Source organism: Aotus nancymaae, unplaced genomic scaffold (assembly GCF_030222135.1).
Source record: "Aotus nancymaae isolate 86718 unplaced genomic scaffold, 86718_ANA_hifiasm-v0.15.2.pri h1tg000006l, whole genome shotgun sequence".
Classification (NCBI taxonomy): Eukaryota; Metazoa; Chordata; class Mammalia; order Primates; family Aotidae; genus Aotus; species Aotus nancymaae.
Window position 1 is genome coordinate 35,261,721 of NW_026988417.1, and position 144,179 is coordinate 35,405,899.

Genomic DNA, 144,179 nt, shown 5'->3' on the forward strand with positions numbered 1-144,179 from the left:
CAAATTTTATACCTCTACCCCAACCCTATGCTCCCAGATTATTTAGAAGCAAATCAGACATCACATTATTTCATCCATAAATATTTTTAAGTATACAGGACTCCTATGAGTAATATTGTTCAAACAGTTTACCTTTGATTAATAAACTTCTTATCCTACCTAGAATCCATATTTTGTTGCCTTAAAACTTGAAAGGTATTTGGGACTTACACAGTATATTGAATTTGTAAAACTTACATAGAGAATTGGATCGTGTGAGTTAGCTCTACCCCAGTGATTAATCTATTCTGTACACAATAGCATCCATGGTACAGGAACGGCCTTTCTTGGTCACCTAGTAACTTTTCACTAGTCAACACTAAACTGAATAAACTATTATGTTGTGAGAAAGTACTTGGCTGGCTGACTTGGATCATCTCCTAGAGTTTAGGAGAAATAACCATCGCCAAGTTTGAATTTGCAAAACCTTTAGGCTTTGCTGGCAGAAGAGAACGTACCACTTTTGGATCATAAAATGGATACGGAATGCATGGGCTCAGGTAAACTGGGCCAAATATTGAAGCAGATTTGGAGACAAAACCAGATGCTAAAGCAGGCACTCCTGGGTGATGACCTTTGTGAGGGGGCTGGTGGGGCCACTTGGATGGCCACTGTGGTCTTTCTGGGTCAAGAGCTCAGCGGGGCCCTCCACCATCTGCTGGAGCACACAGCAGGCACCCTGCGTTCCACCTGCCAGCAGCTGTGTGTGCTGCTTGACAAGGAGAATCAATGTGTCTGGAGACAAGGCAAGTATTTTTTTTCTAGTTTATTCTTTCTTTAAGAAATATTGATTAGGGCAAGACCTGAGAGGGGCTATGAACATACCAACAGGCTCCAATAGAGTTTCTGTCCACAAAAGACTAACAATGTCACAGGGGAAATAAGTCAAGACAAATGCACAATAATACCAGGGACATTGGGGCCTGTCTCATTAGAAACACATGAATGAAGTGCTTTGGGACTTCAGAAGCAGTCTAAATCCCATCTGTAGGGTGGGGAATTGAGAAGTTTGCTAGAACAAATGTGGCATTTAAGCTGAAGCTTAAAGAATGAATTGTATTTGTGCAGTAGGAAATAGGGAGCCTAGGTATTTTTAGTAGGACCCAAGATTAAGAGACAGGAAAATACAGGCCTAGTTTGAGGCAGAGCTAGTAGTTGTGTGTGTGTGTGTGTGTGTGTGTGTGTGTGTATCAATATAATATTCTATCTCTAGGGTCATTTCAGCTTAGACTTATTAATTGCAAAATTACTGGGAAGACTGGAGGGGGCTGGGATAGGGAATTGGATCCCCACACACTGGGGCTGGAGAGGGATTCTTGGGAATAGGTCCAGTTATGGATGCAGAAAAGTACAGTAAGGCAGGAAGAATGAGGAATCTGATGAATATAATCCGAGATAACAATCATTACTCCATATAGGCATATAGGTGGCACCATGAAATCCAACTCTAAATAATACAGTATCAAGATAAGTGGGCAGGTTCCACCTATAAGGAAATCCCAGGGTAGATGATATTAAGAAATTCAGTCCTAAAGGGCAAACAGTGGACATCAGGGAAACCTGTCCAAAGGCAGCATGACTGAGAAGCCATCAGCTGGAGTCCATAATCAGATCTTTAGTCTCTGGAGGGAGTGGAACGTGGTCCTTGGCAACATAACAGGACAAAGATATATTCAGGAAAAACAAGGACTTGGCTACCAGAACAGGAGTGAAAAATAAAGACAAGTTCTCAGGTATAAGACAAAACAAAACAAAACAAGACAAAAAACAAGTTGTCAGAACTAGATCCCAAAGAAGAGCCCAGACTAGTGAAGGGATGATTTGTTTTAAAAACACTAAGCTGGGCCGGGCGCGGTGGCTGACGCCTGTAATCCCAGCACTTTGGGAGGCCAAGGCGGGTGGATCACGAGGTCAAGAGATTGAGACCATCCTGGTCAACATGATGAAACCCCGTCTCTACTAAAAATACAAAAAATTAGCTGGGCATGGTGGCGCGTGCCTGTAATCCCAGCTACTCAGGAGGCTGAGGCAGGAGAATTGCCTGAACCCAGGAGGCGGAGGTTGCGGTGAGCCGAGATCGCGCCATTGCACTCCAGCCTAGGTAACAAGAGCGAAACTCCGTCTCAAAAAAAAAAAAAAAACACTAAGCTATGGGTCCTTAAATTACATATTCTTTAGTTCAGAACTGAACTCTAAAGACTAGAGAGGTACTAAGCCTTCAAGAAGTCACCAGGTGACCTCAGTAGTGAGGAGAAGCAGGATGAACACATAGGAGGATGAGAAGAATGATGATGGAGTGAGAGATTATATCAGATTAGACTCTGCTGAGAGTTTACTCCACAGGTTGACTTGATTTAGTAGGCTTTGAGTGCCCACTGTAGGTTCCAATCAGAGAATTGGTATGGTCAGAACTATTCTTTGAAGGACAAATTTGAAAATTATCATGATCACAAATTCATCAGGAGGAATAGTGTAAACATAATCCAATTCTCATAGCAGCAAACTAGGTTCCAAAACATAGCATCTACATTGGCCGAAATAACGGAGGTATGGTGTTTCTGCTACCCAAGCCTCATCTGGAGTGTTCACCTAATTTTTGGCCCAGCATTTTAAATGGATCATTGATAAACTGTTGTACATCCAGTGGCAAAAGAACAGTTCTCAAAATTATACCAAATGAAAAACAATTGAGGGAGATGTTGACTTCAGTTCTTATTGGGGGTGTGAGAGGTTATGACATCTGTCTTTAAATAGTCAAAGTATCTTCATAAGAGGGATTAGATTTACTCTTTGCTACCATGTTCAAAGTGTTTTGTTGTCAATCCAACAATGTTAAGAGAGTGACAGTTGTACAATTACTTCTCCTTCAGGAGGTTGGCTTAAATGTCTAGTAAAGGTCTTTGTTGGTTTCTAAAATTATCTTGCCATGTCTCATTAGATGGCAGTGCAGAAACATAATTTGATTTAGTTTTGTATTTATTCTTTGTGTGTCTATGTATGTGTGTGCAGAAATCATTACTTTCATAGACTGCCTCATAAAAATAACTGAACATTTGGGGAGCACGGCTGCACTTCTAAAGAAAGAAGAAAAGGAGATGTGTAATTTATGCGGCATGCATGATGAATGTACTCCACAGCAGACAATGTCCTCCATTCAAGATACGAAAGCAGCCTACATTGCTGCAAGAGGGCAACTAAATGCCATAGAAACAGCTACTGTTTCTCCCACAAATGGAGAGGAAAGTCATTACACAAACCAGGTCCAGTTAAAAGAAAATAAAACACACATGAGTTCAGCATTAGGGGAAAAAGAAAACAATACGTCATTGAATGGACGTGTAATGGGGCAAGAAGAGTCACAGAACAAAATGTTCCCAGATAATGCAGAAAATGAAGATGAAAAACAAATAGAACACATAACTGTTGAGGACACAAATGGCAACAGGGAAGAGATTCATGGCATAATCCAGACAACAGAGAGAGAAATTCAAGAGACCTCAGAAAGCCAAAGAGAAGAGATGACCACATCCTCAATAATATGTGATATCTCCAAGAAATATATAAATAGTACTCTTCCCAATGATTCAGAGAATATAAAGCACAAGCATAACATAATGGAAAAGGAGTAAGTAAATGCAATGTGAGAAGTGCTTAAGTATGCCTACTTATATGTGTGTTTCTATAGTTAGTACATGTCTTAGTTCATTCAGGCTCTTATAACAAAACATCATAAAGTGGATAGCTTTTAAGCAGCAGATATTTATCTCTCACAGTTCTGGAGGCTTGGAAATCCAAGATCAAGGTGCTGACAGATTTGGTGTCTGAAGAGGGCTTTCTGGTTCATAGAAGATGCCTTCTTGCTGTGTTCTCACTTTGTGGAGAACGCGAATGAGGGCCTTTGGGCCTATTTTATAAAGGCATTAATCTCATTCATGAGGGCTCCATCCTCATGACCTAATCACGTCCCAAAAGGTCTCACCTCCTAAGACCATCACCTTGGGGGCCAGGGTTTCAACGTTGAATTTTGGGAGACACAAACATTTAGACTATAGCAATATGCATAGTATTTATACATGAATAAAATTTCCATTTCATACCTCCTAAAGATATTGTAAATCAGTAATTCAGCTTAAATCACTCCTGTAAAAATTGATGTGGCCACTATTATTAATATTGTTTATTTCTTACAGCTTTAAGAAACAAACACATTTCATTTTTTTTTTTTTAAAGAGGAAGAAATTGAGTAGCTAGGAAAGTAGTTAAAATGAACAATTGTCCAGATCACGAACAATTTGCAAATTGCTACCATTTCAATTATAATAAGAAAGACTAGAAGACTACAGAGTGTTAAAAATTTGGAGAAAATTTTTTAGCCTCAGATTTACTTTATTAATATTCTTAAGAAAATCATTATGAGTTTTAAACTTGTGTCTGTAGAACTCTAGGGAGTTCCTGGATGAGCTTTGGGAGGTTCTTAAAATTGAACATGTGTGTTCAGACCGATTCAGTTTCCTCGGATATGGTCATCAGATTCTCTAAGAGAGACTGTGACTTCAAAAAAGTGAGAAAGACCAATCTATTTTATAAATCTTCTCTCCTGTGCAAAGAGATAATAAGGCCCTATTTGTCCATATAAAATAAGATATTCATAGACCATATTTTCCCAGACAAACATAACACCCAAATTGTTTTGGGAATCAGACAAACTTAAATTTCATCTTCTGTTTTATTATACACTACTAATTCCTTGACCCTAGGCAACTTGCTTCATTTCTTAGCATCATTTTCTTGTGTGTAGAAATAATATATACATCCTGGGATCATTTGGTAAGGTCAAATGAGAAAATCATTTAAAGGATCTAGCACTAGGCCACGTTTTTAGATATTCACACCCAGGTAAATGCTAGTCTATTAATTTATTTTAGCCCCAACACCCCCCACTTTCTTCACCTGCCACTCACTACTATCCTTCAGTTCCCCCACCTCTGCAGTGATGTGCTGACGCTCTTTCCGGTTTATGATACCATTTTGAGGACTATGATCTTAGGCAAGTCATTTTGCTCATCTTGACCTTAGTTATCTCACCTATAAAATGAAGAGGTGGTTCTAATTTAGCTGTAAGGTTTCTACAGGTCAGAGTCTGATGAATTCTATGGATGAGGATATTCAGTGCATGATAGACCTACAGGATTTGTAAGAATTACCGCTCCAAAAAAACAACTGCTAAAGTAGTCAGTATGCGGTTACCTAGTCTCACTTCAGAAAAGCATTGAGGCTTCACATTCGCACATTCAGAAATGACTCAAAGCATCTGTTAATGAGTCATTGCCTGAACCACTCCCTCTAACACCTCCTTTAGGTGTTTCCTGGTTAGTGATTTCCTCTTTGCAGCACCCAAACCAATTGTGCTTGGTTTGTGTATTTGAGAAGTTGAGTACTCATTGCAATCCCTCAGCCTAGGAAGCCATCAGGCCACATAAAGGATGTGTGTGATAAATAAAACCTCACTCAGAATCTGTTGTCAATTCCCCCAGATAGGTTTCTGAAAGAAATCTATCTCTTCTTAGCTGTCCTGGTGCATACACAAAGGGAAAACAAGGCTAGAATAAACCAGTGTGATTACAGTCATCTGTTACTTAATGATGGGGATATGTTCACAGCAATGTGTGGTTGAGTGATCTTGCCATTGTGCAAATAATGCAGAGTGTGCATACACAAATCTTGATGGTATAGCCTACTGCACACCTAGTCTATATGGTGGAGCATACTGCTCCTAGATCACAGACCTGTACAGTATGTTACTATACTGAATACTACAGGCAACTATAACACAATGGTAAGTATTTGTGTATTTCACCATATCTAAACATAGAAAAAGTACAGCAAAAATACAGTATTATAATTTTGTTGGACCACTATTACATGTGCAGTCCATTGTTTACTGATATGTTTTTATGTTCTACATGTCTGTATTTTATTTTTTAAATTTTTAATTTAAAAAATTCTTAGTTTTTAAAATTTCAATAGGTTTTTGGGGAACAGGTGGTATTTGGTTACACTAATAAGTTCTTTAGTGGTGATTTCTGAGATTTTGGTGTCTCCATCACCTGAGCAGTGTACATTGTACCCAGTGTGTAGTCTTTTATCCCTTACCTCCCTCCCACCCTTTCTCCAGAGTCCCCAAAGTCTACTGTATCATTTTTATGCCTTTGCATCCTCATAGCTCAGCTCCCACTTATAAGTGAAAACATATGATGTTTGTTTTCCCAATCCTGAGTAACTTCATTTACAGTAATGATCTCCAATTCCATCCAGCTTGCTGTGAATGCCATCATTTCATTCCTCTTTATGGCTGAATATATACATATATATGCACCATGGAATGCTATTGTTTTTTATATATATATGTTATATATATATCTACACACACACAACAATTTATTAACTTGATTGATGGGCATTTGGGCTTGTTCCATTGTGAATTGTGCTGCTATATACATGAGTATCCATGTATCTTTTTCATATAATGACTTATTTCCCTCTGAGTAGATACCCAGTAGAGGAATTGCTGGATCAAATGGTACTTCTCCTTTTAGTTCTTTAAGGAATCTCCACACTTTTTTCCATAATGGTTGTACTAGTTTACATTCCAAACAGCAGTGTAAAAGTGTTCCCTTTTCACCACATCCACATTGACATGCATTTTTTAAAAAATTTTTTGATTATGGCCATTCTTGCAGGAGTAAGGTGGAATTGCATGGTGGTTTTGATTTGCATTTCCCTGATAATTAGTGATGTTGAGTATTTTTTCATATGTGTGTTAGCAATTTGTATATCTCCTTTTGAAAATTGTTTATACTGTTCTTAGTTCACTTTTTGATGGGATTGTTTGTTTTTTTCTTGTGGATTTGTTTGAGTTCCTTGTAGATTCTGGTTGTTAGTCTTTTGTCAGATATGTAGATTGAGAAGATTTTCTCCAACTCTGGGGGTTATCTGTTTACTCTACTGGTTGTGTCTTTTGCTGTATAGAAGGTTTCTAGCTTAGTTAAGTCCAATCTAATTTTGTTTTTGTTGCATATGCTTTTGGGTTCTTTGTCATGAAGTCTTTGCTTAAGCCAAGGTCTAGAAAGGGTTTTCTGATGTTATCCTCTAGAATTTTTTTTATGGTTTCAGGTCTGATTTAAGTCCTTGATACATCTTGAGTTGATTTTTGTATAAGGTGAGAGATGAGGATTCAGTTTTATTCTTCTACATGTGGCTTGTCAATTACTTCAGCATCATTTGTTGAATAGGGTGTCCTTTCCCCACTTTAGGGTTTGTTTACTTTGTTGAAGATCAGTTGACTGTAAGAATTTGGCTTTATTTCTGGATTCTCTATTCTTTTCCATTGGTCTATATAGTATTTGTATATCAGTGCCATGCTGTTTTGGTAACTACCGCATAACTGTATTTTAGTGTCTAGCCTAGACCTATTTGACTACGGCTAGAGAAAATGGAAGCATTTAAAAGTCTCCTTGCCTTCCTTCATCTGTCAGTTGGGAAACATACCTCCTGGAAGAAAAGTGTATTAAGGTGATTTCCAAGGCACAGAGGAGAGTCATTCCTAAAGTTATGCAATGCTAGGTCACTGTATCCTCTATTAAACAATGTTTCTCATTTTCTGAATTACTTTTAACACCATCACCAAATAATACTCAAGCAGAACAATGTGCTGGGTCATTTTCTATTCCTTCTAACTATGATTGAAAAACGTCTAAAATCTCATTATTCTAGAGTTGAACATTAATGCTATGTTGTATATAGATCCTCTTATTTCTCTTTAACATTGCCTGTATTTCAATCATTTCACTAGTATACATGAGAAGTAATAAAAAAAGGAGGAACTCAGGGAGGGGAGCATCACACACTGGGGTCTATTGGTGGGGGGCTAGGGGAGGGACAGTGAGGGGTGGGGAGGGTAGGGAGGGATAACATGGGGAGAAATGCCAGATATAGGTGATGAGGGGATGGAGGTGGCAAACCACCTTGCCCTGTAAGTACCTATGCAACAACCATGCATGATCTGCACATCTGCACATGTACCCCAGAACCTAAAGTACAAAAAAAAAGGGAGGAACTCAAGTTGGTAATTTTAATGTAGAAATCCAGCATTTATTGAGCACACATCCTAGTTCAACACATTATAAGTCTAAATGTGTTTTATCTCATTCAGTCTTCACACTATTGGGAATTAGATATTAGTTTCAATTTGCAATGAATAAAGTAATCAGCACTTTTGAATGATTTGAGGAATTAAGATACTATATTTAAGAATCTGGACTTTCATATTAAAGATAGATGGAGCCAATTATCTGTTCACTTACCATCTGTGGGATCTTTAAAAAAGTTAAATTTTCTAAGCCTCCATTTTTTTATCTGTAAAATAGTTATGTTAGTAGCACATGACTGATACAATAGTTGCAAGAATAATGCATAGCCTAAAAACTACTTAACAGAAAGGTTCAAAATATTAGCTATTTTAATAATAATTATTAATGTGTAAGGTCAAGTAAATAGTGATTGATCTCAAATTTGAATTCAAATCTATGACTCTAAAATCCTTGGCAAAATTGATGGTTAGAAAAAGAGTAGAATGAATGATCAAAATAAGATTTTGGATTGATTTTTTGGAGATTGTAAATAATCTTTTCCTAATTACTGTGATTAATGATAAATTCACAGTTCTTTTGTACCTTCCTCAGCTTTTCTAAAAGTATATAATCATCATCAGCATTTGATCTAGTTTGTTTAGACAATTCCAATACTTCATATATGTTTACTCCTTCTCCTCACAATTGAGGAAACTATTCAGGTGTTAGCAGTTGTTTTGCCAAAAAACTTTAGCTATCTTCAGCTTCTTATTGTGGAATGAATCAATTGCTTAAATAACAATAGTAACAAAAGTAATTATAGCTAACATATATAACACCTATAGTGTACCAGACATAGCTCTAATTACTTAACATGTAATGATTCATTTAATTCCTACTCCCATGAGATAGGTATTATGTTATCACCATTTTACCATTGAGGAAACTGAGACACAGAGAGGCTGAGTATCTTGCCCAGGGTCACAGAGTTGATCAGTAGGAGAACAGGAATTCACACTAAGACAGTGTAGATTTAGTCTGTGCATTTCTGCATTTAGCTGTAGAGTACATAAATCAAATTGGAAAAATGACATTCTTTTTCCCCCTCCAGGTATCTTGATGTGCTGAGTGATGACGCTGACCCCCAAGTGTCTTGTTATATTACAGCACCATCATACGTTCTACAACAACTAGAATGCCGGATAATAAATAACATGAGTTCTTTAATAGTGGGTGATAATGAAGAGTTAGTTAGCAATGTCATAACTGTTGAATACTCAGATGAGGAAAAGAGAATTCCATTTCCAATAGGCATTGCAATTCCATTCACTGCACGGTACAGAGGAAATTACAGAGATATCATGGTGAAGGTATGTGACTTAAACCTTCAATCAAGTTACTTAAACCCAAATTCACTGGAAGGAATAAAGGGAGGTTATAAGGTTAGTGAATTCTTGGCTGTATCTACATTTGCTGTTTGGCTCGTCTTCTAAATATTACTCAGACTAATAGATTGTAGTGTAGATATAATTGCTCCACTAGTAATAAATGGAAGGATGTATTGATCTGTGCCAGGGCATTCACAATTTATTGCCATCCATAAAGATCAAAGGACAGAAATGATTAGCCAAAGTTAGGAATGGAGAGCTTGGGTCTAGCAGCTATCAAATGTTATTTTTTTCACCTGGGAAACAAAACCAACACCATGGCTTAATTACTTTTGTGCTTTAGACTAACTTCAGACCAACGTTTCTAATATGATGGACCCTTGTCTAAATTTAAGAATGTTGGAATCCCCAGATGATAATAGTTTTATTTTTTATCATCCACAGGTTGAGAAAACATAAAAAATTTAAAAATTTGTGTATTTGTGTGAATGTCTTGAGATTGTTAGTAAGTCTGTAAATGAAATTTGGTCTATACATGGAAGAAAATATATGTGGTAGTTAAGAAGTGTGCTGTAGGAGAATGTTGGTCAGGTTTGAAATATGGTTCTACACTTTCATGCTGTGTGAACTTGGGAAAATTATGCAACCTTGCTGTGACTCAATTACTTCATCTCAAAAATGAACATGATAATAGTATCTACCTGGTATGGTTGTAAGTATTAAATAGATAATACACTTATGAAGATAGAAGGAAGCCTATAAACACAGGTTTGTTGTTAATAAATTATCATTTTCATGTCAGATTTTAATTGTAACAACTCGGAGGCTCTGTATGATCACAAATTCATATGCTGTGAAGAGATAATATAACAACCATTAAATTTAGTATGGAGTTCATGGAGACTAATATTTAAAGTTTTTCTTTGGGCCACTGAACTTCTTTTTAAGCAATTAAAATATTTATCTTTTTCAGCTTTATGAAAGTTGTCATTTGATAGGGAGGGCAGATAATAAATGTAAGAAAAATCCATATATACATAGAATTATTTATTACATATTTATTTTCTGATTTTGATTTTTTCTGGGTTTCAAGCAAGGTTATATATAGTTGAATATGAAAGCTAAGCCTATTCCATTGACTTATTCCAATTCTTGCAACTAATACATTTTATATTTAGTCTCAGAAGTTTATAGGTATGATAGTCTAGTCAGCATTGCCCTTGATTGGGGCTCTTACATTTTGGCCAGTTTGTGTAACTATCATAATAAAAGCAAAAACTATGTATAGCCCACTTGTCACAAAATGAGTTTGGGGGATGTTTAGTAAGTGGATAATTGAAGCAAAAAGAGAGAGAGAGAGGAATAGAGAGAGAGGGAATCATTGTCCATCATAACAAATATAGGCATAAACTTTTCTCTTTATGGTAAGAAAAAAATTTTACATTCTGGATTACTTTCAAAGTTTTATGTGGATTGTATGACATTTTAAAATTCTAATTATTTAAAAATGCTTTTGGGTTTTCAGTATCTATCAAATGTGATCTAAGTGCACAGCAACCACTGTTGGTTTCTAGAAGATCTTTCTTTTTCACCTCTCACAATTTTCCCTCTGGCCAGTTAACAATATTCATCATGCCCTGAATTTTCCCAGAGACAGATTCATTCAGCGATATTGTGAAATCTCTGCCTTAGTCAGCTTTCAAATGGTAGACTATTTTCCACTGTGATTGTCCCAAAATGTTTTTTTGTGTGTGAGCATGATTATCCATTCATGCTGGGGCAGAGCCTGGCTGTTGTTTGGGGAAGTATGAATAGACCAAATCACTTCTAAGTCTGCCTCCTCATTTTAAGCTTTGGTGATTATAGGAGAAGATCATTTTGTTTTCATTTATGTATGCAGTTCCCTTTTGTGCAATATAAAAGCTTGAGTATGTGTCTGTATATATGCATTACAAATTTGAATGTCACTATATAAAGAAGAAACACAAATGTCTTCGTCATTTGCTCCCACTGCACAGAAGACAGACATAAAGAAAATGACTTTAATTGGGGAACCTAAGATATTGTGAGCTATTAGAAGAAAGAATTTGCTGACAGTACAGGTGTTATAGCATTTGAGCAAATTACCCAAATAATGAAATTCCAGTCTTTAGAATTCCCTAAAACAGTATGGAATGTTTTGGATAAAGGTCAGTATTTAAAATCCATTCTCACTATATGGCTAGAATTCTAGAAATAATAATATTTGTGAAAACACTGAAAATAATTGCCCATTATACACACAATTTTGAAGAAAGATTTAAAGAAATATGTTGATTTCTGTTTTTTATTGTGTAGTCTAAATTCAAGAAACTCTTATCTATTTCTATGTAATCTCATAAAATGACCTTCCATTTTAAGTTAATGGAATCATTTCAAATTGTAGGTGATTATATCAAGAGTGTATAGATTTTTTTGACAATCCACAGAGTCTAAACAGCAAGTATTTTTCAAATCAGTGCTACAGTTTGTTTTAATGTTCCTTATTCTACACAGGGGACCTGTGCTGCAGTTAAAGTTTACAAATTGGGTATCTTTTCCGTTGTGTCTTGTTTAAAGAAAGAGTCGTTCACAGTAACAAAGAAAGGTCTCACACTTAAGTCAAGCATGGATTCTCGAATATCCTTAAATTACCCTCCAGGAGTTTTTACCTCTCCAGTACTCGTGCAGTTAAAGGTAAACATATTAAACATTGGTGAGTTCTCGCTCATAGATTTTGTGGGTCACCAAGCATGGTTCTAAAGAACAAAGAAGGTACCAATATTTAATATAATAATACATGGATTATTTTCTTGTAGTTGTAATGGCCTAATATATAGTGATATCAGTGATAATGTAATGATGTTGAGCATGTTAAATCTCATTTTAAAAAATCTTCTTTTTATTAGGAAGTTTTCTCCAGTTAGTCTTTTGTGTTGTTTTGTTTACTATTGGGAAAATTTATGTTGCACAGCTATGAAAGAATTGATTACAGACTTTGGAAAATTCATATATAACTCAAAGATTTTGATCAGAGAAGATGGCAAAAAAGTGGATAATCAATTAAAGTTTTATTATTATAAATATTTGGTTATATTTAATTATGAACAGTCCATTTTTGGGAATAAGGATTTAATATATGCAAACACTATTTGCAAATGGCATGTCAATGTATATTTTATAAGACTTATTTCCTCAAATAATATTCCCTGTCCATCTAGCCTCTTTCCCCTCCCACAGTCTCCTCTCTGATTCCCCCAGTTGTTAATATAAGTGGTAACTAAAGAAGAATGATTAGGAAGAGAACATATAATAAATACCTTATTTATAGATATTTTCCATGAACTTTGAAATTTTGGAATCATCTTAGCTATTTTTTATTTTTAACCATTCTTATGTGAAAGGAAACAAGTAAATATAGTCATGTTTTTCTAGTTTCTAAAGATCACTTGATCTAACAAAAGTTCTAATTAGAAATTATTATAAAACATCTATTTTGTTTTCTAGGTCATTTTGTTGCCTGCAATTAAGTGTGTTTCTTAGCTATTTATAACATTAGACAGGGAACACAGATTTCAGAAAGACTTTGTAAAAAGGGCCCAAATACTGTGTTCTTTTATACATTATAAATATTTTATAAAACGCAGTGTTGATTACAGCTAACAATGTATAGAGAAATGTATAAAACTGTGCTCTGTAGAATTTTTTAAAAACTGGTTTAGAAATGTACCAATAGTTTGCCTCTTTTCTATTACAATATAAGAAAAATATATATTTTTTGTTTAGATCCAACCAGTTGACCCAGCTCTGGTGGCACATTTAAAAGCACAGCAAGACACTTTCTACTCAGTACTATCCACAAGCCCTCTGGTTCACATTCAGCACCCATCAACTTATGCTTTTCAGAAGCCAGTCACTGTATTTTTACCTTGTTCTCCATATCTTGGTAAAAACAATCTTGGGTCTGAGACAGATCATAAAAGAACAGCGAGTACCACAACAAGTAGGATTACACCTTCACATTTCAACTGGTGAGTAAGTTTCTAATATTGTGAACTGGCTTCGTGTCAAACAAAGAAGCTTAGATAATTAAAACTTTCAGTCAAATGTTTTGTATTTAAACTATGTATTAAAATATTATGAAATATCTTTAAACTAGAAATAAAATATTGTGGGTCCACAAAAGGTAATAATTATAGCTGTTATGGACCCAAAAATTCCGACAAGCATAAATATAAAGATGGAGACTATAAGAACACTAGCAGAAATGCATGCTGGGCATGGCACATTTTCAAACCTTCAATCTATTCTAAGCACTGGCAATTCTGTCAGCACAGGTAGGAGAAAGGCATACCTTAGTCCAGAGGAATTATTCTCAGTAAAAATGGCTAGATGCTGACAATTGAATCAGTTATTATGCAAAGGGATATTGCCTCTAGATTCAAGAAAGAAATTTGAATAGCTATCAAACTAAAAATGGTAGATGAGCGTTCATTCAGGGGTAAGAAAAAAAGCAAAGTGCTACACAGCGTTTTAGGAAAAACATATCAATATCAAGATTTCTAAAGAATATCAAAAACAACAATAAAAAGCAAACGTGTAGAAATACAAAGGAAGAGAGCTTCATTTTGATATTTCACAGTCATTTGAATAATGAGAATTAAAGTTACCAGGTGAATATTAAAGCAACCTATTTTATAAGTTTAGTTGTGGCCAATAAGCATAATTGCCAAGAAACACTAGCAGAAAGTCATCAGAATAGACGAAGAAAGGATGAAAAGACAAAAGGATGTGATATAAATATAATAAGCTGAGATGAAAAGGGACCAAAATATGAAAAGGAGTCATTTCAAAGTGCTGCAACCTAATACTGACAGGTACCATTGGAAAAAAGGCCAAGAAAAGCAACAATGAAAGGTGTCAGTGAATTTGATGTTTTGATGTTGATTAAAGCCTCGAGTTAAACATGCTGATTGGTTATTAGGAAATATTTGTGAAAAACACCCACGACATAGCATGACAAATTGAAATGTATGTTTAAATAAAACATAATTCCATAAGCATCCATTCACCAGAAACAAATTATGTAAAAAAGGAATGAAATCAGTCTGCTGTCAGTCATATTCTTTGCAGCACTAATATCAGGAAAAAAAAATGAACCAAAAACTTCAAAGTTCTCAAGTTCTCAAAGAGCAAGATTGAGAAATTAGGATTTTCATCCTACAAACACGTCATTTTGTTTTTGTTTTGTTTTTAAATAGAAGGGCTCACAGAATGGACTGCTCACATGTTTTTAACAAAATAAGTAGATAAAATTAATAGGCTGACTTAATAAGATTCAAGATATTGAGAACAAGCAAGTATTATTCTTATTTTAAAAAATTGATATTAAGCGTAAATAATATAAAAGCAAAAAAAAATTCAGAAGTAAAACTTATATGACAGAGAGAGAAAAGAAAGAAAATAAACAAAACCCTAGCAGGGTAATATGTGTCTACTTTTAAGAGCAAGTTTAAGCAAGATAATATAAATAAAATAAACAGGACAATAAATAGAAATGAGTTAAACATAATTTATACTATTGTTCATATTTCTTAATCTTCCTTTGATATTTTTAAATATTTTATATGATGTGCTTGGGAGATTTCCTTAGATTTATTATACACATTATTAATTCTTTATCATTTGTTTAAATTGCTCATTTTATTCACTGTAATTAAGATTTGTAAAAGGTTAGTGCTTTTTCCAATCTGCTTCGTTGTTTATACTATGCTTTATATAGCTGATCCTTGAACAATGAAGGGGGATTAGGAATGCCAATCGCCAAGCAGCTGAAAATGTGTGTATAACTTTTGACTCTTCAGAAACTGAACTACTTAAAGCCTACTGTTGACCAGGAGAAAAGTCTTATCAATAATACAGTCTATTAACACATATTTTGTAAGGTATATGTACTATATACTGCTTCTTATAATAAAATACACTAGAGAAAAGCAAGTGTTATTAAGAAAATCATAAGAAAGAGAAAATATGCTTACGATTCATTAAGTGGAAGTGGATCATCATAAAGGTTTTCATCCTTGTCATCTTCATGTTGAGTAGGCTGAGGAGAAGAAAGAGAGGTTGGTCTTGCTGTCTCAGGAGTGGCAGAAGAGCAAGAAAATCTGCATACAAGTAGACCCACAGAATTCAAACCTGTGTTGTTCAGGGGTCAACTGTATTTTTTCCTTTATTCCTTTAATTTTTAAGTATATTTATTTTACGGTCATTTTTAGATTGCTCTATCATCTATCTATGAACATGATAACACTATATCATCTATCTAGGAGCATAGAGTAATCTTGCAGACTTTCATACTAATTCTGTTCAATGGCTCTTACCCTTAGACATTCATTTCCAAGTATTGATTTTAATTTTGATCAGATGTAAATATCAGCTCTTCTCCCCCAAGCAGAAGCAGTTAATTTTTTGTGTGTGCTTCTTGACTACTTTCATGAGTCAACAAGCCAAAGGGTTTTGGTTATTGCTACCAATAACCAAATAGCCAGAGAGGATTATGCCCTTCTGAGATCCCAGCTTCGTGATAAAGCTGAGATCCTGGCTTGCTGTTCAGGCTCCCTTACTGCACAGCTGGAAGCTGTATCTGATGCCCAGGAATACATTTTAAACAGTACCTCCAACCCCTGGCACATGCGCATGATTGGGGTTGCGAAGAAGAGGCTGATGGGGAAAGAAGCACCCACAGAATTAATTCCTCGAGTTTCCTAGGGAAGAAAGAGAATTCTTGCTTTTTAGATTCTTGAGTCCAAATCTAGGGAGGATTTCTTTTTCAGCTTTTGAGTTCACATAATTGTGGCTATGCTTGTGTGTGTGTGTGTGTGTGTGTGTGTGTGTGTGTGTGTGTGTTTATGTGATATTTTGTGCAGAATTCCTGTGGAGGTGGAAAATGGCTATTTGTCATCAAATTGGCCAAGTTGCTAGAAATTGCCACTCTTTTTGCCTTTGTATATAATCTCTTTCCTAGGAAATCTTTCTTCTGCCATATTTAGCTGATAAACTCTTGTCCATTCTGTAAGTTTCAGTTCAATTCTTTCTTTTTCTGTCAGATATCCTAAACTATCTAGGAGGAATCAAGTGCTCATTTTGTGCCAACCCCATCCTTTGTATACATCCTACATTCTACTGTAGTAATAATATATATTCTCTTTTACATACCATCACTTGACACAATTGAAACATAGTAGGTACTAAAAACATTAGGTAAATTAAATTAATGAGTACACTCATGAAAAGGTAGATTGTATTGCAAATTCATCTGCACTTTTTGACAATGTTAAATTGATAAATTACAATGTGCTATGTTGTTATTAATCTCAGACATAGTAGGTACATTTTTTTCCATCTAGTGGAGCATAAAACAAGAAAATGTGAGTTTATCTCAACTGTTTATTTCACATTCTTTCATCAAAGAATGAAAGGCAGTTAGACATTTTCTATGAAAACAGAAACACCAAAAGCAATCCATACCCCATGTAATGAAAACGATAAAAGCTATTTGAGACCAAAACATAGTCTGAATATTAAGAATAAAAGGTCTGTATTGTGTTATATGCCTTTATGTCTGAGTGATTTTTAGGGAAAATATAGAGTCATTTAATGATGAGCCAGAAAAGATTTCTCATAGCAATAAAGGGGGAAAATACTTGATTAAATAGGAGCTTATTCCATACTATACAATCAATATTTTAGAGAATTAGACAGGAAAATGGTTTTTCCCTATGAAAAATGAGTTTTCCTGCATAATGCAATTGTTTTTAAGATTCACTTGTTCAAATGCAATATGCGATTTACACCCAAGAATATTTATAAAATATACGTAAGTCATACCACATAATGAAATGAACAACTGGTAAAGCTACTATCAAACAATAAATTGATCATTATGGGTAAAATTATCAATCTTCTTGTTTGCCCCACCTCATTCTATCCCCTTTGTCCTCACTACAGTAACTCATCCCCACCGAATTTAACCACTGTTCTGAAATCTTCAATCATTCCTTTGCTTTTATTTATTTCTTTGTTTGATCACTTATACTTATTTATCCTAACACATTTTCTTCTCTTGCAGCACTCTGTAGGTTAAAGTTGAGTCACTATAGTTTGTTGTGGGAGACAGCATAGTTCACCGGGGGTCATCTTTGGAGACCATCTACCACATTTGCTACTAGTTGCTAGGGTGAAAATGATTTTTTCCCATTTCTTTGGAGATACTATGTCACTCTTTATTGCTGTTCTGAATACTGCAGTGGATGTAATTTTCATAACTTTATGGATGATCTGCTTTATTTTGTCTGCTGCTTTCAAGATCTTTTCTTTGCACTCGGTGTTTTGCAGTTATCTATGATGTATCTAGATATAAATTTTAAACTTTTTCTGAATACAATATATTATGCTTCCTGAGTAGGTGGATGTATGCCTTTTCACATTTCTGAAAAGTTCTTATGTGTTTTCTAATCAAATACTGGTATTTCTCCATTGTATGTACTCTGTCCTTCTGAGTTTCCAAATAGATGTATATATGATCACCTCTTTTTAAATTCTGTATGGCTTTACTTTCCTTATGTTTTCCATCTCTCTATCTCTATGTGCCATATTCTGTGCAATTTATTCACATTTCCGTTTGAAATGACAAAAATAATGCATACCTTAAAATATACTTTTAATCTGTTATTTGTGTTAATTGTTTTAGATAATTATATTTTTTATTTCTTAAAGCTCTATTTTCCAAGCTACTCAGGAGGCTGAGGTGGGAGCCCAGGGGCTCAAGGCTGTAGTGAGCCAAGATCATGCCACTGCACTCCAGCCTGGGTGACAGAGTAAGACCTTGTCTCAAAAAAAAAAAAAAAGAAAGAAAGAAAGAAAGAAAAAGTTCTACTTGGCTCCTATTTAAATCTCTCGAATTATCTTTATAGTTTATTTCTGCCTGCTTATTTTTTGGATACTATCCTTTATTAAACTTTTCATCTATAGTTGTTTTCATATTAAATCTGCTAATTCTAACATCTGAAGTCTTCGGTAGTGTTTATATCTGTCATCCATGGTATTTACTTCCCAATTTGCTTGAGAACTTTTGTTTGCAAGCATACAAACATGGGGTTTCTTCAGGCATAATGGGGTTGCTTTCCTCAAGGTGGCATTTGTTCCCATCTCTGCTGAGAACCCTCTGCTACTTACCTGGGGCTACATTAGCCTTGTTGAGAGCCTTAGTGAAGGTCTCAAGTTCACCTTTCCGATATGGCTGTGACCCTAAGTATTGACAGCTTCACGTTCTTCTCACTTGATTATTGCTTACGGTTTCATGCTCTTGAATCTACACTACCAGAAAGGTGTTTGCCATCCGAGTAATCCCCTCATTCCAGTCTAGTTGCTCCCTTAGCTGCAATCCTGACTTCACACATTTTATTTGGAGAGGAGTTTGGAAAATTTCAAAGGAACTTGTATCAAAAAATTATTTTAAAAGAATACAAGCCAAAAAATTATGTATCAAAAATCACATTTATCAAGATCTAGTTGTTTTATACTAGAGATTATTCTAAATTTGCTATTTATTCAAAATTTGTTATTTATAATTCTGGATTTTCTGTATTAAATTTTAAAATTTTAGAGAGTCTACCTAAGAAGGAAATGATAATTTTATAGGTAATGAAATAACACATACTACATTTTCCTTTGTAATAATCAATTAGTGTTATATTCTCAATACAGGCAAATCTTATTTAATAGAGTAAAATTGTTTCAGTGAAACATTGAAGTAAAGAGAAAATAAGATTTGTTTCATGTATTAAACTTGGAGATAGTGTACTTAGAAATATTTTCAATTCATATATACTATTTTCCTTAAGAAAATAAAGTTCCCTGTTAATTGGAATGTCAAGCGAGAAATAATTTGGTTTTTAAATAAAAAAGAAACTATCCTTGAAAAATTCCCAATAGTGCCTATTTCTCATTACAGAAACAAAATATTAAGGTGCATTGGAGCAGATTTTTTATCTTTCAAAAAAATCTTTTGAATGTCCTTTGCTTGGCATTTAGGTATTTCACTGGGAAAATGTGATTGTATACTGTTAGGCTTGAGAAAATGCAGCCAGAGGGTATATATATCAGTTTGCCTGCTAGATACCTTATATTTTGAGAATTGTACTACAATTTCTGCAAATTGTCTTTTCTATCCATGCAGATGCAATGAGAGTTTCTATATTCATCACTATCCCTATGTATAATTAAATACTTAACCCGAAAGGGGCTGATCATAATTCCCTGATACTTAATAAAAAGGATAATTTTGGGGGTAGCTCATATTTTAGGATATAAAAGTCAGGAGTTGTCAACAGCCATGATTTCTGCTGCTGGAAAAAGATGGTCATTAATAGTAATAGAAACAAAAAGAAAAGAACAGAGAAGAAAAGTAATTAAAGATTATGCTCGAATTCCAGATAGAGTTTTTATCTGAGAAAAGAACAGAGAAGAAAAGTAATTAAAGATTATGCTCAAATTCCAGATAGAGTTTTTATCTGTGAGTTTTTATCACATTTGTCTGTTTGCCCCATTAACAAACAAGGATTAATATAATTGATTCACTTATAAGTAAGTAAAATGGATTTGGGCTTCAGTTACCTGTATCCCAAAAAGTCTTAGGCAATACATCTACTTATCTGTATGCTCCTTGGTATATGAATCTTATTCTCCCTAGGGATATACAGGCAAATCTACAGAGTAAACAGAGCTTTCTGAGATTAAACAGATTGAAGTCATCACTTTTTTTTTTTTTTTCCTGAGGTGCAACATTATCGAAACATTTCTGTTGGGTTGAAGTAGATACTCTGATGTCAGTTAGCAAGAAAAGATAGCATAATAGAGAAGGAAATTTGAATGGATGACCAAATTTCAGCCTAGGATGACCTAGGCTCATTTTTTTTTTTTTTGTCTAGGAACTGGATAAAATATAAGACAGTTCTAGCACTGTGAAAATTTCTTTGAAAAAATTACTGTGAGGGCATGTTGTTGCCAGGGTGAGTGGGTCCACCATGGTACAGTGTCATTGGGAGCTCAAGCTCAGGGTGGAATAACTGAATCACATATAGCATAACAGTGGAGAGAGATTTCTTGTTGTTCCTTACCTTAGAAACTATTATCAGAATAGTGGCACATGCTGGTAAATACAACAAATGAGGGCCTAGCATCAGATTGTGGAGGAGCTTATGTTTTCAACAGCAGTGAGGCAGCAGCATCAGCAAAGCAAAAGAGAATGGGAAGCACACATGAAGACTGAGGACTACTTAGCTTATGTAGGGTTTTCTTCTCTGTACAATGACTGTAACTGTGACACTCTGAACTGGGCAAAGCTCCAAGGGTAGATGGACCTACAGTCAGAATGTGCAGTTATATTAGGAGACAACACTTCTCTCAGTCGTGTGGTAGGCACTCAGGTCATTTGAATTGATATCCAACAGTGATTACACTGATTACAAATGGTGAAATTCAGGTGCACAATTTGTCATAAAATACGTCAAATATTGACATAACTATGACAATATTTATGATATAATATTAACAGAGATATGACATTTTAAAATATGTCAAATATGTCACCACTTTATGTATCAAATAATAATCCACATAGAAATAAAGACTACCATAAATTCACCAATGTATTATAGTATTGACTTCAAACAATGTGGCTATGTAGACTTTCTTCTTCCATTTACTTTTCCACTTTAAAATAATTTTATAATCAACATGAATAACTTAAAATGGGAAAACATTTAAAGCTTTTTAAATATAGCATAGCATTTAAAATTAATACTTTAATAAATAGGGTTTTCTCAGAAAAAGTTAACCTCAAAACTTTAGTGACACTCACGTTTAAATATCTATGCATGATGAATATCACAAAGAAAATATCCTCAAAGTAAAATATACTATAAAATGAGAATTTTGATGATTTCAATGCTTGTCAAATTCTGTGTCGTATTATTTTTTGCCACAGATAAAGTAACATGACATTTTAATCAGTAGCCTCAGAGAGATTAGTACTGTCTGGGTGAGTCCCAAGCAAAATGTGATCATTTTAAAACAAACACATTTAAAAAATAAACGTTTACTATTTTTGGAACTATCACTATGTCAGCATGCTGTCTTTTATGGAATCTGATCAAGTACTATTCACTGTCAGAAAATACTAGTTGTCAAACTTTGCTAAGAGCATTTATTATGGAAATAGTTTAGTTGCAGAGCTGTTAACAGCTGTCAGACACAAGTATATCATCAGATTATTTAACTTGAATGTGGACTATGCCTATTAAAGTTTAAGTTTAATCTTTATATCATTAAGGACTCTTTTGATATAAGTGACAGAAAAGCAAATCCAAAGTGTTTAAGCAAAAAATAATTTTGATATATGTAAATTAAAAATCTGAGGATGTATCTATCTATATATTTTTTCTTAAACCAGGAAGAACCTTGTCTCTCTTCTTCATATCTATCTGCTTTCCTCTGTGCCAATTTCATTCTCTGACATCCTTGCTCCTCATTCTGGCAACATAGCTACATCTTTCTAACTCCAAGTTCAGTGGGAAAGAGGAAGCTTTTTCCCTATGAATATGCATAAAAGCCCAGGGCCTGATTCTCACTCCAAATCTGTCACAAACCCATCACTGAGTGGATCACTGAAATCAGAAGACAGATATAGTGCAGATTCGCCTAGGTTTTGGCATGATAGCAAAACTCTCAAATCCCAAGGGCTTAAACAACAATCTTTTCATCTGTCCTGACCCTCAAAGGTAGGCTGCTTCTTGGTCGTTCTTACGCCAGGACTGATAGAGCAGCCACTACTTGGTTGCTATCACAGGGCCAGAAGAAAGACCTTTGGATAGACCCATATTAGCAATTAAATGCTTGGCCTCAAAGTGACACATATTTTTTTTTCATTCACATTCATTTACTGGAACTAGTCACTTGGCCCCACTCAACCACAGGGGCCAGAAAGTGTAATCCTATCATGTATTCATATCAGGGCGAAATTGGATATTCTGGTGAACAGCATTAATGAATGACAAATGCATTATCTGGCTTAGGTTATATGACCACTGGTCCTGGGAGTAGGGACAGTTCCACCACCCTTGGGAACCTGTCAGTCTCCACAGAAAATTTAGGTTTCTGACAGAAAAAAAGTGAATGTTTGCTATCAGAAAAAAAATGCATTTAAGTCATTTCTAGTAAATGATCAACATTCTGGATTCAGTAAAAGTGTAACTTCCTGTGTGAATAAATTATTAACTTCCCAGTGTTACAGAATTTACCGTATCTGTAGTTACAACCCAACAGCCTAAAACTGAATGTTGTTTTGTCCCCTAAGCTCCTAAGCTTAATCTAGCTGATCCCCTGAAGTAACCAATACAGAGTAAGACGTTTTCAGGTAGCATAATTAGACTAGGTATGTTTTCCCCCAAGATGTTCAGTTATTAGGGACTGTTCTTGCTTTAGTTGTAAGGAACAAACGTTCACTTAAACAAATTCAAGAAAAGAGTTTATTGTGAGGCTACAATAGTTAACCTCGGCTTTCTCCATCTCTAGGACTCTGTGGACTCTCTCCTCTTGACTTTTCTCCTTTTCTCTGTTAACATCTATCTTTCCATCCTGAATAATCTTTCTTCTTAATTTTCATTGACCAAGGTACTACAGAAATGGGATTATGACAAGTTCCAGTCTCTGGGCCATTTAGTCAAATTCCAAAGAAAGATAATCAAATTAACTGGCTGTTGGAAATTGGTATACTGTTAGTCACATGAGCTATGATTGGGAAAAAATATCACATGACACATAAAGCCAATTTTTTCAGGACCTTTGGGTAGGGCAGGCTACACAAGAAGGAAATTTGTTCAAGTAAGCAAATTGGCTTTGCCTGCAATTGGAAGTAGGGTTAGAATATGAATACTACTTGTGCTCACCACAAGTGCTTTACAAATATTAACTCATTTAATCCTATGATGTTGGTACTTGTATTAGTCCATTTTCACACTACTGATAAAGGCATACCCAAGACTGGATAATTTGTAAAGAAAAAGAGGTTTAATGGACTCACAGTTCCACTTGGCTGGGGAGGCCTCAAAATCATGGTGGAAGGTGAAAGGCACATCTTACATGGCAACAGGCAAGAGAGAATGAGAGCCAAGAGAAATGGGAGACGCTTTATAAAACCATCAGATCTCACGAGACGTATCTAATACCATACCATGAGAACAGTATGAGGGGAAACTGCCTCCTTGATTCAATTACCTCCTACCAGGTCCCTCCCACATGGGAATTATGGAAGCTACAATTCAAAATGAGATTTGGATGGGGATACAGCCAAACCATATCTGTACTATTATTATTTTCATATGATAGGTAAGAAAACGGATACAGAGAAATCAGATAATTTGCCCATGATCATACAGTTCACAAGAGGCAGAGCCAACCAGGGCTTGAAACTGAGCAGTTTCGCTCCTGGATTTGCGCTCTTATCTTTTTTGCTATACAACCACTCTTTGTTATCCTTGAGCATCCGGGTTTACATCAGCGAGTTTATTAATGTTTTTGGATACTCTCTTAAACCTATTTTGCTGGTTGCAAAAAGCTTGTCATTCTCCAAAGCTCATCTCAAATATTAGCATTTTCACTTGGCAAGCTTCCTGAGCCTCTTCCTTCTGCTTCTAAACCACCCTATACATTTCTTTAATTATCACACAGATTTCCTTGTGCTGTAATCAGATAATACTGTGTTACTATGTGCTTCTGTAGGACAAGGGTTATATGGTTTGATCTCTGTATTCCTGCTGCAAAGCATAATTACTGGCACATAGTAGATACCTAATGAATTGTTATTATATTATTCACAATGAAAGAATGAATGCATAAGATTCATACATGTAAATTATATGTAAATTGTACCAATATAGCTTTTGTTACCATTTTGTAGGACAAAAAGTGCCTCCATAAGAAAATCTGGAAAAAATACCAATGAATATTTGAAATTACTGGGATTCAGAAGCCAAGACAGTGGTTGGTTTGGGCTTGATAATGTCGTTGTGAAAACCATACAGAGCGGCTTGATATCAGTTGAATTGTATGAACATTTAGAGAGGTAATAGAATTGAAAACAATCAAAAATTGATGATACAGTTATGACCTTACGGTCATAACTGGTGTTCATAGAAGTGGAATAGTAAGATTACATTTTTATTCTTCAAATAGAAATATTAATTGTTCTTTAGAGGTACATAAAATGTAAAACAGAGTTGACATGGATATGCTATCTGTAATTTCATTTGTGATAGTTAAGGGCTTTTGGAAACCACTCATAACTAAAATTCACTTTTACAGGTTTCTGCTAACTCCAAAATAGTTTTAAAATGTTCATTTTGAAATTCCATGGAGATAGTAATTAACTGTTCATATTATGCATATCTCATAACTATGTATAGATAAATGGAATTTGTTACTTCAGTGCCCTCATTTTGCTTTCTCATTTCCACGTTCTCTAGACAGCCCATTATGAGAAGAGTTTTGGACAGATTTAAGGTTCAAGAAGGGTAGCCACTCATAAAGAGAGGTGATCATATATCTAAAAATAGCTTTTATTTCATAATGGGAGGTTTTACATTTACGATTGTCTTGAATCCAGTTTCCTAGGAGTAGAGCCTGATATGAAAGGCAAGTGGTTTATTGAGAGAGAGCTCTTGAGTAAATCCCGTAGGGCAAAGGTGGAAGATGGAAAAAAACGATGGTTTCAGGTGAAGTATTTCTGTAGCCTGACACCTCCGGGGAGCTCTGCAGTGCGAGTACCAAGGCAGCTGGCTTTACATCCCCACATCCTTCAGTGCTTGTCTACGGGTGTGGGGCTGCTCTGGGTGAAGGTCTCTTCTAGGCCAAATCACTGGAGAAGAATTTGAGAATGGGCAGCTGAGTCCAGGGAAAGTGTTCTGTATTAGTTTGTTTAGGCTGCCGTAACAAAGTACCACACACTGGGTGGCTCAAACAACAGAAACTTATTGTTTCACAGTTCTGGAGTCCAGAAGGACAAAATCAAGGTACTAGCAGGGTTTGTTCTTTCTGAGAGCTGTGAGGTAAGGATCTGCCCAGGCCTTTCTTCTTGGCTTGTAGATCACCGTTTTCCTGGTCTCAGGGTGTTTTCTCTCTATGCATTCCTATGCATTGAAATTTCCCTCTTTTATGACAGCAGTCATATTGGATTAGCAATGACCCTAATGACTTCACCTTAACCTGATTACCTGTATAAAGTCCCTGTCTCCAAATTGCAGTCATACTGGATTAGGGATGACCCTAATGACCTCACCTTAACCTGATTACCTCTGTAAAGTCCCTATCTCCAAATAAGGTCAAATTCTGAGGTACTAGGGGATAGTACTTCAACATATGAATGTGTCTGTGAGTGGGGAGGGTGACACATAATGCAATCCCTACCAAGGTCCATCCTAACAATCCTGATCCTTACCACCTACAGACACAGATGCATATTTCAATCCCCATTTAATTATGGTATATATTCTGCATCCTATGGAGAGTCAGTAAATTATTGTGCTCATCTTTTTCTTCTATATTTTAAATATGCTCTTTTGTAATTCTAATTAAAATATAACTTAAAATATGCTGCCATGTTTAGAGCTGAGCTGAGACTGTATGATTTCTTTAAGAATATGTTTTAGAATTTAGTTTTATTTGAGCTGGTTTCTTTTTTTTTTATTTCTTGTTTTAATAGAGATTGAGTTTTGCCATGTTGCCCAGGCTGGTGTTGAACTTCTAGGCTCCAGCAATCCACCTTCCACGACCTCCCAAAGTGCTAGGATAGGCTTGAGCCATTGTGCCAAGCCTGAGCCAGTTTCTTGATGGCTAAGAGTTTCTTTACAATCAATCATTAATGAATCTAACTGGTCGGCCTTGAGAATACTTGATTTTAAGAGACATCTGTTTGATAATGACTCTTTTCTTGGGTGTTATTATATATCAGTGATGTTCTTGACATTGCATTTTTCCCTTGGGTCTTACCTCTCTCTTCCATGCAGGTTTATTGTACTTCACCTCTCTTCCACCATGGACAATAGTCATTTGGTTACTTTTGTGAAATCTTTAGAGGAAGCCATGCTCAGCACCACTGCCTGCATAGTACTGTCTCACCAGAAGGACAATCCACACAGAATAGCTGTTTTAGTGGTGCCTTCTAAAGATTTAAGCCAGGTGCTTAAGAACCTGCACTTGGAAGGGTCTGGGGGACCTCCAGAGCCATCTCGCCATTTCCAAGTTCGAGAAGGAGAACAACTTCTTTTAAGATTTACTGGAAACATATTTGCTTCAAGTAAGTATAAAGACATTTTTAAAATATATTTTACAGGCTATAAACCACAAGCTCTTCAGAAGAGTTTGCTAAACTTGTGTTACTAAGGAAACCTTCAGAGGATTGACAAGGGATTTCAGGAAGTAGGAAGAAAAATAGACTTATTTATTATACTTCTTCCGTTCCCATTTCTTTGTTCTCTACTTAGGGAATGCATGTTCCTTTATGGGAAGATTCTAAGTGACACTTTTTAGAAATAGCCTTCTCCATAGTTACTATATGAGTCCAAGCTAGGAACATATCTTTCCTACAACAATAAAATTGCCTTCTAAGTGCTTCCATTATTGGCTATGTGAAATCAATTACCATGTGTTAATAAGAGTGATCATTTAAAAACATAGATCATACTATATAATACCAGTGATTACAATCTTATTTTTACCTCCTATTCTTTCTAAAATAATACATCCAAACTCTTTAAGGTGTTCTACAAAGAATCTAACCTGGGGTCAGTGGACTCCCAAAGGATGGGTGAGTAGATCTACATTTCAGTGTAATTGCCATATTTGTAATCCCGTGTATTTTATTTTATATTTTTCAAAGACTACTCTGAGAATCAGTGGACAGTTTTCACCAAATTCTAAAGGAGTCTATGGTAAATAAAATAAAATAAAATAAATTAAGAATAATTGACCAAGGCCAGGTGTAGTACTCACACCTGTAATCCCAGCACTTTGGGAGGCAAGGTCAGGGGTTCGAGACCAGCCACTAACATGGTGAAACCCTGTCTCTACTAAAAATTTAAAAAGAAAAATTAGCTGGGTGTGGTGGCAGGTGCCTGTAATCACAGCTACTGGGTTGCAGTGAGCTGAGATCGCATCACTGCATTCCAGCCTGGGTGACAAAGCAAGACTCCATCTCAAAAAAAAGAAAAAAAAAGAAAGAATTGATCTAAGTATCTAAATGACATACCTTACTTACTTCTTTTCCCATATTTATCTACTGCAATTTTTGTTTTCATTCTAAATCTTATCACAATTAGAAAGTATTTAATTACTTTATTTGCTTTTTGTTCATATAGTTATGCTGTGTCCTTTACCCTTCACTGGAATGAAAACTCCATGAGGGCAAGGACCATGTCTTTCTTGTTAATGTATCCTCCGAGCCTAACATAGAACCTGGTATATCCAAAGCTTTTTTTTTTTTCTTTACAAAATGCTTTATTTTTGATATCAACCCACATAAACATTGATACAAGTAATGTATTGGCAGTTAATGTACACTTTAATCAAATACACTGAAGAAATATCATTGACTGATAAATAAACTATCATTTTCATTTTCTTTTGTTCAATGTTTGACAGACTTATGTCTAGAGAATGAATTCAACAATGAGTTTTTCAGCCCTTGTAGTCTCTAGTGTCTATTGTTGCCATCTTTATGTCTACGTGCATCTAAGGTTTAGCTCCCACTTATAAGAATGTGAAGTATTAGGTTTTCTGTTTCTCCATTAATTTGCTTAGAATAATGGCTTCTAGTTGCACAATTTTGTTGCAAAGGACATGATTCTGTTCTTTTTTTGGGCTGCATGGTATTCCGTGGTGTATATGTACCACATTTTCTTTATCTGGTCTACCATTGATGGGCACCTAGGTTGATTCCATGACTTTACTATTGTAAATAGTGCTGCAATGAACATGCAAATACATTTGATGAATGTGTAGTGAATGAATGCATATATGGCAGTGATGAAGAAAGCAAGCAGGATGATGAATACGAGAGGTGGCAGGAGACATTAGAGAAGTGAAGGAATTGATGAGACTAAAGAGATCAAAGGAACGAGGTGAAGAGAAGAGGAAGAAAAAGAACATGAAGGGAAAACCACTGTGTGGGAATAGAGAGCAAAAGTTCTTTGAAAGAGTTGTCATCACAACAATTTTTTTTTCACTAAGTCAACCCCTTCCTTTTCCTAACTTCTTGCCCTGTGGTGGAATAGAATCTAACAGGTGTGTTTGTGAAAGTGAAGTGAGAGGGAAAATTAAGGACAGTTTTTTTGAAGATTTCTGGCCCAGGAGGTTTCCTTCATACTTGATTTGAGGGGATGTGCTCCATTTATTTATAAATTAATATGGATCCCATTTAATTCTATTATGTCGATTTTCTCTCTGAATCAGGAAATAGCTCCAAGCCTCATTGGTTCTTTTTTTGCTTCAAAAAAGGGACAAGACGTGAAGCTGATGCTGCCCTCCCCGCTTTTTTGATATCTCAGGAATAAGTGAGACCTAAAGTGTCCCGATTTTAAGTGTCTATTCTACTCTCACATACAGGATCTCGGTATCAGAGCCAGCTGACAGGGCTTAGTGAGCAAATGACAAGGATGGCACAGAAGCGGGCAGGGAAGAGAGAGGAGGGAAAGGAAGTAAGGATGGAAGAGGCCCCTTCCTACTTGGCTTCCAGAGCAGAAACCACACTGTCCACCCTGGAGAAATCTCTCTAATGAGACATAGTCAACAACCAGAAGTGTCCCACCCAAACCAATGATGCAATTGATATTCCTGTAGTACTGTGGACAGCAGCTGTATTTACCAACCACCCTACACAGAAGTGCATTACTGTTCTACCCACAAGCAATGGTACTGAGTATCCCATTGCCTGCAGTGGAGACTGGGGAGCATGTGCTAAACCAAGAGCAGCCAAGGCAGCCGGCACCTTATAGGGATGGGGAAGTATTCATCTTCATTTAAGGAAAACGAGTCAGGCAGGATGCCCAGATCTTTCTGCTTTGCTTTTCCTAAGGAGACGGGCTGAGATCTGGAGCCTGACTGGATTTTTCTCTGCCTAAGAGGAACAAAATCCTCCGTAAAGAATTGGTACCTCATCCTGATAAAAGAATTGATCCATCCTTTTATCAGGGCCTAGGGTTGTCTCTGTGAATATCAAAAAGATAAAGCTAGAGACTCTCCGACTGGAGGGTTCTCCTCGCCCTCCCCACCCCCACCCTCATACCCAGTTCTCTCCTGCCGTATCTTCAGATCTCACCTCAGTGATCATGTTCCAAGAAGCTCTCCTCCCTGATTATGAGATCTCATTTTATTTTTTAATAGCTCTATTATACTTTTGCAGATCTTCCTTTTTCTATGTGGAGCCTTTGTCACATGCAATTTTCTATTCGTTCATCTAATTGTTTGATCAATGCCAGTTTCTCCTACCACAGTCCCATCCGTGGATGCACGGTCCTGTTGGCAGGCAGCATTCAGTCCCCAGCACCTAGGACAGAGCCTGACAGTTAGAAGAAACTCAGACCTTTGAAAAATGCCAAAATCTCTCTATTCACTTACATAGAATATATATAGTTTTATATATATATGTATATATATATATAAAATATAAATAAAACTATATATTCACCTTTTCAGTGAAGGTCACGGGACATGGACTGTATTTCTATTTCTAATAGGAAGAAAGATGGATAGGTGTATCCTTTAGTTTTTATAATGGTTTTGGCATTCTTCTGGAAACAAGGTACAGCAAGCTTTCATTCTCTAGGTTAGAGTTGTGTTGTCAGTTTAGCACTTAGATTTTTGCATGATATCCAAGCCCCCACTGCACACAACTTCCAGAAAGTGTTTTAATATGATTTTATATAATGACACCTTAGCATCATCCATAACATCTAGTAATGCCCTGTAAGGTCTGTCTTTTAAAGTTGCCCTGAATACCTTTGGGCCTAGGGAAGTGATTTTTCTAGATATTCTATAGGCTGTATCTCTACACTTATCTCTACACATATGTAATAACCATTCTTTAATTCGCTCAACCAAAATTTGTTGATCTTATGTATATTAAAGTCTAATGAAGAAAGACAGAGAATAAGCAAATAAGTAAATAAAATGCATAGCTTCATTTGGGCCGAAAAGTGAACTCTAGAAAATTAAAGCAGGGAAAAGATAGGGGGATCTTAGGGGTATAGCAGGCTTGTGGTTTTATTTCAGGTAAGATCTTTCTGGAAAGCTGACACTTAAAAAGAAGTCTCTAAGCAGGTGAGGAAGCCAGCCATAATCCTATCTCAGGGGAGTTTGTCCCAGGCAGAGGGATTGCCAGTGCCAATGAACTCAGGTGAAATCTTACCTTGTGTGTGTGAGGAACAGTGGGAGCCTGAGACGGCTGGATCAGAGGGAGGGAGGAAAGGTTGTGGGGGAGGAGGTGAGAACTGGTTGTGACTTGCAGACATTGGAAAGACTGCCTTTTATGCTGAGTGACTTGGGGAAACATGAAGGGTTCTCAACAGAGGAGTGATCTGAGTTAGATTATAACTGTGTTGAGAGTAGACTTTAGAGCAAGAGGAGAAGCAGGGAGACCCGTTATTGTTTAATTGCAGTAAAGCAGGCAAAAGACAGCATGGCTTAGAGGTAGAGCTGGTGGGGAGTGGGTTAGAATATAGAAATACACTGAGCAAATGGTTCTCATAGGGTTTTTCTGGTTTCCCGGACTGCTAGCTCTTTCAATTTTTTTTATCTGACTTTTACTTTTCTTTTTTCTTTTTTTCTTTCTTTTTTTTTTTGAGACAGAGTCTCACTCTGTCATCCAGGCTGGAGTGCAGTGGCACAATCTCAGCTTACTGCAAACTCCACCTCCCAGGTTCAAGCGATTCTTCTTCCTCAGGTTCCTGAGTAGCTGAGATTACAGGTGCCCACCACCATGCCTGGCTAATTTTTGTATTTTTTTTTTTAGTAGAGCTGAGGTTTCACCATGTTGGCCAGCTGGTCTTGAACTACTGACCTCAAGTGATCCACCTGCCTTGGCCTCCCAAAGTGCTGGGATTACAGGTGTAAGCCACTACGCCTGGCCTATCTGATTTTTCTAAGCAAAAATATTTATTCTCACATTTGTATTTTCTATGTAATCAATGTAAAATATTAAATGCCCATTATTCAGAAGAAATATGTTGCTATAAGGGACATCTAGTAATCCATATAATATAAGTAAATTCTGAAATTTTTTATGTGACAAGTATTTCCTAGATAGCTACTATCTCAAGACAATTCAGGGGCCTATATATGTAATATGTTTTCAAAAAATCAACTAATGGTTGCTTTTATACTTTGGCTATGCAATGAATGAGTTTTGCTTTTATTTCTCCTTTAAATATGCCAGTGAGGGAGAAAAAAAAATAGAGTAGTGCAATTTCTTCAGGCTACTTCTTTTTTTTGGATTTATTTTTTGTTCAGGGACTAGGAGTGTTTAAAATATATTATTATGCCTTAACAACAATGAAACACCAACTTTAAAAAATTACATAAAGTTTTTTGTTTATAACATGAAGATTATGCTATTTATTACTAGTAAATTGTCAATAATTTCATCCCTACTTCATATGTGAACTTTGGAGAATTGCCCTGGAGATCTTTATTTTTAAAAATTGCTACACGTTTTAGGTCTGAATTGAACCAATGTGGCCATATGTCACCCTCAATCCTTATATCCTATGCATAAATCATTTTTTTATGAATAATTATGCACTTAGCAGGAAGCATAAGATCCTTCAAGGGATAGAAGGAGAAATTTACTAATTGGTATTCTACAGGAACCAAAGTAGTAAAATTTTTCTTGATAGCTCTCTAGTAGTATGCAAACAAAAGTTAGCTAGGTGTTACTCCAGTGAGCTGGAAACTCCAATTTACCTAATGTACTATTTAGAGAACATTTAAATGACCCCAAATAATCTACTTTTTTTTTTTTTTTTTTTTTTTAGCCAAAGTGAGCTTCTCTTAAGAAGGGAAACGCTGGCTAATTCCTCCCCTAGGGATCTGTTCTTTTTGTTGTTGTTATTATTGTTTTTCAAGTAGCCAGGTTGCCTCTCAAATAAAAACTTTTGCAAAGGGATCTACTGCTACACCTTCTGTAATCTGGAGCTATTCTATTTCTAGATTTAACTGAGCTTTAGAAAAATCACCAAAGTTACCTCAAGCAGTCAAGATAGGCAGAAGGGTGGTGGTGTCATCTATATCTCTCAATGAGGCCTTTGTTCACTGGGCAAAATGAAAAGTTTTCCATGAGGGAGAATTCTGGGTAGTCGACTGTATGCTGTCCTACAGTAGGAAAAGGAAGTTTTCATGTCGACATAAAAGCTTCATCTTGGCCAGGTGCATTGGCTCATGCCTGTAATCCTCTGGAGTTTGAGACCAGCCTGGGCAACATGGTGAAACCCCATCTCTATTAAAAAAAACAACAACAAAACAAAATTAGCTAGACATGGTGGCACACATGTGTAGTCCCAGTTGCTTGGAAGGTTGAGGTGGGAGGATGGCACGAGCTTGGGAGGTGGAGGTTTTAGTGATTTGAGTTCATGCCACTTGCACTCACTCCAGCCCAGGTGACAGAGTGAGACTCAGTCTCAAAAATAAGAAAAATAAAAAAAAATCAAAACATAAAAAGCTTTATCATGACATTTCTTTAAACAGTCTGAGGGTTTTTTTTTTTTGACATGCAAATTCAAAACAGTAGAAGAATCCTGCCTCTTATCATTTGCTATCATTGCTATCATTTATTGAGCACTTACTGTGTGCCAGGTCCTATGACAACCATTTTATCCATATTTTCCCATTTCATTTCCATAACAATCCTAGGAGGTAAGTTTTATTTCTGCTTTTTTAAGGATAAAGAAGCTAAGGCTCTAAGAAGCTCAGAGATATGAAAATATGGACAAATATTAAGAGACAAATATTACAGACTACACAAATCATAGAGACTGGACTTGAACCTAGATCTGTACCTCCAAGACATATTAAGTGCTACATGATAGGTTTCTACAGATTTTACAAATGGTTATGCAGACATTTATTTCCTTAGGAAACATGGTAGTGTTTATTCTACTGTTGAAATAACAAGGTAAAATATCCTGACTGTCATGGTAAAACCCCAAATGAGTGAAAGGTTATGTTCACAAAAGCTCTAGAATTTTTAGTAAGTAGTTGATAAAACTTTTATATATTATCATTTTAGGAGAAACTGTCAGGTTTTCACAGAAATTTTAATAACTGTTTAATAACAATTCAATAACTATTCATGAACAAAATTAGTAACTATTACACCTGAAAGTTCTAGAACAACACTATCCATTTCCACAATTGTGGAATTGTTTTATATCTGTGTTGTTCATTATGGTACCCATTATACCTACTCAGTCACTGAGACTTTTAAATGTGTTTAGACTGACTGAGGAGTTAAATTTAATTTTATTTACTGTTTATTAATTTTCATTTAAACTTAAATAGCCACATGTTATGGGAGAGTGCAACTCTAGAATGTCTATTGTGAGGTCACGATATGAATAGTTAAGGGAAAGGAGAAAGATAATTTTCAAAGGGTGAAATGTTGCAAAAGCTGAATATTTCTAGTAGTTTCTGGTTATACAAAAAATGGAATAGAGAAAGAAAAACTAAAGATATTTGATTTAGAAGTAGCCAGAGAGTACCTGGCCCAACAACCGTTGAGAAATCTTTTGAGTAATCTACACGGTCTCTGCCATTGCTCCTTTGTCAGGTTATATTATGACAAAAGATAATGATACAAAAAAGCTTTAACTGTATTTTTAAAATAAAATAATTATTTTGATTTTTAAAATTTAAGTAAAACAAAGTGACACATCTTAATGATAACAAATGCATTTTACTCCTATCTAGGCAATGGGAAGGATTATGGAAAAGACTACACATTTATTTTTCACTTGCAAAGAAAACCTAGGTTGGAACTGCAAATCAAAGAAGTAGATGAATTTGGAAACTACAGCTTCCCTCATTATAAAGGCACCATTGTCGTTTATAAAATACCTAAAGGAAAGATAGTCCCCAACTTGAATCAATCTCTCGTAATTAATGAAAACCATTCTCAGTTGCCAATTTGCAAATTACCATTGAGACTGCCAAAGGTGAGTTATTTTACTTTTCTAATTACTATATTTTGTTAATTATTTATAATTCTGTAACACAACCAGTTTTGCAGGCATAGAGACACATACAGTTGAAAGAAAAGGTAAGAGTAGGGTTAATAAAGAAGGAGTAGGCAGGTACGATTTTAGATTTTTAGGTCCAATTTTAGAGTATTAGAATGCATGTGAGGATTTCTTCTTTTTTCATATCAGCCTGTCTAACAAGAATACTTCAGATTGGTCTGGTCCTCACAGCGTATTTTTGCTAACTATGAAAATAGTGTCATTCATTTTCTGTAACAGCATCTGAGTCACTGGGAAATTATTTATGAAAAGAATACATTTCAGAGCACATCGTTTTAAGGCAAAGTCATGGTGAGGAAAAAAATGACCTCAAAATATTTACATTGAAACTTATGAGATTCTGCATGTTTGTCTCATGAGTTATGCATGCCTGAAATTCTTACTCATGTCGGAAGGTAGTATTATTTCTTTGAACATGTCAAACACAAATAAAATTTTGTTGCTGTGTATTCTTCTATGACATAGTGCTTCTCTAAATGAATTTATAATCCAGTGGAAAAATACACAAAACATATACACAAAATTACGTTGCAAGATAGTAACTGATTGGAGTTACATTTAGATTATATGAACAGTGGTACTAATAGTTGGTACTAGATGATACTAATAGTTGTTCAGAGAAGGGAAATGGCTTTTCTACAAAATGTTTGTGGCATTTTATCTGAGCTTTGTAAGTTGCTGGAAATTCAGTCAGTGGAAAAGTAGAAAAAAGGCAAGTTAGAGGGAGAAAATAGAATGCATTTGACTGGGGTGGTAGGCATAGCTTAGCAGGAATTCACAGTTTGTGTAATAACCATTGCAATGACTAATGTGCCAAAGGCCTTTCAAATACTTTACATGCATTGTATCATTAAATCCTCAAAAAATCCTATGATACATAATTGTTCTTATTTTTATGGGAAACTGAGGCACAGAAATTTTAGGCGACTTGCCCAGGTTCTCATAGCTAAGTAAATGGCAGAGCTAAAATTCAGACCCAGGAAACCTGCTTCCTGTGTATTGAACAGCTATTATGCTGTCACTTTGTTAGCACATACTGCTAGGATTGTTAGTCAAAGATACAAGGTGGATTTTAGGGCATCTAGGTTCACCTTTGACGGTGTGTGACATCTATACTATGCTTTTGTATAAAGATAATATTAGAAATATTTAACAAATGATATGACCTGACACCAACCTGTCAAATTGAAAACAGCTCACAGTGGAGAGGAACAGGTTCTTGATGATACTAACTTTATTTGCTGGTTTTTGGGGAGATCCCAGAGTTCCTGGGCGGCATGCCTAAGTAGAGGAATTTATTAAGCCACTGATACTAAAAATGACACTTTTATGATAGTATAGCCAAACTGGTGTACATCCACTATCAGTTTTGCTTCTGGGCATTTTCATTTCCACCATAAGACTCTGCACCATACTGCTGTTATCTATGCATGGGGCACTTTTCCCTGAGATAGTCTCATAGCTGCTGCTTCCTCATTCAAGCCTCAGCTCAGATGTCACTTGTTATTCTTATTCCCTTATCTCCTAATCTAAAGTAACTTTTTAACTTGTTACCCTTTTTCTATGTACTTCCTAACACTCATCACTGATATCTTCAGATTCATTTATTTGTTCACGTATTTTCTATTTTCCTTTGCTTCTTTAAAAAGCAAACTCCATGAATGAAGGATTCTGTCTATTCTGTCCAGGTTCCTTCTTCTGTGATAGAATAGTGCCTGGCACATAGTAGGCACCCTCATTATCTGTGACTTGGTGAATAAGGGGAGGTCTATAGTTTCTTTAAAAGTTTAAGAACTATTGACTTGAAGGAATACTCAAATTTTCTCTGTTTTGTAGTTTAGAGCCTGATCCTACAAACTCTTAACTGGCAGGCTAAGGCATCGATGTGGGTGGAGTGGAGAGGTGTAAGGGCCGCTCTCCAGGAAGCTCAGTTGGCACGTTACTTCCAGAAAGCCCCATGTTGCTCTGCTGCTATGAGAGGCTGAAAGGGAGACAAGCCAGGGACGGTGGAATTCTCTGGCAAGAGATAGTAAGAGCCTTACTGGGATGATGGCAGACCATGGAAAGAAAGATCCTTATGTAAGAGAGGACAGCCATGAAGTCCAAAACTGTGATAGGAATTCAGCTTTCATTTATTAGTGTTTTCTCTGTTGGCCTGACTTTATAAAATTAGTCAAATTAGTCAAGCCAAATTAGCCAATTAGCTAAGATAGATAATTTAGGGGTTTCCATAGATTTTCCTCAGTAAAAGCCTGTGTTTACAATTGTCCAGTACATTTGCATCAGCTTCTTCTCTGCTTTGATTCTGGCACACCACTCCCTACCTACCAGCCTGAGCAATTCTTCCTGAACCTCTTTCACATCGGTGCTTAAGTGCAGGCTCTCCAAGGAAGCCTTCCCTCACTCCTCCTTTGTACCGGGTTAAGTGTTCCTGCTATATGCAGCTAAAGCACTTTGTACTTTCCTTTTCACTGTAGTTACCATATTTCATGACAATCACTTGCTTGTTTCCTTCCCTTGCTGCTGTAATGGCTTTTTGGGAAGTCGATTTTTTAAAATATTTTTTCTAATCACCCCTCCCTGTGAAATTTTATTACCACAGATATATTGTGTGTCTGTTTATGTACTATATATCTGTGTGTTATACATCTAAAAGAGTAAGTCATTTTGTGTCTCACCCAAGGACAAATTTTCTCTCCCAGGAGTGACATTATCAAAACTGAGAATGCAGGCAATGAACTGCACAGGCACGGACACTGTCCTGCTCAGCTCTGTATGGCCAGGGCAGACAGATAGCATGTGCTTGAAAAATATTTGTGACTAATGAGATGAACAAGATAATTTCTGCACACCCTACGCTTACTCAACCTTGAAATCAATAATCCTGAAACGATATTGGCATATTTAAAAATAGTACATTTAAACGTCTGCTGCCTTTCATAGATGAATCTACTGCCGATATGCCATCTGTGCTTTCTTCTTATCCCAGACGGGTTTGTACAGGGCTTTCCAGATTCACTCTCTGAGCCCTTTCTTTTGCCCAAAGTCTTCAGAAATAAGTTTGTCAGGTTGAAACAGAATCTGTGGCTGTGGGAACTTTTTGCTTTTCAAACTAGTATAACAAAATGGGAATTGAAACCATGACCTTTATTTTGCAAGATGAGACTTATTTCATAACGTTCAGAAATTTAAAAATTCACCTCAACTAAGCAGTATTAGAATGTGCTATTTTTCAGAAATGGAAGTAGCCCAATATAGCAGTACCTTGGCATTAATGAACATGACACTATATGGATATTTACACATATAGCATAAATAGGTGAAGGTATTTGTGAATATTAAAAGTGCTTTACACACAGAGAACAAGCAGCAAATATTTACATATGTGTGTATAGGCATAGAACCACACATATAATTAAAAAGCATCATGTTAATATACTGTGTCTGATTCATAAAGATGAGAAGACATTACTTTTTAGTTCATACTTGGGAGGATCTCTCTTCTCTTATTGTTCAGAGTCTGTAGTTCATTCATTCATATATTAATTTATTCAACAAACAATGTATCCCAAAGGCTCAGCATATTGTGGTATTCTGGTATGTAGGGTCTTATTATTCCCTTTCTTTTTTATAGCATGTTTTCAACCCAGAGGCAGAGTTGTCCCTTAAAGCAGGAGTCCCCAGTCCCTGGGCCATGAAATGGTAGCAGTTCATGGCCTGTTAGGAACCAGGCTGCACAGCAGGAGGTGAATGGTGGGCAAGTGAGCAATGCTTCATCTGTATTTACAGCCACTCAGCATTGCTTGCATAACTGCCTGAGCTCTGCTCCCTATCAGATCAGTGGTGGCATTTGATTCTTGTAGGAGAGCAAACCCTATTGTGAACTCTACCTGCAAATGATCTAGGTTGCATGCTTCTTATGAGAATCGAATGCCTGATCTATCACTGTCTCCCATCACCCCTATATGGGACCATCTAGTTGCAAGAAAACAATCTCAGGGCTCCCATTAATTCTACATTACAGCATATAATTACTTGATTATATATTACAATATAATAATGATAGAAATAAACTGCACAATAAATGTGACTTGCTCGAATCATCCCAAAACCATTACTCCAACACAGAAAAATGTTCTTCTATGAAACTGGTTCCAGGTGCCAAAATAGTTGGGGACTACTGCCTTAAAGTATCAGTCAAATTGTCTCATGCTTCTGCTCCAAATCCTTCAATGGCTCCCAGCTTCTGTGTCAACTTGGCCTTCACCGACTCCAGGGCCTTCTCTGCTCTACTCTCCTCCTCACTTATTCAACCACGATGGCCTTCTGGAGCTTTTGGAATATGCCACATCTGCTTCCACTTTTGGTCTTTGTTAGTGATTCCCCTTGCCTGGAATGTTCTTTCATCAGATACCTGCATGTCTATTACCCTTATCCCCTTCACTTCTTTGCTGAAACTTCACCTTCTCTCTGTGGTTTGCCTGATTCTATTTAATGTTGCAACCTACTCTTACCCCTACAACCTGACACTCCTAATCCTCTTTAATCCACCTGAATTTTTTTTCCTCTAAATCATTTCTCCATTTTTACATGTACATCTTCATTTGTAGATTTCTTGTAGAAAAACCCTCTATTCCATAACTAGAATGTAAACTCCGTGAAGACAGGGAACATTTTTTTGTTCACTGCCAAATCACAAGCACCTAGAATGGTGTCAGGCATGTTAGATGCTCAATAAACATGAGTGAATGGGTATTTATAAATAGAACTTGCATTTTATGGACCAAAAATGTGAGGAGGAAAGTGAAAATACCAAGGAAGAAAATAAATTAGCATTAGAGGATGGACAGAATTGGTGGTGTGAGCTGGTAGATGGGATGGCTAGGGAAGACCTCACTGCAGAGGGAACTACTGGGCAGAGGAGCAACCAGTGACCAGAACCTTCCTGTATGGCCAGGAGAGGATCCAAGTGGGAGATGCAGCAAGTTCCAAGACTTTGAGATGGAAATATGCTTCAAGTCAAGGACTCGAAGGAAGGCTGTGATGGTCAGCGCACATGTGAGGGCTACAAAAAGATGATGAGGTTTGTAAGATTGGAAGGATCCTGGTGATACTTCATATTCCATACAATCTTCAGAAAATGATCCCACAATATATTTGAAAATATGTGCCTGACAAGAATATTGATTCACCACTAAATCTCTCTCAAGTTGTGCCTCAGCCTTTCTCCTTTCACAGAATGTTTAAGTAAATTCAGTTCACACTGTACATAACTGTACTTTGGTAGAAACAAGGCCAATTTCAAAAAAATTCTCAAAGGATTTTTAGGTGGAAGGAAGTGGAGAGAATATTGTGTGTGTGTGCGTCTGAAGTCACACCAGATAGGTGACTAGAGGCCATTTGCTTATTTGTGCTAGCTTGGGTTGTGACTGCCTTTGACTCCTTCTGCCGACTTGGAGATTTTGCTTTGAAGCAAAGAAGGACTCCAGATCGAGGCTGGAGTTTCCCAGTGAAACCTAACCCACATATTTACGTAAGCCATCTGTTGACCCAAGTTTTGCTTAGCCTGAACTTCCTGATTCTTTTTTTTTTTTAACTGAACTCCTGACATGTGATTTTTAGTAAATAATGATATGACTTCAACACTTTCTTTCTCACTGCATTAAATGACTTGCTGTATCAAAGGGTGGAAGCAGGCAGATGGTAGTGCAGGAATCAGGTTCTTGGAATCGCCACTTTCACCACTTTGGATTTCGTCACCATCTCACTGCTCTGCTAGGGATAATTTTTTTACTATATCATTTTTTTTCTAACAATATGAAATACCAAAGCAATTTTGACTAGATAAATGAGAGGATCCTGAAGCATTCAAAATAGTTACTTCCACAGCATGTTAATTCTACTCAGACTTCCTAGTTGCAGTAATTTTACAAAATTATATTAGGGTTCAAGGATAAAATGGAACTTATTATGTTATTGCTAGGTATTTTAAAAAGCAGATTGAAAGAGCACATTAGAAAAAAGCCCTATAAGAAAAATCAGGATTTTGTTTTGTTGCGTTGTGTTATTGCTTTTTGAGGGAAGAGTGGACACATTGTGATTAAGTTTTCTGTAACTTAGTGTCATGCTTTCTGTACTAGAGTTGATTCCAGGAACATGTTTGGTGCTTCATGTCCCTTCCCCTATCAATTATAGAAAAAAGCCACTAGGGTTTTAGTAAGTAAAAATATTATGTTAGGTCAGGGGCAGTGGCTCACCCCTGTAATCGCAGCACTTCGGGAGGCGGAGGCAGGCAGATCACAAGGTCAAGAGATTGAGACCATCCTGGCCAACATGGTGAAACCCTGTCTCTACTAAAAATACAAAAATTAGCTGGGAGTGGTGGTACATGCCTGTAGTCCCAGCTACCCCGGAGGCTGAGGCAGGAGGTGGAGGTTGCAGTGAGTCGAGATGGCGCCACTGCACTCCAGCCTGGTGACCAAACGAGACTCACTATTAAAAAAAAAAAAAAAAAAAAGAAAGAAAAAAGAAATATTATGTTAATGTTTGTAACCTCTGAAAGTTTCCAACATCTTCTCTCTCTTTCCAGTGAGAAGGATGGCTGGAGAAGAGAGAACTCTGGGTCTCCATGAGTCTCCCTTACACATTATCCTTGTGTCTGCAGTCCTACCTTCCTCTAGGCAATCGGAATGACCTTCAAAGCCACAGTTTTGACAATGTCACTAAGAGGAACATGAGGGGAAAATGAGCAAAGCTGGTTTAGTCAGAAACAAGATCCTGTGTTCTTGTTTTGGAAAGTACTTTGACCACCAGTTTAATGAGAAGAGATTCTTTCCCTTCTCCTCCCCCATCCCTTTCTCCTGCTTCCCTTCCCTTTTCTTTTTCCTCTCCCCTCCCCTCTTCTCCCCTTATCTATTCCTCTGCACCTTTTTCCTCCCTTCTCCCCTTTCTCCTTCTCTAGCCCCTCCCTCCTTCTTCCTCCTTTAACCCTTGGCTTTAAAAGATAAGGTTTTCTCTGCTTAGAGGGCAGTATAACTAAACAGGAATTGGGTACTATATTGTCACAGAGCTTTCAATATTTATTTTACAAAGGAAGCACACATATTCTTGCCTATCTAAACATATTTACTAATTAAAAAGTCAATGATGTGTATGCATTTATTCTCCTAAAAGTATAACATTTACGAAGTGAAAAAGTATGCTCATTAGCTCAAACAGATTTTGGTTTATGAACTTCAACTGTTTTGTTTTCATTTTTCTTTCTGTAGATGTATTATATCCATCAACATGTTAATTAGCAAAGACAAAATGCCTAATACATACAAGATATTGTGTAAGGCTTAAAAAAAAAAAGAATAATAATAGAAACCAAAGTTCTAGCTTTCAGGGAAATTACAGTCCAGATTAGGAAATAATGTATAAACACTTTCAAAGTTAAAAAACAAAGCAAGAGATAAATAATAATTGGATACAACAATACAGCAATAGCAAAAGACAGGAACTGATTGCAAATGAATAGTAAGATATTAAGTGCTAGGGTATTTCAGAGAAAGGGGTAATCCCTGTGGACTGAGGTGACCTGTGGGTTCTTCAGAGAGCAAAATGATTGCAGAGAATGTTTAGGATCTGGAGAGGAAGAGAGAAGGAGGCAATGAGTTTTACACAAGAGAGATGGCATGAGTAGAAACTTGGAAGTGGCCAAGCACAAGATGTGTTCCCAGAAAGGATGATGAATACACCTGCGTTTCTTCAGGGGAAGATTTGGAAAAGTCGTGTTGGAAATAAGTTGGGGAAAGATTATGGAGGGCTTTCAATTCCTTATTTAGGTTAACCAAATGTCTCTGTAATTGTCGTAAGCAAGCTGTCTGTCAAAATCCATTAAAAAAATGTGATTGATTTCATGACATAGCACTGCAAACCAGAGACCCGTAGTGTTTAAGTAAACAAATTAATCTGTCATCTACCGGCATTCTTGAAACTGGTATGGCCATAATTGAGGATGGAGAAATAAGTATCTGGTTTGTTTATAATTAAGTTTATCTTTTATTTTTTGAGTGATGGCCCAAGCCATTGGAAAGCCATTGGAAAATTTAACCAGGAGAGTGATATGAACAAGTTTTGTTGGCAACATTACTGTGACAGCCTATAAGGATAAATTAGAAAGGGATGAGCTTAGCAATAGTAATAAAAGAGCTAATAAAATAGTCCACAGAAGAGAGGGTGGTAGCCTATGTAAGATCGTGACAGGAAGGATAGCAAGAAGGTAACAGAGTTGGAGAGAGATTCAGGATTTGAGATCAACAGGTCTTAGTGATAGAGTGAATGTGTGTGGGACCAGGAGGTAGAAGAATATTGGCAGATAGAGGAAGTTGTGAAGGGGCTTTCCAAGGTGGCTCTCAGGACACTGGTTTGAGCTACTGTCCTGTGATGTAATACAGTGTTTGTTGACTTTACTTTGGAAGTGTTGTTTAAACTTGCATTTTATCTTCAGTCCTCCAATACTGCCCTAACAGATGATAGCAACTTTCTCCTCAGAGGCCTATCACCAGTTCCCTTATCTGCTTTAGGCTGCCTTACTCCCAATTGACAGGTTGACTTTTCTCAAAAACAAATATGATTTTATCACTCTTCCAAAACTTCTCACTGGATGTCTATTGATCAAAAGTCCAAGGCGGTTACCGTGGCGTATAGGGCCCATTACAAACTCCCACAACTCACTGTCACAACATTTTTATGTTACATTTCCCCTACTAACATATTTTGCTCCCGTTCTACTGAAAGCCTCACTTCTCTCCAAGACTCTTCCCACAGGCTGCTATTGTGACAGCAATGACTCCACACTTAACCCTATTTAGAAAAAGTCTTTAAATTTTCCAGGCAGGGTTAGACACTACGCTGTATCTGTAACTAAAGTGCTTTGAATATATGTATGTATATTTAAATATATATATAAACATGTTCTATTATCATTTTTATTTATATAAAAATCATGGTAATGATAATAATAGCTAATACCTACTAAATTATTTCCTGCTAGTAACTTGATAAAGCATTTACACACATTAACTTATTCATTGGAAAAAAATCCTTAAACAAAGGTTTCTTCATTTAAGAAACTGAAGCATAGAGAGGTTTTCCCCAAGGGGAAATGGCAAAGCTACTGTTTGAAACCAAGTTTGTCTGATTTCAATGGCAACACTCCTAACATTATACTCTACTATCTTCTTTTGAGACTGAGTTCCTCAGGGCTGAGAGCACTGCTTATTCAATTTTGTAATCCCTTCCCGAGGAGGCATTCAGTAATGTTTTGCTGAACTCTTTAATGAATTCAATGAAAGCATGCTGGGGAAATTGATAAAGCAATTGAAGGTGGAGTTTTAATAGCTGACAGAAGCTTTACCTGTTTTCTTCCCAGCTAGCAGTTGCATTTAGCAGAAGCCTTTCATGACTTTAAAGGAATGACTAATAGGATTTCACACACTGTGGCAAGACCTGGGAGAGAGACATTTGGTGTGTGGCTGTCCAGGCCTTTCCCAGAAACATTAGATCACTCTTTCTGTTGGAAAAACTACTTCTAGCTATGATCCAAAAAGCCAAACCAAAACAAAATATCAGGAATTTTTTTAACCTGCTAGAATAACCTAGAAAGAATTATGCTAAGAGTTAAATAGGCATTTAACAGGATTAAAGTGGATTGACAAAACCTGTTGGGATTATAATCTAAAAATGGAGGAATAAAGAGAGGAGGCTAATATTAATGCAAGTTCGGGCAATGCTGTATATCTTTCTTTGATTTGTTGAGCTGTTTTATGAAGTAATAACGTCCTCCACATAGTTGCATTTGTGGGTCAAGGACATCGCTTTTGCCAAAATTACTTGGAATACAGAGCAAAATCTGAAGCATTTTAGCAATCATTGAGATTTACGGAACGCATGAATGTTTGAAGTGCTTTATGTACATTACATCATTTAATCCTCTCAGCAACCTCATGTGGTGCACCTACTTTGCCCATTTAGTAGGTAAAAAATAAGAATAGAGACATGCATTTAAAAGTCAGATCTATTCCAGACTGCCTTTGATAATTTTTCTTCACTGCTTCCATATATATTCCATTTATATTTTCTGAATTGTCCAGATCTTTGTATCTGTATATCTCACTTTACATTTGTAGCCATTTCTGGATGCCCCTTCCTCTGTCTGTCCCCGCTCCTCAGATTCTTGGAGTTTTTTGAATTGATCCATCTGGTTACCAGGGGCCTAAAGCTGTCTTCTTTTGTCCAGTCAAGGACCGAAAAATTTATTGATTCCCCTCCCCTTGAAAAAACCATGATTAGATTGACGTGATAAGAGAGTGATTTTCTAAGAAGCAAGTAATTGAAAAAACAATGAAGAAGCAAAAAAAATGCACATGAGTTTGAAGCAAAGATCTGAGCACTGCTTCTATGAATGATCAGTAGGAAACTGATTTTGTTTCCAAATCTAATTTCTTTATTTACCTTCAAGTGAGACTACTATTGGTCAGCACTTCTTGCTCTAAACTCTGTTCTTATTTTGTTCCACTGCAATTTTACTTCTCTGTGGATTTGTGCTGATTTCCTGACTTCTCCATGTGGAGATGAAACTTCCTTTTCTTTTGAGGGCCAAACATTTTGCCTAGGTTTTCAGGAAGTTCTACACTGACTGTGCAGTTATAAGAAAGTTCACGAAGACAACAACAGATTATTGGTAGATGCTGGTTCTGGGATCTTTTAATTTACTTAACTCAAAAAACCTTGTGTGTATGTGTGTGTGTGTATGTGTGCATGCATACTCATGCATGGGTGCACAGGTGTGCATATAGGCATGCACAATTACTTAAATACACACAAAAATAGAGAAAGTATACAACGAACTTACATGGACTCACCTCCCATCACTTTCTGCCATACTTATTTTATCTAGCACCCTGGTTTGTTTGTTTTGTTAGAGTATTTTAAAGCAAATCAGTTACAATATCATTTTATGTGTAAATACCTCAGAATGCTTCTCTAAGAGGTAAAAACTTTAAAAAATGATACATGACTGGGCTGAGCACCCAGGTGCCTCAAGCCTGTAATCCCAGCACTTTGGGAGGCTAAGGCAGGTGGATCACCTGAGATCAGGAGTTCAAGACCAGCCTGGCCAACATGGTGAAACCCCATCTCTACTAAAAGTACAAAAAATTAATTGGGTATGGTGGTGGGTACCTGTAATCCTAGCTACTCAGGAGGCTGAGGCAGGAGAATCACTTGAATCCAGGAGGCAGAGGTTGTGGTGAGCCAAGATCATGCCACTGCACACCAGCCCGGTCAACAATAGCAAAAGTCGGTCTAAAAAAAAAAAAAAAGACACATGACCACAATACTACTGCTACACCCCAAAAAATTAGTAATTACTACTCAATATCAGCTACCACCCAGCCCCTGTTATTATTCACCTACTGACTCAATACTTTTTCTTTTGCAGTTGATTTGTTCAAAAACAGGATCCTAACACGGCCTACACATTGCATGTGGGTTCATTTACTGAGTTACTAATGTAGGCCCTGTCATTTGTAGACCTTATCTCAGTCAGTTAAGACTTCAGTAAGAGAGTTTAGTTTATTGGCTCAGTTTGCAGGACTTCACAGGAGCAGAGACCATATGAGGACCCAGACTACAAGGTCATTCCTCTTTTATGCTCACCACCTTCCTTCTGTTACTTGAGCAAGCTAGACCCTTGCTTTCCTTATGGGTACCCTTTTCCCACTATGTCATATCACTTGTCATTTCCTTTGTACCTTTAGAGTGTTTGGCAAATCTAGAGCTTTCAAAGAGCCAGTTAGGAGGGAAGGTTGAAACTTTTGCCGAAACTAAGCTTTGGAATAGAATTTCTATAGCTTTGGATAGTGGTTTTTCTCTTTACCTAAAATTTTTCAGCTCCTGAGTCAGAAGCAGGCTTCCTCAGCCATCTTGATTTTGAATGCTTTGCCACTTCTGAGCAGTTCAGTGTTGTTCTGTTCTATTCACATGGTGATATCAGCTCTTAGCTCATTTTCAGAGCAGAGATGACAGCCATTCCTTGAGCAGGACAGCTCCAGTTTTTTCTGGCTTAAGTTGTGATTTCATGCTCCTGGCATTTGGTTTATGACTTGTCACTCATATCCCTTAAAATGTTATCTGTAGACATTTTGAAAGGCAAAATACTTCTCAGTTTACACTAAATGATATGACTCACAGCAAATAAAAGGGGCGCTTGGTTATCCCACTCATTCCCAAATTTTGGAATTGCAGGTGCTTTTTTAGGACAATATACACACCAGGTTTAAATAAAAAGGAATCAAAACAGTGAAACAATGCTCTTTTTATAAACTTTTTTCTAATCTGAGTATATTTCAGGTTGTTGTTAACATGTTTTCACATCTCCTTAACAATTGCAAAGCTTTCTTTCTAACAGAATAGTTCTCGGTTCAGAGATCTTGGCTGGCAAGAGAATTTAATAATATTGTTATATTTTAATTGTATTTTTTCAGGTTTTCTTGTGTTTATACAAAAGAAATTATTTTCCCATTTATGGTATAAATAGAAGTGTTTCTTTTAAAACGTATTTATATAGGCAACCAATAGTTTTAAAAAATATATTAGGTAATAACCGGGACTGTTTTGAGCTCTTATTGCATATGATACCCTGCTTTCAGATACATGATATAACTCAACGCCTCCTTCCAATGGCATTGTATATCCTCACTTTTTAAAGTAAGAGACTGAGGCACAAAGGGACTACTTTGCTAAGGTTACAAATTTAATGAATAATATGTTAGGAGTTGAGCTCTTTACCTCCATCTAATACTACTGCCAAGACAGTAAAATTATTATAAATAAATAGTAAGCATAACACCGGAGGTATAGAAGTGACTGAGTGGAAAGTTTCACACTACAGTCTTCATGTTACATACAAATTTTAACTTACAGTTACAAATACAGGATCTGGGCTCTTACAGATGCCAGTTTAAATGTTGTATTTGTCATACAGCATGTATGTTTTGGTCAAATAATTTTATCTCTCCAAACTTGTTCTCTCATTTGTAAAATAAGCATAATAAAATCACAAGATGTGTGTGTGTGTGTGTGTGTGCGCGCGCGCGCGCACTGCTTATGCTGGACTACATACCATATTATACTGTCAAGGGTATATAATACACTTTAAATTTTTAGAGTAATTCCTAGTACATGGCAATTAATTACAAATAGCAGCTGGTACTATTAACTAGAGGCAGTATTATTTATTGTTAGGGCTTCATACAGACCTGAGTTTCATGACTAGTTTTGCAATATTCTAGTCTTATTACCTTGGAGAAGTTACATCTACGAAATGGGGATAATAACACTTCAAACGATTGTTCTGGGTTTGCAATGATATAGTTACAAATACACCCTCCCTCAATACTTATATGAGCTTTTATTTGATTTGTGATTATGTTGAACACATAACCACAGCACAGAGTTTTTATGCTAACATTAATTTTTGTACCAGATTACTTTCTTGATCAATATAATATCTAGCTTGTTTATAATGTAAAATCATTAAGAATTGTATGAGTCATATATCATAAAATTCAGCATACCCTTTACTATTATGCAATAAATGAGCTCAAGTTAAGCAAATGGCAATGCTTACTTAGTCGAAGAGGCCTATATGCAAAATAAGTACAAAGTACAGTAAGCAGGAAAAGTCAGGACTTATACTACCCTACATGCTTCTGGTAAAAATCCATGCTAAAGATACACAGAAAAAGTGGGCATGGTGGCTCACGCATGTAATCCCAGCACTTTGGGAGGCTGAGGCAGGAGGATCGCCTGAGGTCGGGAATTTGAGACCAGCTGGACCAACATGGAGAAACCCTGTTTCTACTGAAAATACAAAATTAGCCAGGCGTGGTGGCACATGCCTGTAATCCCAGCTACTTGGGAGGCTGAGGCAGGAGAATTGCTTGAACCTGGAGGGTAGAGGTTGCGGTGAGCTGAGATTGCGCCATTGCACTCCAGCCTGAGCACAAGAGCAAAACTCCATCTCAATTTAAAAAAAAAAGATACACAGAAAAATGCTAACTACATATACTTAGTCTATTGTTAATCTTATTATTTTACCTATATGTTGTCTTTTAATAACAAAATAAAAGACTTATTTACCAGAAACATCCTACAGTAAGTATGTGGGAATGGGAGGAGTGTGGGGTTAGGCAGCTGGATGAAGTTGTTGCCACAGATGTCACAATAATCGCCTCTTAGAATGTCTTCATGCATAAGTGATCTAGGGTAAATAATAAAAATTAACAATAACAGCGTGTCATTTTCTTTGATTGATTATATAAAATTGATGCTAAGCTGTAAGGCTATGTGGCATCCATGCTAAATAGTGCTAAAAGTATCAGAAAATTCTTAGTGTGTTACTTTACACAAAAATTTGCTCTGCAGTAGAGTCCCCAAGAACTGGGAAGCAGTAGAAATTAGAGAGGACAAACTCAACGACTTCTTATTTCTGCATCTGCCGAATGACAATAGTATTGTTTTGGTTGCCCTTGAAATTAGTGACTATACAAGGTACAATTAAAAATAGGACATTCTGGCTGGGTGTGGTGGCTCATGCCTGTAATCTCAGCACTTTGGGAGGCTGAGACAGGCAGATCACCTAACGTCAGGAGTTCAAGGCTGAGGCAGGAGAATCACTTGAACCCAGGAGGCGGAAGTTGCAGTGAGCGGAGATCACGTCATTGCACTCCAGCCTGGGTGACAAGAGCAATTCTCCCTCTAAATAGTAATAATAATAATAGTAATATTGCTCTTGTATTCAAAGGTAGCATTTTGTTTTTCTGCTTAGCTCTTCAAAATATGTGTAAAATGGTGGGAAGGATTTATGATTTTCCTGACGTTCCCCTTTTCTAACTGTCACTTTAGGTTTTACTGGGTATCATGAGGATCCTCATTATCTTTGCTGTGCTCCCTATGATAACCCGTGTTCATTCTTTGTGGCTGGGAAGGCACAATGATGATGTGGTATCACCAAACAAATCAGCCCTAAAGCCAGCCCACAATGGCAATTGTCTCCGCTGCATTGTCTTTAGCTCTTGTTTTCATGCACATGTTTCTACAGTGACGTCAGCATAGTTAGTGCCAGTACCACTCCCTGAAAGCACATTACAATGAGGGAGAGTCTCGGCCAGGGCTGAAGTACTGAGCTTCTTTCCAGGACCAAGCACTGTCAGACACTAGCGTGCTTAGCTCTCAACCAGGAGGCCTGATTACTACTGATTCTTGATCCTGCATCTATCACAGAGGAAAACAGTAAGAGCTGTCCATCTTCCACTGAATTTTTTTTTTTGAGACAGTTTCCCTCTTGTTGCCCAGGCTGGAGTGCAATGGCGCAGTCTCGGCTTACCGCAAACTCTGCCTCCTGGGTTCAAGCAATGCTCCTGTTTCAGCCTCCTGAGTAGCTGGAATTACAGGGATGTGCCATCATGCCTGGTTAATTAGTGTTTGTAGTAGAGATGGGGTTTCTCGATGTTGGTCAGGCTGGTCTCAAACTCCTGACCTCAGATGATCTGCCCACCTCAACCTCCCAAAATGCTGGGATTACAGGCGTGAGCCACCGCACCCGGCCCCCAATTTTTTTTTAATTTTCATTTTTTTAATGAAAGGCAGATGAGATAACCAAGGAGAAATAATCTTTATATAACTCAGATTTGAGTTCAGGCTCAATTCTAAGAGTTCCAGACATGCCTCATAAGTGTGCAGAGAAATAACCAGCCTAGAAAGTTATTTGCATGAAAGCTGAGGTATTCCTCTGGTAAGAAATTAACTTGAGTTTCAGAAATAACTGGGTATATGAGATATGACTTGACAGAATTCATTATGCAGGGGAGTCGGGATGGTTTTACCTAAAAATGCGTGCACATATTTTATAAACTTAGCATATAAATGTATAAAATGTGAAAGCTCTAGCAGCAGAGGCCAGCAGGTGTTTAGAGTTGGGCACTGCAGCTACTGGTAAAACCTACCTCCCCGTTCCACTCCTTGGATGCATGATTATGTCCAAAGGAAAAAAAGTTTTAATTAAAAAAACACAAGGCTTATTTTACTGAGTTCTGTGGCATATCAGGGCACAGTCAATATTACTTTAATGTCATGTGACAGGGGCACAGTCAGTATTACTTTAATGTCATGTGACATGTGGGGTAGGAAGCCACTTCATTCATCCTATCATGTTTTACCACACAGCTCATACAGGGAGAGCTTAGGGTGGCCATTAACAGAGAATTGCTTTGCTTGGAAGAGAAGCAGGAGAAACCAAAAGCTCCATATAGAGCAGGTGCAGTTGTATCATGCTGGTGGGACCCAGCAGAGCAGCAGTGGGGCAGCAGCCGTGAAAATCTGTGGAAGCCACATATGTCAGCTGATGGTTTCTACCTGTCTTTCAGTTTTGCTATGTGACATCATGACAGCAAAACTGAAGGACAGGTAGAAACCATCATGGCACACTACATGGTGATGGATGTATGGGGAGAAACTGCTGTGCCCACAGAAGGAGTGTGGAGGGCTGCGTGGTCCGATTGAGCATTGTGGGGCACCTAGTGGAATGATGTGGATACCAAGAGAGTAAAGCTCATGGAACTGCCAGAAATACTTGAGAAGACTTTGCCAGAAACTGGAATTTCTGCATAAGAAGTGGGCCCCAGAGTTAAGTCATCCATGTGATCCCTGTGAGGTAATTTATGAAGTTGCTTAAGAGCAATTAATATTTTTATTACCATATCCCTGTAGATTTAGGTAAGTTGAAGCAATCCAAAATTTACTTTTGTCCTGATGTGATATTAGAAATCTTCATCACTTTTTGGATAAATATATTTCTTTCATTCTTCCATACATTTATTGGGATACATTTGTAGGGGTGTTAGTTGATAAACCATGTAGGGTTTGACACTTGATTGAATTTTTCTATGTGCAGTCACCCAGCCTCAGCATCAGAATCACTCAATTGCTTATTCCAAATGTGGCCTTATCTGAGACCAGTTGAATCAAAGTGTGAGCTTCCCTTTTTTGCCTTTTTCTCAAGATTTATTGTCAGGAAGACTTTGAAAACCACTGCATTCTCTTCCTTCCTTCCTTCCTTCTTTCCTTCCTTCCTTCCTTCCTTCCTTCCTTCCTTCCCTCCCTCCCTCCCTCCCTCCCTCCTTTCTTTCTTGACAGAGTCTCACTTTGTCAAGTGCAGTGGCACGATCTCGGCTCATGCAACCTTGGCCTCCTGGGATCAACCAATTCTCTGGCCTCAGCCACCTGAATAGCTGGGACTACCGGCATGTACCACCACACCTGGCTAATTTTTGCATTTTTAGTAGAGACGGGGTTTCACCCACATGGGCCAGGCTGATCTCGAACTCCTGACCTCAAGTAATCCACCTTCCTCAGTCTCTCAAAGTGCTGGGATTACAGGCGTGAGCCACCATGCCTGGCCCACTGCTTAATTTTATCAGCAAATAGAAGACTAAATCCCTTGTGTGAGAATGGTAGGCAGGGTGTAAGGCGTGTGTTTTTTAAAAAGCAGCAAAGATCTGAAATGTTTTCTGTAGGAAATGGTGGAAGAAATCTTTGTGTATACATAAAAACCTTGCTGTGCAGATTTTGTGCACAGCTGAAACTGCTGACCTTAAATGTATGATGATAACAATCCTTGTGACTTTCTATGGAAGGCCCCTCTGGCTACTAAGTATTAATTAAAGGTATGATGTGCTTAACATGTGGCAAAGGTAAGTACTGATATAAAAGAAGATGCAGAAGAGGACACAATAAATCACTGAAGGTCTAATTGGGGAGGGAAACAACACATATGAATGGCATTAACAACAACATAATGTTAAGTTATTAGATCAATTGTGTGATAGTATAGTGCATAAATTCCCAAATGAGAAACTAATTAGTAAAAGAGGTAGAATTTGACCAGTTCCTTGAAAATATGGTGTTGGGGTCCAACAGGCAGACCCATATCCAATGATGGATGAATAAATTCACTCAGACACAACTTCTCAGTGAAAAAGCAGCTTGGGGTGTCTGCGCCATTCACCAGAAGGAGTTAATGGCTACCGGCCATCTGGTACTCTAGGCATTTATTTAGTATAGGTTTAATAACAGAGGCTCTGAGCCAACACACTTATGGATAATGATTAAAGGCCAGTTTCTGAGGCTTAAAGCAAACACCATTTGTGGTGATAAATCTGGTTGCCCTTTCACTGAGAGAACTATCTGGTCTACAAAAGATTAAAGGTTAGTTTTAGGACACATGAATAAGCAAGTTATTCGGATAAACTCCCCCACATTCCCTAGTTATTTGCTTTTCTTTATCAACTAAAGGTAAAGTGGATTAGGCTGCCTTCAGCTGAAACTTCCACTGAAACTATGCAAACTTCTTGGCCTTTCAAGGTTTGTGACTATATTATATAATTTTACAATCTCTCCTACTATCCTGAGTGAACCCTCACATCATGGCAGGATTTGAAGGGGTGTATCATTTAAATCAAGAGAAGATATCATAATGTGAATACAATTTTTTAAATCTTTTTTTGAAAGGGGGTGTCTCACTCTGTCATGAAGGCTGGAATGCAGTGATGCAATTTCACTTCTGCCTCCTAGGCTCAGGTGATCCTCCTACCTCAGCCTCCTGAGTAGCTAAGACCACACGAGTAAGCCACTATGCTTGGCTTTTTTCTTTTTTTTTTTTTTTTTTGGATTTTTTGTAGAGATGAGTTCTTGCTATGTTGCCCAGGCTGGTCTCAAACTCCTGAGCTAAAGCTATCCTCCTGCCTCTGCCTCCCAAAGTGCTGGGATTATAAGCATGAGCCACTGCACCAAGCCAATAAAATATTTTTTACTGCTTTGTGTATACAACACCTTATTTACTATAGTGACAAACATACATGAATGAGATATACTTTCTTGGCCCTCAAAAATGTTAAGACTATTGAGTAAAGGCAAGACTGGTAATGGCTGGATCTTGGAGCTCTGAAAAGCCCCAAGGAGGGTAAACTTTTGGAGGTTCCTTGGGAAATAACCCTGGGTAATTGAGTAGATGTAACCAAGTCCAGTTTGTTGGGTTGCATACAAAAAAATCAAACTTTTACACATATGAGTTCAAGTAAAAAAATGGCTTAATTAGCTTTAAGAATTCAATAACAGGGCTATAATTAGGGAGCAGTAACCAAAGGAATCCTAACAATCATAGTTACAAAACTCAAGGCACTTATACCTCTTTCTGGTGTAGGTGCCTGTCTTTGGTTTCAATTTTTTAAATGACTTCTAAAGAGTTAAGGCTTGCATTGTGCTTAGCAGTATAAATATGACACATCTGTACATATCTGAATTGTTTAAATTTTTATACTGATGTCCTCAGGAGGCTTATAGTTTGGGGAAAACTACCACATAAGCCCCACTATACCCATTTAAATGTGGATTGTGTAGCAAGGAATCAGTGTATAGAGAGCCGGAGAACCACATTTAAATTTGTCCAACATTTATCCTGAGCTGACATGTTGCAAGTGGCATTTAAGATATTGTAGGTGGCAAATTAAAATATGCAGTATTAACATAAAAACAGATTACTTGAGAGGAATAAGAAACATTACTTTAACAAATAGAACCTGAGAAAATGTAATCAAATGGCACCTTTTGTTGTTGTTGTTTTGAAGGGAAAGCAGTTTTGCTCACTAAATGCTAGCACTTGGGGTAATGGCCAAGCTAATGCCTTCAATAGACCACTGCAGCATTTTGGGCTGAGTGAAGGAGTTTAAGAAGGAAAAGTGTGGAATACATGTGGGAATTGTGCAGGAGGGTGCAGGCCTGTGTGTCTTGTTCTAATGGCTATCTTGAGTAATCACCCATGGGAGGTCCAGTTTGTGTCATCCTGACTTCAGCCTGGTAGTGATAGGCTGTTTGTAACTCCCCCTAAGTGGGAGGATTTCAGAGTGTGGTCTCTCTGCCTGGTTTGTTTCAAAATTGGCCCCTGGACTTTCTAAGCAAGCACATAATTAGATAAGCAAGCATGGTTCACAGAAGTGCCTGGTGGCAATGGGAGAAACAAACAGTTTCAAAGTATATTTCAAGGCTAAAAGCAATAAAGGAAAAAAAGTTTTAAAATTCATTTTGAGGCTAGGATACTCAGTTACAGAGTTAGACTTGGAAAACTGTGGAACAGAACCTCCAAATAAAAACCAACTAAGAGCCAGAGAAGTGCCTTTAAAAGCATCTTTTGATTGGAAAGAGGCAAGAGAGGAAAGCGGGGGGGAAATTAGAGCTGTTTCTGCTAAGGAAGGCATCCAGTGAGCCACACAGGGACGCTGGGAACCTGAGAGGGAAGACTGCACGAGGCCAAATGTTGGCTGACTGTTCTGCTTGTAGCTGACCCTGAGCACCAAGGAGGTTCAAAAAACTGTGTGCAAAGCGAAAAGAGTGCACAGACCAAAATCAAACAAAAAAGGCTGGGGGGCAGGGAGAGGAGAAAAATGGAAAGGAAAAGAAGGCAACATTGAAAATCCTTTATGAAGGGGCCACATAGGAGACCAACACAGTGCCTGGAAGTCTAAAAAGAGTCTGAACTACACCAATTCACTGCTTCTATGGTTGTTTATCAGATGAAATACTTGAATTACATTCTCATGTACGTGAAAAGAATTTTAAACACCGAAACCACTCTCCGTGCATCAAAATGCTATGAGACATCTGTGAACAAAGAGTTATGGAGGGGTAAGAACTACTGATATAAAGAACAGTCTCAGTATGTATCTCTTGTCCAAGGCCATGTGCCCTTTGATGGAAAGGATACAATCTGCTGCACTATTTAAACTGGTATTTCTCTCTCAATATTTGAGGGGTTCAAACACATATGCCTTGAAAATTATATGCACTTATTTTGCAGTGCTATAATATAATAATATACTTCAACTTATGCTGTTTTTAAATTTTTTCCCATTTAAACTTCTTAACGAAAATTTTATATGCTTCCATGTTTATGTAATATTTGTGATAAGAATGCCTATAAAATATGATATTCGGATTCAACTGACTTGCATTAGAGTGCTCAGTGGGAACCAGTGTGCTACTCATTAACATGTAACACTTACATCATCCTTGTATCGTTGCTGTGAAATAAGCTTTAAAAAACGTTTTGACATACAGTAATTATAGATTCACAAGAAGCTGCAAAATATAGTACAGAGAAGTTCAATGTATTCTTTATCCAGATTTCCTCAGTGGTTGCATTTTAGATAACTATGGTAAGATATCAAAACCAGGAAGTTGACACTGATACAATGTGCATGTCTAGTTCAATGGCATTTTCTCAGGTGTAGATTTATGTAACCACCACATTCAAGATACAGAACAATTCTATTACCGCAAAGATCTCTTCTGTGCTACCTCACCCCTTCCCCCTCCATCGGTAACTCTTGGCAATCACTAATCTGTCCTACATCTTTATAATCTTGTAATTTCAAGAATATGATATAATATAATCAGAATACATAATGTTTTGAGACTAGAATATTTTTCTCGGCATCATGCCCTGAGGCCCTTGCAAATTGTCCCATGTTTCAATGTTTTGTTTTGTTTTATTACTGAGTAGTATCCTGTCATGTGGATATTCTATAGTTGTTCAACTGTTTATCTACTGAAGAACATTTTAGTTGTTTCCAGGTTTTGGCTAATTCAAATAACGAGGCTATGAACATTTGTGTACAATGCTTTGTGATGTAGGCATTCATAAAGACATTTCGGGGCTGAGGCTGAACATTTAAATAAATTCTCCGAAGTGCAATGTTACTCAGCCGCTGGCTAGGCATCAGAACCCAGATAATTTTATTTTATCTCATGTGATATCTCCACAATGTCATATTACCTGAGAAAAAACAGTTATGCAGACACAGTAGAAGGGTAGTGAAATATATATATTTATTTCTTGATAAAATGTTGATTTTCGAATAAGATCTGCTCACTGGTTTGATTGTTTCTAACCTATTAGGTGCCACGTTCTGTGCTTAGTGTTGAAGCAAAGCGTCTGCCCCACAAAAGATTATAGGAAATACAAAATACCATCTTTATAGCATGTTGGTAGCTTGCTCTATGCTAGTTGGTTTAACAGTTTTAAATTTTAGTCGGAAAAATGTTCATTTACAGTTAATCTGAATGCCACAATAATATTTAAATGTGTAGTCTGAAATTTAAATGTGCTGAAATATTTGGGTTAATAGACTTCGCTTTATCTTAGGAAAACAATTGCTGAGCATGTATGCACAAATACAGTATTTAATTTTGCAAGGTATGCAATTCAGTACTTCTTCCAAATAGAGATGAGGTTCAGATGAATTTCTATTGTAGCTTATTCACAAATTAATTACTTCTTCTGTTTATTTTGTGTTCCTTTCCCCCAATAGCATAAGAAATTAATCAACCGTCCACAGAGTACCAAAAGAATTTCTAAGGATCCTCTAGGTGAGGAATATTTGCTTTGTCATTATTATAGTGCTTCCCCTCCTCATTTATATGGTATATATGTGTGAATTATTTTATAAAAAGGAATGGAGAAAGTGACTTTCCAATTAAATAATCATTGACTTTATTGGCCTAATAAATAGTCATTTCCTGGGAAGTTCTACACAAATTAACTAAACTAGCATTTTTTAATCTACATGTAATTAAAGTTGAGTTGAAATCTAAAGGACATGCGAATGCTACTGAGTTTTATTTTATTCATATGACTAGCAATTGCTTAGTTTATTAAATAGATGACTATACTTTGAGCTGAAATGTTGACTCTTAAGTTGTAAATCTTAAAGTGTGGTCAACTCAAATCAACATGTGAAGTCAATCAATTTGAAATTGATTTATATATTGGCATGAAACCACAAGACACATTTAATATTTGGCTGTAATTACACATAATTGAATAACATAATGCTACAGGTTTCAGGGTATAATTGGAAAGTTTTCTTCTATTTTAGCCTTTGAAAAATTTTATGTTGTGATGTTAGCAGCTACTAATGTGATAATTTATCGGTCTTCAAAAGACATCAACAAGGATGTTCTTACAAGTGCATCAGGCCCACTATGGATGATACAGAATTCCAATCAGGGGTTGCCCTTATGGATTAATACAGAAAATATTCAGGTCTTACTAAACTCCATTAGGCATAGCATAGAATAAACTCCACATTATAAACTCTCAGGGATAAATAAACTGTGTTTAAAAAAAGAGCAGATGATATAGAATACAACAACATCAATAGATGAAAGCTTTGCGAGTATAATAATGCTGTTAACCTTTGAAGAATTTGATGTCCAAATAGAAGCATAATCACTGCCATCATCAACAGTCACTGGAGAAAACAAAGGGTAGAAGGATCCTTCTTATGGGTACTAGGAAGTTCTAGTTTATTACACAGGTTGGGAGATATTTGCTCTCACACGAATCCTCCCACGTGACCAATCAGAACTGCTCTAGAAGGGATGCTGGTAGATGAGGTTAGACATTTTGAGTGGGAGAAAACTCTGAAAAGTTTGAAATGCCAAGTAAAGAAGTTTAGACAATAGGAAGACCCTACAATAAATTTGTTAACAGGTGATTGACAAGATCAGATTAGACTTTTAAGTGATCCAAAACCGACAGCAGGGATACAAGTTAGAATCCTGGTTCCTGCAATAGTCAAGGAAGAAGCTAGGTAGGACATGGTTAAGACTGACTCAGTGGTCAGGTGGGGTGGCTCACACCTGTAATCCCAGCACTTTGGGAGGCTGAGGCGGGCGGATCATGAGGTCAAGAGACCATCCTGGCCAACATGGTGAATCCCCATCTCTACTAAAAATACAAAAAATTATCTGGGCTTGGTGGCACGTGCCTATAGTCCCAGCTACTCAGGAGCCTGAGGCAGGAGAATCACCTGAACCCGGGAGGCAGAGGTTGCAGTGAGACGAGATGGCACCACTGCATTCCAACCCTGGCAATAGAGCGAGACTCCTGTCAAAAAAAAAAAAAAAAAAAAAAAGAAGAAGAAGATTGAGTCAGCAAGGTAAGAAAGTAGAGCAAATATTTGAGATGCTTAAAGTTAGGAACATCAGGACTTGAGTGCAGGGGATAAGAAATAGGCTTTGAAAATGTGAATAACATCACATGTCTCAGCTTGCTCAGCTGAGTGGTCTCATTAACTAAGAAAGTGAATGGAGTGAAGGAAGATTGAGTAGTAAGATTGATATCACTGGTTATCTTGATTTTAAAAATATGACATTTGTATTGGCTGTAGTGTACATTGATAGATATAATTAGAAGATGAATATTGTGAGTGCTATTCCAGGATTTAAGAGAACAATGCCAAAAGATAAAGATTGGGTAGATCTAGGATATTTCACATAGTTAATGGTGATGGTAATGTCAGTAAGAGTTGATGCATTCATTGAGGGGAGAGGACAGAAACGGAAGAGGCCTGAGATAGGATGTAGTAATGTGGCAGTATTAGGAGGAAGAGAGTCAGCAGAGGGAAAAGAATATGGGAAGGAAGACAGCTGGCAAAGGGCAAGAGAGGAAGGAGAAGAACCAGGGCAGGCCAGGAGAGGAGCAAAATGCTCCATGGAAGTCAGAGAAGACGCAGGCCAGGACCTAGTGCAGTGAGTAATAATTAGGAAGCCTCTCAAAAGATTGGAAAGAAAGGCTTCAGTAGAATTTTGAAGAAGAGCACAGAACCCTAAAGCAAAGGTTTAAGTAGTGAGCCCATAGTGAGGAACTTAAGACCTCAAGTTTACATTAGACATTAAAAGAATATGTGGTAAAAAGAAGGAAAGAAATAGCATAATAGCTTGACGGCAGTAGCAAGAGAAGAGGAGGCCTGAGAGTGTTTGTAAGAAGCAAGAAAGGAGCCTTGCTGAGGAGGAGATTAAGGGACAGGTGTGAAGGGAAAATACTTGATGAAAAACGGTAGGAGGGATGGAAGCCAGCAAACATAGAGGAGTGAGATTTTGTAAGAAAGTCATTTTGAAATGAAAACAAAGAAGAATGCAGGTCAAATGGCTTTGGGTAAAGTAGGAGAAGCAGACATTGGCTGAGTGAAACAGAATGAGAGTGAGATTGGGGCTAAAGAATGGGAGAAAAGATTTATGTCATTGTTACGAAAAAATTTATATTGAGTTTAGAAAATTTATTTTTAACAGATTTTCAAGCGACTAAGGGCTCAAATGGTATAAAATAGCTTACAGTTTGTTGATCACATTCAACATAGTTCATAACCTCAAGCAGCCCAGGTAATTGAATGCAATCTGAATAATGCAAGATTCAGACTGACAAACTGAGAACAATGAAAACTGAAAAAGACAATAGGATTTTAAGGTGGATGCAAGACCATCGTTGATGTGCATAGTTGACCACTAGGAGCAGTGCAGGTACACAGATATGGGAGACCCTGCAGAGGTGATTGAATGACTGGGGGGCACCAAGGAATCATTATCATAGTGATGGTGGCAAAGAGCATATTGAGCAGAAGCAAAGGAATAGAGACCATGGAATAAGTTTAGAAGGTGGAGGTCAGCAGTAATATTAAGGGGCTGAAGCCCTGGAGGTAGAATAACTCTGGCTGAGTATGAAACATGAAGATTGACCATGAAAGTCAGTTTCCAGTTTAGAGTCATGAGACATGTCATTGGAGTTGACAAGATTAAAGAACCATATGATCTGGGTTAGAGGTGTGAATGATTATCAGCAGGGCTGTGGATGAAGATGCCTACAGAGGGTTGCTGATGATGTGGATGGGAAGAGAAAAGCCTGCCCAGATGGCATGGGCTTCAAAATGAATGCATTGCATGGGGGTAGCAGAACACTGGCTTGAAAGTGACGATGGAGAACAAGGAAGAGCTGGCCCCTTTTCCTCGTTTGCACAGAAAGGTGACTTTATATTGTAAAATCAGGGTGCAATTTACAGGAGTGGGTAGGAGGAAGAAATAGTTGAGTAACAGAAGGCAGATAGAATGCTTGGTTAACATCAGACCAGGGAAAGTGGTGCAGAGGGGAGCATGAGAATGGGAGAAAGTGGCTATGATGCAGGAGAGGGCTGGAAGGTGAAAGGAGAGATAGTAGGGCACAGAGGTTTTATTCAGAGTTATGGATCTAAATTACGTATCAGTAACAACCATAACAACAGGTCAACAGGAGTCAACAGAGAACGGCCCAGTCGAAAGTGTTGGTGTAAAAGATCTTCCACAGAATTGTTTTTGGGTGGTGGATCATGGCATGTGTGTGTTTATGTGTGTTTGTATGAGTGTGTGTATAGTTAGGGATGTATGTGAGGATTGACTAGCTACTGGTATTATTTATGCATCAGATTAGTACTAATAAGGAGAAATAGGTTTTGAACCTAAAAAGACCCTTTAAAATCAGTGCTACTCAGCCGGGCATGGTGACTCATGCCTATAATCCCAGCACTTTGGGAGGCCAAGGCGGGTGGATCATGGGGTCAAGAAATCAAGACCATCCTGGTTAACATGGTGACATCCCATCTGTACTAAAAGTACAAAAATAATTAGCTGTGCATGGTGGTGCACACCTGTAATCCTAGCTACTCAGGAGGCTGAGGCACGAGAATCGCTGGAACTCAGGAGGCAGAGGTTGCAGTGAGCTGAGATTGCGCCATTGCACTCCAACCTGGGCAACAGACAAGACTCAGTCTCAAAACACACACACATGCACACACAGACACACACACACACACACACACACACACCAGTGCTGACTGGGGACTTCAGCACCAGTATCTTCTGGGAACTTGTTAAAAATGCCAAGTTTGCTCTGCCCACCCCACCCTTCCCAGTTTTGCTCAATTAGATTATGTAGAGCAGAACGTGAAAACCATTTTAATATGCCCTCTTGGTTTTCAGGTATATTAAAATTTCAGAAGCATTTTAAACTCTCTGCAATAGCTAGGACCCTCAGGAGATGATCCTAGAATGCCAGGGATTCAGAGGCTTTTGCTCTAGGTAGTCCCATATCTCTGCACTGCTCCAAGGCCAAACCAAAGAGCAGGGAGACTTCCTATAAACAGGTGTGGAGGGTTAGATTCATGCATCTCCCAAGAAAGAGTCTTAACCCTGCGTCTTCCTCATGTGCCTAACAGAAGCCCTCTGGGATAACTTGCTCCATTGGCTGGCTGAGGAGCTCTCAGAAGAAAATGCTGAATTGCTTTCCTCAACTCTCCCTCTGCGCCGTAGCACCATTCAGCTCATCAAACTCAAGAACCCTGATGATCTCACAGAACAAATCCACGAGTTTCTTTGCTTCTGGAAAAAATCGCTTCCAACTTTCACTGACAAACTTCGTCTCCTGGCTCGACATCTCCACAAGATTGGCAGGAGTGATCTTGCAGAAGAGCTCAAATTCAAGTGGGAAAATAAAGTGTCCACTGCACCACAGGAGTGCTTTGATGTAGCAGCTGAGTAAAAGCCTGATTACCCTTCCTTTACGCCTAGGAAAAGGCACACTGTAAGTTTGTAAGATTGTTTCTGTTAACATTTTCCTAGCAGTTTCCAAATAATATTATTTGAAGTCAGCCTATTTAATAATGTGCTATCGAGAAATCAGATGAGACAAATGGAAAAGCACTGATTGGACAATAGAAGGCATTCCTGGGTGTGAGCGCTCCTCTGTGGTTGAGTGATTATGTTTTGCAACCATGACTGTCTTGAGTTTGGCTTCACTCACTTCACTTAACAGCATTTGCAATTGAGTTTGGTTTGTTTATATTTTAAAAGCTGAGTATGAAGAAAAGATCTGATATATGTAATTACTTATTAATTGCTATCTACATAAAATTAAATGAGTTTTCTATGACTTCAAGTGTGACTTCAAGAAAAATATCAGAGATAGTTCTCCATCAATTTAGAAAGATTATTTTGCTAAGGATAAGGACAGGCCCACAACATAGCCTCAGAAGATCCTGATGACACGTGCCCAAAGTGGTTGAGGTACAGTTTGCTTTTATGCATTTTTAGGGAGGCATAATACATCAATCAGTACATTTGAGATGTACATTAGTTCAATCTGGAAATGTAGAACAACTCAAAGATGGGGCTTCCAGGTCATAGGTAGATTAAAAGATTCCTAATTGGCTATTGATTTAAATAGTTATTATCTAAAGACCTAGAATCCATAGAAGGGAAATGTCAGGGTTATGATAAGGAGTTATGGAAACCAAAGTTTTATCATGCAGATGAAGCCTCCAGGTAGCAGGCTTCAGAGAGAATAGATTGTAAATATTTCTTATTAGACTTAAGGTCTGTTGATGTTTATGCTGGTCAGCTTCTCCTGAATTCCAAAAAAGAGGAGTTTTTCAGGATAACTTTGGATTGCCCTTAGCTGACAGGAGGGGCTTGTTCAGATAGTGGGGGGCTTAGAGTTTTGGTTTTGGTCTACTCAGACAGCCAATTCAAGTTACACAGATACGATGGAGCCTACAGTAAAGAATACAAAATAAACTGGGCTGAGAAACTTGATGTCAGTGATAATAAGTCACATAAAAAAACTTTTCTAAGCTTGAAATAAATTAAAAATAGAATAACACTTCAGCCATTTACTGGCACAAACTTTTCCTTTATAAAAATGTAACTTGGAAGAGGGAAAATTCCATATTTTGTTATTAGTGAAATGAGGCAATACATAGAAAATAAGTTATCAGTTAAAGAATTCAAGGTCTATTTCTCTCACTTAGGAAGAAAATCTGTTTTAAAATTAATTAACAGAAGCCGTATTACATAAGCTTTACATATACACCATTAAAAACAAACAAAACATCTGCAAATAGAACACTAAACTGAAAGAAAAAATAAAACTTATCTAAACCCCTCTTTCTATTGATAATCCCTATTAATGCTTAGCATAAGCTTTGAGTTTTTGGAAAATCTAAAGCACTTTAGCTCTCTGAAGCAGTTTGATATAAATGGGACATTGAACTAGTTTTACTGACTCATTAATGCAAAACCATTAGGTCCTTAGCTTGAAAACATCAGTAGCAATTAGTTTCAGTTATTGAATACCTAGGAATTAATTAAGTTATATTAAAAAATTAAATGTTTCAATGGTTCTCAAATTTAAACGCAAGATTTTCTTCTACAAATTAACCAGGGATTTAGGTATCTATTTGGTTATATATTGAAAAGGGTGATCCCAATTTTCAAACATATTCCCATAAAGGAACATTTTACTAGTCAAGATTTTTTTTTACATGCTGCTAAAAAGGTACAATATATATTTTCATGTATTCTTGTAGCAAAGAAAACAGACTAAAATGTTCATTGTTGTCCTGATTACAATCAAACAAAAAAGTAAAGAAAATGAAATTTGCCTCTTATCCTGTCACTAGAGATTACTATTATTAACATTTTGACATAATTTCTTCCAGTTTTTCTGTCTTCTGGAAGAAAATATTTTTATTATTTCTATGTGTATAGATGTATCTAAGCACACTCACATACGTGTTCACCTGCATGCACACACGTGAATATGTATGCCCTCTCACACACATTCCTGCCACACACCTCTCACAAATGCACCCTCAAACACACAGGCCTACCCTTTATCTGCAGTTTCATGTCCACCTGTGTACTTCACATATGCTGTCACAAACACACCCCTCCTGCACAATCCACTCCAACTCCCCACAGAAACACACCTATTCACATATGTAAATACATGTGCGCACACACATACCCCACACACATATACAGTTTCAGATCCACTCATACACTCTCACGTACACTCTCACAAATGTCTTCGTTCGCATATACCCCACCTTCACATTTCATGCACACACACGCTCATTAATGTGCCTCCCCCACAGACACATGCACACACAGGCCCAACATCTCACTTTACCTATACAACCTCACCTACACACATACAGTCTCATTAAAGCACTCCCTCTCACACCCCTCTCACCTCTCTTTCTCTCTCACACACATACACACATATATTCACTCACAGGCACATATACATATCTCTTCACACACGCAGATACATTTTTCCCCAGAATTAAAAAAAAATGCTGCATATATTATTGTTATAGTTAAGCAATATAAAGGTATATAAAGAAAACAATTGATCATCCCTTCGGCATCTCCTCTCTTAAGATAATCCAGGAAATCAATCCCATCTGTAATCTGTGCCACTTGGATTAAGACCTGCTTCTGAACACCTTATCAATATGGGTATTGTAGCCATACCCACACCCTTGTGTAACCATTTCTCTGTCTGGCGGTCTGACCTGTATGGACCACATCAGAGATGCCTTGCTGGCTTTTGATAATGGGAAGCCCCTGCAGAAGATGATAGGGAGGAGGAAGGAGAGTGAATTATACCATTTTCCTCTTGTGCTTATCTTTCCCTATCCCAAAACCACTGCTCCTCTCTAGAAGGCCACCTCTAAGCAACTCTCTCTTGTGCTTTGGGAACTGGTCTTCTTGTCTCTTCAAGTCTAGGGGTAGTAACAGCTCTCTTGTTGTTTGGAGTGACTGTGCTATCCCTTGTAGTTCCCTTATATCTTGCTCTCCCTTTTTAAAATAAAGCCTCCTTTCATTACTCTAATGTGAGTGTAGCACTATATTTCTCACTGAGACCCTGATCAATACCTCTCTGCACACCTTTCTTAAGCTCCTAGTAACTTATACATATATTTTTTTCTCAGAATGGGAGTCATATATATACCGTTTTAAAATTACTGTCTTACTAAATTATGAGTTTTTAATGTCTTTGAATGTTGTCATAACTGTATAATTTCCTATTTCATAACCATAGCAGAATTAATTTTAGTATGATAAAATTTTTGAAAATGTTTAAAATGAAATTATGCAGCATATATTATTTTATGTTTGACTTTGTATTCAACTTTATGTTGCTGAAATTCATCCATGTTACTGTGTGTGGCAACAGTTCATTCTCATTAATGTATAATGTTCTATTATGTGCATATATTAAAAATTTCACATCTATTAGACTGTAGTTCCATTATATTCCTTAGAGCAAAATGATAGTTTACTATAGTTCATTTAATCTTGCTCTATATTCAGGACCATTTAGCAATTAAGCTTTGAACATTATTCATGTGTTTATTTTACATAATGGAGGCACTAGAATGCTCTACCATTTAGAATCTATACATTTTTAACAACACCAATTTTACTATTGAAAAAGCCATTACAGTCATCATTTTCCTAATTATTAAACATCCAGTTTTATAAATAAAATCTTCTATCATTTAACATTTGAATTACCAAAACCTATGTCCATAGTAATCTTGATTAGATACTTGCTGTATCTGGAGTATAAATTACAGCAATTGGCTATCCCTAAAATGTAGCTTAAATGAACACATACATATTGCCTTGTATATTCTGAAGTATTTTATTTATTTATTTATTTATTTATTTATTTATTTATTTATTTTCAAATAGGGTTTCACTCTGTTGCCCAGGCTGGAGCTCAATGGCGTGATGTCATGGCTCACTGCAGCCTCAATCTCCCAGGCTCAAGTGATCCTCCAACCTCAGCCCTTCTGCGTAGCTGGGACTACAGGTGCCGACCATTACACCTAGCTAATTTTTGTATTTTTTGTAGAAATGGAGTTTCACCATGTTACCCAGGCTAATCTCGAACTCGTTGGCTCAAGCAATCCACCTGCCTTGGCCTCCCAGAATGCTGAGATTACAGGCATTACCACACCTCACCCGTCTGAAGTATTTTAGACTAAAATAGAAATACCTTAATAAATAAGGTAGATAGGTTTTGAGCATATTATAATCTAACTTTCAAAATAGCTAAATCTTTGGGGCAAAGTTTTATTTTTCTAACCAAGTGTTTCTTAATGAGTTGTTATTGACACTCTGATGAAATCCATTTTCAAAAAAATTAATGCGCACTGGATCACAAATTGCAGACCATTCAGGATCCCTGACCTTGTCCACCAAATGAACAAAACATCTCTTCACTCTAGTAAATGTGACCAGCCAAATTTCTTACACATGGTTCTGGTTATGAGGGTGGAGGTGAAAGGGTGGGTGTTGAGAACCATGTGTTTAATCAGCTTTTGGTTGAAGTAGGGCATTAGGGGAAGAACATCTAGGGAAATTTAGAACATTATAAGTAAACCAGGGCTCTGCCTTAAACTCTTCAACTGCTACCAGTGTTTGAAAGCAATGTCAACTGCTGTCTGATGGCTTTTTCAGAAATGTTCTCAATAAGAAGTCCACAGCTGTGCTGTAGAATCAGAAGTTTATCTAAGGTACAAAGTCAGGCTCTCTGAGGTCAGAAGAAGAAGGAAATATTGAGTGAGGTCAAAACTGTGGTTGACACAGGCCAGGGGAATCCCCCTTAGCTCAGCTAAGCATGACTTCTGTGATCGAACCTCACCAGAATGCCCCATGCTGCCTACACATTTTGACAGACGTCACAACAAATCTTCAGTTCCCCCCACCTCTCCCAGGACTCCTCCATTGGCAACTCTCTTCCTACCACCTCTCGGCATTGGTTACCTAACGTAGCAAATAATTTACTTATTAGTTACAGTTTTTATTTACTGTCTGCAAATAAACACCTGCTTTAGTTTATGTTACACAAGGGCCAGGTGCTTGTCTCTTCTTTTCATTGATGTATTCTTATTACTTAGAACTCTGTCTAGTACTCAATGAATGCATTTTTCTTTTGTTTTCCTTACTTTACAAGTGAGAAAACTCTGAGTTACAGCCCTAGAGCCTGGGTTAGAAGCCAGATGATTCTATTTTCAAAGTCCTTTTTCTTTTACTTCCACCTTCCTGCCCTTTCCCCACACCCAACCCCCTACCACTCCTCACTCTTCCATAACACCTCATAAGATTTCTTTCAGTTTCTGAATACCCCAGACTGGATTAATTGTCCAGGGAACCTTATTGTAAATCTAGCTATAACACTTCTATACACTGTTGTAATTGCCTATTTATTTGTGCTTTTCTCCAACCAGTTTGTAAGTTTCTTGAGAGCTGAGGCTTGAGTAGGGTTCATCAGTGAATTTTCTGTTCCCTGCACAGAGCCCAGCACATAGTAGGTACTCAATAAGTCTTTGCTGAATTAATTCATGAATAACATCCACACACCAACATGTTTACCGGGATCCTCTTTTTATGCCCTATATTTCTTTTGGAAGCAACTTTGTGGGGGCAGATGCTGTGTCTAAGAAAGTAAAAAGCTTAGACTGTAAAAATCTACCCCGTCATTTATCAAGCTGGAATGAAAGACACCGATGAAGCTACCTACAAAGTTAAGAGGAGTCAATATTTCCTCCAAGACACATTGCTGCTGTAATATGTCCCCTTCTTTGAGTGACTGGTGCTTTCTTATACACTGAGAAATTTTTGTTCTCCCAAATCATGGATTATCAGAAACCTTGCTGCCTGAAATCATATCAGTGAGAAAGACACATTCCTTTCTTGCCTGGAAGATCTAAGTCATTTTGACACAGAAAAGCATTCTTGATTTCTACCCAGGTGCCGAGCTTCAGATAAAGCGTTTCTGGATACAGCACTGCATATCTATCTCAACATTCCTGCTGCCAAGGAAGAAAAACTCCGGGTCCACTTTGCAGTGCAGGCCTAGGTTGACCCCTTTATACACAGCTCTGCTTTGCTTTCAGCTTATCAAAACACTAGCTTCTACCCTCCTGCTGAGAACTGAAATAACTCCATCTTTGATTTTGTATATGAGACACCCATAGTTCCTCTGTGTGCAAGTCCCTCATTGCAGTGAATCAAGAAATCCAACTTTGTGAAATTTTACATGCGTCCCTGGTGGTCTTAGCCTGACGGGGACACTTCTGTGACCTTTGTATTTTCCAGTCCAGTGTTTCTCAAATCAACAGCATATTAGAATTAGTAGGAAATTCTTGGACACTTTTTGAGAAATTCTGATTGAATTAGTCTGAGGCGTGTTCTGGGAATCAGAATTATAAAGTTCCCTAGTTGATTCTAATTTGTAGCCAGGGTTAAATACACACACACACACACACACACACACACACACACACACGCATGCCATTAGGATACCCTGGAGTGGATGTTCAAATTCAGTTTCAAGGTTAATGAAGAGCTCAAGTCACACTTACACCACGGAAACTTAAAGACATTGCCTATCATATTCCACTTCCTGTTCAAAACACTTTCTCAATTTTTATTTTTACTTTTCATGATTAGCACTGAAGCAAGGGTAATGCAGGAGAGAAAAAAGGAAATGGAGCAAGCTCTGTGCTATGCTGAATACCCATTTTTTCCTCATAGTTTAGAGTCATCATTTGAGATGATTTGTCTGTTCACAGGAATAAGCAGGGTGAGGTGTGGAGCAGAGGAGCTGAGGCAGGAAATTGGACTGGTTGGGAAGGAGGAACACTTGGCTTAATCCTCCCATCAGCAGAGGAACTCAAATTTAAAGTTGTAGTTAATGAGAAGAGCCTATCACTCTCAGGAAGATTAACTGACTTCCCTGGAAGCTGCTCACTGGGCACTTTTAAACCTCGTTCTATGAAGACATGTCCCACCCATCTATAAGCTTTGAATTAATATTTTTTATCTTTTCTCTCTGTTAAAAAGATAAAATTATATTTCATTCCTTTTGTGTATGCTAAACAATTTAAAATATACCACAATATATTCTATCTTTATTAGACTAATTTTTGGTAATTTTTACATATGCCAAGAGCCTCAAAAATTTCAATTGATCTAAGCCTCACTCCACCTGAAGGAGCCTGTTTATGCCAGACAACCTGAAACTCTACTTTAGAAATAGTCACTGCAAATGCCTAGATGCCACCACGAGGGGGCCTCTGTGTCATAGATAAAATTAAGGAAATGTTCAAGACCTTACAAATTCCTTCATGTAGTGAAAGATCTGTTTGGCAGAATACTTTTTTAAAATGTTAATTATGAAGTTATTGTAGAATTAGAAGAATATTTTGACCTAAGGTCAATATGCTTTTAATGTAACAGTACATTATTTTGTGACTAATGTAGTGTTCTCATGTTCTGAAATGTCTAATTTCCATTCACTATGAACAAACAAAGTATTATCTGTAAGAACTGCTGCATTATAGAGGTCTTTATATTACAGCGTATCTTCTGTTTCCTTAATCAAAGCAACTGTAATAATACCATATATTATTGATCATTGGAACTGACGTATGTAATTTCTCTGAATTACCTGGAAATGGAAACTGAAAGCGTAAACTATGGACAGTACTTTGAAAAAAATGTACCTTTGATTCAATTTACTCTCTAATAAATGCTATTGACTGACATGATTTCTAAAGAATTGCCTTCTTGATTTTGAAATGTTCTGAACAACGGTGTTTCTATGGTTTGTTAGTTTACAAAAAGTGGCAAACATACATTACAAATGAATATCTAAATTAGGATGATTTTTAAACAAATAATTAGGTGATATTTTCCAGAATATTTTTAGTTATAATTTTAAAATAATGTATTTTGTGAGATAAATTCTCAACAAAGCTGAATATTATGACTCATTTCAAAATACATCTCAAAGCACATAAACCAACAACGTGGTAGCAATAAAACAGCCCCTGAACATAAAGCAGAAATGAGAAGCATAATTGAAAACAATTAAATATATAATGATGACCACTAAAATGAGACTGATTGTATTAAAATATTTGCTGCTCCTCTGTGGGGGAATTATACATTCTGCCCCATGGTGTTATGCTTGGTCATATGATCTCGTGTACCCAATGAAATATGAGTGCCATATTAAATCAGAAGCATTAAGAGCCATTGAGTGGCTCCATCATGTTCTTTTCCTGTCTGCTTTGAGACTAGCCATGGATAGGGAGGGGTCTGGGTCCTGTAGTTTAGGACAGAGCCATAGCCTACTTGTGATAAGTAGTATGAAAATACGTAAAAACATTTCTTGTTGTTGTAAACCCCTACTATCCTGACTGATACAACTAATTTACCAAGAATAAGGAAGAAAACACTATATGGCTATTAAAGGTATCTGATTTTATTGTTGATCCAAGAAGCAGGAGAACCAGGGTCTCTATAAGCAAGGGAAAAAGAAGAAAAATGCAAAGACTGGAGTTATTACTGGTGTTAGCAGCAGGCTGCTGCAGCAAACTAGAGACATAAGAAGTCCTTATAAAAGTGGCAAGCCCAGATATTATGTAGAAAGATTAATACGAGGTACCAATTTATTGAATATTAACAATGTGCCAAGATCTTTTTGTGTATAATTTCACTTCATTCTCATAAGCATCCTTCAATTCAATGCTATTATTTTTCTTTCTCAATGATGAAACAGTTTTTGTAATGTTAAGTTCATTCATTTACATATTCTCTTGTTCATTTGTTCACTTTTTCACTCATAATTCAATCAACAAATAATTATTAAGCACCTATTAAAAATAAATGAGGTGGCAAAGTTATGTTTTTAACACCTCCCTGTCTGATTTCAAAGTCCGTATCTTCTCCGTTCCATGAGATTCTATAGTAGACAGAATTGTAAGATGACCCCACCCCAGATTTCCCATCCTCTTGCCTTGTACACCCAATAATTCCCCAAATTATGAATATAAATGGATTTAGCTCATGGGATTAGGTAATGTTAAATGGAATTAGGAAAGTATTCAAGTAGGCTTCACCTAGTCACCAGAGCCCTTTCTTTGGCTCATCTCAGCAGAGGAAGTCAGAAGGAACATGAATAAAATTCCAGTTGAAGAAGTTTCTCCAATCCTGAAGTAGAAGGGGCCACCTGGTAAAGCTCCAAATGTAGCCCCTATTTTTTTCTTAATTAAAAAAATATATTTTTGTAGTAAAGAACTCATGTTATGTTGCTCAGTCTGGTCTTGAACTCCTGGCCTCAAGTAACTCTCCCACCTCGGCCTCCCAAAGTGCTGGGATTACAGATGTCAGCCATTGCACCCAACCCAAATATAGCCTCTAGAAGAAGAGAGAAATTCTCACTGACAGCTAGCAATATAATAGGGACATCAGTTCTATAATTACAGGGAAATGAATTTTGACAACAATCACATGGCGCTTGGATGTGTATCTTTCCCTAGCCTCAGCTCCAGATGGGGACAGAGCCAGTTGTACCTTGAGTTCAGCCTTCTGAGTTGGACCCTGATCAAAGGACTAGCTAGAATGTGCTAGACTCCAACCATAGAAACAATGAGCATATAAATAGGTGTTTCAAGTCACCAAGTGTGTGATAAGTAGTTATAAAACAATAGAAAACGAATGCCCTCTTAGACTGATAACTTTAAGTCATTAATATCAGTATTAATTATATTTAGAACTATCTGCTTAGAAGGTAGGAAAGTAGAGTTCAGAAATATACTTGATCAATAAAGAGTAAGGCAAAAAAGTGATGAGAAATAATTATACTATAAGACTGCTAAGTTTCCTTCTAAATTGTAGAGGTTGTGATTCTATTTTCTGTGATTTTATGACTTCTCAAGTCCCTTTTTAAAGGAATCCTATGAATTTTATTAATTTTACCACACACACTAGTTGAGATTTTCACTGAATCTGGGTGAAGGTTTCTGAATTGTTGTGGTCCACCCATAATATACAATTTTGAACAAGAAATACTTTCTAGAGCCATGAGTCATTTAATTTAAGTATTTCCCTATTTGAAACTTTGGCATGACTACACAATTCTATGTAGCAGTTAGACTAGCCTTCTTAATTCTTTATTTTATGTGGACTCAGAAGCCTATTCAACAGTTTCCCCCATGAGGACAGCATGAACAAGTATAAGGGCACTTTCATTACTATAGTCTTTTATTTATATGCACATAATTCCTACAATAACCTTGAACTCTCCCCAGTTATTTTTTCTCTGTTGTTATTTATGTAACATAGGTTAAATATTCATTGGCCATTGAATTTTGGGGATCAAGTTCCAGCATTTTTGTGTAAGATTCTTTTTTATTTAACCTTGGTATTCTTCTGTAGCAAAAGCTTCACGAACAGTTTTAATTTTTCCTATACTTAAAATGTATCTATAATAAAATGTCACTTAGCTAAAATACATGGAAAACAAATGACTTTAGTTTTTAGGGAATTCCTTTCCAATTTCAAGGTCTGTAGTAAATATTACTGGGTATTAATAGAGAGATTTGGACAACATTCTATAAGACAGCTTAAACAACATGGTCTTGAAAGTTTACTGAGTCTACAAATAGAAAAATAAGGCACAACAGCAGCAAATTGTTCAGCATGACTATGAGAAGAAGAGATCACAGAAAAAACCCATGACCAAGAACCTCCACCTCACAGTATTTATCATTCTGAATATATCCTGATGACCAGGAGATTGCCAGGTGCTGATCGGCTTAGGTCTGGGTTATTTGGTACACTCATAGTGACAAGAAACAAAGCAATTAACACATCCATCCATGCTAATGCTGAGCAGTCTCTTCTTCTTTAAAGCTCTGGTAATATCATGGTTCATCTCCTTTCTGTATCTATGCATTAGTTAAACTATATCCCTCCATAAAATTATGGTTATCTTACAAGAAAAAAAAACAGGTTAAAGAAACTGTTCTTCACTGTGTTAAACTCAAAAGAGGTGGCTGCCAAACCTGGATGGTTATCAGAATCATTGTTGAGTTTTCTAAATATTCAAATCCTAGGCCCAAAGCTGGGGATTCTAATTCAGTAGGTTCCTCAAATAATCATGACAATCAGATTTCGCAATCATTGTTATAAAGCACTGCACAAATGTATGGTACCAGGTTTGAAACTATAGAGCTTGTTGTTTAATTATCAGGTTTGATACTCATCAACACAATGTTGGATATTTGCTTATCTATGTTTTTTCTAAAACTGTAAGCATATTAAAAACAAAACTTGCCTCACTTATATTTGTATATGCCTTACTACATCACACGTGACATGTGTACACAACGTGCAGTTGACAAATTTAATCATAATAAGTAAATTCAAGGACAAAAGGATGAATTACTTGAGAAATTTCTTGAGTTTGACCCAGCACTGCAGAGGAGAGGAGTAGAGATTTGGGCACAACGTATCTGAAAGGTCACCTGGAGTCCAACACTGGTTTTGGGAAACAAAGGCTCTGAACACCGCATTTCACCTAGAATGACCCTGTCGATCAATCAGAAGCCCCGCTCTTTCACAATAATCAGGGAATGGCCAATATGATAGGGCAAATATGGTCAGTTTAAATATTTTACCAACACAAATGCAATATTTCTAACATAATATTTCACATTTGCACAAATTCTATGTCAAATATTTCAAGTAAAATTAGAGAACAAGGATAAACAAATATGTTTAAAAAATCAATATCTCACCCCAGTGTGGTAGCTCATGCCTGTAATCCAAGCACTTTGAAAGGCCAAGGCGTGTGGATCACCTGAGGTCAGAATATTTTATATTATATACAATATGTTTATTTTAAAATCTCCCAAAGTCTGATATGTATAATATGGTAGTAAACTAGATAATTCCAGGTAGATGAAGACAAACATTAAAAAGTTATTATATGTTTATTTTAAAATGTACCAGGGACTTCTGGCTTTTACATAGGATATAAAAAAACTGAGAAAAGCATTGCTTACACTCTAACAGCCAGAAATAGCAAGGTATTCTACAAGATGATACAGTTTCCTGAATCCATTAGAGAGTTGAGGTCACAGGTCTACCAACTAGCCCAAAGTTGAAGGACAATAGGTACTTTTAAGGAGGGAAATATAAGCCACATATTCTGAGTCACCTGAAAGATCACAGATGAAAGATGGGGCGTCCAACCAAGTTGTAGGAAGAGTTCAGCTAAAATGTAAAGAAAAGTGCTAAACGTGGCATGTGGAAAAGTGTGAGAATATAGAAGCCCTGGGAACTGATAACAGAAGAGGAATTTCTATCTGCATGCAGGCTGTTCACAGCTCTCCACTGGGTGTTCACAAGAAAGACTGGGGGCAGATGGGAGAAGAGAGAAAGTTTCCTTTGTGGTTCAGGCCTGGAAAAGGGAGACATCACAACCTGGGAGAAAATCAGAACGTTCCACGTAAATGCTTCTACCTCTGGGAGAAAATGTCTGTCACTGTGGGGAAGGACAGCAAGCCCTACCATACCCAGGTCACAGGTCAGGACCCACTGCAGCTCATGAAAGGAAAATGTTCTACATCTTGGTAGGAGCACAAAACCTACTGGGCCAGAACACAAGAGATTTTCTACCACTGAGGGAGAAGGATCATTGCAAGAGCCCTGAGATGCAGTGATACCAGGCTGAATCAGGACAGCAGAAGACCGTGCTGTCTACCATCAGCAGGCTAGCAAGCACCGCCTAACAAGCAATGGCTGTCTTTGACTGGGGAGGAGCAAAACCTTGCAGAGAAAGCCTTTCTGAAGGGCAAGAGCACAGGGAAAACCTAGAGCTGAGAGTAGAGCAGGAACATGGTGAGAAGCCTTCCAGAAAACTAGCCCCTAAGCACAAGGTGACAGTAGAGGAAATGGAAGCCAGTGAGGCACTGGAGGAATCACAGCAACAGCTAAACTTACTTCCAGCTCAACTTTTAACTATACGATTCCACTCTTTCCCTGCATTCCCATACCTAAAAGCCTGGCTGAAGAGCTATACCCATTTCCAGGTAGAAATGCTATTTAGTTCAATCTCTGCTGTCTTACACACAATGTTAAACTTCCAGTACAATTATTAAACACACACAGAAGTAAGCAAAATATGTTACACTGTCAGTGGACAAAGCAATACATAAAGGTATATTCAGATATGACCCAGCTATTGGAGTTATCTGACCACAATTTCACACGACCACGATTGATACATTAAAACTCTAGTGGAAAAGTCAAACAATAGCGATGAACAGATGGATAATTCAGTGGGGAGATGGAAACTATAGGAAGATATCAAGTGAAAATACTGGAAATAAAAGTAGAGAACAGAGATGATGCCTTCTCTGAGCTCATCAGTGGACTTGACACAGCTGAGAAAAGAATTGGTGAACTTGATGATAGGTTGACAGAATTGCGCAAACTGAAACACAAAGATAAAAGACAGCGAAAAATGTATGAGAAAATACAAATAGCACATCAAAACTGTGATCTGAACTTGACTACTGAAGTGAGGCTGAAATGAAAAATAAATAAGCTAACATCAACAGAGATAACTCATCTGGACAGTGTGCAATTCTGATAGGATGTGATGAGAAGAGAACTTTAGCTTGGGGTCTTCCTCACAAAACCTATAAGCCAGTCTAAGCATGAGAAAAACATTAGACAAATTCCAGTAAAGAAACACTCTACAGTATACCTGACTCATACTCTCCCAAACTGTCAAGGTCATCAAAAACAAAGAAAGTCTTAGTCACTAAGAGGAGCCTAGGGAGGCATGGTGACTAAATGTAACGTGTATTCTGGATGGGATCCTAGAGGATGAAAAGGATATAAAATACTAGGCTGGTGCAAAAGTAATTGTGGTTTTTGCCATTAAAAGTAATGGCAAAAGTAATATTTTTTATTAGTTTAATAAAAACTAAGGAATTATAAATAAACTATGCCCTTTAGTTAATAATAATGTATCAGTCTTGAGTCATTAATCATGATAAAGGCACTCTCCTGACACCAGATGTTAAGAATAGGGAAAATCGAGTGTGGGGTATGTGAGACCTCTCGGTACTATCCTCACAATTTTTCTTTAAGACTAAAACTACTCTAAATTAAAAAGATTATTTAAAAGTCAACAGGTTGACCTTTAAACCTCATTTAACTAATTATACCAGTAATATGTGGAAGTGGCTAAAAAATTATAAAGGTGGTTTGAGAATAAGTGAGATTTGGGAAACACTGAATTAAAACAGTTAAGTGGCTATACTATATGCTGCTATTTGCCAGCTTATCTGACAGACAAAATTGTGATCTCTCTGTTCTGGGTCTATTCTCTCACTCAATTCCTTAATGATCCTCTATGCTTCCTTAGCTCAACAATGTAACTCTCCCTCAGATTGAACACTTCCTGAGGGCAGACCAAATGCCTTTCTTTATTTCTCTTGAGGCCCTAAATGACAATATTAAGAAAGGATATGGAGTAATTATACACAAATTCTATTAGGATTGAATGGAAATGGAATCTTCCTTGTACATTAAAGAAAAAAAACAAACTTACGTCACTCAATTTCCTTCAAGTGTTGAGCCATTCAGATTATTATCTTTTCCTTTAGAGTTATTCTAACATTTTGATTACTGATAATTACAAAATTGTCACAGGGATTTTTTCCATGATCACTTACATCAACTTATATTGAGATCAAGATAGATGAATTCTTGATATCTGCCAACTGTCAGTAAGTCTCCTTAGAGCCGGGAGAGCAAACAGGTGTCCTTTTGCAGGCCAGTTTCAATCCCTTGGTGACGACTGCCTGGAAATCTGTCCTGAGGAATCCGAGGCTCTGAGTGCCATGTCCAACCTGTAGGAGAAGGAGGGAGAATAATGATGGCATGACAGACCATGTGTCACATATCTGGCAAACTCAATTTGAAGACTGTTTGACACTAGTATTATCATTCCCACGAAGAACCTCCAAAAGCTTGAAAAATGTAATATGGAAATGTATATACACTGCCATGTGCAAATTTAAACATTTTCACATGTGGTAGGTGGGGAGGTGGGCAAGGGACCTTCCTGGCCTCTCTAAGTTCCAGCCATAAAGAAGGTTGGTCAATTTTCCTATTTGTGAGGTTGCTCTGTTGGGTAGCTTTTCATATATTTTCAGAAAAAGCCTTTTTGAGACTATGTAAAACTCAGTTTTTAGGTAAAAATGATGATAAAAAATCATTATTATCATTTAACAGGGAAAAAGAAAATAAATTCAAATGAACATGGGGAAGTAAAAAGTTTCATTTTATAGATTAGAATTTTATTTACGGGAAGCAGAGAGGCCAAAAGGTAATCCCTCAAATTTTAAAAAAGGCTTCCTAGTTATCCCGATTTCTGGGAAATCTCTGAATCACTTTTGACTTATCATATCTGCAAATATAAGTCTCCCCAACTGAGTTTATTCCAACTCAGACTGAGTGGGAAGAAAATCAATCAATTACCTCCCATCTCACCTTATCTACCATCCTGATTATTCCTGGTTGAGAAAGATGGTACTGTGATTATCAACCAGTTACAACTACTCAAAAGGTTTTCAGAAATTCTACTCACAAGGAGTGTTTCTAGAAGACTAGTAGGCAATCCCTTCACTGCATCACTAATCAGCTACATTGATAATTAGATAAATGTTTCATTAATCTTTGTATCTTGGGGCTTGGGGCAAATAAATCGTATTTCTCCTCCTCCATCTTCATGCTGAGAGCAATTTGACTCTGATATATGCAGTTTTCTTCCTTCTTCCCTTTTGTCTCTTTATCCATTCATCACACTAATCAACAAACATTTTATTGAGCATCTACTATTATCAGGCATACAGAGACAAATAAGTCAGCTTTTGTTCTCAAGAAGACCATACTCTTCTTGAGAATGGGAGAATTCTATGGGAGATTTGGAGAATTATATGCTCCAAGTGTGAAGTGCTAGGATAGACATAGGTACAAGTCGGACTGTGGGTAAAAATGAAGGTAGTTTTGTTTTTTGCATCAAGTAGATCTTGTACATGGAATGAATGTGCGTCAATTGCCATAAATCTACCAGGAAGAAAAGGTAGAGAAGGGCCTGCTACAAAGCATGGGCATCAAAGAAGAGCACAGCTCTCTCTCTACTTCAGTTTTCTGAAAATAGATCAGAAGTGCAATTAGTGTCTGCCAAGGTTTCAAGAAAAAAATTTGAAGAGCGGAAAAACTAAATGTCAATGCTTTTATGAGAAATGTCATATCTGGATAAGCTTTTCATACAAATTGGGAGTTAAAGTACAGGGAACTTAAGGCTGACTCCAAAGGGCATTACGATTGAATGATTTCTATCCAATAGAAAGCACCTGGATCGATTCTGAGGCCAAGTAAATAAGAACAGGAGGAAGCCTCTCCCTGAGCCTTGGCAGAAGCATTAGACTGATGAATTGTGGTCCTTGCTTTAGAGAAGTACACCTACTCTATCTTTTGTTAGTTGAAATGTCTGTTTTGTTCATTAATCTGACAATTGAACAGATTTGCTTCAAAACGCATCCATCCCTCCCTGGACTCTGCAAGGATACATTCCTTGGAAGGCTAAAAATCAGAAGCCTACCTGCAGTGACATTTGCATCGTAAGTGACAGTAACAGATGAAAATGTAAACCTTCCATGCGCCATTTGCAAGCATCAATGGGAAAGCTTCCATTCATTACTTTGAAGTCTGGGGCTTCCATAGTGCTCTGTTTCTCAGCCAAACTGGGAATGTATTTATTTGGCTATATTAGGGCTGTCAATCTAAATAACAGAGAGGATTTCTAAGAGAAAAGATGTTCATTTGGGAATACAGTATTAGAATAGGTATATGGATATCATATTACGCTATGTGCATATCCAAGGAGGTAAAGGATGACAAAAGTTTTTTAAAGAAAATAAAGAGGAGGATTAGATAATTGTTTTTAAATAATTATCTTTGGCTATAAAAATCAGTAACAAGAGTGAGTGATGCCAGGCCAAGGCCAGACACGCAGTTACTGAACAGATGTACTTGCAGAAGTATTTTCTTTGTGTAAGGTTGAGATGGCCTTTGTGCAAAGCTGTGGTTTTTGTAGAGTTTTTTTCATTACCAGCCATACATATGTGAGAACCCTCTCTCCATGGCCTCCCTTGACTCTATTTTTCAGGGTTTTCTTAATATTAGTGATGCCATCTCGATTTCACCAACTTTCACATTTCCCCCTTTTGATCAAGATCTTTCTCCAAAAGCATCACTGATCGGTAATCCTGTAGATAGAGTTTGATGTGCCCCCATGCTGGGATGGATCTATCTTAGTTGCTGGTCTTGTCCCATATCACAGGGAGTGACTGATGATTAGAAATTAGTGTTAAGATTCTTTCAGTCACATTTGAGCAACAAGGGAAGTTTGAAGGAAGTGACTGGAGTCCATAATCAAGTTCAATTTTTGTCGTCCCAGTGTCTTTAGCTATCATTTTAACATGCTGGGCCAGTATTATTTTTTTTAGGACTCTCGCAGCTGCAAAAACTTAACAAGTGATAGACACAAAGTTTCAAAGGAAAAATATGAAGTAAAATTAACAGTAATACGACAATTCTAGTTTACATAATGGTTTTGAGCCATGAACCCAGGCTTAAAGACAAAGAACTAAATCATTCAAATGACCAAAAGGAATTAGGTAACTATGTGGTCTGTTTACTTATTTTGTGTTTCTGGGTCTCTACTTTCCCAGAGGAAATTATTCAAGTATAGCTTTTAGTATTAGCAATAGCATGACCATTTTCTTATTTAACTAATGGATATTAAAGGATTTTTTTTAAGGTTACGTTACCAGAAGAAGCTATTGACTGTGAAATTTCAGTTACACCACTATTCTGCAAGTAAAAAGGTAGCATTAAGGGAGCTAAAATCTCATTATAATATGAAGTCTTGTTCCACCATCTTGGGAAAGCTGCCTACAGCATGAAAACATTAATTACTGGTTTGTAATTTCGATGTATGGGATTATGACATCAGGCAGTTTTATAAACTTTTTATGGGGTCCATATATCAGGCATGAGGTTTGTTCTTTACATTCTATTAGTTTCAGCTCATGGGGCTTTAGAAACAAGGCAGATTTTGAATATTGAAGGAAATAAGGAGAATTTAAGATCTAGTTCAATAGTCTTAAGTTCTGGGACCTGCTAGGAAGTGACAATTTTTATTCGTTCATTGTATGGCTGGGATCTTTTGAAGCCAGGGATTTTATGCACATTCTTACATATGAATTTTTGTCAAAGTCTTGGTCATATAAACAATGTTTCCAATTGTATCCTGCTTATAAAGCAGATTTTTACTGAGCTTATATAAATAAAATTAAGAAAACTCATGAGTAATTTCTGAATTTTGAAGGAATCAGGTAGGGATAAAAAGGAAATGCCTCTACTTTTGTTCATAAAATTATACTTTAAAAACTTGTCTTTTTAATGAGCCCTTTGACCTACTATGCTGTTTTCTGAATGGGGGTATAAAGCACAGTCATGTCATATTAAAGCTTACTTCAAACTCAGTAGTCTCTGGGTTATTGGTCTTTGGTCTGCCAAAGATAATCCTCACAGGAAAGTTTTTGCCCTAGGAACCTCTCCATGATTCAAAATCTGGTGGTTTTAACTCGTATCTATGTTGTTAACATTACACCACACATGCTCTTTCTTGCTCTACTTAAAAGGTACAGGGATCACTGGCACAAATGCCTAAGCGGCAGATAACATACACGAGGAAAGCAGACCCAGGTCAGGAGGCACTCTGGCACTTCAGAAAATCTACTCCCCATCTACAGTAGGCAGTCACTCCTTGGCTTCAGCCAATTGTTGCCACAAGAAACATGAACAGTGTTAACAGGTAAGGCAGAGATACAGATTTCTGTTCACATAGAGATCTCTTTATTAAAAAAAATGTCAAGTAAGTCAAACTGTTTGGAAATATTGGAGATGGCAAATTGGGAAGATAAGGAGTCATCCAATTGAACTGGGGTGTTTATGATGGGGGAGAAATAACAGGTAATGGCTGAAGGATAAGGGCAGCTTCTGGAGAACCTTGATTGCTACACTCCAGGAACTTACTATAGAGTCTTTTAGGTGTGAGTGATCAGCAAAAGATTTAAGCAAGAACAGTCCACAGTTAGAATGGTATTTTAAAAAGATCAGTTGAAGGGGCAGAGCTGAGAATTGAGTGGTGAGTTAAAAGTCTATCATTAAGCAATAGGGTAAAGGCAAAATGACAAAGCCCTATTTACTTTGTTCTTTCTCCTACCAGACTGTAAACTCCAAGACAGAAGGGCCCTGTCTTGTTCATTGCTGTATTTCCAGGACTAAGCAGAAAGCCTCCTCAATGTTTGCTGAGAGAATAAGTGAAATAGAGGGGGTGAAGGAGGGAGGCATTTGCAGGACTGGGTTTGAGAATCAACTACCTTGAAAGGAGTAGAATGTCAGTAATGGTAAGAACAGTCATAGGAGTGGCGAGCCTTGGTAGACTATTTCCTTCCCTGAAGCTTCCTCTATAAGCCTTGGAAGAAGCCTTGAATAAGGTCCATTATTCAATATAGAAATAATAGACACAGGTTTTTTAAAAAGACCTTTGCACATTTGGTTCTTTATCCTTCATGTGACTTTTTCAGTCAACCAAATGAGAAAATAGTAAGTACCTTAAAGAATTAAAAGGGGGATTAAGCAAAAATTCAGGGATGATCAACTTCTGTTCTTCCCTAGATACAGTATTCCCAAAGCACACAGAAAAAGGGGATTTACTTGGGCTTCTGACCCACCGCGGATCACTTTCCGGGCAGGGTGAGAACTGATGACCCTTGGAGTCTCTGGGCTTGGCCCTGGAGAGTTCCCATCCTAAGCAGGGAGGGCAACCAACCCCCATCTCACTCATAAAAGTATACTTTACCAAATTGCAAAACTACATAGCTTATGAGAGAAAATTTTCTTAAATCGAGAAAACAAAACATTTAAGTAAAGAACCAACGATGTTTTAAATAAAAGTCATAAAAATTATTTGTATTAATTATTTAGTTTTATATAATTAATATTTGTTTGATTTATCTTAATTAGCAGTTTTATGAACGTATCAGTTTCTTTATTATAGTCTTGGAAATTTATATTCAACCTATTCATCTTAATCTTATACAAAATACGTATTCAAGAGTGCTAGAGTTTTCCCATGAAAAGCAGTTTTGGACTACAGCTGATTACAAATGCTTTTAAAGAAGAACTTAATAACTGGATAACAAAAACTTAAAATAGCCATGGTTAAAATCTGATGAACATTCCCAACTGACAAAGAAATTTGATTGTTTCTATTACATGCAGCATGTAACAACCAGAATCATTACTGGCAGTGTCATGTTAGTACCATCAAACTTTATAAATTTCATATAATTTTTAGAATAGTCACATTAGTAACATAAAAATATAACTATAGAAAAGATTTAATATAATCAAAATTATGATTGATAAGATTAAATTTTTATAAATTTTTATTTATTTTAGATAGTTTATATTAATAACCTACCTGAACACAAGATCTAGTATCATATATCTTTTGCAAATGCCTTTCATGCAATTTGCTAAATAAATCTAATTATTTAATAGCTATACAAGATGAATTACACATTTCTTGATTCTCTTCAGGAGTCCAACTGCAAAACTCCAAAGTTAATGTTAGGTCAGAAAGACTTAATTTTGGAGTTTGATCTTGGAAAAACCTGCCAAAAATGTCAAAAAGTTCAAAACACTTGATCAAAACAGAATTACAGATCATTGCTAAATAATTATTATGTATTTAACCAGAGTAATAATGGAAATAATTCAAAAGTGATACAGAAATATATATGGATGTAAAAACTTTAACCCTTTGAAAACTCAGTTTTCCAAAGTAATAAAAATCTAATAAAGACAAACCAGAAATTATTTTGAGAAAACAAACTATTTTTGTATGGCTAGTTACCTAAAAGATAAAGCAAAATCTCCTGTAGTGTGATTGTTTCTCTTCAGGGAAGCCCAGTTTGATAAACTGGAAATCAAACCTGATAAAAAGGTGCTTGAATTTAATCCGATATAGGAAGAATGTATCTGGGATTATAAGTGTACACTACATTATAGAGAAACATAAACAAGAAAACTAGTACCTTCAGCAGGGGAAAACATAGATCCTATTAACGGTATAAGAAGTTACCTGGTTACGTGAAACAACTCAGACACATCAACAAAAGCCAAGAGTATAGAATCAAGTTACATTGAAGGAAAATATTATTTTTCCAGATATTCAAGGTATCAATTGAGTGTCAGGTCACTACAACATATAGAATTAAGAAAAATACACTTAGAGAACTTGATGGAAAGGTTGAAATAAAGAGTTATCACCCTACCCAAGCAAAAAGATATGCTTTTTCAAGGGGAGAAAACCCAGAAGGCAATGATGAATGACCCGCAAATCACATGCAGTGAGGTAATCAAAACTTGAGCTCCAGGGATATAAATCTGAGTGTTTCAAAGGCAAACAGGTTCCAGAATCAAAAATCCAAACCTCTAGTAAATATACTGAGTAATCCATGTTTTATAAGAAAAATCTTCTTCTAAAATAGGAGACCACAATTTTTGGTTTTTCATTCATGCATTTTTAATATCAAAGTTCAATCTTTAGAAAGACTATCACAGATAATCCCCTTTTAAATATAGTCAATCACACACAAAATTCCTTCAATAAATTCTCTTTTCATGAATCTTATCACAGCTTTACTCAGATAATTCATGACAAACTTGTAGTTTCTGCTTTGTCCTATATTTTTTAAATAATCAGTCATTTTACTTTAGAATAAAAATTCACCATCTGAGATTCTTTCTCATACAAAATTACTTTCTTTTCTTTTTAACTTTTCTTACCTAAAATACATCTTCATATTCATAACTTTCTTCTCATCTCTCTTACTGGATTCTATCTTGTTTCTATTTTTTTATTAATATTTTGAAGCAATCTTGAAATAACCTCCAAATTAAACAAAATTATTTTTCTTAATATTTTAATAATTTTATAATATTTTAAATTAAAATCACATCTTACATATTTTAGGACACACCTTTTAGGCAGAATTATACAGTAATTAAAATTTTTAACTCTTTGTAGCCTTAAATTTTACTGAAAAGTAAACTAGAAGGCAAAATTGTGAATTAACTGTAACATATCAGTGTTTTATTAACAATTATCTTTTAACTTTTAGAAACATGTTTTCCTATAACATAATTTTTAATCCTAATTGGAAATGACTCTGTCAACAGATTTTAAAAAGGCAGATAAAAAGAAATAGAGAGAGAGAGAAATTAGAAGACTCTGCATGTTAATTCTATAGTTGCAGGTTTCTCTAGTAATGACCATTTGAGTTCTGAATTTTCCTCAATGTAATTTGTCTATGAGTTTAGCATGTACACAAGAACAGACCTTAATATGTAGTTGGCTAGACTCCCAGAAAACCTGGCATGTCAATATTTGAGAATCCCATTCTACTTCTTAATAATCTCTCAGGAGCAAAGAAAAATCTTATAAATGCAATCAGGAAATGTCAGGAGTTTAAACTTGTGTTTTAGATGGCTGCAACCACCCTAGTGGCTTTTGTTAGCTATCTCACACCCACCACCTTGAATGTTTATTTTTGCTTTCAAGTTTTCATAAATAAGAAATAAGAGTCAAACCAAATCAAAAGAAACCAAGATAAAGCTGTTCACAAAATATTAACACAGGTGTGCAGATCAGATGAAATATTAAACTTGGTGATCAAATCAGATAAGATACACTTCACAGACAGGATGTATATTCTGTAGAAATCATAAATACTCAATCCAAAATGATAAAGTGTGTTTATAGCAGAAAGGACTTAGGAGAAAAGACAATAAATCTTTTACTATCCCAAGAGGAATGTATGGTCCTTTAATAAGGTGGCCTTATCCAAACCAGGTCCCATATAAAGCCACTGCCAAAAGGAAGGAGGGTCAACCTGAGAGAAGATTCACCAGGGCAGAAAAGTCTGGCCATTCAAGTGGAGAGCTCAAAGGGCTCCAGTGGGTACTGCACACAGGTTCCAAGCAGCAGAGATTCTTTCCAAGTGACACTTCTCAGATCCCAGTTCTGTCACCATAGGTATAAATCTAAATAAACAGAGAGAAGCTCTCTAATGGAAAAGATGCATATTTGGGAACTGAGCTTTGCAATGGGAATACACATATAGTTTATACATGCTTATTCCTATTTCAATGCTCTATTTCCAAATAAATACCTTTTCGATTAAAGAGCCTCTCTCTGCTTGTTATTTAAGTTGACAAGATGGTAGAGTCAGCAGATAAGTTAAAATTTTGTGTATCTTCATAATTAAAAGAAAACGTCAGAAGAAAATATAAGGTAGAGGCCATCCCTTTTGAAGAGATGTGAATCTTTTCAGTGGAGATGATTTTATTCATTTATTTATTTATAAGCATTTTTTTCATTAGACAAATTATTGAATGCCATTAAACTTAGGGTCAGATACAATGCTAGAATTGTGACTTCAAGGACTTGTAGAAGTTTATTTCCTCTAGAAGCTTTCGTTCATCAATTCTTTCATTCAGCATACGCTATCTGAATGTTATGTGCCATATACTCTGCTAGTTTCTGAGGATATATCAGTAAACAAAACCAGGCATGGCTAAGTCTCTACTCTCATTCTTTTTGAGTTTGCATTTTAATTATTCACAGAATACTTATAAAATTTATTAGGTTCTCTGTGGCCTGAGGTTGGGGGAACAGACTAAGTAGTTCCAGGAGAGTACATTGTTCTAGCTATAGAATCAGGGAAAGAAAGAGAAGGGAGATTCCTCTCATGGGGGAGGAGTCACAGTTAATCCTTGTCTTGGAAATAAAGACTGTGAAATAAACTGTTTAATCTGATATATATTTGCTATATCAGTGTATTTTGCTGAAACATGGATTAGGATCAATGAAAAATAAATTTTGAAAAGTATAATTATAGATATAAAACTGATGAAAAATCTTAAAGAAACAGTAATAATTATCCTTCCTTGATTTTGTTTAGTACTCTTTTTATCAGTATATGGTTTTCAGGATACTTTTATTTTCACATGGAAAAGACATAAAACAGAACAAGAGTCAGAAAGAGAATAGAAGAGTGTCACGGCTGTGGTTTGTGATATGAAACCTTCTCTCCATCAGGCTGTCCTGTCCTCTGACATATGACATCCCTAAAAATCTGACCAGCGTGGTTTCTTTGATCTTACACCTGCTAATCGAGGCTAGAGATTAAAAAAATAATAAACAAATGAATAGCTTTCAGTAGAGGCCATACCAAAAAACTTGCATGAGAAAAATGAAGAAAAAATATATACAAAACTGAGGCTGGATTTTATAGCTTTTCCTGTTTTGTTTTTGTTTTTTTAATATAAGAAATGGCAGAAAGTTTGGTGTGAGATGGCTGAAATAAAAATTTATTATTTGGGATATAAAGGAGAAAATTCTAAATAAGAAGAGAAGTCAGTCAAATCACTCTCCTCACTGACCCACAAACATGTCACGTACAGAATTGGCCTGTTGCACATGCTAATGATTTCTGCCTGGAATATACTGTTCTCTTCACTCTTCTAAACAATTGATGTGGTTCTCAAGTCTCTTCTTCATGGCTTTTCCAGCTCACAGTGATCTCTGAACTCACTGTACACCTCACCTCTATTACCCTTTTCTGTTTAGCCATGTGCTTCTTGTGTGTGTGTGTGTGTGTGTGTGTGTGTGTGTGTTTTGACCATTTGTTATTACTTAGCTCTTGCTGGCACACATTATCTCATTTTTTCCTTACTTCAATAATAAACTTTTTGAGATCAGGGATATCCCTCTCACATATTTCTATATTATTTAAATGAACTAGACAGAGAATTAATGCCTGAAACACTTCATAACCTTCAGTAACTCAAACTACTCTCCATATTTGGAACAAGTGGCTTTAGAAGCCAGCTGGAGCCATCAGCAACCTTGCAGATCACATCTGAACCTCATATATCTTTTGTCCAATTTTGTTTATGAATAATTTCTGAATCTTCACAATAAATATTTAACCATTAAATAAATGAATAAGTAAATTGTGTCCCATATGGCAGTCTTGTTGTGGCTCCAAAGATATAGCATATCTTAGATACTTGAGATGACAAAAATCTTTGAAGAACCTTTATTTGGTCAAAAGTCTTAAGAAGGATGTAAGGTAATATCTCCAACCTCATGTATCAAATACATGAGATGCTGTAACATAGACTTTACTCAAGATAAAGTCTTGTCAGTTCCTGCCTCCTTTAGCTTCTCACTCTTGTTTTACCCATATCTTTAATTGAGAGGAGTATAACCACAACAATATTTTTTATTACTTCCAAGACTATACTGCAAGACCATTGTACTCCAGCTTTACTCCTACCTAGCTTAGGGTACTTTGTTCTTAAGCCTTGATATTGTAGTTATCAGAAAATTTTAATAACAGCAATTAAGAATTTGGCTAGTTCAACACTGAAGTAATATGAACACTGGCTTTCTTTGAAGTTTCATAAGGTCCATGAGCTTGATATGTTTTAGAATAATCATTATGTATATAAATTACATGTGCCTTGGGAAGAAGAAAAGTGTTCTGAGCTTTCTAATTACTTAATCACTATATACATTGGTATTTAATATTTTAGCTTACTGGGATAAAAAAAAATTTGTACTCTTACTATCAAACATAAAAATGTTTGAAAAGATAATAGAAACATAAAAATAATTAACATATGTTGAATATTCACATTTTCTAATTACATGTACTATCTCTGTTGACAATTCTCATTAAAAACTCAATGAAATTGTACTATTTTTATCACCATTAAACAGATAAGGATTGAGATATAGGAAAGAAGCAACTTGATCAAAATCACATTGACAAAGTCAAAATTCATACCCAGACTTTCTAATTCTGAAACTTGTGCTCTGAGTTCTGATAGCAGGAGTGATTTCATCTGGCTCACATAACTGATAAATTATCAGGAATTTTGTGAGCCAGTTGATGTTACATTTGTTGCTTGAAATTGGCCATGGTGGGTGTGGTAGCCAGAATGATGGTCCTCATGAACAAAGTTATGCATGTTTGAATCCCTGGAACTTGTGAAGACATTGCTTCACATGGTGGAAGTGACTTTGTAGATGTGATTAAGGTTAAGGATCTTAATGTAACCAGGGGAGCGTCCCCAGCTCCCAGTTCCGAAGAAGAATGGGGAAAGGGGTCCAGGAGGCATGGTGTGCTTACCGTTCGAATAAATATCGTAGACCTACAGAGTTTTGCAGGAAAGCAATATATTAGCCAGAGAGAGAAAAAGAGAGAGAGGTAGCTCCCACGCTGCTGCGGGAGGCAGATCCCAGACCAGGCAATCAGTTCGGGTAAGGAGCAGCTGAATTTTAACCCTTGAGTTATTCCCGCCCCATTCATGTTCTCGTCCAATGAGAGGAGTTCTTTCAAACGTCCTCTGGAGTGATTGATCTTTGACTCTGATACTGGATTGGCTACTTGGTACATAGCCCTGAGTTACAGAGCCCCGCTTCTAACACAGCTTTAAGGATTTTGGGAACAAAGGAGTCCCACCTGGCTTTCCCTACCTAGCTCATGATAGGGGAAACCCACACAAAGAATTTTACATTTGAAACCTTTCTGGTTTCTGGATGGAGGCATGGAGCCAGGAAACTCCTGCCTTTGAAAACAGCCCCTTGCGGACCCAGGAAGAGAAGTTTAACACAGTCCCTCATTAAGATGGGGAGAGTAGCCTGGATTACCCAGCTGGACTCAATAAAATCACATGATACTTAGAAGTAAAGATCTTGTCCCACCTGGGATCAGACAAAAGGATGTGAAAACAGAAGTAGGGTTAGAGAGACGCAGCATGAGAGGGAAATTGTTATGGCAGCAATAGAAAACTAAGGAGCTTAGCGGGAGTATTTACTCCAAAGAAATCAGCAAATGTTATAAATTGGCTTTTTTTTCCCTGGAGATACAGTTTATAAACACTTACCAGCACATCCCTGTTTTTAACCATTCTATTATGCCGTATCCTATTAAATAGATGAGAAAGTACAAGCATGAAAAGGTTAAAGAAGTTCTCCAAAGGACAGACTAGAGATTTAATTGTCTGTATAAAACTACTTGTTGTAATTAATATATAAACATGTTTTTAATCTTTTCAATAACAAGGACGTTTAATCAATCCTAGATATTTGGTCATCAGTCGATGTAGGCAGAAAGCAACAACAAAACTCCAAAACTACCATTCTCTCATAGATCTTAAGTTCTAATGGACAAAACACAAAATTACCCCTAGAAACAGAATGTTAATTTGGGGATGGGGAGGTAGAGATTTTCATAGAAATGTGTGTGTCATTTTGGAAAAGCCCTTAGCCAAAGAAGACAGTTTGAGGTCCCTCTTTTTAGCCTCCTGGCCTTTCATTGCTCTCCTTTTTTCTCATGCTACCCCTCCCCTTCTTCTGTTTCTTCCTTTTCATATACCCTTTTATGTAAACTGAGTCTTATCTAGAAAGGTATCTTTAAAGTTCCTGGCAAATAAGGAGAAGGTTCAAATAGAGTCACTATTGAAGTAAGTACATAAAGAGTCATCGGCAGAGCTACGAAACAAACACAGGATATGGGGAGGGGGGCCACTTAAAAACTGACAGTACTAAGTTCCTGTACTCGGAAGGAAGGGCCATGTACAGGAACTATGCTCATGGAGAGTCACAGCTCTTACAAGAGGCACAGCACCAAAGCACCAAAGCAATGAGGAAGTGAGAAAAAACACCACTGACACAGTATCTCACTCCTTCTGCCTTTTGATCTCCTGCTAGTGGTTTTCACTGGCCATCTCAGCTAGAAGCCAGCCAGGAAGGGAACCTGGGTGATTCAGTCTGCTGTGGTCAACACCTGGGGCATAGAGGTCAGAGGAAAGGAGGCAAATACAGTAGAGAGTTGTCAGCACAAAAATAGTTAAAGTTGCAAACAGACACACTGCATTATTTGCATGTTAATAAAGGTATATACCTGTTTGTGAAGTTTAAGGTAATGTTAAGAAGTATTTTTGGCTGCTGAAGACTTCCACTTGACCCTCAGATCACTACTTTCTGTGTTACTAGAATTTGCTGCTGCTTTCAATCATTCACAAACTTCTAAGCCAGTTCCATTTGCTGATTTATCAAGTTAATGTATTTCAGGGGAAAAACACTAGAGTTTAAGAAAATAATCAGATATAGGAGATGAGGAAGCCCAGATGTTCCAACTAGACTATCATTTATTAGTGTTTATTTGTGTAAAATAAAATCTCATGGGTTACAGAATGGATCTATGGAACCCTTTGGGTGAAAGGAAGCCTTTCAGCCCTGTGGACATTGTCCTTCCATGGGGAGGCTTGGGGAGGTTATCCACTGATATATTTGGAACAAAGAAAAATGAGCTTTTGTATCATGTACACACTTAACCAGTAGATGTCATGCAAAGTCCTATGCATGTGTTTCTCTGCTTATTGTTGTCAGTGGAAAAACTGTGTATGAAATTCAGGGGAAAAAAATTCTCCTAGGATTGTAACACCAAGATCTATCTCCTTTGTCTTTGAGAAGTAGCAAGTTTAATAAAAATAATTTTATATTTTTATACAATTGGGGAAGAGAAACCAAGTAATCAGATATTGCCAGGTTTGTATTTTATTCTTAAACATAAAAATCCTATAATTATTCTCCACTGGATCTTTGCACTGTACTGTATAATAATAGTGCTGTTTTAAAATGTGTGGAGGACAGGATACATTTAGAGTGACTTCCACTGACATTGATTTTGTTCTTTTGATAAATGATCTGGAGTTTTTTTAAAAAAACTAAGTCATAAAGATTTATGATTCAGTGCTCTAGACTGAAGAAATGCTATTATTCACCACCAAATCTGCATATTGAAGACAAAAAGATTTGTTTTCCCACTTACACATAAAGGAGAGCCACACACTAGTCTAACACTGCTCACACCTTACTAGAATATTTTTTCATTTCATACTACATTGCTATGAGTATTTTGTCATATGAACGTCCACTGTGTTCATTCTATATAAACAAAACCCCTGCAGATCTATTAACTCCATTTTCCTCTTTATTGTCAGCTGTATCTCTTACACCCTTCTCTACTATCCCATACATTTTACTGATTTGCTATTATATTTCTTTAAATGTCTAACAATTTGTTAGACATCACTGGGCTAAGTGCTGGGTTTTGTGGTGCCCTATTGGCCATCTCCTATTAAGAAAAAATACAACACATTACTATAATCTAATACATGGGATTCTCTTTTTATTCAACCTAATGCAAGACACACTATTTATATCCAGCAGATGAATAAACCAATTAGGGGAAAACAAATGACCCAAGCTAAGCAAGCAGTGGTTGTTAATGGCAAATGTTTAGGATGTTACATGTTAGTATTTTTCTTATATGTAGCCAGAACTTCAGAGTTACAGACCGTAAGACACTTCCCTGCCCTTTGTTCAGTTTCTTCACCACAAAATGAGACGTTTCTTTTAGGTCAGGGATTTTCGAATGAAGCTGAACTTCAGAATCAACTGGACACCTTAATAACACAGATTTTCAGTACTCACTTGAGACTTATGGGACCATATTTTCTCCCTATGAATAGAGCCAAGGATCACGTGATTCTGCTGCTGTTTTCTGCTTGCTGGTGTTTGGGACTCTGCAAACTATATTTTTCTATTGACGATGATTTTATAAGTTCTTCCAATAGGATTCACTAAAGGGAGACTGGAGTGCAGAAGGAAGAAAAGATTTCTTCCTATTCTATTCCTGACAACAACACTCTAAAAGGATCCTTTCACCCTGGAAGAAATAGATGATCTTTGTATTCAGGCACTTTCTGAACTAGTCACATTCTGACTCTTCAGAGTCCAGGACTCAGAATCTTCATACCCCATTCAATTCCCTGAGCACCAGTACACACAGGAAGGGGTCTGTGTCAGTCTGCTCTGGCTGCCATAATGAAATACTGCAGGCTGTGTCTGTGGCATTTTTTCCCCCTACAGTTCTTGAGGCAGAAATTTCAAGATCAAAGTTTCTCCTGAGGACTCTCTCCTTGGCTTGCAGACAGCCGCCTTCTCTCTGTCTCTCTGTGTCTTTACATGGCTTTTCTCTGTGTGCACACATCCTGGTGTCTCTTCCTCTTCTTGTAAGGACATCAGCCATACTGCATTAGGGCCCTCAACTCTTACAATTCTTTGTGTGTGTGTGTGTGTGTGTGTGTGTGTGTGTGTATGTGAAATGGAGTCTTGCTCTGTCACCCAAGCTGGAGTGCAGTAGCATGATCTCGACTCACTGCAACCTCTGCCTCCTGGGTTTTTGCAACTCTCCTGCCTCAGTCTCCCAAGTAGCTGGGACTACAGGTGCACATCACCATGCCCGGCTAATTTTTTTTATTTTAGTAAAGACAGGGTTTCACCGTGTTACCCAGGCTGGTCTCGAACTCCTGAGCTCAGGCAATCCACCTGCCTCGGCCTCCCAAAATTCTGGGATTACAGATGTGAGCTGCCGCACCCGGCCAACTCTTAACAATCTTATTTAGCTTTAACTGCCTCTTTTAAGGTCCTACCTCCACATACAATCACACTAAGGATTAAGGCTGCAATATATAGATTTGGGGTAGGGGGCATATGATTCAGTTTTTTTTCCTCTGAGGTATAAGACCAAACCTCATGGAAGTCTTCCTTTGAGTTCCCAAGCTCCCAATGCCAGATGGCCAGCCCACTTTCAGATGTCTGAGTCACAACTCTGTGGACACTCCTCTGAGTGAAGGCTCTGATAACCTAAAACCCTCCCTGTTGTTTGTCCCAGTTGGAGCAGTGGTAGCTGCTGCCTGAATTTACTATGTCTTACTAGCCTTCATGTTGCCTCTGGCTGTTTCTGTCCTTCAGTACCTGCTTAACCAATTCCACATCCAGTCTTCTCCACTGAAAAACCTAATGCAGTTTCTGTGTCCTGGCTGATAGCCTGTTGGGCATTAGTGAATTAGCCTTGTGAATGTCTAGATGAAGAATTATCCAGGAAATGGGAAGAACAAGTAAAGAGCACTATTTGAGAAACAGCAACCGGGGCAATGTGGTTGATGGAAAATGAATGAGAAGCAAGTATTTGAAAATATCAAAAAGGTAGCAGGGCCTGATAACTTACAGTGAAAACTTTGGCTTTTGTTTCAACTGCAAAGAGAAGCCATTGAACAGTTTAAAGAGAAGTGTGATGATAAGTTTTCTCACAGTTCTGGAAGCTGGAAGACGATAGGTTTTTTTTTTTTTTTTAGTAGCACTAGTAGCTGTTATATGTAGAATATATTTAGGGAAATAAAAGTAAAAATTGAGATATCAATTAGGAACCAATTGCACTCATCTAAGCCAGATATGATGGTTTTCCTGGGGTATTAGCAGTGGAGATAATACTAAGTAGTTCTATCATATTTTGATGTTGGAATCAACCAGCCTTGCCAATAAAGTGGATCTAGGATGAAAGAAAAGGAAATAAATCAAAATGACTTCAAGGCTTTGTTGTAAAGTTGGACTCATGAAGCTGCTACTGAAAGAGTGAGGCTGTTTCTTTAGAGGGATGAAGTGGTGAGAGGTGGACACCAGGAGCTATGTTTTCAACATGTTAACTCTCAGATAGCTCTTAGACATCTGTGGTGTCACCAGGTAGCTATATATGTGGATCTGAAGTTTAGTGTAGATGTCCAAGATGAAGATATAAATTTGAGAGACTTCATAATATAGGTGAAAAATAATTTTTTTTTGAGACAGAGTCTTGCTCTATTGCCAGGCTGGAGTGCACCAGTGCGATTTCGGCTCACTGCCATCTCTGCCTCCCGGGTTCAAGAGATTCTCCTGCCTCAGCCTCCTGAGTAGCTGGGATTACAGGCATGTGCCATGACACCAGCTGATTTTTATATTTTTAGTAGAGACAGGGTTTCACCATGTTGGCCAGGCTGGTCTCGATCTCCTGATCTCCTGATCTGCCCACCTCAACCTCCCAAAGTGCTGTGATTACAGGCATGAGCCACCGTGCCTGGCCTATAGATGATATTTAAAGCCCTGAGACTAGAGAAAATCATCTAAGAAGTATAGGTAGAATAGAGATGAAGGCCAGTATATGCCAACAAGTAGCAACTGAGGATATGAGGAGCCATTAAGGGACTGAGAACCATTCAGAAGAATAGGAGCCAAGCCAAGAGAATGTAGTGTCCTGGAAGCCAATGAGGAAAGAAGTTTCAGGAGGGGATTATAATAAGCAGTGACAATTGCTGATGGCTTAATGTATACAAACTTTGTTTCATGCCCAAAATTGTTTAAAATGTTGTATAAAATTACCTTCAGTCTATGTGTAAAGGCTCATCTATATAAAACATAAATGAATTTTTATGTTTAAACTTGGGTTTCATTTCCAAGATATCTCATTACGTATATACAAATATTTCAAAATCTCCAAAAATCAAAACTCCATTGTGGTCCCAAGCATTTCACATAAGGGATACTCAATCTGTACTTTTAACGTGCATGCAACAATAATCTAAGCCCCCGTACTGGATCACTGCAGGAAATCCAGTTCTCTTCCCAAGGATTTCTGAGATTACTCCCGACAAGTCCTAGAAATCCATCCTGTTTTCCACGTTACATTTTTTCTCCCTTACAGGTTATCTCCAGCTGTCTCATGAACACATCTTATTCCTGAGCATCCCAAAGCATGGCCATAAGTTCCTAAACACAGCTATTCCAACGTTCTCACGATTTTATCTACCCTTGGGACAATAATATGGTTGGTAAAATAACAATCACCTATTCAGTACTTGCTATGAACTACGCACCGTTTAAACAATATCATTTCTAATATATAAACTTACATGTTCACTTAATTATCCTACCAATCCTAGGATGTACGTATTATTTTCTCCATTTTATAGATAAGATTCTAAAGCCCTGAGAGGGTATATAAATTTCCCAAGGACATGTTTCTAATATGCGATTAACTCAGGATTTAAGCCCACTTGTTCTGGCTGTACAATGTATTCTCTTAAAGGGGAGGGGATTACAATGTAAAAATGAAAAGGTTAAAACTGGTTATCTCATAACTTTATTTTTGGGATATTCTCTTTGATTCAAGTTCTCTGGACATTGGACATGTCTTTTCAGCTGCTTGGTTATATCCATATTATTGAAAATAATTATAATCCAATAGCATATAAAAAAATTATATATATGTTATTGGAATATAATCAAATTCTCTTTTTTTGGGACAAATTCATCCTTTCTCAGCTCTTTATTCACTCTGCCTACCTGACCTCAGACAGAGGAAACTAATATATCCTAACACCATAATTATATCTGCAAAGACTAAATCAACTCAAAGTAAATAGAGCCTTTTACATGGCTAAATGATTAAACAGAATTCTCAACAGCTTGGTCTGAGGCACCTTCATTTTCATTTCTACACTGCCTTATATCTGCATGGCTAATAGGGTCACCCAAACATCCCCAGTAGGAACAAAAGGAGAATGTTGGCATTTACCCTGAAGTTTAGAAATGGCTGTAGCCTTAAAAATGGCATATTTTGGTCCTCACTTTATATGCAAGACACTGCAAAGATTACAGGAAACGACAGTGGCATTTGCTGCTCTTAAGAGCTGAGAAGAAAAAGAGAGAGACAGCATGACATATGACTTCAAATGTTAGAAAGTAGTTCTGGGAAATAACAGCATTTTGTTCAGCAAAGATACACTACAGTGCCTGAGGCCAGAAGTAAAAATCAAAAGTGATCACCACCAGCCTTTAAAAAAGCATTCATGTGAAGTAGTTTATGTGGAAAAATGCTGTTGAGCAATGGTGATGTTAGAAAAGACTGATTATCATGGCTACCCTCAGAATGTCGAGACTCCTGGTATATTGGAAACCCAATGGCAAATCTGTCTTCTTTAAATATTTTGAAAGCAGCACATGCTTATGTGGGTTGGAGATACACAAACAAACCAATCATGATATATCTCCTTATGAATACTGTACACCTCAGTATATTACACCAACAAATGCAAGAATAGCAATACAAACAGCTGCCATTAGTTACTCAATTAATTGATTTATCTGAGAGGCTAGTAAGCAGTGCCAAGAGCTGAGGATCTAGCAATAATAAAATAGATAGAAATCCCTGCCTTCCTGAAATTAATGTTCATGGAGTACTCACTGTGTCAGGCACTATGTACGGCTGAGTTTTCATAGGCAGTTATTATTGTTATTCTTGATGATAAACTTTTGAAGCAGTTTCTCTCTTGGCAAAGATTGTACAAGTATAGAATGAGAGGAGTGAGGCTTAGAAAGCGTGAGGGTCCAGTGACTAGTAAGTGAGGGAGCTGGGCCTCAGAGTCAGGCTTGTCTGATGTCTGACTCAGAAGTGTAATGGTCTAATGCTCGCTTTTAAATACTATTTGTGCTGTCTCCTACTACTCCTACGGCTTTTGTTCTGTGAATTCTTTGACCCTCCACCACTAACCCCAGGCTACCAGTCTGGCTTTGTCTCCCCTATCCCTTCCAGCAGTATTTCACTCCATCATAGATTTGGTCTCTAGTTTTAATGTGTTCAGTGACTACATCCAGACATAGATGTAAGCACAGCTGTACCATTAGTATCTCTTATTTTCTTTCTTACATTTCTGAAGAAAGCATTTACCAGCAGCATCATTGTGAAGCCCCAACTTATGGGATCCTCACTAAAATATCATTATCTAAGTCCATTAAGTTGTCTAACAAAGGGTATACTCTGGTAATCAAATGGCCAAAGCAGCGTTCTACGTCCTGCATATGTGTAGAATAAAAGATTTCAAACACAGACACATTTCATAGCTTTATTTAATTTTTAGAAGGACAGAGTATACATATGACACCCACTGTGACCAGATTGACTATACTGAGAGCTACATTCCCCTGTATAGTTTCAAATTAGAGTTGGTAAAAAGTGCTTCTGTGAACTTTGAAGGCAGAAATAAGGCAGTGGTCATTATTCTCCAAAGGTCTTTTCCCAGCTCTAGGCAGTGACAGACCTTCACAGAGATGCCTCTTCTGTGTTCAGACATGCTTCCTACTCCTGCTCCTATTGACCAGTTGAGGCAGTAGCTACTCAGAAGCCATAGCTTCTCATAGGTTTCTCCACAAACTCCCCATCTCTAGCTGGAAGAACACGGCTTCTCTAACTGACTGCTTGGTGATTCAATCTCTGATTCAATCCCTCTTCTGGAACTGTGTTTCCTACAATTGTGTAAGGCCTACTTTCCATAATAATTCCTGATTCAAAGACAGACTGACAGTTCTCCACCAGTTAAAACTGGGTTGATTCATGAAGAAATGATAAATGCTAATCATTAGTCAAATAGAAAGCAAGACATGAATTAATTATTCCCAGATACAGAATTCTCAGTAAAAACATTTCTGTCTTCTTAAGAAGTGTTATCCTATTGGGAAAGTTAATATACCATACACGAGTTGGTATCTTAGTGCCTCAGATGTTTTTGTAAATGGTCTACCTTGTCTTGTGTTGATGTTAAGAAGCAGTGGCCTGAAATTGACAAGGCAAAGAATGACAGAACAATTTCTGCACCAAATCCCCAAACACATTTGATTTTGCACATAACACAGAAGATAAAATCTACTGATAAATCTTTCAATCTGTTGCTTTATTTTCTTCTAAGTCATTATTGTAGAACCAAGTATTATTGTTTAACTGAAAATAAATGAACCACAGGTTGTTTATGTAACTGTCTAGGGATAATATGTCAAGAACTATTATGATTCCCAGCAACCTGATGGGGCAAAATAATTTATTAATTATACTTTTAAAAGGATAAAAAAGTGTTGTAGATCATGTTTGAAATTTATATTCTGCCTCACTGAACTACATTATTTATATAAAAAACGATCAAACCTTTTTTATTTAATGTGTATATTAACTTTTATGAGCACATGGGGGTTACTATAAACTGCATTTCATGTTAAATGTATCTGTATTTCACAGTTCTTTGTCTTTTTTTTTTTTTTTTTAAAGAAGGAGTTTCACTCGTTACCCAGACTGGAGTGCAATGGCACAATCTTGGCTCACTGCAACCTCTGCCTCCCGGGTTCAAGTGATTCTCCTGCCTCAGTCTCCTGAGTAGCTGCGATTACAGGCATGCACCACCATGCCTGGCTAGTTTTGTATTTTTAGTAGAGATGGGGTTTCTCCGTGTTGGCCAGGCTGGTCTCGAACTCCTGACCTCAGATGATCTGCCTGCCTTGACCTCCCAAAGTGCTGGGATTATAGGCAGGAGACAGCGTGCCAAGCCTAGTTCTTCGTCTTATGTACTCTAAACACATCACTAAACATACAGCTGATCGAATTTGCATTTATTTTTTAAATAAACTTCTCATTTTAGAACTAAGTTTTAGATTTACATACAAATTGACAAGATAGTATAGAGAATTGCCATATATTTCCTACTCTTTTTCCATTTTCAATCTTATATGAATATGATCTATCTGTTATGATTAACTTACTAATATTGACACATTATTATTAACTGAAGTTTATAATGTTTTTCAGATTTTCTGACTTTTAAGCCAATGTTCTATTCCTTAATCCGATTCAAAATTCCACAATCTATTTAATCATGTGTCTCCTTTGGCTCCTTTTGGTTGCAGTAGCTCCTCAGATTTTCCTTGATTTAAATGACCTTGACAGTTTGGGGGAGTATTTGTCAGCATTTTGTAGAATGTTGTTTAGTTTGGATTTATCTGATACTTTCTCTCATAACCAGACTGAGACTATGGGTTTTGCAAGAAAGACCACAGAGGTAAAGTGCCTCTGTCATCACATCAGGCCAAGGTGTCCTACTATCATTATGACTCATCAGTGTTGATGTTACCTTGATCAGACGGCTGAGAAAATAGTCAGTTTTCTCTACTTTAAAGTTATTCTTTTCTCTCTCTCTCTCTCTCTCTCTCTCTCTCTCTCTCTCTCTCTCTCTTTCCATTTTGCACTCTTTGGAACCATATCGCTGTATTAGTTTGCTAGGGCTGACATAACACAGTACCACAAGCTGAGTGGCTTAAACAACAGAAATGTGTTGTCTCATAGCTCTGGAGGCTAGAAGGCCAAGATCAAGTGTTGGCAGGGTTGGTTTCTTCTTAGGTCAGTGAGGAGAATCTGTTTCATGTCTTTCTTCTAGCTTTTGGTAGTTTGCTGGCAACGTTTGAAGTTCTTTGGTTTGTCGATGTATCATCCCAATTTCTACCTTCAGGTTCACATGGTGTTCTCACTGTGTTTGTGTCTGTGTTCAAATTTCCCTTTTTTATAGACGCCAGTCATGCCTGGCACCTGCCACCTGCCATCTATTTACTCAATTCCACTACACAGTTATAGCAGTTTTCATTTACTTTTAATATACAGAATTATTAAAATATAAATATGTATAAACCAATCATGAATATTTAAATATGCAAAAAAAGTCCAGAGTAATGATTTACATTTCCCAAGAATAGTTGTAGACTAAATTGAAGTATAATTTCTTCTTTGGATCATTGTTAATGAGGACGGTGTCATTAGTGAAGTGCAATTGACTTTCTGTTTAATAGAATGTGTTAAGATATGCATTCGGCCAATTAGAATAAATGATACAAACATCAACTTCATGTTTTCCTCAGAGTAGCAAATTATAAAATTTGCATATTATTTTGCTCTTTTTCCCTTCTTTCTCCGCGTATATATATGTATATATCTATATCTATATCTCTATATAACTTAGGTATATAAATAACACATATGTGCATATACATAATATACGTCTGTAATTTATGTATATAGAAAACATACATAAACATCACATACATATGCATATATATATGCATATATGTTATCTATATACATAAATTATAGATATGTACATATATACTCCACATACAGTTATAAATACACAATAAAAACTTCATTATGAACATTTTAAAAATTGTGAAGTAATTACTGAGTTAAGATTATATAAAATAGGTATAAAAATAAAGCTGAAAGATATTTTCAATATACTAAATGTCTTTGATCATGAGAGGGAAAAGAAGCCCCTGATGCCAGATTTGTATTGGTAGGATTCCAACTATCTCAAACATATCGAAATGTAAAATTTTATTTATCATATGTGACATTGAATCTTGCCTTCCCCTTACATATTTTATATAGTGCAGTATTAACAATAGCGCTTTTTCTTTTTCTTTTTTTGTTATACATTTGGTTAAAAGTGCAGAGTTTTGTTTGTTTCAAGACAAAGAAATAAATTGAACAAGTTTTGGAAATGTCCAAAAGAGTAAAGTAAAAACAAATGAAGTTAATACACAAAATGCATGTGTAAATTCTCTGCATTGGTCAGTGGTTGTATGCAAATTTGGAACTTTCTACCAATCCCTGTGTATTAGGCACCTCTTATGTACCATGTCAGAGCCTCTCAGCCTCACCTGTCTTTTATCCCAGCTGCCGCTGTGATGACCAGCTCAGCATGGGGTTGAACTGACTTTTTGCCAGCATCGCAAGACAGTCCCAGGCCCCGAGGTAAAGCCACCTGCTCTCACCTCTTATCCTGTAACTTCTTCTGTTGATATTGCTTTGGGTCCTGAAGTCATATAGGAACATGACAGTTTATTGACTTTGAAAATGTAATTTCTAAGGTCATTTCTTTTTCTTCTACTGCTCTTTTCTTTGCAAGCCCTTATGTATCTCTATTTTTATTGTGTTATGGGGAAAGCATTGAACATCAAACAGCAGTCTATCATGTGTGAGCCTCTGAATCTATCAGGGAGAGAATAGAGTAATTCATTATAGCGCTAATAGAGTTAGTAATAACATTTTTAACCTTCTTTATTTATCTGTTCAGGCTGCTATAACAAAATAGACTGGATATCTTATAAACAACAGAAATTTATTTCTCACAGTTCTAGAGCCTGGAAAGTCCAAGATCTAGGTTCCAGAAGCTTCAGTGTCTAAAGAGGGCCCACTTTCTGGTTAATACATGGCCATATTCTCACTGTAACCTCACATATTGAAAGGGGCAAAGGACCTCGCAAGGTCTTTTCTATATGAGCAATAATCTCATTCATGTGGAAGCCACCCTCATGACTTAATCACCTTGCAAAGGCTCTACCTCAGGAGAAAGGCTGGTTATCCTTGATTGGTCAAAGAACAAGGGACCTAATTTTTAGTTTAGGCTCGCTGATATATCCTAAAGCAAAAAATTGCAGATTGTGTTGAAATGCAAACCCAAGTTTATTGTTAGCTGGGCAGGTAGACCTGGAGGGAAGAGCCTTTCCAAGGCATTCACTGCTGATCCTAGGTCACATGCAGCCCATTAACTAACGCCTTTTAAAATAAAGAACCTAAAGTACAATAAATAAATAATAATAAAGCTTGTCTCCTAGTAGTTCTTCTGACAACATCCTAAGACATCAGGGTATGGGAAGATTCTTAACACAAAATGGAGAAGAAAATAAGAAAAAATGAGAATAGCATTAAGACTTCCTCCCAAACCATCCAAAGTGAAATTTAGACTGTGAAACAAAGCTGCCTCCCTTCCAGTGGGAAACTTTATAACATTTTATTCATGGGAAATGCAATTAAAATGTTCATCTCTCCTGTTTCCTGAAACATTTAATTTGCATCTTAAGTTGTTACTGTCGTGCCCAAGATTTTCAAATCAAATATTAAAAATGAACTTGTCAACTCCAACAGCTTTATGCTTGGAGCTAAACACTTCAAAAATTCTCTTTCATTTTTTGTAGTTTGTTAAGCTACACTTATAACTGCATGTGTAGTGTCCTACATTGTTAGTAGGTAAATTTTATAATGAGTTTTAAATTAGACTCTTTCTCTGCACTCACTCAATAATCCACCTCATTTTCTACATGTTATTTTTATCTGCATGAGAAATTCATGACTTCAGAATCCTACATAAGCCATTACGTTGTTTGTATAATCCCAGAAGTCTAGTAGTCTAATAGCTCAAAAACTTGCTTTGCTTTTTTATGTTTTTATGTTTTTTATGTTTTGTTTTATGTTTTATGTTTTATGTTACTTTAGATCTGCTTAATGAAGAATGCAAAATATCAGGATTCAATTGCCTATAAATGCAGAAATTATGACTTTATTATCTTTAAAAACATTTTCAAGACTGAAATTCAAGACGTTTGTTTTTTATTTCTTTCTTTCTTTTTTTTGAGACGGAGTTTCACTGTTGTTACCCAGGCTGGAGTGCAATGGCCTGATCTCCACTCACTGCAACCTCCGCCTCCTGGGTTCAAGCAATTCTCCTGCCTCAGCCTCCTGAGTAGCTGGGACTACAGGCGCGCGTCACCATGCCCAGCTAATTTTTGTATTTTTAGTAGAGATGGGGTTTCACCATGTTGACCAGGATGGTCTTGATCTCTTGACCTCGTGATCCACCCACCTCGGCCTCCCAAAGTGCTGGGATTATAGGCGCAAGCCACCGCGCCTGGCCTTTTCTTTTAAAAATGTATGTAACAAGAATAGATTGTAATATCCTCTGTATAAGTAAGAATTGTTTTCATTTGCAAGTGGGGTAAAAATTCTTTTTACTAAGTTCTTTGGAAGTCATGGAGTATGACAGATTTCAGTCATGGCTAGACACTGGAGTTCCTTCACATTCTGGCCCTCTCATCATCAAGGCCTATACTAATATCTTTCAAACTTAAAATCTCAGTGGCAGAATCGTCTTGGTAATTGAAGAAAAGTTTGCAAAACAGCAAATTAGTGTAGCTTGGATCACATAGTCATCATTGAAACTAATTACTGTCACAAGAGCTCTTAAAAGCCCTGTTTGTTTCATTGGCTCCATTGAACTGCATGAAATGTTTTTCCCCAGATAAGATGAGTTTGGTCGCCAGAGAAAGAAGGGGAAAGCAATGCTAAATAGACAAAAGCAACAGTGATATATCTCTCCATTTCTGTCTCTCCTTACAGCTACCTTATATTATACTTTCCTGGATTACAGGATTCATCCTGTTGCATTGTAATTATTCTTATGTTTCTTGCCCTTATGAAATCTAGAACATGCTGGAGACAAGATGACAACATTATTACTTTTAAAAATTATTGTAATTATTTCCTTTTCATGTTTTAATCCAGTATTTGGCACCCATTAGCTCTTCAGTAGATGATTAATAATTCTACTGATTAATTACATGTACAACGATTGTATTCTCCTTATCTCTGTTTTGATATTATTATTTTCTTATCTACCTTTATTAAGATCATTCTTCTTAAATTTCCTTTTAATTTTTCTTCTCATTTCATCTAGTTCTCAATTCACTTTCCAATGAAGTCAATGAGAAAAAAATACAAGGTTAATACTATTATTATTAATGTAATAATATTACAATTATTATTAATTTAATATTTATTATTAATGTAATAATTATTATTAATGCAAGTTTAATAATTTTATTTAGAACAGAGATTTCCCTGTTTAGAAGAGGGTGATCACTTGGGTCTATTTTTTTTAAAAAAGCAAAAATATAACAATTTCATTTTTTTCATTCACGAAGCTAACTAAATATACCTAAAATATTATGCCTCATTCTTCATATACATAAGAGCACTTTGGTTTCTTGTGGGCCTAATCCATAATTTCCAGTGCCTTTGAAATGATTAATTACCATTCTTAAAGTGGAACTAATTTGAATTTTCTGGTGTTATAATGCATCTTTTGTTGTAAACTTTTTTGTAATTTCTTATTTTATTGGCTGTTTATTCCATAACTTGTTACTCTAGAAGCTAGTCTTCTATTTAAACTCAATGAGATTTACTGTATTTCATTCGGTGACACTCTAGGTCTTGTCCCAAACTCTTACAGCTCTAGATTTGTCTTGAGGCTGTTGTATGGCTGCGATTACATTAGGTAAAGTGCCAGGTTAGCAGACATATCACACATCTTCACAGAGAAAAGTTAGTACAGCTTCCTATGCAGCTACTATTCTATACCAAACTCTCTTTGTGACTAGGCAGTTCTTCCCACCTTCTGGTATCATGCCACGTTTTATTGGAATCTTTCTAGTTACTTCCCTATAGAACATCCTCATAGAAATTATTCCCCAAGTTATTTCTACTCATCCTTTGTCTTGGTGGTGGTAGAGTTAAGTTCTCTTTCCTCAAAATATCTTTCCATAAACTCTAAAAAATAATCGGCTTACCCTCTTGTATATTGAGAAATCACCTTGTAATTTATTTACCTTTTTATCACTGGCCACCATTGAACATTTTAAAATTAATTTTTGTGTTCTCTACTATATTGTAAATTCCATGAAAGCTAGGATCACTTAGCACATAGTAGGCTTTTAACAAGCATTTGTTGACTAAGTGACTAAAGGAGAACTCAAAACTAACCCAGTTTCTTACACTGGAAACATTATCTAGGCAGGTTTAGATTCTTAAGGCTAATAGAATTTAGGCTGCCTTAAACGATCAGTTTTGAATGAAATCTAAACAAAAAGAGACAAATCTTGTTACTTTTACTTATTGCTGTATTTCCCAAGACCTAGAACATCGCTTGGCACAAAGTATGTGTTCAATAAATACTTTTTTGATTTAGTGAAGGAAACTTAAATGCCCAAGTTTTAAAATGTCTTAGCATTAGAGAAGCAGCTGCTGAGCCAGTGATGCCCTCTGGTGACAAAAGTCATCATTGCAGCATTTTTCTTAGGCAATTGGACTTCAAGCTTCTCTTTTGTGTCTAACATTTCATGGGAACATGTAAGTGGGGGCCATCCCAAAGAGATACGCTTAAGAAACTCTAGTGCAATCTTAGCAGTATATGAATAATAAAACTTCTATATATATGTGACTTTACAGTATTCTAACGTCTTGGGGTAGAAAGATTAGTAATATGTAGACCTTATTCCCAACAGATAAATACAATACAGAGAAATATGCACTAATGTAGACATCTACATACAATGTAAATAAATCAATGGAAAGAAGCAAATCAAAGTACTTCCACATGACTGATGGCTAAGAAGGAAGACCAGGAAAGATTTTATAGAAGAGGTAATGTTTCGTAGGGTTTTGGGGAAAGAGGAGGTATTTTCCATTTAGACCAGAGGCTGGGAGGACATTCTGAGCAGAGGGAAGAGGTTGAACAAGAGTGGTAAGAGTAATTTTTCAAATAACGTTATGTTACCTTGTGTGTGGTGCAAGAATTTTATAATAACAAGATATTCCTAATTCCTCCCTCCCATCCCTTGTATCATTTGATGTCATTTATCTCACTAATACATAAGCTATAATCATTAAATACATCATTACTATTATGAACAAATTGTTTTCTGTTAGATCAATTGAGAATAAGAAAAATAAAAGTTTTTCTTATCTTCACTTATTCCTTCTTTAATGTTCTTCTGTTTTTTATGGAGATCTGAGTTTCTGACCTATATCATTTTTCTTCTCTCTAAAGAACTTTTAGGGCTAATCTACTGTTAACAAATTCCTTCAATTTTGTTTGTTTGATAAGGACTTCATTTCTCCTTGACTTTCAAGGATAACTTGGAAGGACAGTGAATTCTAGGTTGATTTTTTTTTTTTCCTTTCAACACTAAGTATTTCCCTCCACTCGCTTCTTGCTTGCCTGATTTCTGAGATGTCAGATGTAATTTTTATCTTGCTCCCTATAGGTAAGTTGTTTTTTCCCTCTGACTAATTTCAAGATTTTTCTTGACTTTTTATTTTCAGGCTAGGTGCATTTTATTAGGTATTTATTCTCTTTGGTTTTCTCTGCGCTTCCTGGATCTGTGGTTTGGTGTCTGACATTAATTTGGGGGAAATTCTCAGTTGTTATTATTTCAAATGTTTTTTCTGTTCATGATTCTTTTCTTTCTAGCATTCTCATGACACATGTGTTATATCTTTTGTCATTGCCTCATAGTTATTAGATATTCTGTTCCATTTTTTCAATCTTTTTTCTCTTCACATTTTGGTTTTATAATTTTCTTTCAATATATCCTCATGTTCAGAGATTCTTTCCTCAGCCATGTCCAGTCTCCTAAAAAATGGAAGAGTATTAAAGAAGGAATAAGTGAAGATAACAAAAATGTTTATTTTTCTTATTCTCAATTGATCTAACAGGTAACAATTTGTTCAAAGTAATAATAGCAACAATATATTTAATGATTATAGCTTATGTACTAGTGAAATAAATGACATCAATGATACAAGGGATGGGAGGGAGGAATTAGGAAAATTTTTTTATTATAAAATACTTGCACCACACACAAAGTAGAGTCTCCTGCCGAACAATATTAGGCATATTTTGTTATTATAAAATACCTGCACCACACACAAAGTAAAGGAGAGTCTCCTACAGAACCTATCAAAGAATTCTTCATGCTGTTAAAATATGATTGAGCTCTAGAATTTTCTTTTGATTCCTTCTTAGCATTTCCAGCTCTCTGTTTACTTGACCTACTTTTGCTTACATGTTGTGTACTTTGTCCATCAGGCACCTTAGCACATAAATCATTGTAATTTTAAATTCCCAGTGTGATAATTCCAAGATCCCTGCCATGTCTGAAAGTGGTTCTGATGTCTTCCTTGTTTACACTGTGTTTTTTACCTTTTAGTATGCCTTGCAATTATTATTACTACTTTTTTTAGTATGAGGGCATTTTTTACTTTCCTTTTCTTCATCTTTTAATTTTAGGTTCACAGGGTACACGTGCAAGCTTGTTACACGGGTAAGCTGCATGTCACTGAGGTTTAGTGTACTAATGATTTCATCACTTGTGTTGTAAGCATAGCACTTGGTAGGTAGCTTTTTGACCCTCATTCTTCTCCCACTCTCCACACTCAATAGTCCCTGATGTCTTTTGTTCTCTTCTTTATGTCAATATGTACTCAATGTTTAGCTACCACTTATAAGTGACAACATGTGATATTTTGTTTTCTGTTCCTGCTTTAATCTGCTTAGGATAATCGTCTCTAGCTGCATCCATGTTGCTGCAAAGAACATGATTTCATGCTGTTTTATGAGTATGCCTTGTAATTTCTTGTTGAAAGCTGGACATGATGTAGTGGGTAAAAGGAACTCTAGTAAATAGGCCTTTAGTGATGGTAAAGTGTAGGGGTTTAGCTAACATTCTGTAGTCCCATGATTATGTCTCAGTCTTTTAGTGAGCTTCTGTCTCTGTACTGTGAACTTCACAGGTGTCTCTCAGTTTTATCTACCAAGACAGCATGGCTACAGGGTGATGGAGTCAAGTATTTTTTATCCCCCATATGAAAAGCTAGAGAGGGTTGGGGTTGGGTACTTTTCCTTCCCAGGTATGACAGCCTCCTATAAAATCCCTCCAGATCAGGATCTGATAAAGCAGTTTCTCTTGGGGGCAGAGAAGGTTTGGGTTTGGCTGTGTCCCTACCCAAATCCCATCTTAAATTCCCACATGTTGTGGGAGGGACCCAGTGGGAGGTAATTGAATCATGGGGGCAGGTCTTTCCCATGCTGTTCTCATGATAGTGAATAAGTCTCATGAAATCTATGGTTTTAACAAAGGGGAGTTTCTCTGCACAAGCTCTCTTCCCTTGTCTGCTGCCATGTGAGATGTGCCTTTCACCTTCTGCCATGATCGTGAGGCGTCCTCAGACACGTGGATCTGTGAGTCCAATAAACCTCTTTTTTTATTTGTAAATTGCCCAGTCTTGAGTATATCTTTATCAGCAGTGTGAAAATGGACTAACACTGTCCTCTATGATGGGACCCTGCTGGAGCATTTACTTCCAGTCTTGCCCATTCTAAGCTTCCAATTGGCCAATTATAGCTCAAGTTTTCCAACTCTAGTACTGGTTCCCACTCAGGTTTCTGCTCCAGTAGCTTGTGAGTCTCTGTATTTGCCTTTCTGTCTCTCTTAGTTGGGGGACAGTGATTTTCCCTGTGACTTCACTTTCTTATAAATTTAAGAAGAGTGGATGCTTTTTCAGATTTTTCAGCTGTTTTACTTGTTTTGACAGAGTGGTGACCTGTAAGTTCCTTACATACCAGACTAAAAACTAAAAGTTGTGATTCCTTATTATTTAGTAAAACATATGACATCTTAGTTCATCAGCAACTTAAAATCCACAAACTCATGACTTTTTTCTGGAAACAGAACAACCCATCACAGCTAGCCATTTCTAATATCCGTTATGTTAATCAACCAAAATTCTGGTGTTTATAAAAGCTAAAAATAGATGAAGTTTATGAGTCGATGTCTTCTCTGGAGCATGCACTTTTGATTTGAGTTTTCAAATGAAAACTTAACAAAATGGCTCTAGAATAGGGAAAAAATTACATCTTTCAGTACAAGTTAGCTTGGGTTACAAATGACAGGGACACAGACCACAGGCAGACTCTGTGATGACATAATATCAGCTTAGAAACAGAAGGGATTCTGATACTTGTTTACTCCCCATTGGAAATGGATTTTACTAATTTTTTATGAAAAAGAATGAATTTATTTAAGAATTATAACTATATACACTTTAATTGTAACCATTGAATATTTCAAATATATGAAACATTACAAAAAATAAAATGAAAAATACTATCTCCTGTATTTATCAAATGATCATGTTTTATTGCATTTGTTTGGTTCTCACCCTCTCTGTCTCTTTCTTTTAAAGAAAATGAATAGAGATAGAATGCAGTCACTCTTCTATATCCTCTAACTAGAAATATTTATAATTCTGCCACTAGAATCTGTTTTTTCCACTTTTAAATTTTTTATTACTTATGTCTGTATCTGCAAATAATATAAATGTTATATACTTTTTAAAAAGTAAAATATTGCTTTTTTGGGTTCTAAGATTTACATAAATGCTATCATTATATACTTATTTATAGGTAGTTTTTTTCTCTGATGATCATGCTTCTGAGACTTTACTATGTTGCTATACACAGCTCTAATTACTTCATATTATGAATTAGCTCATTGATTGTATGCCTGTGATTCATAAACTCATATGTCATAAAATCAAATCCCCACGGGCAGCACTGAACATAGGCTTGGGAAGGACTAGAAACGCGAGGAATATGCCGTGAATATGCCATTCTCAGTAGACACTGCTGCTCAGACATAGCTGCGGTTGCCGTTTGAGAAAGTGGACCTGGTGGAATCAGGTCAAGTTATGTTCAAAGGAAATGGAAGTACATATTTTGTGTGTTACCCTGAAATGTTTGCAACTATTTTAACTTAAAAACCAAGATAAAACACCCCATAGTTCAAATAAAACACTCATGTGCTCAGAATATAGCCAGTTAGGACCTCTTCCTAAAGAAACTCTTTGGTTAAATCTATGTAATTCATTTTACGTGGTGCATTTATTTATTGTCAATTGTTTCCTTCTGTCAGGATAAAAATGTTTCTGTTCTGAAATAAAACATAATCAAGGAGCTCTGTAAGTATTATCAGCATGCATTGAGCAGTTTTTTTCTTATATTTGTCTTTAAGACACTGGCATCTAGGGAAAATGATCCAAGAAGCAGAAATAGTTTTAGTAGTAGTCTCCATACATAGGCTATACATTGAAATCAGCTACTTAAATATATGAATTAATGGCCCTTATCTAAGGAATTCTGATTATAAGTAGCTCTGGGATCCAACCTGCCTCCCAGGTTCCCAGCTGCTGATTTTACACTGTGTCTGTGATGTTAAAAATAACCCAGCTTCATCAGTACTGCCTTCTTTATAAAGTCTAATGATAATGGTGAATAAAGTGATAACTACTTAACGCAAGCAGTCTTTTTATAACAAATGATATATTGCCACATGGATTGCCATCATAGTTTAGACTCCCACGTAAGTTTTTATTAGAATGATAATAAATGAATGCTGTATGACTAAATAAATCTTTAAAAATAATTTGAAACACATTTTGAACAGATTTTTGTATGCCTGAAAATTTAGACTGTAGAATTTTCTGAGAATAATTTTTAAGAGGACGAGAAAAAGCAATACAGGAAGTCCCAGAATGGGGCGGGGGCAACATATTGGATTTCATAAATCAGATTATGTATGTTTCCACCTAGAATAATGTTTGATCCCTTTGCTATATGTCGTTTACTTTAAAATACTTCATTAGAGACATCGTGATGTATGCGTTAATTCTTTCTCGGGGGATATGGTTAATTACCATAACAAGTAACATACTCTACTTGGGATCTAGATGCCATTTGAAAGACCCTGCTCATACTTCAGAAATGACTACTAAAGGGCTTCAGTCTTATCTATCTCTAATCAACATCAGCAGATATTTAACTAGGATAACTGATGTTGCAAACAGAGCTCTACCGATTAAATGAGTAGTGAACAAGATTTGTGACTTGACTAGAAATACTGCAGAGACACTGGTCATTACAGGCATACTAAGCCCTACAGTCTATGTTTCTGGAGGTTCCTGGGTTTTTACTCCCAAGGAGTCTGATACTCAGTCACTGATTTGAATGAATCTGGTTGTCTGTTACTTATAAGCAGAAAGACAGACTTCCATCTTTAGCACATTGTCACATTTGTGTCTAGGAAAGATTTCGTGAGAAGCATGATCAAATCATTTCAAATGACAGACATCTGGGATGTCACTGAGCTTAGGGAACAGGTTGCATGACTTGCTTTAACTCCTGTTTGTTATAAACGTTTGTATGTGTATGGAATTCACTCTAATGATTGCTTTGATACCTGATAGTAGGTGTCTAGAAGACAGTCCTTAGTGCTCACTTGCCTGTGAAGATTGGCTACTGCAATACTAAAATGAAGCCAGCAATTTTCAGGGGCCATATGGACTAAGATTATTTTACAACTTGGATCAATTTCACTGGTTTCCTTGGAAGTCCCTTCCAAATTGATAACGTTGACTCTACCTTCTGCCTTGTAGGTATTATAGCAGGACTATCTATGAACGATAAAATCATAAGATGTAAAGTTGTTTTGCTTAGTGGTAAAAGCACTACTGTGAAAATCAGAAGATGAAATTCTGACCCTAATTCTACCATTATTTGGTAGTTTTTATTAATATGTTAATTTATCCCTCTGGGCCTCTCTTTATTTTTCTATAAAATAAATTTCCTTCAGACTGCTAAAGTCTTTGAGCCTATATGAAACATACAGATTCTTAACTCTCTGGAAGGAAGCACAGCTTAAGATACATTCTTTGAGATCCATGGGATTCAGAGCCAGCTAAATGCTCTGTGAAGTGGGCAAGGAACTCAATTTTTCAAAGATTCAAATTCTTCTTTTTAAAAACAGAGGCAATAGTACCTAGTTTTTTAGATAATTGTGAGTATTAAATGATTAAGAAAATTTAAAGAAAAGATTTCTAAACTGTAAAGAATTACATAAACCTCCTGGATCACCCCACCCAGCCTGGAAATCTTCTGTTTCAGAAAGATAAATACAGTATCTCTTTACAGATATCAGCTGAGATATCATCAGTCTATTTCTTGGACAGGAAGTGCCACCCAATTCTTTCAAACTGAAAAGACAAATACTTCAATTGAACATAAACAATTTTATTCCACAACTGCTTAGGTCACATGTATGAAACTTTCCTTACAAACCAGTAATCAGTTGGAACCAACTGCATTTAGGGACAACTTTCTCATTCAGTTTTCCTTCCTTTTTTTTTTTCTTATTCTGTTGCTGATACAGATGATAAAGGAAAAAGTAGAAGAATACTCTGAAAAGTTGCGACAAGGAGAAAAATGTTACTCGTTTAATTATTCATGAATAACAAATAAGTGGGTCCTCTATGTTACTTTCTATGTAACCTGTTTCTTCTATTTTTAAATCAATTATTTGTTTAAATGTGATTTTGTTCTCATCATATTTTAACAAGTTTCTGTCTAGTGTGATTTAATTAGGAGATGACATTATTTCTTTAAAAAAATTAATTGAGATAAATGTTTTCAGAACACAGATGACTTTTCCATGGGACTTTATTAAAAAGAAGTCACCCTGTTTTGTTGCCAAGGACACTAAAAATTGCTGGTTGAATGGTTAGTCATTTCTTTTCTAATGAAAAGAGACAGGATGAAGATTTCCCAGAAAATGAATCAGTATAAATGGGGATAGTGGTTTGTAACATCTTTCTGCCGAACTGTTTAGAATATGACAGAGACCAAACAAGATTACAGAGCAAAATGAATTGATATAAAATGTGTTAAAAGAATGTCATATTTTGTCTTTAACATAATTGAATCTGCTGTGAAAATAGCCCATGCCAGCCAAGAGACTGAACATCAAACTCTATAGGATTGGATTCTCCTTGGGCTGTAACAGACACTATGGCAAAGTACTTCCCCTTTATTGTTTCAAATTAATGTGACTTTTAAAATTGATTAATAGTCACTGTGCATTTTTATTCATCTGAAGTTCAGAATTTAGTCTGTTATAAAGAATAACTAGTAGCTTTGATATTATAAGAGATGATAAAGCTCCTGGGACTTAAAAGTAAAATTCTCTTTGGATGTAACCTATCATTTCAAGGAAAGAAAACTGTCTTTGGAAGCTGTATTCATTGGGACCACCATCCAAGAACTATCATGTGTGCTATGTCACCAGCCTTTGATAGTTCAAATACAGGGAGCATGGGCCAGGTCCGAAGGGAGGTCAATGAGGGAAGGAAAATGGATCTCAAGGATGTGGTAGCCTAAGTAATGTACAGAGAAGAAAACAACCTTCAAACACATCCCCTGCCATTTCAGTGAAAAAGCTTTCAATCATGTATTTTATTATTTTTAAATTTCAAAAATAGTTCCTGTTCAATATTAAACAACATATAGAAGCATCTTTTTCTTTTCTTTTGTTTTTAGAGACAGAGTATCTCTCTGTCACCAGGCTGGAGTGCAGTGGCATGATCTCAGTTCACTGCAATCTCTGCCTCCTGGGTTCAAACGATTCTCCTGCCTCAGCCTCCCAAGAAGCTGGAATTACAGGCACTTGCCACAATGCCTGGCTTTTTTTTGTTGTTGTTGTATTTTTTGTAGAGACAAGTTTTCACCATGTTGGCCAGGGTGGTCTTGATCTCCTGAACTTGTGATCTGCCCACCTCGGTCTTGCAAAGTACTGGGATTATAGGCATGAACCACCATGCCCGGCAGTGATCATCTTTTAATATGTCAGCTTGGCTTTCCATTACTCATCAAATAGGAATCTAGATATTGCTCTGAAGCTATTTTATACAAACAAAGTTATAATCGATTGATTTTAAGTAAAATAGAGTTTTCTAGATAATACGAGTGGACCCAATACAATCTGTTGAAAGGTTAAAATCAGAACTGACGCTTCTCTGAAGGAGAAATTCCACCCAAAGACACCAACTTCAGGATATGCCCAAGAATTCCAACTGGCCATTTCTCAGCAACTATACTATGGTTTTTGGACTTGCCTAGCCAGCCCCAAAAGTCTCAAAAGCCAATTCTGTGCAATAAATCTTTTCTTACATAACTTCCACTGGTTCTGCTTCTTTGATTGAACTCTGACTGATACAAATTTTGGTAGAATTAGAGGAGCAGAAGCTGAAGGATGGGTGTTATGAATTGACTCCGAGTTTTTTGGAATTGGGTAGACCAAATCTGATTAGATTTAAAAGCTAAATTTATGGCTCTATTTCCAGTAACAAAGAGAACACTGATAGTTCGTGGCATGATGTGACAATAGAGATAAGCAAAGTATTGATTGCTATTGGATACTCCTAGTCAATATCTATAGCAGGCAAGGTTCTGGGTGATTATGTATTTGCTACCTTACAACATTTTAGTGGAACTAAGTAATACAGTGGAAATGGCTGATTGCTTCTAACTGTGCTGGAAAAAAATGAATATATAAACTGATGAACTCAGGACTTGAAATCCTCATGTCAAGTTCTGCATAAACTACTTGAAATTTTCTATATAGTCCCTGAAAGAAAATCATTGTTTACTATAGTTATGGGCCAAGATTTCTGAAAACTAAATCCAGAGTTCCATCTTGTGAGTGTCTTAATTACAACACAAATTGAATTGACCTCTCTGGGTGCCTTCTGTTAAGGTCAGGGCATTGATTGGGAAGAAATGGGATTCTAAAAATTGAAATATAATGTTTAGAAAGTTTCTGGTATAGCTGGGGATACTGAACTCCCTAAGTTCTACCAAGTCTTCTGTTCCAGAAAAACAATACCGACATCCCTGAGGAGGTTAGCCCTACTTTACCTAAGGACACCGCAGTGGACTCCCCTCAGTTAGCTGTCCCACAAAACACAGCTGAGTCTCCTTAGGATCTACTTATCTAGGTGAGATATTTCCAGAGTGCACACATCATGACAGATTTATACCAATTCAAAAGGCTGACCATTGTAAAATAGAGCTTTTTTCTAGAGCTCTGAAGAGCCATAAAACTTAGAATCCAAACTTCCCTAACATGACCACTGCAATGCAAAACTATCTTTAGTGAAGGACTGCCACTTAACAAGTTAGACACAGGCACTGCATGTATAATGTGAGAAAAATGGAAAGTGGGAGTCTTTTCTGGAGGTGGTTGAGGCTTAGATGAGGATGAACAAATACAGACAAGGGAAGAAAGTTAGGGACTATGTTAATTTCTCTTCCTGGGTCCACAAGGGCGTGGTTTCAAAGGCAAGAACTTCCCAGTGTCATGCCTCCATCCACTACCCCATCTGGAAACCTAGAGTTCTTTGTCTAACTTTCCCCTGCTTGGGCTAGGTAAAATTTCAGGTGTGTTCCTTTGTTTAAAAAGACCGCCAAAAGCCCTGGAAGGAGGGGTCTGTTGTGGGCCGGACAGCCGATCCCGCATCAGAGTCAAAGATCAATCACTCCAGAGGAAGTTTGAAAGAACTCCTCTCACTGGACGAGAACTCGAATGGGGCGTGAGTAACTCTGGCGTTAAAATGCCCCCTACTCCCTTTCCTATAAGGACTCCATCTCCGAATCTCCTCCCATGGCAACGTGGGAGCTGTCTCTCCCTCTCTCCCTATAGGGATTTCCCTCTCTGGGATCCCCTCGAACAACAGTGGGAGCTCTCTCTACTTCTCTCTCTCTCTCTCTCTGCCTAGTAAGTTGCTTTCTGCAAAACTCTCAGGATCTGATACTTACTTAAACGAGCTCACCACTCCACCAGGACCCCCTCCCCATTCTTGGGTGAGTAAGGCCCAAGGACCTGGGAAAACACATCCCATCAGGGAACAATGAATACCTTTGGGACACCCCCCAGCCCTGCTCCTGTCACTCGGTTACAAAAGTACCATAGCCAGATAAAACTTTATGCTTTAAAATGAGCAAAACTATTCCATTTCCCTAGGGGCAGAGGTTTCAGATTATAAAAGTCTGCAGTTTTACTAGCTTCCCTCTTTTTAAATTTCATTTTCTTTTTAGACACGCAAATATTTTGAAACCTCTGATTGATTCCTAAGAATTACAGAACAAATACCTGTAGGAAAAAAGATGACTCTAAAGTGTGAAACTCAACCCTCTGGTTTCCTATATTCGCCCAGATCTGCTTTTAAATTCTTATTAAATTCTAAAGAAATTCTTCCTTGCCTTGGTATATCTCCAGTGCATTAAAACAAACTTTTAAAAATATCTTGTTTAGCTTTTTTTGTTGTTCTCAGTGGGAGGATTTGTCCTAATTACCTACTGTGCCATTAGCCAAAGCCAAATTCCTGTTACATTTATTTTTAAGTGTAATTTGTGAATTTGGAGCATAACACTGAATTTTCTATTTATAGTAATGATGCAAAATTTTCATTAAAATAAATTTAGTAAAATCTGAGTCAATTTAAATAAAGATATTAAGTAAATATTATGTATACAAGTTAGGCAAAAACAGCAAAAGGCATTATAGAATATGCCACTGACTTAAGTCTGGAAAGCACGAAAATGGAATATTGATATTAAATGATGGGTAGTGTGGCTTCCAACACTTTGGTGCTCAGAGGTGTGCACTTCCCCTAACAGTAGGTCACCTTCATTGGTTCAATCTCTAATCATAGACTCAGTTTCCACAAGAACTGAGTTCCTGCTTTGTTCTGGTGCTCAAGCCCCTTTGTGGTTCTCTGATTCCCCAGTTTTGCTCTTTTACACTTTGAGAAACATTTATTTAGAATGCACTATGTGGATTCAACATTATTAAATGATGGTGATGTAGTGCTTGACTTTGAGATGCACACAGCCTATTTGATGAGATAGAGAAATGAGCAAATTGCATTACTTACAAACACAACATAGAATCATGGGCAAGAAACACAAGTAGCACAGTGTAGGCGTGATTAACTTTCTCCTGGGGGTGAGAAGCTAGGGATTGATAAATAATAATCTGACAAGTTTGGCAGAAAGAAGGAGGAGAAAGTCTAATAATGTTAAAGGAGGGAATTCTTGGGAGAGAAAACAGCTTGAGTAAATGTAAAGAGGCATAAAGCATCATGGTTTGGTTGGGTAACTGAAAGGAATCAATTACTACTGATAAAATAATTGAAAGGAATAATAGATTAATCTGGCTAGAGAGAGAAACAGGAGAAAGATTACTAAGGTAAACAAAGAGCTCTGACTATGCTCTGCAGTCAACAGAGAACCCCTGATGGGGTTTAAACAGAGCAATGACATCATCACATTTGTAGTACCCAGGGACATGTTGGGGAAACAAGAAAAGATGATTTGGGCATCAGAATGAGGATTGGAGCCTTAAGAAAATTGGGATCATTGTACAATAAAGCGTGTCATGATGTTTATAAAACGTATTTTCACTGAAGTTACCTCTTTGATTGGAGTTGCAACCCTTAATAATTTTAAGATTTCAAAAACCTAATTTTTGCTAAATGTCATATTGATGACAGCATAGACCATGACTCTAATATGCTGGAAACCATTTTATTTCAACCCTTGTATAATCATTATGAACTAACTGAGAAACAGGGATCGGAAAAGAGATAAGTAAAATAAGTAAAATGATAAAAGATAAGTAAAAGAAATAAGTAAAATAAGTAAAATGATAAAAGTTTTATTCCTCTTTACTCAATTGTCAATCCTCACGACTCATATTTAAAATTAATTGTTCAGCCAGGCACAGTGGCTCATGCCTGAAATCTCAGAACTTTGGGAGGCCAAGGCAGTCGGATCACCTGAGGTCGGGAGTTCGAGACCAGCCTGACCAACATGGAGAAACTCAATCTCTACTAAAAATACAAAAATTAGCTGGGCGTGGTGGCACATGCCTGTAATCCCAGCTACTTTGGAGGCTGAGGCAGGAGAATCACCAGAACCCGGGAGGCAGAGGTTGTGGTGAGCCACGATTGCCACATTGCATTCCAGCCTGGGCAAGAAGAGCAAAACTCTATCTCAAAAAGAAAAAAAACAAAAACCTAATTATTCATAATTTTGATAAAATGAGAAGTTTAAAAAGAATTTCTTATAAGATATGCACTCTGAATTCTCAATGTCAAATACCTAGGCCTCCTTCTTTACTTCATGAATAAAATCTAAATAAATATAATTAATTCTGATAGAATTTTAGCTTAAAATTGTTCTTGCTTCTGTTTGTTTTGTTTTAATTTTATGGTTCTTATTTATATCAATATTTTGGAGGATATAAGACAAGGAATTAGATTTCTGTATTGGTTGCTACAATTAGGATTTTATGAAATGTATATTTTAAACATATGTAGTAAACATTTACTTCGAGTGAGAAGTTCTGAATTATCAACATGCCTTTTCCATAAGAAAACAAACACAGAACAACTAAATTTACTAGATGAACATTATTTCTATATTCAAAAGGTAGAAAGTCCACTTAAATCAAGTTAATTTTTGGAATTCTATTGAAATGGGGGGACAAAGACCCTACCAACTAGCAGCATGCTGCCACTGCACAGGGTGCATATCTGTCATGCAGCATTGGCACATTAACATGAAAATTCTTCAAAGTAATTTTTGCTAAATGTCATATTAATGACAGCATAGACTATGGCCCTAATATGCTGGAAACCATTTTATTTCAACCTTTGGATAATAATTATAAATTAACTGTGAAACATGGAACAGAAAAGAGATAAGTATTTTTTATATTATTGCAATGATAAAAGTTTTATTCCTCTTTACTCAATTGTCAATCCCCTTGACTCACATTTATAACTAATTATTCATCATTTTGATAAAATGAGAAGTTTTAAAAATAATCTCTTATAAGATACACACTCTGAATTCTCAGTGTCAAACACCTAGGCCTCCTTCTTTTCTTCATCAATAAAATCTGAATAAATAATTGTGATAGAATTTTAGCTCAAAATTGTTCTTACTTCTGTTTCTTTTAATTACAATGGGCTATCAAAAGGTACATGAAAGTATTAGTTTAGTAAAAAAAAAAAAATCTAACCTTATTTTATTATTAGAACTAGTACCAAATAATTTTATTAATTTAAATGCATTATTGATAATTTGGATCTTGAAGATTGAAAACCAACCCAACAAAGTATTTATATTTTATAAAAAAAAATCGAAGCAATATCTAATGAAAACATAGGCAAATATACTGAAATTAGCAAGCGTTTTACAAATGTGAATTGGAATCTGAAATTTTGATTTTAATACAATCATGCATTATTTTTTTTTAATGACTTCAAAGGATGATCACCCCCATAGATAACTAGAACATTAAGTATTCACTGCTATGGAGAAGACATTATTTCTTCTTGTTACCATGCATCAATTACTAGGCTTTGAAAAAGTTTGTTTTTAAACATTTTATTTGGTTTTACAGCTATCTTTTTGAGGGCGAAATGTGCCAGCCTTCTCACTCAAACGAATTAGAGCTTCTACGTCAATTTTCTTAAAGTCCAGAAGGACAGTTAACCAGTTTTCTATTGTAGAATACCTCTGCTACTAGTGAATGCTGGGTCAAACTGGGCCCGTTAGGGGACATTTGCCAGATCAGAGATGAAACTTTTTGGACTTAACTTGGATAGCAAAATGGAGTAGGTCTGAATTTGAGTGATATTTCAGAAGTACAATCAATGGAACTTGGTTAGTGGATGGCGAGTATGAAGAAGAATGAATGTGCCTTTAGATTTCTCCCTTATGTGACTGCACAAGTTCATAATTTTATTAGTTCAAAAAATATGTATTTGTCTTCTGTTTTGTGCCAGGAACTATGATAAGCATTAGAGATACAATAAGAAACAAAATAATGCTTGTTTGTATATTTAGCTTGCATCTATCAATGGTGCCATCGAATAAATCTAAGTGGCTAAAAAATTCACAATTATCTTGTTGGAATGATTAACTGAATGGCTTTCATCAGAAATCTTCATAAATCTTAAGGTAGCAGGTGTGATAGTAAGCAAATAGAATGAAATTTTGTAAGAGTAATAATTGCTCATTTCCACACGGGGGCACTTGTAAACTCAGAAACAGTTTTCTGCACTTGCTCAAATATTAATTTGTTATTTGGGAATGGAATGATTGTGGATGTCTGTATTAATCTCCAGTATTAAAAAAAATTTTTTTTTTGGAGAAAGACAATAACTAGCACATTTTTTTTTCTTATTGTTAGGAGGCAGAAAGGTTACCTTTTGAAAACACATAGTCTCTCCCTCTCTATTTTTCTTCTTCTGGCTCAAAAAGTATTGTACAAAGAAAGAATTTGGCTTCTGTTCAGTTTCTTTTTTTCTCTTCCATTTATTCTTCAATTACTTAGAAAATCAAGAAGGGCAACTAAGAGCTAATATTCATATAAGTGCTTGAATTTCCCTCGTGATTTAAAATGTTTTAGTTAGTAGATACCTCTTGAAGAAAATGTGAGAAATTTGAGTGTTTTTTTGGCAAATACAAAGAATTCTCTAACTCTGAATTTCAACTTAGATGAAAAGTACACTACCCTTAAACTGGCAAAATCATGGGCTGTCTGTATAAAAAGAAACCTGTCATTAAATAGTTGCTTTCATTAAATGTATTTATGTATTCATTTCTAGCCATCATATGGAGCAAAAAAAATTGTCACTTACCTTACCAACACAAAAAAATCTTCATAATCATCTATCAGTTCTAGAGAGAGACTAGGTCCTAGTCATTATTTTGTTATCTCTCTGATTCAGTAAATATCAGTGATATTAAATTTTTACAGAGTAATTGATGTATAATTACTTGCAGAAATACCTACTGTGATTTGTACAACTTAGTAACCTGTTCTGTCCTGTAGCTAACCTTTTAAATGTAAACTATATACCTTTTATTTTTCCTAAGATATAGTCCCACCTCATCCCTCCCTGCTCTTCAATTTGGAGGTAGGAAAACAGAAGAAATGAGAGAGTTTTTATCTTAATTAAGTATCTTGCAAGTATTTCTTCAGAGTGGTGAGTGAATTACAAAAGTTGTGGAAACATATTCACCTTCAACAAAATGAGAAAATTAATGTATTAAATACTGACTCAAAAATTTGGGGATTCCATTATTTTTCTATTATTTATTATGAATTAGTAAGACAACTTCTTAAACAAAAGTACCTATTCTAATCTATCCAGATGCTTTTTCTTCATTGGAACAGCCTTCTATATATTTATTCTAACCATGCTAATACCGTCCAAAGCATACCTAACTTAAAGTTTATTAAAGTTTATTAAAAACTAGAGCAAATTCTTTTGGAAATTTTGACATGGAAGATCTTTGAGAGTAAATTTAATTTTTAAAAGGCAACATATTCCTTCAGAGCCAAATATGGCAAACAGAATTTATGAATTCTTTCATCTCTTATTAATTGTAACATTTTTTCCCTCTTCCCAGATTATTTTATTTCTTTTTATCATATTTTAATATAATGCTATATATTAAAGTCATTTTTAAATTTTAATCTAACTTCTCTACTTCCCTACCAGTAGCAAACACTTGAACTCAAGGATTATTACCCTGATTCATTCGAAATTCCCTGTAGTTCACCAAAACATTTTAAACACATTCAGATGCATCAAGTATTCTTTAGATTTTATAGAGTTTAGAAATCACTCTTGGAGAATTTTATTGACTTGTCTGAATCTGGACTGGTAGCCTCGATGCTGGAAGTACAATTTCAACATGGGATGCCACATTTATCACCATCCTGGAAGTTTTCTTTGCTTCTCTCATATGTTCCACTTAACTTGATTTCCTCCTTTGTTTTTGTGTTTTACTCAAAGCTTCTATGAAGAGGTACATGGGAGGTTGACTTTCCTAGACTTGCATGTCTGAGAAACTCCTTTGTTTTTTCCTAAGATGCTTAAGGTCTCCCTATACTTTCTGTTTGTTTCCCTTTGCCTCTGATACTTTTCACTCTCTCTCTTTATCCAAGTTTATGGAATCTCCTCTTGACTCCCATTTTTCTTATGATTTTACAATGCCTTGGATTAAGTCTGCTTTTCTTCCATTTTTGTGGTAATTTTATAAGTGCTTTAAAACTGAAAATTCATATTCTTCAGTCCTTGAAAATAATCCTGAAATATTCTGATGACTCTTTTGATGACTTCATGCTCTCTCTCTCTTTTCTGTTTTTTATTTCTGGTAACCCTATGAGACATTTTCTGGATTTTTTTTTCTCTAATGATCTTCCTTTTTCTTTTCCTCTCTTTTTTCATCTTTTCATCTTTGGTTCTACTTTTGGGCAGTTTTCCCGAACTTTATGCTTCAATCTCCTACTGAATCTTTCTTTTATACCATTATATATTCAACATTCTAAGCTTCTTTTGTTCTCTGAATCTATCCTTTTTATTTTACTTTGTTCTTTTCATGGATGCACATCTCTTATTTCTCTCAGGATAGGACTAGTATTCATAGTTTCTTTCTTTTCTTTTTTGGTTATTTTCTTCTCCCTGGTTAGTATTTTCTTGTTTTCTCTTTTTCAATAGCTTTTTCTGTTGGTTTGTCCTGTTTTTATCTGTCATATTAAAATTTTTCCTTGCATATTCTATAGTAACATTATATTATGATAATTATTTTTTAATACGGATGCAGGACTTAATACTTCTTAGCTAGGCTAAATCTGGGTTCCTGTCTCACAACCAGGAAAATGTTAGGCATGCAGATATTGAAAAGTGCCTGGAGTAGAATTTATTAAGCAAAAGGGAAAGCTCTCAGCAAAAAGAGGAGTCCTGAAAAAGCGGGTTGTTGGTTGCCCCTTTCACAGTTGAATACAAAGGCTTTCATATATCCGCTGATGGGCTGGGTCCCTATTTGTATAAAGCATCAATTCCTGGTGGCTTCACCCTGTTCTTTCAGTTGTGCATGCCGGACCTTAGTCTGAGCTACTCCACACTGAGTTGTACTCCTTACTGTGCATGTGTTAAAGGACGGAGTTGTTTTTTTTTTTACCAAGGGCATGTTTAGGCAAGTCCCCTGTGCACAATGACCTTGGCGGGTCAGAGCATCTGCGGAGACCCTCCCATATCTGCCCAGGAGAGTTCTCTGCCTCCTGCCTCTATCAATACTCTTCAGATATTATTTGGAAATAACTGGTTAATGGCTCTGTAGTATCTCATCATATAAACTAGATTTATATGCTTTTAAAGGTGGGTCAGGTGCAGAGGAAGGCAAAGTACCTGCAGCACCCTTCTGAGCTTGCGTTTCTCTACCTAGACTCACCATGTTCTAACAAGAGTTTCACCAGACATCACCTCAATAGTATCACCAGCGCCCCACAGCACTTTTACCCATTTATATCAATCAAAGCAGAGTCAGGTATCAAACATCAGGTATTCTCATACTTCCACTTAGTGGAAGTATGAATAATTTGAGGGGTCTATAAACTTCCTTTAAAAAATGTTTTAAAGTTATTTTTAAAGTACTGAGGGAGGCTTGGAGCCAGGCAGACTGGGTTTAAGTCCAATACTGTCACTTATTAGTTATCTGATCTTGAAGAATTTATTTAAAGCCCTGACTCCTCAATTATTAAGGTTAAATAATGCCTAATTTATAAAATCGCTGTGAGAATTAAATGAGATAATGTATTTGAATTGCTTAGTGTAATGCCCAGTACAAATATTTCTCAATGAATATTAATTTTTATGCCTCCAGATGAATAAATGCATGCTTATTACATAAAATGGGAAGATACAAAAGAGTATAAAGGAGAGAAGCACTGGATGATCCATAGATAACCATGCTTCCCTAACCTACACACATGCATAATTAGCTTTTCCCCCTCAATTGGTCAGAACCTTCAGAGTGGAACTTTCAGGTCAGGGGAGAGATGAGTCTTTGGAGCCTATTTGGTCAAAACAAGTGAAAGTGGCATTGTTGAGTATACAGTTGTTTACTGCCATCTTTTTCCTTTTAGTACCAGAGTCCTTCTTGCACCTGTAACTGGTGTCCCATAGTTCAGAGTATCATTAATACCTTCTGTATGGAATAAATTCTAGTCTTCTAGAAATGAGTCAGCAGTCACCCAGTTGCAGAAAGTGGAAGATTTCTTACTGGAATACAATTGATTTTTAAATAGATTTATTCAGAGCTTTGAATCAATAACCAAGAAACATTGGGAAAGAGTTCAAGAATACTCAGTATTGTTCATTGTATCACCTCTTTTTTCCTTGTCAGCGTATCTATATCTGTTCCGATGTACACCCCTGACTTCATGCCACCACCAGATTGCCCAAGCACTCAATTTTTCTTTACCCATATTTTCTCATTCTAGGCAGATTCCCAGGAAACTGTCATCATCATCCTAAAGACAAAACAACAATAATAGCAACAACGACTTAACCCAAATAAGCAGAAAAGCACATGATTTCTTTTGTTTCAGGGTCCTATTCTCAGTTTGACAACTCATGAATTTAATAAGCTACTTCATTTTATCCATTATGTTCATAATTCCTTAGATATTATTCATAACATGGGGAAATTCAGGCATGAGGATGCTGAACTTTAGTAACATTTGCCAACAGAGACTCCGTAGAAACAAAGATTGTAGAAAGGGCAGTTGCAAGCCTCTCTTAAGTTGAATGAATAATGCAATACCTGGAAAGGGATGAGGTAAACTCAAGCAGAGTTTAGGTTAGTGTTTAATGTGGTGAGATTAGGGAGTGCTGCAGAGTGTGGGCATTCGTTCCATCCAAAAGGCATGGCAGAGAAGAAATCACAGATGGCAGGTAGGAATATACCAGATGAGGCAGATGTCATTACTGTGGATCCAGGTGCTCTACCCATTTTGCATCCAAGAATGGAATGCTGCAGTAATGAGGTTCAGAGAAGCCATTAACTGTTAGGCTGTGTGTCAGGGCTTCATGCACACAGATGAAGAGCAGAGCAAGGCTCCAATTCTATCAGTCATGAATTGGAAGGTAAGAAACGAAATATGGTAATTTAGAGACTCTCATTTATCTAGAAAGCATCCCAGCACTTTGAGGAAATTAACTACAATATTATTTATAAATACCATAGAATATTTCTTAAAGTGTAGGCCGTAGACATTCTAGACTAGAATCATAAGGTAAATATGCTATGAAGACATGACAGAGCGAGGAGGCAGACAAATCCCTAGGGGGATAGGGGTGGGTCCCTGGTGAAACCCCACCTTCAAGCCAAAGACAATTGAAAGCCTGAAACCCAAGCTAAAGTCTCAGATAAATCCATGGACTAGATTGAGAACCTGTCTTCCCATTTGGCATGCTTTGCTCTGATTGATCCTCACCCTTCACTTGTTTTACATATACCTATCCTTCCCTAATTGGTTTTTTACACTGTTGTGCCCACCTTTGAGGGGTGTCTTTGCTTTAGCCTTTTGTGCATACTCACAAACCAATCGGCATGCACTCCCCCATTCTGAGCCCATAAAAGCACCAGATCCAGCCACCCTGGGAGAGAGATCATCTGATTTCAGTTGGGGACCATCCTCATATTGCCTCTCCACTGAGATCTGCTTTGTCACTCAATAAAACTCTTTTCTGCCCTCCTCACCCTTTGATTGTCAGTGTAATCTAATTCTTCTTGGACTCAGATCAAGAACTTGGGATTCCACTGAATGCAGGTAGAAAGAACACCAGTAACAGTGTAGCCTTCCATCCCATCAGTGCCCAGTAGCTGCCCCACATGATGGGAAGCAATGGCTGGTCTGTTCCAGCTCCAGAAGCACAGGGTAGACTGGGACAATTGACTGATAGAGCTGTTAAAACCCTAAAGAGCTGTTAACATACTGTAACACCCCCTCTGGTGTTTGGGGTTCCAGGCTTCCCTGTCTGGATGCCACTGCATTGCCCTTGTCTGGACACCAGAGTCCCCTGCAGGAGTTGCTTGCAACACACCTAGTCTAGCTGCAAGCCCCACATGGAGCCTGCTTCTATGCCAGCACTCAGACAGCCAGCCAGACCCTGCAATCTCTTGCCCACACACCCCCTCCTGACGGGGCTAAGCATCCAGTGGTGGTGGCCACATGATCTGCCCTGGAGTGTAAGCAAGGCACTGCCTGGTAGGCCCAATATTCAGGGCACCTCCTGGGTGAACCTGGGGCTGAGCAAAGCCTGGGCAGGGGCATTGCCAGCCAGAGGTCTCTGGCTGGCAAAGTGGTAGAGAGAAATCCTGCATCAGACAGATTCTTTGTTCTTTCTGTCTTGGTTCTGCAGACAGTGAGTTCATGAATTGATACTCTCACTGAAGACAATAGATATATGCCAATTAGTAGTAGAAAATCTGGGTTTATATGTTATCTGGGGAATGGAGTGTCATTCACCCGGTCTTCCATTTGAAATAAATGAATTGGCTAAAAATACTATTTAGATCGGTCCAAAAGTAATTGCGGTTTTTGCCTTTTAATGCCAAAAACCACCATTACTTTTGCACCAACCTAATACAAGAGGTATTTAAAGCTGCATCGTTATGCAGGTATGTTTTAAAATTTTGATTAATGTGGTCTCGTGCTAACTTTTTTCAGTGGGGTTACTATTTTCATAATCAAGAAAAAAATGGGTTACAAAGAAAAAAAGTCAAAAATAACTTACAAGTCAAAGAAGTTGCTGTAATTTGCTAATTTTTACAGAGTCTAAGCATATTCTTGCTTTTTTGTTTTCCCAAGAAGTGATTTAGATAATGAGTTACTTTCTTGACTCTGAACTAATGATAAAGCATGGCTGCAAAAGCTCTGATTATGAGAACTTGTTTTCTTTGTCACTATGAACATAAAGCACCAATGTCTGTGCACTAAAATATTACGCAATTTATTTAAGTCTAAGTGGTTTCTTCATTTTAGAATTCAACATGATGAGTTAGCAACAATTCCTTTTGAAGATTTATGCTCAGAAGTTAAGTTTGGCACTTAAAAAGAATGATTCACATTTTCAAGTCAGTAGAGTAATTCTAAAAATGAATATACAAACTACCAGCCTATAAATAAAAATCAATTTCTGAATTCTCATATTAAAGCATGTACAAGTAAATAAAACATGTTAAAAATATCTAGCACCTTACCAATTAAGACACTTTGAAAAGCAAACTTTAGCTGTTTTATTCCCTTCTATGCAGTTAACTGAAATTGATAAAAATATTACTTGGGATCAGAACAAAATATATTTTCTAAAGTATTTGGAAAATGATCAAGATAAGCTACATCTGTAGCTACATAGTGGAATACTGAGTGGTGGTTAAAATAATAATGTATGTTTATATGTATCTACACAAATCTATAACATTTTTGAGTAAATTAAAGATCACAAGAATATATATATAGTACTATCTTACTTTTCTAAAATAATGAATGTTTTTTACATTTTTATATTTCTATGTTTGCTTATAAGAGCAGTCACTAAAATATTATTTGTGAATAGACTGGGCGATAGACTTGTTTTCAGGGAATTTAAATGTTCTTGTTTATCCTTTTCTGTATTTGGTTGATGTAGTGTTTTTAAATGTCCAAAAAATAAGCAAGTTTATCCTAAAAACTGAGGTTTATGTAAACAAACTTCAAATCATCACCATTAAAAATTAAAAAGAGGTCACCCGTCTTCAAGATAGCGTCCTGCTGTAGAGGCAGCATTGTCTTTACAACCCCAAATCTTAGACATTGAGGGGGAAACATACACTTGCTGTTTCTATTCGTTTCATTTCAACATAAATGTGACCCCTGTAATGTACAAGGCCAACATTTTAGGGAGCTTTTGTGGACAATTACTTGGGAAATATCTGGAAATATGTACTAATAGGATTCTCTCAATTCTCCAATCTACCAGACAGTAAAGGACATAATGTAAATTAAATCATCACAATTAATATTGAGAAGACAAATGTCTCTTTAGTAGGCAAGAGCCAGAAGTATACTATAAAGCTTCTAGTTAATAGATTACTCCTCAAAGTAAGTAATCCGTTACTACAGTTCCTTACTTTCCTGAATAGCAATAACTTAAAGGGTATAATTAAAAGTAAGAATTCCAAATAATTTATTTTAATTTCTTCTCATCATAGGAAATACTATTGTGCAGGACTGAAAATATTTGCACGGCCTAGAAACAAGTACAAGTGGGAGCCATAAGCTATGTGTGTAAATAATCAAAATTATAAGTCAAGTCAGTAAACTATTCAATCAAATATGTTCTGGCACCCTCTTTGTTATTTAAATCTACATGGCAACCTGAAAGTCCATGTTTGAACTGAGAAGTTATGGACACCTGGGCTGGCAGCCCACCCAAGGCTCTTTCCCTTCTATGTACTTAACTGAAATTGATCAAAATGTGACTTGGGATCAGACAAAAGATATTTTCTAAAGTATTTTCTGAAGTATCCCACTTTAGTTGTGTGAGCGCCCTTGAATATAAGCATGTAGCAATGTTAGGCTGCACACGTGAGCTCTGTCTATATCTACAAATGGCTGCACCTTGACAACTCCTCTGGACTTGGGATGTACCCATTGGTGGTGCTGTTAACTCTAGGAAAGAGGCCAACACGGGCATTGTATGTGGATTTTAGAGTTATTTAAGCAGGGAATTCCAGGGTCTTGGGTACCTGGAGGGTGGTCTTGAGCACTTGCGGGAATTGCCTCAGCTACCAAGAGCCACCTAGACCAAAATTTTATTCTTCCTTCGCAGCGCACATCCAATGACTGATTAGGGTGGGCATATAAAGTGTTGGTTATTTTGTCCCTATGTGGAGCAACACTGATTTATTTAAGCTCCAGAGCTTCCTTTGTTGTGGGCCAAGGCAGTCATGGCACCTGACTTCCCTTCTATCCAAACTTGCTTTCCCTCCCTTTCTAACACGGCTTTTTAATCATAAGGGCTCTCCCTAATAAACTTTCTGCACGCCTAAGCTCTGTCTCAGAGATTGTTTCCCAGGGAACTCAGCTGCCTTACCCAGCTATCAGCGCAAGGCAACTGAAAGTGCAGGGCTAGGGCAGGGCCCTTCTTGCTTCTGCCTAGGATCCTATTGAAGCCATTTACCTCATTTTAAATAGCATGCTTCAGAATCACCTGGTGAGGTGCTTCATTATGTGGACACCATGAGCTCACCTCCAGGAGATCCAGATTTATAGGTTTAGAATGCAGATGACATATACATAATGAATTTGAACAAATACCCAGATGATTTTGAGGAAGGTAGTTATCAGATTCGACTTGAGTGATTCTACACTGTAGTAAACATACTCTAAATATAGAATATATTAGGTTATAAAAGGAGCCAAGAGCTCTTTTTCTATTTTCCCTCCCTCAAGTCAGGGAGGAACATATTGCTTATTGCCTAATACATGATAGCAGGTAAGGTGGCACGAAGCGTATGGAAAAACCATCCAGAGCAGTAATTTGCAACAAAAACAAACAAACTTGTCTACTTCTATAAGATTGGGGCATTGCCCTTACCACCTGGTTAACATTTACAATAATTTCCACCCTGGCTCTACTCAATGACTTTCTCTACCTTTTCCTATAGCACTCATCATTTTCTGCTGTCACACATATTTTACTTACTTAATTACTATTATTGTCTACCTTCACCACTAGAACTTAAACTTGATGAAGGCAAAGATTTATGTGTGATTTATTGGCATATTTTTAGAATCGAATGCAGCGTCTCATAAAGAGGAATGTTCAGTAGATATTTGGCGAGAGAAGAAATGAATTTAGCTAATTTGGCAGTGGATTACAGAAAAGGAACAGTTAACAGTGGAAATAAAATTTCCTTTCCCCTCTGAAACACAAGAATTCTTGAAACATCCATCCCCACAGTGAAGAAGGCATTTCAGAGGCAGGCATTCCTGGAAATTTAAGAATTTGGAAAAGAGCTACACCTCCAGCATTCACACAGACTGTGCAAACAGCAAATAGAAACAGAAATAGCTAAATGTTACAAAGAAGTATTTGATGAAAATATGCACTTTATTTTACCAACAGAAGAAATTAGAGGAGACCAAGCTGTATGAGTCTGACACAGGGGCAAGCATTAGAACTGAAGACAGAGAACAAACATACATGAAAGAAAGGGGATACAAGGAAAGTATATAGACCCAGAACAGAAACGATTGCTTAGTCACTCATGGCTGCGGGTTTATCAACTCCTTAGTAGAGAAAAAAGCATTGTTTTTTTTTTTAAACTCATTTTGTATATTATTTTATAGTATGTTTAAAATAGACATATTGAAGTTAGTTATTTCCTAAACTGAATGTGGTTTATCCTGTAGTGTGATTGCAATAATTATCAATTAATCATTTTACTGTTAAGAATAATATCTGGATTGGTTATTCAGTTTACTTGTGTCCTGACAAATGGAACCTGTTCTAGAATGCATGCCTGGATATGGGCTTCCATTGTTTTAGATGATACCCATTTTTAAAAAAGAAAGAGCAGAGATAATGATGACCTTCTTAAATGGTACTTTACTATTAATATTATTGGTATTTAATGCTTTTGAAAAATGCTAAGTGATGAATAACTGAAGACAGTCAGCCAGTAGAGTGAAGAACAACACTGGTGGACAAAATCAAAGGGAAAATGTTAGCAACTTTCATAAACTAGTAGGAGTAGGACCTAAGTGATTCTATATATGCATAAGAAATACATATTGCATAAATAGGCATTAATACACGTTAGGTTCCAGTTCAATATTAATTTCCTATATGTTTTCTTTTTTTTTTTTTTTTAAATTGCATTTTAGGTTTTGGGGTACATGTGAAAAAACATGCAAAGTTGTTGCATAGGTGCATTCATGGCAGTGTGATTTGCTGCCTCCCTCCCCCTCACCCATATCTGGCATTTCTCCCCATGCTATCCCTCCCCAACTCCCCCCCCGCTGTCCCCCCCACTCCCCCGCAACAGACCCCCGTGTATAGTGCTCCCCTGCCTGTGTCCATGTGTTCTCCTTGTTCAACACCCTTACATGCAATCTCAATGATTCTCTTTTTATTGCTTTTTTCCTTACTTTCTTTTATAATTATGCTGCTTGATTTTGGAAAGAATTGTGTTCTGATGCCTTGTTTGACTTTTTCTAAATTCTTTCCTAAAGAAATAATGGCCATTATATTACATGTCAAAAGACACAATAATCTTGCCATATTCCTAAAATGTTGTTAATCTTGCCAATTGGGCTGTAAAAATTTCATCTTCAAAAGACATTGAAATTTATACAAGTAATGAGAAAATTTTGTGGAAAATTAATTAAAAAAAAAAAAACTCTGTGAGCTTTCTGTGAGCATTTTTCAGAAAAATGAGAAAATTAAGTATCACTTCATCTGATTAATTTTTGCCAGATAAGTGAAAGGATATTCTTTGGAGATTATGTATTTGAAGATGTATGAAATTCAGAATTGTAAGTCCCTGTTGGGAGATTTTCCATTTGCAAATAATTTAAAATTTGTTTCCTAGGTGACAATTCTTCAGAAAAGGGATTCATGTTGAAACCTCATTGTAGAAGCCATGACAAAGAACAGATTTATTACTGCAGGAGTTAAATAGGTTACCCAGTTTACAAACAGCCTGTAGTTTTCTCCTGAGATTTAGGGATGCACTTGGCCTTTCACATGTTGTTTCAATTAGAATATCTTCTCTATTTCCAACAAATAGGTAGATGACTTTGATAAACAAGTATACCTTGAAGATATTTCAGGCTTGGTTTCAGACCAACACAAAAAAGGGAATATCACAATAAAAAGGAAGTCACACAACTTTTTGTCAGTTTTCCAGTGCATATACGAGTTATCTTGATAGTAAACTATAGTCTTATTAAGTGTGCAATAGCATCACGTCTTAAGAAAGCACATGGCTTAGTTAAAAGTGCTGTGTTGCTAAAAATCGCTAATGACCATCTGAGCCTTCAGTAAGTAGCAGTCCTTTTGCTGATGGACGATCTTACCTCAATGTTGATGGCTGCTGACTGATCATGGTGGTGGTTGCTGAAGGTTGGGGTGGCTGTAGCAATTCCTTAAAATAAAATAACAATGAAGATGCCACATCAATGGACACTTTCACAAAATATTTCTCTGTAGCACACACTGCTGTTTGACAGCATTTGACTCACAGTAGAACTTCTTTCTAAATGGGAGTCAGCCCTCTCAAACCCTGTTGCTGCTTTATCAGCTAAGTTTATATAATATTCTAAATCCTTTGTTGTCATTTCAACAATGTTCACAGCATCTTCACAAGGAGTAGATTCTGTTTTAAGAAGCCACTTTATTTGTTCATCCATAAGGAACAACTTCTCAACCCTTAAAGTTTTATCACGAGATTGCAGCAGTTCAGTCACATCCTCAGGCCCCAATTATTCTAATTCTTTGGCCATTTCTAAAATATCTTCTGTTATTTTCTCCACTGAAGTCTTGAATCTCTCAAAGTTATCTACAAATGTTGGACTCCCCTTCTTCCAAACTCCTGGTAATGGAATATTTTGACCTCCTCCCATAAATTACAAATGTTCCTAATTTCACATAGAATGGTGAATCCTTTGCAAAAGATTTTCAACTTCCTTTGCCCAGATCCATCAGACGAATCACTATCTCTAGAAGCTATAGCCTTATGAAATGTATGAACTAAATAATAAGACTTGAAAGTTGAAAAACACTCTTTATGTGCTGCAGAATAGATGTTGCATTAGCAGACACAAAAACAAAATGAATATCCTGAGCAGTTCAGGCCAAGATGGTGGACTAGAAGCAGGTCATGTGCACCACCCTCGTGGAGAGGAAACAAAAGGGTTAGTGAACACTGACCCTGCAGGCTGACCATATGAGAAACCACATCAGGATCCATAAGGCAGCAAGGGAGCACAGAGAACAGAGAAGAGCAAAGCTGGATACTAGCCTGCCTGAGCTCAGCGCAGAGTCAGGAAAACCTCTCCAACATGGGAAAGTGTGAATGAGTGAGAGCCCCCAGGGGGATTCACGATCTCCACAGTGACCTGAGCAAGACTAGGAATGGGATACTCCTGCCCCCACCCCACATCTCCCCACTGTGATTCTAGATTTGAGGCAGAGAACTACCCAGACACTATGCAAAACCAATTCTCCAGTCCAAGGGAACCTCTACAAACCTTGGGCCCCAGAGCAGACCAATATGCCAGTGCATCAGCATCTAAGCTCCAATAGGGGTCATAGTTGTGATGTCTGGGAGCAGTAAGATTGCTCCACTCCCCCTTGCTGGACAGAGCCTGGCACCAGCTTTCAGCTCAGGAGTTCTGCTTTGGCCTGAACTTGACCAGCCACTCCACTCACTCCCACCACTGGTAACCAGACAGACAATGCTTGCTCGAGCCTCCGGCCCAGCAGTCCTACTTTTTTGTGAGCTCAGCTGGAGAGCACAGCCTTCTGATGTTCTGGGAACCACCTGGGTAGCAGAGCCTGTAGACTCACCCACCTCTGCCACTGATTGCCCAGGGCACAACACTTGCTAGAGTTTCTGGCCCAGTGGTCCTGCTTCTGTGTGAACTCAGCTGGAGAGCACAGCTTCCCGTTATCCTGGGAAACACCTGCACAGGAGAGCATGTGACCTCACCCACCCCTGCCACAGGTAGCCAGCCAGGCAACACTTGATTGAGCTTCTTGCCCAGCAGCCCTGCTTCTGTGTGAACTCAATCAGAGGGCACAGCCTCCTGTTGTCCTGAAAAACACCCGGATGGTGGGGCCCGTGACCTCACCCACTTCTACCACTGGTAACTTTGTGGGCAACATCTGCTAGAGCTTCCTGCCCAGTGGTTCCACTTCTGTGTGAGCTCAGCCAGAGGGTACAGTCTCTTGATGTCCCTAGAAGCACCCAGACAGCAGAGCAGGCAACCCCACTCACCCCTACCAATGATAGCTGATAGGTAATGGTTGCAAGACCTTGTGGCCCAGTGGTTCACTTCTGTGGGAACTCAGCTAGAGGGCACAGTCACTTGTTGTCTTGGGAAATAACAGGACAACAGATCAGGAGACCCTACTCATCTCCGCCAGATCTAGCCAGCTGAACAATGGTCTGCTAATGTTTTTGGTCCAGTGGCCCACTTTTGGGTAAACTCATCTAGATGAGCTTACACAAGATGCAGCTTCTTATTTTCCCAGGAAACATCTGGATGTCAGAGCAAGTGATCCCACCCACCCCATCACTGGTAGCTAAGTGAGCCATGGCCTGCTAGAGCTTCCAGCCCAGTGGGCCTACTTCTGCACCAAGGTGACAGGGCAGGTAACTCCACTCACCTCTAGCGTCTTATAGCCCAAATATACATGCATCCAATACAAGAGCACCCATATTTATAAAGCAAGCTCTTAGAGACTTTCAAAGAGACTTGGACTCTCACACAGTAATATTGGGAGACTTCAATACCTGACTGACAGTATTAGACAGATCATTAAGGCAGAAAATCGACAAAGATATTCAGGACCTGAACTCTATACTTGATCAAATGGAGCTAATAGACATCTACAGAATGCTCCAATCCAAAACAACGAAATGTACATTCTTTTCATCACCACATGGCACATACTCCAAAATCAACCACACATAAAACAATCCTTGGCAATTTCAAAAAAGCTGAAATCAACTAACCGCACTCTGGGACCACAGCACAATAAAAATAGAAATCAATACTAGAAAGTCATTTAAAATTACAATTATACAAAAATTAAACAAACTGCTTCTTAATGACTTTTGGGTCAACAATGAAACTAAGTCAGAAATCAAGAAATCTTTGAAAGTGATGAGAATAAAGATACAAATTTACCAGAATCTCTGGGACATACCTAAGGCAGTGTTGGGGGGAATTTTATAGCACTCAACACTCACATCAAAATGTTAGATCTCAAATTAACAACCTAACATCATGACTAGAAAAACTAGAGAAGCTAGAGCAAATTAACTTCAATCTATTGACAGACAAGAAATAACCAACATCAGAGCTGAATGGAAGGAAATTGAGACAGAAAAACCATACAAAATATAAAAAATCCAAGAGTTGGCTCTTTGAAAAAATTTATAAAAGAGATAGACTTCTGGCTAGACTAATAAGGTAAAAATCAGAAAATCCAAATAGAAACAATTAGAAATGATAAAGAAGATGTTGCCATTGACCTCACAAAAATAAAAAACCACCAGAGACTACTATGAACAGCTCTATCCACACAAACTTGAAAACCTATAAGAAACGGATAAATTCCTGGACACACACAACCACCCAAGATTGAACAAGGAAAAAGTGGAATCCCTGAACAGACCAATAACGAGTTCTAAAATTGAACCAGTAATAAAAAGCCTACCATCACCAACAAAAAAGTCTAGGATTAGACAGATTCACAGTTGAATTCTACCAGATATACCATTCCTACTGAAATTACTCCAAAAGTTTGAGGAGAAGTGATTCTTCCCTCCTCAACTCATTCTAAAGGGCCAGTATCATCCTGACATAAAAACCTGGCAGAGATGCAGCAGTAACAACAACAAAAACTTTAGGCAAATGTCCTTGATGAACATAGATACAAAAATCCTCTAAAAAATACTAGCAAACTAAATTCAGCAGCATGTCAAAAAGCTAATCTACCATAGTCTAGTAGGCATTGCATCTGGGATGCAAGGGTGATGCATAACATACACAAATCATTAAGTGTGATTCATCACATAAACATAACTAAAACCAAAAAACATGATCATCTCAATAAATGCAGAAAAGGCTTTTGATAAAATTTAACATTCCTTTATGTTAAAAGCTAGGCATTGAAGGAACATACATCAAGATAATAAAAGCTACTGATGACAAACCCACAGCCAATATCATACTAAACAGGCAAAAGCTGCAAGAATTCCCCTTATAAACAGGCACAAAACAAGGATGTCCTCACTCACCACTCCTATTCAATACAGTATTGGAAGTCCTGGCCAGCAATCAGGCAAGAGAAAGAAAAGGCATCCAAATTGGAAGAGAGGAAGTCAAACTATTCCTGTTTGCAGACAGTATGATTCTACACTCAGAAAAACCCATGCATAGTCTCTGCCCAAAAGCTCTGTGATCTAATAAACAACCTCAGCAAAGTTTCTGGATACAAAGTCAATGTACAAGAATTAGTAGAATTTCTATTCACCAACAACGTCCAAGCTGAGGGACAAATCAGGAATGCAATCCCATTCACAACTGCCACAGAGAGAATAAAATCCCTAGGAGCACAGCGAACCAGTAAGGTAAAAGTTCTCTACAATAAGAATTACAAAACACTGCTCAAAGAAATTAGAGATGATCACACAAATGGGAAAACATTCCATGTTCATGGATAGGAAGAATAAATGTTGTTAAAATGGCCATACTGCCCAAAGCAATTTACGCATTAAATGCCATTCCTATCGAACTACCAATTATATTTTTCGTAGAACTCAAAAAACCATTTTTAAATTCACATGGAATGAAAAAAGAACTTGAATAGCTAAATCAATCCTGATCATAAAGAACAAAGCTGGGGCATCATGTTATACAACTTCAAACCCTACTACAGAGCTACAGTAACCCAAACGGCATGATACTGGCACCAAAACAAACACATAGACCAATGGAAGATAATAATGTCCAGAAATCATGTTGCACCCCTACAGCCAACCAACCTTTGACAAAGCTGACAAAAACAAGCAATAGGGAAATAACTCTCCATTCGATAAGTGGTACTGGGATAACTGGCTACGTATATGGAAAAGATTAATCCTGAACCCCTTCCTTATAAAAATCAATTCAAGACAGACTAAAGACAAATGTAAAACCTAATACTCTAAAAACCCTGAAAAATAACCTAAGAAATACCATTTTTGGACACAAGGCTCAGTAAAGATTTTGTGACAAAGACACCAAAAACAATTGTGACAACAACAAAAATAATTGACAAATGGGATCTAATTAAGCTTAAGAGCTGTTTCACAGCAAAATAAACTATCAAAGTAAACAGACAACCTACAGAATGGGGGAAATATTTGCAAATTGCAACTATTGCAATCTGACAAAGGTTCAATAACTAGAATTTATAAAGAAACAAATTTACAGGCAAAACACAAACAACCCCATTAACTAGTGGGCAAAGGACTTCAACAGACACTTTCCAAAAGAAGACATATGTGTGGCCAACAAGCAAATGAAAAAAATGCTCAACATCATAATCATTAGAGAAATGCAAATCAAAACCACCATGAGATACTATCTCACACCAGTCAGAAAGGCTGTACTAAAAAAATCAAAAAGTAGCAGATGGTGTCAACCTTGCAGAGAAAAGGGAACACTTACACTGCTGTTAAGAATGTAAATTAGTTCAACCATTGTGGAAAGAAGTATGGCAATTCCTCAAAGAATACATTCTACTCAGCAATCCCATTACTGAGCATATACGCAGAGGATTATAAATTGTTCCACCATAAAGACATATGCACGCATATGTTCCCTGCAGCACTGTTCACCATAGCAAAGACAAAAGCTCGAGGCCTAGCTTTTTGCTTAACATACCTTTGACATGCTTTCCTCACTCAGCATACTTATTTCTAGCTTTTTATTTCAAGTAAGAGGCGTGCAACTCTTTCTCACTTTCTCTGCTATTGTAGGGTTATTAATTAGCCCAATTTAAATCTTTTTGTATTTCAGGGCATAGGGAAGCCTGAAAACAAAGAGATAGACTGAAAAATGGCTGGTTCATGGAGTAGTCAGAAAACACACAGCATGCATCAATTAAGTTTGCTGCAGTCACCTTTCATGCTGTCCTTCTCAATTACAATAGGAACATCATCACTGATTACAGCTCTCTATGACAGATATAATAATAATAAAAAAGTTTGAGGGCCGGGAGCAGTGACTTACACCTGTAATCCCAGCACTTTGGGAGGCCGAGGTGGGTGGGTCATGAGGTCAAGAGATCGAGACCATCCTGGCCAACATAGTGACATCCTGTCTCTACTAAAAATACAAAAATTAGCCATGCATGGTGGCACGTGCCTGTAGTCCCAGCTACTCAAGATGCTGAGGCAGGAGAATTGCTTGAACCCAGGAGGTGGAGGTTGCAGTGAGCCAAGATCGTGCCACTGCACTCCAGCCTGGGGGACAGAGTGAGACTCCATCTCAAGAAAAAAAAAAAAAGTTCAAAATGTGAGAATTACCAAAATGTGATATGGAGACAAAAAGTGAGAACACACTGTTAGAAAAATGGTACCAACAGACTTGGTAGAAGCAGCTTTGCCACAGACCCTTAGTTTGTAAAAAACAGAGTATCTGTGACGTGTAATGACACAAAGTGTCATAAAATGAGTTGTACCTCTGTTTAGATCTATGAGATCTGTCTCTACAACCAAACACATTTCGTGTTAAATTTTGTCAAAAATATTTAAATTCTCTGTGCAAAATAGTAGATATACCAAGAGGATGAATAATAATCACTTGCAAGGAGAGTATACTCTGTAATAGGACATACCAAAAAAGCCATACCCCATATCACATGGGCTACATGCCTATTATGCTGGATTAGGGAGATGGTAAATGTACTAGTCAGGGTTCTCTAAAAGGACAAAACTAATAGGATAGATGAATACATGAAGAAGAGTTTATTAGAAGAACTGACTCACACAATCACTAAGTGAAGTCCCACAATAGACCATCTGCAACTGAGGAGCCAGGAAGCCAGTCCGAGTCCCAAAACCTCAAAAGTAGGAAGCTGATGGTACAGCCTTCAGTCTGTAGCTGAAGGCATGAGAGCCCCTGGCAAATCACAAGAGTCTGATTTGCCAGAAAGCTGAAGAACTTGGAGGCTGATGTTCAAGGGCAGGAAGCATCCAGCACAAGAGAAAGATGGGGGCCAGAAGTCTCAGCCAGTCTATCCTTCCACATTCCTCTGCCTGCATTTACCCTAGCCACACTGGCAGCTGATTAGATGGTGCCAACCCAGACTGAGAATGGGTCTGTCTCTCCCAGTCCACTGACTCAGATGTCAGTCTCCTTCTGCAACACCCTAATAGACACACTTAGGAACAATACTTTGCATCCTTCAATGCAATCAAGTTGATACTCAATATTAACCATCACAGTAAATAAGTTCGATAAAAGAGAAATCGCCGTGGAATTGTTACATCAGAAAGGCTGTGAGAAAATTTCTCCTCATCTGGCCTTTGAAGTGCAAGAGTCAATACCATTCAGCAGACATTCATGTACAGTCATTGGCAATTTAAATTGGAAATGAAATGAAGCTAAGACTCACGGAGTTCTTCCTATAGTTCAGGCACTGCTCTTGGTTCTTAAAATGAGTCCTTTTACTAAAGATAAGGAAGTAATCAGTATCTCTGATTTGCAAGTGAAGAAATTTGATGATCAGAAAAGTTAAAGAAAGATTGTCCAAAGACAAAGAGCAAGTAAAGAATTCAAGATGGGAGCCAGGGCCAGCCTTGTCTTTTTCCAAAGCCTGGTTCTTTGGGCACCATCTCTGTTCTTTAAGATGCAAACAGAATGGTCTGAGTAATTAAGAAAGGATGTGATCTATGCGGTGGGCAGTTCGATGCTGAATTTGGCTGAAGCAGAATATTCTTGATGAAGAGGATTGAGATGTAATGAGAGAGGAATTGGTGGCAGATTTTGAGAAGTTCAAATTTTATTTCTTAGGCAACTGATCAGTAATAATTGATTATTATGCAGAAGTTTGGCTGAATTTAAACGTTCTTCCAGTACATGGACTACAATACAACATAGACTACATGACTATGCTGCCACATTAGGGGGATGGTAAATAAATTCTATAAGGGAGGGGTCAATATGGAATAGTTATGTCAAAAAGACTGTCAGAAAATTTCTCATCTTGACATTGAATTAAACACTTACTTTATTTTTTATTGTGCTAAAGACATAAAATGAGATTATCTTTTAGCAAAGTTTTAAGTGTAAAATGGAGCATTATTAATTAAGCACAATGTTGTATAGCATATCTTTTTGTTTCCTTTTTATGAATGATTTTGAAAATTTCCATACGTTCAACATGTTTCATAAAGTAATGGTGTTTTCAATGTTAATTTATTTTACCTTTTTCAGGTGATGTGTTCATATGAGGCATTTTATCAATGGCTGTTAGTCAAAGTAGATGCTTATTTAAGAAAAAAACATTTATTTAAAACAGTTACAAAAAGTTTTTTTTTTCTATAGTACTGCATCACTTGAGGATTCTGACAGTGAATTTGAGTCTATTAAGAATGCTTTTGGTTATAAGCAAGAATATACCTAAGAGTTGCTTCAGAAGTTTGGAGAATTAGTCCAAAATTTTTGTAACATATCAATGATCTCAGGGCAGAGGCTTAATGGTTTTCAAGCTATGCTTAAATTACCATCATCCATTTCAATTGATTCCAATTTCTTTTCTAAGTGGTTGATTCTTATGCAGTATTTACTAATACATATTTAGAATATTACATATACATCAATATCATCCAGTAAATAAATTATTTCTGTCTCCCTTACTGTCCATTTTATTTTGGCTTAAGATGGTTAAGGAAACTCCAGAGGTCAGAATTATGTTCAGGGCAGGAGATAGAGTAAATATGGCTCATTTGCAACAGAACAACAAAATTATCGGAAATCCCTCAGCAGACTTCCCTCCATATCTCACTGGATAGGACTGTGTCCCAAGGCCTCCCCTAACTTTCTTCTTCCTAACTTCCTTCCAGGAAGACTGGAAAATGCTTACGTAATTTTTCTTTTCTTTGGAGTGGAGAAAGTTATGGAATAGGAGGTTGAAAATGGATATTGAGTTAGTCAACCAATAATATCTGTCACAGAATTAGAGAAAGGCACTTGAAAATATTCAAAGGTTTGTTTAAGTGATAAACTTCAGTTCATTCTCAAGTCCTTAAGGTTGAAAAAAGAAAGCAAAAACAGATACTCTACAAGAAACCTTGAAGTCTAAAGGCAGATAACTTTCCTTACGTTTTGATGGAGCCATTTCTGATTCCATCACACAATTTAATTTGGGTTAAATTGTTTTTATTTACTTGAGATTCGAGTTCCATAATTATGATGAGAGTACTTAAGTAATTCTCTCAAAGCATCTTTGTAATTAATTCTCTTCTCTTATGAGGTCTTCTGAGAAAATCTAATTTTATTTCATTTTCATGAGATACATAAATAGCTGTGTGAGTACTCTTGTAAGAAAGAAATAGACAAGAGAAGAGAAAACACTGCCTAGCACACACAAGCTCCTGTTACATAAATTATTTCAAAAAATATTTATGAAACTATTGGGGGAAGTAATACGTCCCAGTTTTGCAGATGAGAAAACTGAAGCTTAGCAACATTAAGTCAGTTACTCAAGATCACACTCACAGTAAATGGTAGAAGAGCTCAAATCTCTCTCTCTACTGTTTCAAGACGGCAGTCTTCTTGAATTTCCCTTCACATTCTGAGGCAGCATTATTGTCTAGGGTAAATACCTGGGTTTCGTCGTCTTGCATCAAGAAGATTAAGGACACAGAGAGGTGAATCTGTTAAGGAGCTGAAAGTTTAATAGGCAGAAGAAAAGAGAGAGGAAAGCATCTCTCTCTCTCGCTCTCTCTCTCTCGACGGGCAAATGAAAGGGAAAAGGCAGCTTGCAGCAGACTGCAGCAGATTTTATAGGCAGGTTTGAGGAGGCCGTGTCTGATTTACCTACGGCCCACACATTGGTTCGACCTGGTGTGACATTAGTGTTTGGGGACGATGTTTGCACCGCCTGATTCTTATTATGCAAATGAACTTTCCATTTGGCCAGCTGCATCTTGTCTGCTCCTTGCTGCACACGTGGTTTGCAAAGAGAAGGGAAGATGGAGCCGTCATTTTGATCATGCCTACTCACAGGTAGCCTTTCCCTGTTGGCACAACTGCTGCCTTCACCTGTGCAAGCTTCCAGCTTGCTTGTCTATGTCTGCAGCTAGATTTTACAGGCTGCTCTTTGTTAGCGAGGAAAATGACTTGGGGCCTGCTTTTCATTAAAAGGAAAACCTTACCAAGGACTCCTGTACTGTTACGATCTGCCTAAGTACTCTCTTCTTAACTGCTATATCAATTCTTCGTGCCCAGCAGTGACAACCAAAGAACACGCAAATGTTTATTCAGTGAATTAGTTTAACTGTCTGACTCAAAAACCTTTGCTGTTTGTACTATAATCTGTTTTGTTTCCATAGTGTGGGCTTCCAGTTTAAATGCAGAGATGTCAATGTTTCACATATTTGGGGTAATTTAGTAAAATTAGAATCAAATTTCAGTCATTTACTATCATTTACTATTCATAGACCCTGAGCAAGTTACTTAAAACTCTCTTGGCTGCATATCATCTTTTTTTAAAAAAATAATAACTAATAACAAAAAAATAACGTATATCATGCTTTCAGGATGCCATTTTCCCAAGCCTTTACATAGCACAACCTATTAATCTTTACAATACCACTGTGAAGTATATGTAGTTATCCTTGTTTCATGAATGTGGAAACCACTGTTGCCATACAAAATGTTCCATACAAATTGCCCTCACATTTAATGGCTTAAATCACCAATCATAAATGTTCTTGATGATGTAAATGAGCCAACGGGTAGCTCCCTTGGCTGGGTTGAATTGGAAGTCTTTGCTGTTGGTTCTCTGGAAGTCAACTGGGATGGGCAACTGGGCTGTACTCCAAAAGCTTTTCTTCCTCTTTTATCTTCCAAGAGCTAACCTGGAAATATTTTCTCATGGAAATGGCAGAGTTAGAAGAAAAGAATAATTTACAAGTGCTTTCAAGCCTCTGCTGTGCCACATCTGCTAACATCTCATTGACCAATGCAAGAGACAAGGCCAGGTCCAAAGTTAAGTGGTGGTGAAATATACCTCAGTCTTTTAATCAGAGGTGGAGAGAAGTTAATATTTCTGAACAATAATCTACCATACTAAAAAGCTTAGCCATAAGCTCAGGTATAAACTCAGGCTGTTGGAATCTTATCCTGTTCTTACCACTATACTATAAATTATTACAACTGGAAATTTAAAAAATTTCATCCAGGATGAATTAACAGGGTGTTATTGACATTTAATAATACAATATGTCAACATTAAGTGATATAATGTATATAGAACACTTAGCACAATGGCTGGCACATGATAAATGAAAAAGAAAATGATCTGATATTTAGTTATTTCTCACATAGCCAGATACAACTATTTGAAAATAATCTTATAAATATAAATGAACTTGACAGAGATTGCCAAAGATTGTCTACATTGTGTTTACATATATTGTGACTCACTCCTGAATTTGAAGAAGACAGATATTAGTGGACTTCAATTTGTTCATCACTTGGGAGACAATACAATTTACCATTAGAAAAGTTCAATGTTATAGAAGCCTCAGAAACACTGCAGGAGAGTTCAAGCTCTTTAAAATTTGTGATCCTTTCATCTCTTTTTCATTCCATTAATATTTATTGTATATTCACTCTGTTTCAGTCACTGGGCTTCTGTGCATACAATAATGAACAAGACACAATTTTTGCCCTAAAGAGGTTTATGGTTTATGATCTCATTCTCACTAGATCTTTGGACTCTTCATGGCAAAAACCCTGTCATGCTCCTTAACATATGGGTGACTGAGATAATCTCAGGACCACAGGAGCACCATATAACTTGCACCGGGTGTGATTAAGGGTTTCCAAATGTGTTAATAGCCAAAGTTTCCGAATGTGTTAATAGCCAAAGACAGTCCTAAAGGACAAAATATATTGACCAAGATTAATAGGCATGAATTTGGAAACAGGAAGAATGAAAGAAGGATATTCCAATACAGAAACATTCTCATAAGAAGCATGTCGAGACCAGCTCAGCCGTGAAGACCCCAACCCAGGCAGCGCTGAAGGAATTAAGAAACAGACACAGAGATAGAAAGTAAAAAGTGGGTTCAGAGAGTGAGGCACCAGGGCTCTCATAGCATTTCCAGCT

The 144,179-nt window shown here is 36.9% G+C and overlaps 1 protein-coding gene across 3 annotated transcripts; it reads left to right on the forward strand.

Moving 5' to 3' along the window:
• The first annotated feature begins 514 nt into the window (after positions 1 to 514).
• DTHD1 (death domain containing 1) lies at positions 515 to 62,558 on the forward strand. 3 transcript variants are annotated; one of them, XM_012474880.2, is made up of 10 exons: positions 515 to 785; positions 3,049 to 3,664; positions 9,280 to 9,610; positions 12,092 to 12,271; positions 13,361 to 13,605; positions 24,591 to 24,755; positions 26,695 to 26,984; positions 34,646 to 34,890; positions 57,444 to 57,501; positions 62,160 to 62,558. In XM_012474880.2, exons 1-10 carry the CDS (start codon positions 515 to 517, stop codon positions 62,480 to 62,482), a joined length of 2,724 nt encoding a protein of 907 aa, XP_012330303.2. In that variant the 3' UTR covers positions 62,483 to 62,558. The 3 variants fall into 3 exon arrangements, with proteins under 3 accessions (XP_012330303.2, XP_012330304.2, XP_064220161.1); XM_012474881.3 differs by lacking the exon at positions 3,049 to 3,664 and having other exon boundaries at positions 769 to 785; XM_064364091.1 differs by lacking the exons at positions 3,049 to 3,664; positions 57,444 to 57,501 and having other exon boundaries at positions 769 to 785; positions 12,155 to 12,271; positions 62,160 to 62,539.
• The last annotated feature ends 81,621 nt before the right edge of the window (positions 62,559 to 144,179 follow it).

Excerpts from the sequence above, each read along its gene's own strand:
- DTHD1 (XM_012474880.2), top strand. The coding sequence starts at position 515 with ATGGATACGGAATGCATGGGCTCAGGTAAACTGGGCCAAATATTGAAG. Across the intron at positions 3,665-9,279 it reads CATAACATAATGGAAAAGGA|GTATCTTGATGTGCTGAGTG; the intron begins GTAAGTAAATGC and ends TTCCCCCTCCAG. Across the intron at positions 13,606-24,590 it reads ACACCTTCACATTTCAACTG|GACAAAAAGTGCCTCCATAA; the intron begins GTGAGTAAGTTT and ends ACCATTTTGTAG.